General features: G+C 35.5%; 1 protein-coding gene across 2 annotated transcripts; it reads left to right on the top strand.

Moving 5' to 3' along the window:
* Positions 1-73,295: 73,295 nt before the first annotated feature.
* Positions 73,296-142,539, top strand: SEPTIN7 (septin 7). Of its 2 annotated transcripts, XM_074367237.1 has the most exons (14): positions 73,296-73,334; positions 74,092-74,194; positions 103,264-103,370; positions 111,814-111,914; positions 112,821-112,955; positions 118,086-118,203; positions 120,246-120,338; positions 121,515-121,611; positions 122,877-122,928; positions 129,605-129,730; positions 135,711-135,731; positions 138,438-138,573; positions 140,987-141,126; positions 142,135-142,539. In XM_074367237.1, exons 1-14 carry the CDS (start codon positions 73,311-73,313, stop codon positions 142,172-142,174), a joined length of 1,293 nt encoding a protein of 430 aa, XP_074223338.1. In that variant the 5' UTR covers positions 73,296-73,310; the 3' UTR covers positions 142,175-142,539. The 2 variants fall into 2 exon arrangements, with proteins under 2 accessions (XP_074223338.1, XP_074223339.1); XM_074367238.1 differs by lacking the exon at positions 135,711-135,731.
* Positions 142,540-144,179: the final 1,640 nt, after the last annotated feature.

Below are 144,179 nucleotides of genomic sequence, written 5' to 3'. Positions count from 1 at the left end.
CACATGAAAAGGGAGCAGGGATGGGTGACAGGCATTTAAGGTGCCCAAAAAGACGGCTCTGCCATGAAGGTGTTGTCGATGCCACAGGCAGAACTTCTATTGCCTGCTTCAGTCTGGAAAAGAGGAGTTCTGGGTGTTTTAAGTATTGCCTGAAAGGCTGATAAAGCAAGGAATTAGAGGCTGACACCACCACTGAATAGACCAGGAGAGCAAAGGTCAAAAGGCCACTTTCAGGAAATCAGGAAGTATGAGGATTATAAGAAACTACCACCGATAACCTCACTGCCGCCAGCACCAAAGCGAGCGATTCTCAGAAGGAACCTCACTGACACTAGCCACCAACTTGGTGTCACAATGCCAGGTGACTGTCACAGTGGGCAATAAGTGTATTCTCAGAAGCCATTCTGACAATGGGACTAATAGCCATACTTAGAAGTGTCTGAAAACCGCATGGCTGTCTCCCACTAAAGCCCCACTCAGTGTGTCCCCAATTCACCTTCCCCTTAGCCAGAGCCCCAGGATGCCCATGGCCGACTCTCGTCCCCCTGACAAGGTGATAGAAGGGAAGTCAGAGTAGAGAGAGTCAGGGCCTTTAACTGTGGTTTAAAATATTTTACTTTTGGCAATTTTACAAAAACATATGACCCCATGTACACATTGCTAGGACCCCCAGGGCCCTGGAAGTTGAGCTACAAGTGACACTCCTGATGCTTAAGCTGCTCATGGAAAATCTGCCTCTGCCTGGAGCAGGAGTAATTTACCTCCACTGGCCAGAGCTAGTCACAGGAAGGGGCGTGGACCAGTGTGAAGGGTTTCCTTCAGCATTGTTGGTACCCATGATGTTTCATTCAGCTTGGGAGTTGCTAATAACACTACTAGATGATTTACTAAATTAATACAAATTTGAATTAGTAGATAATGAGCCACTTTTTGTAGCCTTTTTACACTCAGACTTCTGAATCACTCCCTTTTTGTCAGTAAGCCCCTAGGCTCACTCATTCAACAAAAATTGATTGAGGGCATCCTCTGTGTGGGCGCTGTGCTCCACTCACAATGGTGAGGACAGTAAACAACCTGCTGTATGGGGCCTCAGGGGAAGAGACAAATAGAGTCAGCAGGACTAGAGAGGGAAAGTTTAGGGTCCTACTGAGAGTGTAGCACAGGGATCCTAATCCAGGGGAGGTGGCAGGAAGATGGAAAGATTCCTTCTTTCAGCAGTTCTTTTTGGGTGCCTACTCTGCGCACACAGCGCTAAGGGCCAGGGTAATGATGAGCAAAAGCAGCAGCGTTCCTGCCCGTCTAGAACTCTCTTCTGGAGGGGCATTTTCACAGAATCAGGTTGCATCTCTCTGTCAATGACCACCCGACGACTGCCTCCATGAAGGGGCGGGGCAGGTGGATACCGGGCATGCACAGGGAGGGTTGGGGCGGTAGGGCAGGCATTCTGAAGGGGCCGTTGTGTGCCCTGAGACCTAGAGGCAGAGTTAACCATTGGGTGAGGAGGTGGAAGAGCTTAAGGGAGGAAAGGCGCAGGGACAGGACAGAGGACTGAGCATGTGGAGGAAGAAAAAGACAAAAAGAGGCCAACCATAGCTGGGGCCAGCAGGGGAGGGCAGAGGAGAGTATGGCTACACGTGGCTGGAAAGGTAGGAACGGATCGAACCATGTTCATCTAACTCAGATGGGAATAAATCAAACCAAACAGAAACAAACGGGTAGATACAGAGAACAGAGCTGTGGTTACCAGAGGGGAGGAGCAGGGGAGGGTGAGATGAGTGAAGGGGATCATTCAAATGTGAGAGATGGAAACTAAACTTTTGCTGGTGAGCATGTATTAGTTTATACAGAAGTAGAAAAATAATGTACACGTGAAGCTTGTATATTATAAACCAATGTTACTTCAATGAAAAATACATTTTAAAAAAAACCCTCAAATGAATAAATAAAAGGGAAGATTCTGAGGATGGAGAAACATGGCCCGGTTGGCACTGAAACAGATGGCTCTGGCTGCAGTGAGAATATTGGATTATAAGGGATGCTTTGGCAGTAGCTGCATCCTAATTACTTCCCCCTTTCTCACTTTCCTTTCTGGTGGCAGTGGAGATTTAAATAAATGCATGCCTGATCCTCAGTTAAAAGCACCCCAACAATAAAGGACTGTGTGGCCTGGAGAAGAGCACACTGCCTTCAGCCAGGCAAGTGCAGGTTAGATTTTCCCTTCACCTCCAGTCAGCTGGTGGCACTGGACAAGTCACTCACCCTCTCTAAAACCCACTCTCCACCTAGTCTATAAAATGGGACAACAATGCCTACTTCACTGAGTTGGAGGAGAATTTAAAAAAAAAGAAAATGTGCAAATTACCTGGCATTGGGCAGAACTCAGGACATACCAGCAGTTACTGGAAGGAATTGCAAGATAGTCAAGCTATTTGGAAGAAGATTTATAACCAAAAGTTATACTAGCAAAAGTACCAGGAATAGAGTACAATCTCTCCTATCAAAAAATATACAAATAGTACACCAGAAATTGATACACATTGTAAACTGACTATAACTCAATAAAAAAAGTTTTTAAAATATAAATATATGCAATATTATACACAACATAAATACTACATTTTTATTAGATAGCTCCCTCATGAAATCTTCCTAATACTAGTGTTGGAAAACAAGTCTATATTTCTTATGCAGTTAAATTATATACATATATACTAAAGTTCAAAAGTTTTCTCTATAAATTATATTGTACATGAATTGCATTTTCTCTGGCCTTTTCCTATATGCATTTGTTTTCTGGAGAAACTGAATTCATTTGTCTATTCCCCAGACTAAACAACATTAGATTCTGAAGAATAACTTTATTTGTCTGTTTCTCCAGAGCCTACTAGAAGCCTGACGCTCAGTAATAGGTGCTCAGTAAATTGTCACAGGAGGGAAAAATAAAGAATTAATCAATTCAGTCTATGAGTCCAGCAACTATATTTCATGAAACAAAATCAGACACATTTCCTGGTCTACACAATATGAGGGTCTTAGAACTTTGCATAGAATATTTGAAATCCAGACTGTCCTGGGAATTTCAGGATATATAACCAGCATATACCTCAAGTAGTTGCATCAGTTTTAAGGGAGCGTCAACAAGTCACTATAACAAGCTCCACTGTGAGCTTGTGTTCTACTTACATGTCAGCATAAAAATTGTTCCAAGTCCTTTGTTCATAATAGAAGGAGTGATCTAGAAGATTTTAAAGGATGTCTGTTTAACCATTGACACAAGGACTCAGGATCTGCTTTTCTCTGATCCTGCTCACTATAATTAATTAGTTGCCCTGATTAGACCTCTTCTGTCACAAAAAAAAAGCAAGTGGAACAACCATACATTTTGTTTGTAGAGCACAGCTGAGGCTAGCTCAACAGAGTGTCAATTCAAAAGAGGGAGATAAAATATGCAGCGAAGCGGAGAGACAGGGAACAAAGAATCCAGTATGACAATTAACAGGAGAGCTAAACAAGCATTCAGAACACCATCAGGAAGGTAACAAGCCTCAAGTGTCTAGAAAAGAGAGAAACTGGAAGGAAAAGGAGCTGGAAGGACCAATTTAAATCCATGGAGAAATTTAGGACTTTGTTTTAAAGGAATATTTGTTAAAGTCAGGATTATTGAGGTATAATTTATAAACAGTAAAATTCACCCTCGTAGTGTATAGTTATATGACTTAAACATCATATAGAGTTGTGTAGTTCCCATCACAATCAAGATAGAGAACAGTTTCATCATCTCAAAATTCTTTCTTGCCCCTTTATAATCAACCCTTCCCTCACACTGAGCTTCTAGAAACCACTGTTATTTGTTCTATCCCCCTAATTTTGCCTGCTTTAAAGGAATTTAATCACAGAACTTAAAATAGGAGAAAAAAAGGAAGTGAGATTTTTTTCCCTCCACCCACTCCGTAGCATCATTCACTGAACTCATTTTTATTAAGGATCTATTATTTGCCGAAGATTTTACATACATCATCTTTCACTTTTACAATTTGTCCATGAAGGAGATTCTCCCCATTTCCCAGAGGGGAGGGGAGAGTCAAAGAGGTGCCAAACTGGTAAGGGGCAGAACAGATATTCAAAATCAAAGTTGACCAGAAATGTCACCTTGGCTAAGCTCTGGGTTTAGGTTATAGCTGATTGGTATTTTTCTTCTTTGTACAGTTTTTATATTATCAAAGTTGTCAACAATTAGCTTACATTATTTTATAACCAGAAAAAAAAACTTTTACAAATATATGAATGCATCATACATATATGCATACCTACATACAAGGTCTGAGTCTCTTTGCTTAGCAAAGTGGGGAGAAGTAGGAAAAACAATTTAGAAGGGGACAAAGAAAAGGTTTGTCTTGGCAACAGGCACCCACGAGAAGCGAGAAACCAGAATCAAATTTACCGAAAGAACCAAAGCACAGCTTTGCTCAGTCTTTAGATCACATCAGAGTCTGTAAACTTAAAAAGTTCTGTAGCACAAATGCCCTTTCAAAGTGCTGAAAATGAGCTCTGGAGGCCTGTACAAACCCACTGAGACCACTCCATACCCAAAAGACAATCCTCCTAAGCAACTTCCTGCCTCATCTCTGCAAGACCCGGTAGGAACAAGCTAAACACCATGGGTGGATGAGTGATAGTGGCCTTTCACCACTCCTGCAGAGACAGCAGAGTGAATAACAAGGCCAAGGCTAAAGGGAACATGGAGCACCTTTTATTGGGAGGGAGGGGAATTATATTTTAATGTGATGATGTTGGGAGAATATTAGCTATCACAGCACTGCAAGGGGATTCGAGAGCATCCTCTGGCCTTTAGGCAGAATCCAACTACTGCTTGTTCCAAAAATGTTTGAGGGGCCTTACAAAAATGTATAAAATACAAGATTAAAAAAAAAAAAAAACAGATTGGGTACTAGACTTAGGTACCCAAATGGAAAGACAATGAACTTTGACCCTTTCTTCACATAATACACAAATAATTAATCCAAGATGGATGACAGACCTAAAAGTGAAAGTGAAAACTCTAAAACTTTTTGAAAAAAAAGTGGGAGAATATCTTCACAACTTGAGATGCGCAAAGGTTTCTTAGACAGGATACAAAAAAAGATAACTGTTTTAAAACTGTAAAACTTTTGCTCATAAAAAGTGTTAATGAAATACAAAAGAAATATATCAGAGACTATTATAAAATAAATGCAAAACATATATCTGACAAAGATAGTATCTAGAATACGTAAAGAACTCCTATACTTCAAAACTTTAAAAAACAAACAATTAAATTTGGATTGACTTGAACAGACACCTCACCAAGGAAGATACAGTGCCTATGAACAGCTTAAAAAATACTAATATCATTAATTATCAGGGGAATAAAATTAAAGTCACAGTGAAATACTACTATTTGCATGAATGGCTAAAATAAATACTAATACTTTTAAAGAGACTGAGAACACTAAATATTAGAACATAGAACAACCTGAACTCTCATACAGTGTTGATGATACAATCACTCTGGGAAAAGGACTGACAGTTTCTTATGAAACTAAACATGCACCTACACTATGACCAAGCAATTCCACTCCTAGGCATGTAGCCAAAGAGTTACGAGAGCATTTTCACGAAGAGATTTGTACAAAAACATTCATAACAACCATAATTGCTAAGCAAACTGAGGTATAGTCACACAATGGGATACTAATCAGCAGGGTAAAGAAACAAATTCTGATACATGTAATAGTGTGGATGAATCTTTAAAACATTATGCTGAGTGAAACAAGACTTATGTAAGCGTACATGCAGTGTGATGCCATTTGTATGATGTTCTAAAACAGGCAAAACTAGTTTATGGGGTGAATCAGGACAGTAGTTGCCTCTGAGGTTGTGGAGGTGAAAGAAGAGACGTGGGGGGACTTGCTGGACTGACGGGGATGTTCTGTCTCTTGATGAGGATTTGTGTTACACAGATGTATGCATTTGTCAAAAATCATCAAATGGCATACTTGAGGTGCATGCACTGTGTTGTATGTAAATTTTACCCCACTAAAAACCAAAAAGAACTATAACCAAATACTGAATTTCAATGATATGCATACTAAAATGTATAGAGGTAAAGTGTATAGACTCTTGCAATTTACTTTGAAATGTATCTAAAAATTAATTGAAAAGAGGGATGGATACCTGGACAGACATGTGATAAAGCAAGTACAGTAAAAGGTTAATTGTGGAATCTAGGTGGTGGGTATACAGGTGTTAACTACAAAATTTTTTCATCTTTTCTAGACATTAAAAACAATTATAATGAAATGTAAAAAAATAGGATCTAGGAGAAAATAAAAATGAAGGCTAGGCAAAAAGGATGAAACTGAAGTTAGAACCTCATAAAGAAGTATAGATCTGTGTTCATTTCCTGAGAGCCAAAGCAAAAAGTAGGGAGGTGGGTGTGCAAGAGAGGAAGAGGGAGACAGGTAAGGGAAGGGGGAAAAGAAAGAGAGAGATCTTAGTTACATGTTTAGCAATGTCCATATGATTAAAAAGAAGTATTCTAGGAAAGCACCACTTTTCCTGATACGGACAAGTTTTCATTAAGAGGGCACTGTGCAATGTGGTTATATTAGTTAGAATAAGGACTTGGAACAGAGACAACTTCTTAAACAAGCAAAAAATTCATTCCTCTCTCATAGGATAGTCTAAGGTAGTGCTCTGGGACTAGTATGGTGGCTTTGTTCAAGGGAAAGTAGATGACTGGAGCTCCAAAATTCTACAACGTAGAAAAATGCTGCGGGGGAAAAAATTGTATCCAAAGATAGAGAGACCCTTGAAAATCTCTAAGAAATGTCTTATCACTTACCTCATTGATCTACTCCAATGTACCTATCTTGCTAAAGCCATTCCTCTTGAATCATACGCTACGAACCACAAGGGAATGACAATACCAGCTTTCTTATACCATATTTCAGCAATTCTAAGATGCAGAGTTTTTCCCACATTTTGACATCTTTGAAATTGCATGGGTCTTACAATCAATGACATGTCATAATTGGAGGAATTTTTTCTTTCTTAATGGGACACAAAATAATGGTGTTTCTTAAAATCAACTGCATGTTAGAGTTAATGAAACACAATTATCTAGTGCTTCATGGTTCAAAGTATTTTCATCTTATTTGAGCTTCACAACGTCGTATTTTGGTGAGATGGGCAGTTATTCCTATTCCATATAGAGTAGTTGGGATTCAGGGAGTTTAAATGGCCTCTCTAAGGTCCCCAGCTAGACTATGATGAAGCCATAACACTAATCTAAGCTCTCTAAATGTGAAATGTCCTGTTTTCTCTCAGTATCACACAAAACAGTTAGAGAATGTAATCTCCATGGAAACAGGGATTTTGCTTAATTCACTACTGTAGCACCAGAGAATGGAACATTGCTTGGCACACAACAGGTATTTAGTAAATATTTATTGAATGAATTAATATTACAGAAGGGAATGAGAGGTCAGAAGGGAAAGAGCCCATGCATGGGCAGAAGTGGTCTGAGAAGTTTATACAGAGGGTGACAGTCCAGCCATTTTTCCTCTGCTTTGATGAACTCCTCATTAATCACCCAAATAGCACCTACTCCGTGATGCCTTCCACAGGTTAAGCTAGATATATTCACTCCCTAATGACTTGAGAGGCAACCTAGTGTAGTGCAAAATGTACTGATTTTTGCATAAGAAGACCTGGGTTTAAATGCCTTCTGATCTAACCTATTAGCACAAAACTTTGGGAGAAATTACATGACTTTCCTGAGCTTCAGTTTTCTTACCTATAAAATTGGGAATAACAAAACCTACCAGATTGCATCTCTGTGAAGCCTAAATGGGACCAGATACGTGAATGCACCAGACACATAGTAGGGGCTCCATAACATTAATTTCTTTCTCTTTCCTACACCACGCTCCACATGAACTTGGTAAACACTTCTACTTTTGCACTTCACATTTTTCTCCACGTGATTCTGGGTGTCTAAAAGAACCCCATTTGGTTGATATCCACCTCTCCAGGACTCAGAAAAGTGCTAGACACATGCTAAATGCCCTTAAGTATTCATTCAGAGTTCATTCATTCACTTACTTAATCCAGAAATATTGACTTGTGTGCCTGTTACATGCCAGGCTCTTTTCTAGTTGTGGAGGATCCAAGAATGAATAAAACTAAAAAAATTACCTGCCCCCATGGAGGTAGATGGACAACATGTGAATAAATTATGTATGGTGACAAGTGCTACAGAGAAAAATAAAGCAGAGAATGGGGATAGGAAGCGTGGGGGGCAGCCAGGGATGACTTGTAACATTAATATGAGTGTTCAAGAGAAGCCTTCCTCATGTGGTGACATTTGAGCAGAGACTTCACAGAAACGAGGGGAAGGCTATGCAGATATCTGGGTTAAATTTAAAGAGCAACATAAATGTTTATAGGAAACATAAATAGAAAAAAAGTAGACAGAACATTCTAGAATGTGGCACCATTTGACCAAAAACCTGATAGACTTAAGTAGAAGGCTTGCTTGAGCAATATTAAGTGAACCAGTCCAACTGGAGTATCAGGACTTTGAATACTAGGAGAAGAATTTGTATTTTATCTCCTGGACAATGGTGAACCACTGGAGGCTTTGAAGCTAGAGGGTGTGACAGGATCCAAATAGCACTACAGGAAGCTTAATCTGGTAGAACAACCCAGGCAGGAAATATTAAAGGGAAAGGATAGCAGTTCCATCATCAACGTCTTCAGTTTGACATCACAGTGAGTTTTCACAAAGGAACATGCTCAGCAAACAGCTGGAAACATAGGCCTGGAGGTGAGAGAGAGGTGAGGGCTTGAGATCTGAGGGCTGTAGCCCATCTGATCCCAACAGCTGATTGTAATCATCTTCCAAGAGTCGCAGACTCTGTGAGCAACAAACAGATCTTGTTAGAATTTTACTTCTGGCCTGAAAACGGGAAGAACATTCCTCTTTGGAATTTTCCAAACTTAGGCCAAGACTAGAGAATCAAAGTCAGCAGTAATGAGAAGGATATGCAGGACCTGACAGGGAGACACGCCAGAAAATTAAGTAGGAATAAACCCCGAAAGGTGGGGCACAACGTGCCTTGGGAAGCTCAGACTCTCGAGAAATCTGGAAGAACATATATCATGCCAGATGCTTCGGCCTCATGGGAGGGCTTTTGTTTAAAAGCGTGCTGTGAGAAATGATTTAGACACCCTTCAGAAAGCAACATGCCAGTGATTCATCCTGTCTGAAAAAACATACAGCCCGTCACATTTGACTTTTCAATCTCACACTGATTGGAAATAACAAAAGTGATCTCTTTGCCATTTGGAATGATTTCTCATTTACCCCTCAACAAGCAGGAAGGTGGGGGCTGGGGTCTGTGAAACCCGAGGAGTACGGTTTGTAAACTTTGGGGAGAAAAGTTGCAGGAGGCAGCTGCAGCTTTATGTAAGATTCTTGAGTCCTACTGATGTGTTTGTGGCTGTGTGACAGGAGAATCTGCCACTGAGAAAAAAGAAAAGAAAACGTTACTGAAATAAACTTGGTTCTCATCCACATAAGCAAAGGGCTACCATTTTGTCTGGAATCCTAATCAGGTGTCTTGTGTGCCTAAAATTAGTCACTGGTTCCTGGGAAGGAAAGAGACTAAAGGGATGCAAAAGAGAGGGCCTCCTTTCCTTGAAATGTATTTTCTTAGACTGGGAATCTTTAAATATGTTGCTTACATAACCCTAAAAGAATTTTTTTTTAACAATGTAGCTCATCACATATTTTAAGTTGTCTAAAATTTTTCATCAGAGGTTAAGATGATGATAGATTGTAATTAGGTTAAATATTTCATACCACTATTTGATAAAATAGGTTTTAAGTTCTCAAAGAATAAAACACCTCAAATCTTAAAGAGCACATGTAAAAATTTTATAAACCAGTCTTCTCCGATGTTTCTCAAAAAAATCTGCTTGTCTTGCAAGATATTCTAGTTTAAGAGAATCAGCACCCCTGACTTATACTGTTCAGCTGTTCCAAATCCAGAGCTTCCCCACAAAGGCCAATTATTCTACTTCTAATGCCAAACTTCACTCGTAACACAAATATGAATAAGATAGGCAAAAAAGGAAGCCCCATGCACGTAAGGAAACTTGGCTAATAATAAACAAAGGTGTGTTCACCAAACCAATATTTCTTTCTTGGTTTTTACTTCTTTGTGCATCTACAAAAATAAGAACATTTTTCTACACAACCGAAATAGCACTGTCGCACCTAACAAAAATAGCTGGTCCATTTAAAAATTTCTTGCTTGCCCCTCAAACACCCTTTATGGGCTGGTTTAGTCAATTCAGGATTCAGCCCTGCGCCATTTATTGCATATGATTGTTGTTTTCCTTAAGTCTCTTTTAATCTAGAACGTGCATTCCACACAGGGGCGATGTCTCAAGAGAGTGAAAATTGGTTCTTGGGGGATGAAAAAATTTTACTCTTTTTTTTTAAACAAAGCACGGCCATTCGTGTAGTGCATAACCACGTACACAACTTGCCTGTAGTATTGGATTCTCATGGTGGGGGGACAATTAGGGAAAAAATGTCTAAAAAGGCTCTGGTGGGGCTGGGGGATGAGCACTAATGGAAAAAATGTCGAGAAATGCTGATCTAGAACTGTCTCTCTTTCATGATACCAATGGATTGGTGAGGCCCCCAAATCACTGTTTCAGTGTATTCCCTTGTTTGATTCACAAATGAGGTTTTCAAAGCCCAGGGCAGTGCTCTGTTGTAAGATCTGGGATGAGTAAGGTGGCAGACATAGAAATGTGCTGCTCAGATATGGCCCCAAGAAGAGCCTTGCTGCCCAGCTGGGAGGAATGTGGCTGGCTGAGATTCCTTCACTGCCCAGTGAAGGACACAGTCTCTCCTCTCTCAGGATGGCCTCAGCCGATGAGTTAGCAAGGCTGTTGAACAAGGGCCTGGCTATTTCCACCCAGCAGGAGAACGTCTAAGGGCCAGTCTGGGCTCTGGAACCCCTCTCCCCCACTGATCTGGCAGGAATGTTGGGGGATCCATATTACAGTCCAATCCTGCTTTCTCCTTTTTCCTTTCATGGATGTTACTCCCCAGTAAAACATCTGTACTCCTAACTCTCAGCATCTTCCTGGAGAACGAAACTGGCTGTTTCTTAGTAGGTCACATTTAGGAAAGAGGAAGGAAGTTGAAGATCTGGAAAATGATTCCCTTGAAATTGTAGCCTCAAATTCTTCACCTACTCCAGGGTAAGGAAATAGTCAGGATCTGATATTATACAATTGAGGGAGCTGGTTACATGCCTTATGTGAGCCTTCTGCTTCTATGTCTGGTGCTGAAGCCTGAAATCTCTGAGAAAGCATTTGGGAAAGAAAGATGGCCATCAAGTGAGGGAGGCAAAGGCCTCCAAGCCACCAATTTTAATGAGGCAGTAATCTGTAGGAGAAACTGGGGTCCTTCATCAGGGAGCTAAATGCGTATCTGGTCCAGGAGTCAGAGAGGCCAGAGAAGTTGCCGCCGGGTTGCCCTTCCATCCTAACACAAGCCCTCGGTTCGGCGACAACGTGAATGAGCCACAATAGCACCCGTGCCTGCACCAACCTTCCAAGTGCAAAACGGACCAGGCTGCTGGCCCACTCCTTCACTGTTGACTTCCCAGTTCACACAAAATGTCTCTCCAAGTTCACACCAATCTGGAGTTACCCAGGCAAGAGGATGCTGGGTGCCCTGGTTTCAGTTTAGCTGCATTTATATGCAAATCCAGTCAGTAGGGGTTTTCACACCCAGTTTAAGAACCAACTTAAGCAGCACCAAAGGGCCAGAGAGCCTTCCTGAAAGTTGTGCTCAGGAGTTTAGGATTAAATTTCTAGCCTTGTTGTGTATCCTAAAAGTGATTGTGTTAAACCTAAAACTCTATCAGCAAGGGAGGCTGTTAGTCCTTTACTCGAGGACTTAGGCAGCAGAGTATGTGGAGGGGTGGGGGAAGCTTTCAGTCTTACAAGCCTGGGTTTGTAGGGCTGTTGGCTGTTAACCTCTCTGAATTTCAGTTTCTTCATCCATAAAAGGGGTTGATAATCCCTCCTTTGCAGGATTCTGCAAGGATTATATTACAATAGCATACACGGAGCCCAAGTGCACAGTGCCCACATACAGTAAGTGCTTAATAAATGGCAGCTATTATTTCAAGCGTGTCTTATAGCTTCCAGATTAATAAAAGCACGTTGAAATCTTAGATCTGCTTAATCTTTGGAGGATCACACAAGCCAAAGATGTCTTAAGCCAGGGTTAGAACTCACAGAACCATCAGTTTATGCCTCACAAAAACAGAGTTCTCCATGTCCTTGAGTTTCAAGAGTAGGGGGAGAAAAACCAGATGGTCCCTATTGGTTAGCTTTCTATTGATGAATGCCATCAACTGCTGCAGGCAAAGGCAGCAGTCAATAGGAATCTGTGCTCCATGTTGCTACTGCAATTCAGTATTTCCTGAAGGCAGGGGCCTCCTTCACGCCTCAGAGAGTTGGAATTGATGGGAGAATCATGGAGGCAAATAAAGTTGTGAAGGATGGGAAAAGGTCATGCCTGCCCTATCATAATTTGATTCTTTCCACCCCCTCTTCTCTTACACCAACATATATCTTAAGGGCCACAAACATACTTCCTGGTCAGAATGCACTTGGTCCTGGATTTGTCGAGAATCTGGTTGCAAGAAACAGAAACCCAAGTCAAGTGAGTTATAAACAAACAAATAAACAAGTTAGTAAACAAAGATGAAAGAAAGAAAGAAGGAGGACGGAAGGAAGGAGTAAGATTATTGGTTCATGGTTTATTTGGTTCATGCAATAGGAAGACCAGGAGGAGCTGGACCTCCGAGAATTACAGGGACTTAGCAATGTAGTCAGATCTCTGTCCCTGTTTCTCTCTCTGTCTCTGTCTCTCTCCTCTTACTTCACCTCCCTACCCTGTTTACATTCTCTCCTACTACAGTAGGGCTTGTTCTACCTTGCTGTGGAGAAGTTGAGCATGGCTCAATTACTGGTTATATCATCTCAGTCTAGCGATATCAGCTTCCTTATCCCAAAGTATGTAATAAAGTCCCAGGGAAAGACCCTAATTGGCTTAGCTTGCTGTACAAATACATTTCTAGCCAATCACTGTGGCTCAGTAGATGGAAATTATGGTTGGCCACGTCTTGATCTCTTGCTCACCCCTGTAGACTGAAGACTGGTTTGGCAGCCCATTAAAACTACAAGAAGGGGTAGATCTTTTCTCCCAAATGAAATAATACTTTGTATCAGAAGAAGATCCGTGAGGAGATACAGAACAGATATAAGTAACAGGTGTCATCACAGATCCTTTGTGTCTCAAGGTTTGGTTTAGTTTTCCAATAGATGTCTCTGAAAAGAGAGAAGACTTATACAGTATGCAAAAGAAAAACTCTTTGTTGACAGAAAGAGGAGAAAATGTGCAGGAAAGAGCCAGGCAAATCAGGCTGTCATTAAAACTCTTTTGTCTTTTATCATCTCTTTGTGACTTCAGGTATTTAATCTCTGAGCGTATGCCTCTCATATTTTCTTCAGCCTCTAATCCCAGTATCTAAGCCTCAGGGGATAAGAGTAACACCTACCTTACAGGACTTCTATGATAATTATATGAGTCAATGCAAGTAAAATAAGTGGTATAATACCTGACACACAGAAAGCTATCTTTATAAGTAAAAAATATAACTTGTGTATGTTTATGTAGCACCCATATCCCCACGACATACTAAGGGCTCTTGGTTGCAAATTCCTGCAACTGTCTTTTAAGATTCTGGCCTAGAGACACTCATTTGGAAGGTTACCCCCACCCTCTCATCAACTCAAGTCTCAACTGATAGGAGTTAGTGGATAAATACTCTCGATTCCTCAGCCCCACCATGACTTCCCCACCATGACTGCGATTCATCTGAGAACATGCCCCCTTTTTTGGCTTCTTTTCCTTCCCTGTCTTATTACTCCCACTCCTCTAACAGTGTTTTCTGGAATTGCCTCCTAAATAAATTACTTGCACTTGAATCCTTGCATCAGGATCTATTTAGGGGAATCTAAACTAGGATAATAAATTTACAAAGAAAGTTGGTGAAAGAAAATGCATCAGAATGTTCACCATTGTTCTATGACTGGCAAGATTATAAATGATTTTCTTTTTTGTTATCTCTATCTAAAATATTTTTCACAAATACGAGAATGGACAGCAACGAATTGATTACTGAAACAGTCTAAAATTTTAAGTCTAGTTTTTAGTTTCTACAGAATCCGACCCCTTTTCCTTCTACCTACTTCTAATTCTACCTAACTAATAAACAAGTCTTCTAACTTTTGTCCCCACTGAGTCCATTCCTAGTGCCATGCCTTCACTTATACTTCACCCAACGCTTTAATTAATGAATACTTCCTATTAATCCTACCTCTTCCACAAGGCCTCCCTGATTCCCTCCAGCTCGTGATGCCATTTTGTGTCCATGTCTTCTGTGTATTATTTAATTGACATTACTAGTTCTTCCCATACCTTTCACCATTTTAAAGGGATGCATGTAAAATACTACTTTGCTAGGGGTCTCTCAACCCTCTAGAATATTTGGCTCAGTAGTAGAACTATTTTCAGCACAAAAATGGTGTTAGGCCAATTCAAGATAAAATACTCCCCACCCCCCAATTATTTACGATAATATCTGAGTGCATCTGCTGTTTCAGCCTCTAACAAAGGGACTGTTTCACAGGACAGCAGCAATGGGGGAAGAAAAGGAAAGAACAGAAGCTGGCTCTGATGCGCTCATTCTACCATCCATAAATGATCTTTTCATGAGGACACAGCCGATAAGGAGAGAAGGAAAGACAAAAAGCATTCTTGACTTAGGAATCGAATAGCAGCTCCCCCTCTGTGTCTGATTCCGTTGCTCAGAATGGCTTTCTTATGGCTGTGTCTCTTGTGAATTATGAGTCTCTTTCTCTTTCTCTTCCCCCCAGGCTTCATATTAAAGACAAGACGCAGCTGCCAGGGCCTCCAGAGATTTCCCAGCAGTCTACTATGGTGAAATAAAATACCATGTTATGCTGGAAAACTAGCCAGTCCTTTTTTCACATGGGCTGTGCTATCTCATGGCCTGGATAAAGGATCCCAGGCCCGGACACTTACTGCTTTTCTTGAGATTTGTGGCATGATCTTCTAGACAGTACTCAATCTTTCACTGAGGTATTCTAGATTCCCAGTGTGCTATTTATAAGTTATCTCCTAAAGAGACTATACATGTGTGTATTACATGTACACGCCACCTTCTTGAAATACTGTCCTTAAAGAGGGCATTTGGTTACCATTAGAGCAACTATTTTATTTCCAAGGAGAGAGAGGTTCTGTGGCCCTGATGCCACAGATGATTTGGGACTTTGACAGTCAGGCTTATGATCTTCCTTATTTGTATCTTTTGTGTCATTGCTACCAGAAGGATTGCATTATATAAGTGGGCTGAGGTTTATACATAATGATTGGTTGAACTGCTTCTGATGTTGCAATCTCAGCTTTATCTGCCCAGAGAAAATGGATCCAGTGGAGAGAGAGGTCTGTAACTTCACATGGAGATTTGGAGTATGCTAGTGAAATGTTGGAGTCTACTAGTGAAATCAAATTGGAGATTATCTTTAGTTAAACAGTTAAAACCCTGTTAGAGACTGAGGCTGAAAGTCAACATGATGCCCCAGGTTTATTTCTCATATCCTAATTTCAATCTTTAAGTAAGAGGGTAGGCTTCAAATCCTAGCAAAGGCTTGGGTAAGCCTATAGCAGAGGAGAAAGAAGAATGTGAGAAATGACTGAGTTCTTACTGATGACAGTAGCTCTCCAAGTGTTGACAGACAGCCCTCCATCCACATTCCTTTCTCCCTCTCCTGTTTCATCCTACTTACTAGTTTTCAAATAGGAAAAATGAAGAACCCCCTTCCTGTTGTTTTCAGAAGCCTTTAATAGACTAAAATCATCAGATGCTAAGTATTGAATTTCTTTCTGACCTCTCTGTAGTTGTACATGGGAGAATAAGATAAGGGTCCAATTTGTGATACAAATGTTAATATTCATATGCAGTTAGACAAACAAGTCCCTTTGGGAGTACACAAGTAAAACCTGAAAGTAGTTCCATTTACCAAGTGAGGGGCAAACGTGGAGTCTTAATTATTTTTCTCTTTTTTTGTGTGATAGGTGTTCAATAAATGTAGTTGGGTTGAATTATTAAGTTGAAAACTTCCACGTCCATTTTTAAGAACATAATCTGCAAGAAAAGTATTAAATGCAATGAATATATAAACTATATGTTGAACTACTTCTCGGCTTTTCAGTTGTGAGATTAAAATGCTTTCCAAGTATGACTTGTTAATTTTTTCAAGTTGTAGCAGTCCCTGCAGGAAGAGAGGTAACCATCACTATGGTTCCATTTTACAGATGTGAGAACTGAAGTATAAGGCACGCAGCCCAGCATGAGTCAGTGAGTCAGAGTCAGGATAGAATGATGTGAAACAGGGACAGAGGGGGCAGAAATGCAGTCCAGAATCTACTCTGGGGCTCCCTTTCTATCTCTCTCCCCCCGCCCCGACTATGTAACAACTAGGGAAGCCCTGGCATTGCATTCAGTGCAAAAGGACGAACTTCCTCCTGCCCATCAGAGGGGAAGAGCAAGGAGGCTCAGTTAGGGTGGGACCTCTTTTTAGTTCCCCACTGCACACCCACCTCCACCCCATACATCCCAGGGCCTACCTAACTCAGCCCTTGGCTTGGCCCTAGTGAACTCCAATCAGAAGGAGGAATGAATGAATGGATGCCTTGTGACTCCCCTTTAGGCATTTTAACCATAGAATCAATATTTCTTAAAATAGTACAATCAACTTCTTTAGAAGAGAAAAAAAAAAAAAAAGCCCCCTAGCATCACTTATCTACAATTGTCCCTGACAAAACAGAAATAAGAACTCTCCAGATTGACATGGGACCATATGCATTTGGCTCAAGTGATGCCCTTTCCTGATAAAACAAATACCTCAGTAAACAAATAAACATAAATACCATATATGAGGAAGGGCCTCAATGTGTTATGAAGTGAGAAAGTTATAAAACAGTCCATTCATAGGCTTTTAAATGCATTATCTCATTTGATCCTCACAAAAACCTTCTGAGGGGGGTTCTTTTTTGCTCTTTTTTATAGATAAGGAAAAATGAGACTTAGAGAAGTTAAGTAACTTGCTCAGAATCACATACCTTGAAAATGAGGATTTAAAACCAAGTCTATTTGAATCTAGAGCCTGGCATCTTACCACCTCTCTCTGGTTCTTACTTGCACTCTGGCTTCTTGAATCTGAATCCTCCCTTCCTTCTCTTCTTTCTCTTTTTTTCCCCAGTTTCTGTGTCTCTCTTTCTATCCTCTCTCTCTGTGTGTTTTTTTTTTCCTCTCTCTCTCTCCTACCACATATGTTTATCTATGCATAGCTTTCTTCACATTCTCCAAGGGGTCCACGATTTAGAAAAGTTTTATTGGCAGAGAGCCTTGCCAGGACCAGATGCAAAGGCTGAGCAGGGTGTCTGCGACACCAGCCACCAGGCCGTGGCCACAGGTCACCGCCCAGCTGCTGAGCACATCCCCGACTCACAGACTCTGCCTGAGCTGGGGCTGTCCATGCAATTTGTCACTTGGATTTAAAAACAGCAATTATTAACTTTAGAAGCAGTGTTTAGAAATAGCTGCCAAATAGATTTTGTTGACTAGTTTGTATAAATATGTGCTATCAATATAAGTAATTTGCATCAGAGATTTGCCTGGGTTTGTCTGTAGGAACACTCTCCATGTTCCAGAAACTGTGAAGATCAAAATATTATCCAAGCAGCAGTGGCATGTCTTCCTTTGATTCAACACATATATACGTATTTCTGTTAGCTAACATTTTGAGTAGTGACTCTGTACAAAACACATGCTAAGTGGTTAACATACATTATCTTATTTAAGCAAGGATTGCAGGGGTTAAACAACAGCCCAGTTGTCTCTTAACTAGTGTCTTCATTGGCAGAGCCAGCTCTCCAGTACCAGTGTGCCTCATGTCAGGGCCTCATGTTTCACCTGTTTTGCTCTCAGTGACAAGTGCTGCGCCATCCTTGCAGAAGACAGAGAAACAGCCCAGCTAGGAAATTGGAATTCAATAGCAAAGATTTTTTAAATGTTCACAGATATAACAATAAAGGGCAGAATGCAACCTAATATTACCCTCTCAGTCCAACAGATAAGGAATAGTAATGATTTCTTTAAAAGAGAAAATCTTTCACTTGTGTGATGCTTTTTTGGGGAAAAAAAAATTTAGAGAAAGAGGAAACCACAGAGCATACTCTGAGATGGGCAGCCTTCCAAACATCACAATTACTTCTGTGGAAAAAAAGAGCTAAGACTGAGGGGATAAAAGTCCAGAATGTCAATGACCAGGGTAGGTTTAAAACTTGCTCTGTGCATCTGGAGATAAAAGCGTCAAAAGGGCCAAGGAAAGATTAGAATTAACAACTCACAGGGCAGTCAACCCTTGATGCTGGAGGGGCAGCTGCTGCTGCCGGAAGAGCATGATGCTGAGAATTCAGAAATTAACCACTAACACTGGAGGCCCCTTGAAGGCTGAGACCTTTCCTTGGTTTATTTTGTTTTGCTATAAATCATTTACTTACTACACTGTAGTTCATGTAGTTCACAGGATAGTACATGCTGTATTAATTTATTACCATTATAGGGTTGAGAGAGAAAGCAGAAAGTTTGTATACAGAAGAAAATATCGGCCAAATTGTCTTCTTTAGATACATGACGGCACGTAGGAAATCAATGCCAAGACTCATTTTTGAAGGGTTGCCTAAACTCCAACAGTTTTTTAAATGATTCTAAACACCCATCAAATTGGCAATGGAGTGGTCTCCCCCACCAAAATTCTACTTTTCATAAACTATTCATTTTGACTTTAAAACATATTCAAAAGTTTTGAAAGAATGCAGAATTAGGGAGTTCAGTAGCTTGGTGACTCATAAGAACTTGACCCTCTTCAATACATGTTTGTAAAAAAGTCTGTTTTTTCAATATGAGAACGTTTATTCTGCTAATTCGTTTTCTGCTTGCAGTCATCTCTTAGTTGGGATGCTTCATGGAATGGTAAAAAAATTTAAAAACTGTAATGCAACTATTTCTTAGAAAAAGAAGTTTGTGCTACATTTGCCCTTTAAGGGTTATCTGATTGCAATTATCTTTCTCCCAAAAATCTTGCTAGAGCTTGCAAGGTTCTAACAGAAATTGGTATCGGGCAGTCAGGCAATGGCAAGTACCAGAGGGAAAAACAACAAGTCCTGACTTTGAAAAGTATTTACATACATTCCAGGGCATTCCAAACACATACAGAATCAACTTAGCAGGGAAAGACATTCCATGCCCAAAACTGAATCTTTGAAACTGGGATCTGAGTGAAAGAAACACTTCATGTTACTGCTACACACAGATAAACAGCAGAAACTGGGCCCAAATGAAGTGTTTCTGGAAGACTCGTGAGAGAAAAGGGCAAACATACACCAAGTAGATACTTCTCATAAGGACGTGCTTTGCAATTTGAGCATTTTTGAGCTTGCAATGGAATTTTAAAGTCATCCAGAAACAACAGATGTTTGAACCCAAATGATCCAACGTCTTGATGCCAAAATTAGGGCTTCAAAGAGGAACGTTAGGGTTGTAACCTATGAAGAACTACTTCAGGAACTCTTCTCCATGGGAACAACTGAAAGAGATTTGTTCTGTGGCTTGCTGACCCATCCTTTTATCTGTGCCCATTTATACTCAAAGTGATAAAAATTTGTGTCAAATGGAAATATTAATAACTAACATGGAAGTCTCTTTTCTACGTCTAACCTCAGTCTCCTTTCTCTCCCCGTTGAGCACTCTATCTCTAAATTGAATTATGAAACCAGGAGGAAGGCCCTTCTGAACATTATTTATCCCCAGATTTTCATATGAAAACCAATAACAGGTTATGGTTGAACCCACACAGCACAGAATCGTCTAGCTAATTTAGGAGTTGTAAGCAACAAGTCAAATATGTCAGGCAAGCTGACAAAAACTAACCAACTCCCACCAACAATAAATAATGAAACTCCACATTGCAAGGTAGTATTTTTTTCCAGATTAAATAGGTAACAGATAAATGCCAAATCTCTGCTTTTTCTTGGTGGAAAGGCTATGTCGAGGTTGTTGTGTAATTCTAAAACAGGGTAGTTATTTTTTCATTAGCTTGTCAGATCAACTTTTCCCCTACCTCTGTCTCTTTGTTAAACAAATGAATGCAACTTAGATAGACATCAAATCACTGTATTCAATTTTCAAAGAAACTTTTTGTACATCTTATTTACCAAATAAATTTCCCATCAAAATAGCAAGGTTTATTGGTTTCCAGAAGGATGTTAGCATAAAGATGTCTCTTATTTCAGCTGCGCAAATACTATAACAGTGCCTGTGAGGAGAAAGTGGCAGTATGGTCATGGCTCTAAATGGGAGCCAGGAGCTCAAACTGTAACTGCATTTTAAAAATAGCACAGCAGCTATGATTATAATTTAGCTCCACAGCCTGAAAGCGTGGTATGAACAGGAAATGGGAGTACATCTTCTGAGCCTGATAAGATTCTCTAATGTAAAACATATGCTCTATTTCTTAGCTGGAGAGCTAGACCCAGCCAGAAAGAAGAAAAGCATATATGTTTGTCTTTAACCCAAAGATTAAACCTATCAACCTTGGACAATTTTTTTGAGTTGCTGTTGAATTCTGTGATGCTGTAGAGAAACGTGCAGCATAGATTCAAATGTGAAAAATATAACTTTATTAGCAAAATTTAAATCTAAAGTAACTTCCAGAGGAAAATTAATTAAGTGAGCTATGCATCTCAAGCCTGTGTTATCTCAGGGCAGCCTCCGCAGGACCCAGCCACTCCTTAGAGAAATCCGTGCAAATCAAGGGGACACTCCTGACAAAAGAATCTCCATTGTCTGTGAAAGGCCAAAGGTGAATTCACTATCGATCACATATTTTAAGAACATTCTACAGTGTCAATAATTATTCATGATTCTACTTATGACAAATAGAAATGTGACAAAATGCCCTTGAGATTACTTTTATATTCTAGGAGGGGACTGATGGTTTAAACATATGTTTCCAGATTAGCATTGTAGAGAAAGCATAAGGCAGAGCAATACGGCTCAGCAGTAAAGACATGACAGCACCTTAAAGTACAGGTGGACTTATCACATCACCCAATTTTACAGTCCACACTAGGGACACTGGAAAGGAGAGCTGATACCAGTGCCTGTCATCAAAATACAGACTTGATTTATTGCCCTTTGATGCAAATTATAGTAAAGAAAACCTATAGCAGCCAAAAAAGAAACCAAAAAAGAAAAAGAAAAAAAAAAGAAAAGAAAAGAAAGTAGTTTCATTTCTAGGCTCTATTCCTTTATGAAGAGAAGGCTAGGGAGACTTTTCTGATGATTCGGGATAGGAATAAATTTGCTCATTCAGCGAAAACTTATCAGGTGCATTCAGTGCAGGAGGCACCGTTGTAATTGCAGGGATTCAGCAGTGGGAAAGACAAACAAGCAGCTTACCTTCCAGCCGGAGAAGCCAGTCAATAAATACATAAACAAGAGACCTTCAAGGGCAATACGTGCTGTTAAGGGAACGAAGGGGTAATGTGTAGAGGAAAACAGAATAGTAGGGGACCATTTTAAATAGGATCGTTAAGCAAAGCCTTGCTTGCGCTGAGACCTGAATAATGAGAAGCCAGATAAGTGACTATACAGGAGAATATTCTAAGGCAGAGGCAAGAGCTAGTGCCGAAGGTCCTGAGATCAGAACAAACTTGACTTCTTCAAGGAATAGAAACAAATTCAGTGAGATCTGCACATGGTGACTGATGGGAAGAGACAGTCTATCTTACATAAAAATTCCCATTACTGAATGTGGAAGAAATGAGGAAAATAGAAATCAGAACACAGAGCACCACAGTAATATTTGGTGCAGGCAAGACTCATCAATGGATGCTAAAACCGGTGGACTAGAAACAGGATACTTTCATAATCTCAAAGTGTCTCCCCCCCACATTTATTAATTATTTATAAACATAAAAGTAGTAACTTTACAGTGGAGAAACCTGGCAAATAGCACCTTAACCAAGTCATGGGAGTTAGCATCGTTAGTAATAAGATACCAACATTGTGAACTGGATTATGATGCCCTGAGAAGAGCACATCACTTCTGTGAATTCTGGTCACAAATGCACAAACTCAGTTTAGTCATGAGAAAATAGAAAATTCCATAAAAACCTGACTAATATTCTTCAAAAGCGTCCAAGTCATGAAAGACAAGGAGAAACTGAGGGATGGTCGACATTGTTGGAGTCAAACAGAGCTGACAATTAAATGCAATGTGAGGTCCTGGATGGGATCGTGGAAAAGGACAACAGGAAAAACAAGGCAACCCAGATAAACTCTGTGGGTTACTTACTGTTATTTGTCATTATTAGATATTATGCCAGGCTTAATCTGCCCCACATTTCCTGATTCCTCACACTATTTTACAGGGGAGGAAATAGAGGCACAATGAGGTAATTAACTCAACATCACAGAACTAATGGTGACTGAACCAGGATGCATCCTTAGGCAGTTTGATGCAGATACGTGTTCTTCTCCTCTGTTTTTTCCTCCCTTCTTTACCCAAGACTGCTATCACCTGTATCCTTACTTACTGGCTTCTTTAAAGTTGATCCAGTTTATTTTTAAACTTTAAAAACAATTAAACAAAACAATAAGCTATGTCATAAGGTCCTCAGGAGAGGGATTTTTGTTTTATCCACTGATGTACCACAAGTTCATTGAATAGTGCATGGTACATTGAAGGTACTCAATAAACATTTATTGAATGAATGAATTTAAAACTTTATATCATAACTGTAAATGGGAAGTCAGCCTGATTTTCCAGAAATAAAAAGTAATCTTCAAAATGAATACAATGAAAATAATACGGTATTTTTAAATTCTGTTGCTCCCTGAATGCTCTGAACCTGAGGCCTAATATGTCTATATTTAAAAAGTAGGGGGCAGGGTATAGCTTAGTGGTAGAGTGCATGCCTAACATGCACAAGGTCCTGGGTTCAATCCCCAGGACTCCCATAAATAAATAAATAAATAAATAAATAAATAAATAAATAAATAAATATCTCTCCCTCAAAAAAAAAAAAGATGAAAATTTAAAAATTAAAAAGTAATGCAAGAAAAAAAGGAACAAATAAAATCATGCAAACGTTAGAAGATATGAAAAAGGATTACAGACTTTCTTCTTGATTTAATCAGGTTTCAATGAGAATGTCAAAGAGAATAATTTTCTGAGTAAATTGATTTTAAAGTCACACCAGTTTGCCATCTAAAATCAGCACACGAACGACCGAGGTAAGGTGCCATTCCTTAGGGAAGATGACTCTGTTGTACAGGGACTAATCAAGTCAGGGCTCACGTGAGATTAGATAGCTCAGTCTCTTTTGATCCTCCTCATGCCTTAAATGTCATCTCTTCTCATCTCTTCTCTTCTGCAATCTTCTACCTCCTCTTGCTTACCTCTCATCCTATCACTAATCCCTGACAGGAGTGTTTGTAGTTTCTGTAACACTCCTTAGTGCACACCTCTTTAATAGCACTTACAACATGAATTTATCATTATTTTTTCCAAGTCTCCCTCACATAAGTTATAATTATATGGGGCACTAGGGAGTATGTCATAGCATATTTATGTCTCACAAGATGGTAGGCCCATAATAAACTGTTGAATTAAGAAAATTATAGAAGTTAGAGGGAGAGAAAAGAACTGTATGATTTTCTTCCATCCTTGAAAACGTGATTTTGTCCTCACCTGTGTTTGAAAAGCTTATTCTTGGTTCATTCATAAAATCTTCCCAAACACATATGAATGTCTTCCATGAAGATGAGAAGTAAATCTCAATCCTTTCCTTCAAAAAAAAAATCTCAGAATTAATTTGCTTCCTAGAGCAATTATAATATATCCCTCTTCCTTTGTAGAATGAATGCTAAAACCTGGATAGATGTCTCCATTGGAAATGTTACTACCATATTTTTGTGGCTTACTGATAGTGTGAGTAGTGCTAAGGTGACAAAGGAAACACACTACAGAACAATATTCTTACTAAAAGCCAGAAATGTAACCTTCCTCGGGCATCTCTTGAGATGGGTAATAGCAGTTTCTTTTGAGTATGTAATAGAAACCAGCTCGTTAACAACGATTGCATTTGAGAACAGAATTCAATATGTGAGTGCAAGACCTGACTAAGGGATGCATGGCAAGCATCCCTGAGATACTGAGCTGAAATAACCTCTACCTTATGAAATTATTATGCGGAAATCAATAGCTTTTATGTACATTAAAAAACACTTAAGAAATATAATGGAAGAAAATAATCTATTATAATAAGCAATAATATGTATAAAATACATCATCCCCATTTATAATAAATGTTACTAAAACTCTAAAACCACATACAGATACCAGATAGGAGTTTTGCCTCCTATCAGACAGGCAAAAATCCAAACATTTTACAACACACTCTGTTGGCATTGCTGTCAGAAAACAGGCTCTCTTATATATGTGGTATAAACTGACACAGTCCCTATGGAAGGCAATCTGGCAATAGTGTCAAAATTACAAATGTATTTATCCTTTAACCTGCCAGTGCCACTCCTGGGAGTTAATCGTTTATACCAGCAACATGTGACATGGCTGATGTGCACTGTTACCACTGCAGCATTGTTTGTAATAGCAAATAATTGGAGGGGGGGAAGCAATCATGAAAAGACCTTTCGTACAAGATATATTTGTACAAAAATAAATTATATAAATCTCAACTGAGAGACATTTTATAAAATACTTCACTGTTAAGTTCAACAACGACCAAGGAAAGTCTAAGAAACTGTCATGGCCAAGAGGAGCCTAAGGAGGCACGATGAGTGAATGTAACATGAGCTCCTGGAACAGAAAACAATAAAACTAAGGAAATCTGAACAAAGTATAGGCTTACGTTAATCATGATGTATCAATACTAGTTCAATAATTGTAGCAAATATACCATGCTAAAGTAAAATGTTAACAATAGGGGAAAACAGGTATATGGGAATTCTTTGTACTATCTTCACAATTTTTGGTAAATATAAAACTATTCTTAAGGAATGAAAGTTATTAACAAAAATAAATTATAGGATAGCCAAATGATGAGATAATTCTATGCAAATTTGAGAAAGGATGCTCTTTCTGAACTGATAAGGAAAGATCTGCAAGGTTGTAAAGTGAAAAGAGCAGCTGTATAAGCACTTGTATTTGCCTACAGAGACCAAGCATCACACACAATCCAGTGGTTGTCTGTCAGGGGAGGACTGGGAAGAACAGGGTGGGTGGAGGACAGGAGGGAAGAAGAAAAAAAAAATACACACACACACACACTTATTAACTATGTGAGTGAAATATCTATTTAAGTAATTTTGTTAACTCCTGCCTATAGGACCCTCTATGAATAAGCAATGAGTTGGACCCCTGGGTAAAATGTGATTTTTGTTGAGAAATAATCGTCTTCCCCAGATGATGAATATTTCTACCCTCTGCATTTCTACAGATTAATTTTAAAAATAAGTACAAAATGGAAATCGAACTGATTTGAGCCTTCTAAGCTCACGTGAACCAAAACACGGAAATCGCTCTGACGAAAAGATTCTGCTACGCTTCCCTAGTCTCCTCAGTTTCTTTTTCTGTAAAGTGAGGGTAGGTCTAAGTAAAATTTTCTGTTTTGAAAAATTCTTATTATTGATTGAAAGAGAGATAATTTATGGGTAGGACAAAAAGGAAGTGTGAAGAAAGAATGGCAGAACCATAAAAAACCATTTGAAATGAAGAGCAAGCTAACAAAAGCTTGTTATTTTCAAAAAAGATTAACAAAGTCAAGTTCTGTCCTACCTCTAGTGAGATATTCCTTCACTGAATATTTCACATTAGATATATTAGAGGGATGGAATAATTTGAAATTCAAAGCTTCTCATTTAGAAAAAAAAAACTTAGTGATTTGAAAAGTAAGATTCATTTTACCTTTATTTCAAAGAGCTGTTAGAAACACAATTCAAGTGGAAAGGCAGTTAATTATATGAGCTTCAGAATGACATTATCTTCAAATCAGGGCTGCTTCCTAACACTTGAGGAGGTGCGGGTCAAAAGTACATATGGAGTCAACATCCCATATAGCTAAATATTTTAAAGTTATAACTCAAGCTAGTAAATTGTTAAACAGAAAGTTAAATCCTCCTACTTTGACATCTTCATAATGACCTAAAAGATTAGGCTTGAATTTAGATTTCTCAGACAGTGTTCCATACCAAAAAACAGCAGGAAGGAGGAGGAGAGCCTCCAGCCCGTGGCCTCCCCATCCTCGTGAGGACAGGGGTGGGGACGAAGCCAAGGAAGTCACTTGGACCCTGTGAGCTTGAGATTCCTTGGTCCAGGTTACTCCAAATATGGTCTTGTAGAGGACACACAGGTTCCGGGTAGATGTGTGACCTTGGCGACACAGACACCTCACTTTATGGGCAGGGATATGGCCAAAGGAGGGGATCCTGAGAAGCTTGGGGCCCAGAGTCAGGGATCTTTCTCAACCTGGTCTAAGGGTGACCCTGCTTCAGATACTTCTTACTAACCAATCATTAGATGAGGGAATAGAGAGTAAAGCTTTCATTCTTCTGGGTCCTTTGGAATATCACTTTGAAAAGGAGGGTTTTATTATGATAATAGTTGACAAATAGAGAAAAAAATCAAAAGATGTAATGATTTGTCATTGGGCATCAAGCAATGTTGGGATTTTTTGAAATTCAAGGTCATATAAAATAGAGCAGAACTGGTTGATTTTTATTGTTTAGTGCAGTTTTTACATGGTGTGCGATTCAAAAGGTAATCTCTAGAGAGGAGGAATGAGGGTAGGGAGAATGGAAACTTTTACCCTTCAGTTGGTACCATTCTTAACTGTTGGATTTTTAATTTTTATAGTGTAGATACATTGCATTTACGTTAAAACAACAACAAAAATAAAGATCTTTTCGTTGTCCCTTAAGCAAATATAGAAGTTTGAATGTTGGATTTAATTATCAACTATACTTCTTTTGGCTCCCAGATGAAGCATTGCCAACACAACATATTAGGTAATGTGATAAATACAGAAACTCTATTTTTTCTTAATGGCAACATTCACATGTTAAGCAAGCTGTCAGTAGCAAACAGCTTTGCTTGAGTAGCCTGGTTTAGCAGATGTCTTTGTTAGGAATGTGACAATTATCACCATTATTTATTTCACTGAATATCAAGTGGTACAGAGGGAGGCCAAGTCCTCATCAATAGTGCACGTGGTTAATTACATCATGCGATCTCCTCACATGCCTTATTCTTTGCCACTTGCTTTTGAAATTATCGTAAAAAGACTATCTGACTGACTTAAAATTGAATGCAGTTCAAAATTAATATCAGCTGTTACAGAAAACTATGTAGACTATATGGGAAAAAAGGCAATTATTTTTTCTAACCACTTAACTTGCTGTTTAATAGTATTAAGTAACAGTTAACCGAGCACTGGTCTATACCAGAAAATAAGTAAGCACTTCACATATATTATTTCTCTTCATTGTATCAGAAACTCCCTTGATAGTTGCATATATTCTTTCACCTGCACTATGCCGTCCTTTTAACACGTTATTATTTGTTACACTAGTCAATGACTTATTTTGATATGATGAATATTATAAGTATCATGAAATTTTATCCATTGAATAATTCCAACTGTAGAGGTTCTATTATGAATGGAAAATTTATATTACAATAAAGACCAAATCATTGAGGAAAACAACATGAAAATCTTGCTCCCTAAAATAAACTAAATTTTATTCTGAATTCTATAAATTAAGTCAAGGCAACTCTTGCTATAGAATTCAACAATTCAGTAAACAATAAAGCACCCATTCTGGGAGCACTTTATATTCATTAGGTTAGATACAGAAATAAATTAGTCCGTCTCTCTCTTCTAAGTGTATGGTCTAATGGAGAAAAACAGATGGATGCCAAGACTGATTGTGGTAAATTCTGTGTTCCAGATATCAACCAAGTACTTAACAATGTAGGGAGACTCTTGTTCTGACTCTGGTGATGGAGAGAGAGCATTTTGGAGGAGAATGATTTGAATTAGGCTTTGAAGACCAGGAAGACTTGCAAAAGCAGATATGGAAGGAAGGGCAAGTGACAGAGGCAATAGTTTTAAAAAGGCAGCTGAGCACAGGGCCTATTTGGAAGGACTTGCCACAGACCAGGATGCAAGAGTTGAGGGAGAGGTGATGGTTTGGACCAAATCATGGAGGGCTTTGATCAAAGAAAGCAATGAGTAGGAAAGGAAAGTAATTAAGCACGAAGTAACATGCCAAGATCTGAACCTTTGGAAGAGGACTTCAGAGGTAGCGTTCAGAAAAGCCAACATTTAAGATGTTAGTGAGGAAAGACAATTAGATGAGCCAAACAATGGAAAAGACTGTGTTTTTAATGCAAAAGCACTTAACATGTGAATAGCAAAGTTGACTTGCTATTACTCCACTAAATGGAGGAAAAACAGACTTAAGTAAGGAGACCATTGAGGAGGCTATGCAATGGTCCAGGCAAGAATTAATGAGTTTCTGAAGAAGGGTAGTGAACAGAGGAGACTGATTTAAAAGATAATGGTGGAAAGAGACCCTATTGGATTGATTAGCCAGGATCAAAAACTGCAGGAGTTTAATTTAGATCAGAGTTTAAGCTGTCTGTAATTCATCAGTGCAAGATGCTCAGCATAAAGTTAACAGGGTCTGATTAGGGGAAGACAGATAAGGGCTAAAGGTACAGACCTTCACATTCTTATGAAGGGGATATCTGGATAGATCAAGCTATAAACTAGGATGAGATTACCAAGGGACTGTCAAGACTTAAAATAGAGACTGAACACTGAATCTTCAGAAAGCTTATATTGAAAAAGCTTGTTTTAAGGGGTGGGGAGGCATGGGGAGGGTTAGGAATCCCAGGAGAAAACTAAACAGAAGCAGTCCATGAGTCAGGAGAACCGAAAGAATGTAATGAGGGCTCCAGGGGAGAGGAGAGTTCCAGTGAGAAGAGGGTGGTCAATGTTGTCAAATTCTACTAAAATGGAATTTGAGCAGAAGGTTTATGAGGAGGTTTCAGCTACAGGACTTTCCATAGGCTGATCGTGCTGCAGATCAAGAGAGAGAAGAAATCAATGTGGATGAAGTTTGTGGATGAAGAAGAAGAAGAGAGACAGAAACATCATGAACATAAATTAGAATCAAAGGGAGGGTATTAAGGAGAGAAAGTTTCATAGGTATCAAGGGAGAGAAGCACAGAAAATGGAAGGGGAGAAAATGGAAGGGGATCAAAGTCAAGAAGGACCCAGAGAAGGAGGAGAGAAAAGGAGAGATGGAAACATGAGCCTTAGAAGGAAATCAGGAAAAGCCTTCAGAGACTGAAAGGAGACAAAGGGAATGGGTGATAATTTGGACAGAATGAAATGTATATAGTATTCACATCAGATGATCTCCAGCTTCCCGTAAAGTAGGTAACAAAATAGGGTGGAAGTAGGCACAGAAGTTTAAAAGGAGTGCAGAAGATTGGAACAGCTATGTGTATTTTAAGGGTGAATTGATGACAAGTAAGAAAATCCCCAGTGTTGTTGAGTTCCCAGACAAATTGGAAAAAAATACATTTTAGAGCGTCCAATCAAACTGGTTTGATCTACTTTCTCTAGAAATGGTCAGCCACCTGAAAGAGGGACAAGAATAAGCAGATGGTTGGCTTAACCAGGCTGGAGATCAGCAGGATGGACGGTTGTGACACAAGACAAGTGAGGTAAGTTATTAGGAGGCAGGTGCAAGCACAGTGGGCAGAGCTGTCCCTGAGGTTCCTAAGGCAGGTGACTTGTGACGTCCTGAGGGTCCAGGAAGGCTGGCCAATGGAAGCAGACAAAATGTGAAGAGTGGATCAGAAAAAGTGAGGTAACAGGAGAGACAGACAGATAGGGAGAGGTAACAGTCAGAGGAAATGTTTCAAGGTTGAGAATCAGTTGTGGAGACATTATGGATGGAGCTAAGGTGCGGCTACATTAAGGAAGATCTGAGGCAGAATGAGATGGAGTCACAGAATTCAAGGTAAAGGAATTAATAGGCCGTAGAGTTAGAAAGATTATGAACACAGATTTTGAATCCCAAAGACGAATACACTGGTTATAGGTGAGATTTTTTTATATGACTAAAAACACATTAATGTGGTATTAAAACACATGAGCAGTTAGAAAAATACTTGGAAGGAAGATATTTAACCTTGTTCACTCCACAAATACATCTTGAGCCATGTGCTTAACATGAAACTCTATTCAATAAGCATGATATGGTAGATTCGTCTCAAGCAATGGTTTCATTAATATTAATATTTTAGTAATCACTGTCAAAGAGTACAACTTAGCACCTGATGATGACTTTGTACTAAAAATAGATAGTACAACAATGGAATACTACTCAGCCATAAAAAAGAATGAAATAATGCCATTTGCAACAACATGGATGGACCTGGAGATTGTCATTCTAAGTGAAGGAAGCCAGAAAGAGAAAGGAAAATACCATATGATATCACTTATATGTTGAATTTTAAAAAATGACACAAATGACCTTATTTACAAAACAGAAACAGACTCACAGACATAAAAAACAAACTTGTTACCGGGGGAAGGGAGGGGCTGGAAGGATAAATTGAGAGTTCAGGATTTGCAGATACTAACTACTATATATAAAATAGATAGACAACAAAGTCCTACTGTGTAGTACAGGGAACTATATTCAATACCTTATAATAGCCTATAATAAAAAAGAATATGAAAAGGAATATATATATATGTATAACTGAGTCACTATGCTATATACCAGAAATTAACATAACATTGTAAACCAACTATACTTCAATTAAAAAAAAACCCAAAATAGAAAATACAAAGTGATTACTTAGAAGAAAGAAAAAAAAGTAAAAAGCTAAACCTTGTAACATCACCATACTTAAGTAAATAAACTGAACTTAAATAAAATACGTAAATGGTTGAACCAAGTAAACAATAGTGATTCCCAAGAAACTGCTCATATACAACATAAAATTGCTAATGACTCCCTAATGTTTTGCCTTAGAGTATAAATTTTTACATTCAGAGACTCTACAGTCAGTGAACCCAGACCTGCAGCCTCTCTTGCCTAGTCTCCCTCTGAATTGTCATAAAACTAGCTTGGTGGTGGCACGTCGGTAGCCATCAAACGCAGGAACCATAGTAAACTGGGCTCACTGGTCCTTTGTAGTCCAGATGGGGACACAGCCACAATTTTCTAAAGTTCTAAAAATAAATAAGTTGTTTTTTTAGAGACAAGTACAGTGACTCTATTATATACACTCATCAGGAGATTGTGCAGTTTGGGATGTTGTAATCATCCCACTCAAAGAGGAATTGTTAGCCAGATGCTGAAAAATATATGTAAATGGGCTCTGGGAGTATATGTTACCGCTAAATCTTCCCAAAGAATGTTGACCTAGTCCTAAAGCATTTATTTACACGTTCTTCTCAAACAATCTTTAAAGTAAACTCAGAAGCCCTATTTTGCATCAAGTAGGTTGGTCCAAGTAAAAACAAAATGGTAATACTTGTTAAAGCTGTGTGACGGATATGAAGATTTATTATACTCTTCTCTCTACTTTATATATGTTTGAAATTTTCCATAATGAAAAGTTTTATAAAAGGAAAAAAGGGAGATAAATCCTTTTATTGTGCTTGTATAGCAATGAGACCTTTTTGTCCCTTTTCTCCTTCCTGCTGACATAGACTGCAACCTGTGAGAAATGGCTTACCCAGTTCCCTTTTCTCCAGAACAAATTAGAATGTATTAACCTAAGATCTGGATGGTATAACATCATTATTATTTCACATATTCCTTCATGCTTCATAAAACTCTTCCATGTGCTGTCATTTTGTTTACTTCCATGGAACTTCTGTACTCACAGGCATTCTCCCAAATAGTCACCCTCCCCAAATCCATCCCAAAAGAAAACAGGCTTTAATCATTCATAAACCAATCTTTACTGGACATCTAGTCTTTGCCATTATTTTAACAGTATTTTACAGTCCCATGGCTAAATATCTTTGTAAGGAAAAAAATAACACCCAACAGAAAACTTTCATTTGCTCCATAAACATTTATTAAGCACCTACTGTCTGCAAAGTAGATGCTCCAGTCTTGGTTACAGATCATGTTAGGAGCTTCTGCATGGAAGGAAGAATGAGTAAAGATTAGTGAGATGGCTCTTGCAGTGAGGGAAGAGGAGCTTTTTTAAAAATGCGTATCCCTAGGCTCTGCACACAGAGAGGTTTAGGTCCAGGAAGGGTTGAGAACCACTGGTCTAAATCACCAGGTCTGAGGGGGACCAGAGCAGACTCTAGGCTGACTGAAGCTGGCACTGCCATCCATGGAGTATAACTGGTGGGTGTAAGGCAGACAGGGTACATGTTTGAAGCTTCATCCTGATGCTGGAAAGGATAGAAAATGGTGCAAGCCTAGAGAAAGAATTCGTCAGGATCTGGGCAATGAGTTAGTACTCAGAGCTGACTGGGCTTAAGTTCAAGGCTGGGCTTTGGTCCTGGTGGCATTCGCAGCAGGGACTCAGAAAGGATTGATTGTGTAGCAGGCACTGTACAAAGCTCTTTACTTACATAATGTCATTTCATCCTGATGACAGCCCAGTGAAACAGGTTGATTTGCCCAAGGTCAGATGGCCAGTAGGTGGATGAGTTGTATTTGAACCTCAGTCTATTCTGAATGCAAAGCCTGTACTCTTTGTCTCTCCCCGGTATCTCCAGGGACCGAGACAAAGGCTTGTCAGGCTCACCCAGTGGTGATAGCTAGGAAGGCCTTTGACTATAAACGGCTTTGCTCACGGGGGGCATCAGGCAGCTGTTTCCACACTCCCCTCACTAGTGGGTAAAATGAACTCCCAGTGACTCCTGACTGACGGGGTTCTCATTATTCCCAGATTGTGTCCTAGGCAACATAGTGAATTTGGCAAATTTGTCTTCATGCCCCCAGCTTCCCCAATTTTACCTGTTTCTTCCCCAGTCCCTGAGGAGGGGCCTAATGTCCTTTGGTCTTCACCTCCATTCACACTGAGTAATACACGTCTGATGACAGATGAAAAGATTGTGCTTTGGGGACCTCCTGCTTTTGAACAAAGAACCGGCCACTCAGAGGAATGACGCTGGCATCAGAGGCAGGAGCTAGGAATGACTTGGAAGATACACTGAATTACCTGAAATCACAGTTGTAAGTAGGTGGTTGGTCACTTGTAAGTAGGTCAAATTGATCCTATTGCTATCTGAAGGGAAAGGAGAAAATTTCAGGGGGTGGGATGATTAAGAGTCCTGCTGCTCCAGAGATTCTCTTGAAGTACTTTTCATACCACTGTACCAGCCTATCTGTACAAAGTCCTCATTTTCACAGGGAACAATATGTATGTGTGTGTTTCTCACAGAGACGGTAATCAGTGGGCATAACCCATCAAAGCCTCTTTCTCTTGATAACTGTAGTTATAGACCCAGACACTGCTTTATTAGTATTCCAAATACCAGTACTGCCCTCCCCTACAATAAACAGAGTAAACAAGAGCGGCTCTCCTGGTACTCCCCCACCCCTCCCCAATCATCGTTAATCAGAGCCCAAGATCATAGAATTTCCCTCTGCTTCTCAAAATCACTTGTAAGTTCAAAAACATTCTGGCGAATATTTTTGATTAGTGCCTAAGAAATATGGATGGATGAATGGATAGATAGATAGATAGTTAGACAGACAGATAGATAGATAAACAGCTAAATAGATACAGATTTAAAGGTGGTAGTTCATTTGCTGAAAGAATATATTTCTAGTTATGACCTGTAAATGTGATAAGGTAACATTAAGCTGGATGACAATTTTCTATATCCTGTACATACAACAGAAGAAAGTAGTTTCATAAGGCAACATGGTAAAGTAGACCAAAGACTTGACTTTGTTGCTTATTAACTGTACTTGACTTTGCTGAGTCTTGCTTTCTGCTATGATAAAATCAAAGTGGTAAAACTTGCTTCGAGAAGTTTTTTGTGAGGATCAGCTGTTTTTTATATATATATATATATAAAATATATATATATATAAAATACCCAACAATGCCTGGGGCATGGGGGCTTAAAAATACTTGTTGAATGAAGAGGTAGTAGATGCTCAATCTAGGTAGTTTTTATTGTGTGCTACAGTATTTGTCAGAATTTGTAGGCTTTTAACCTGTCTACCCCATGTTCTTTAGGAAATAATTTAAAAATTAATAGTTTCATATTTAGTTACAAAAGCAATCTGTTGCAAAAATTCAAATTATGTAAGTGTACAAATAAAAAGTAAAAGGCCCTACTCCAAAGCCCATACCGTAGAGGTAACTACTGTTAAGAGTTTGATGTATATCCTTTCAGACCTTTTCTAGGCCTACACAAATATATAATTTCTAAACATGACAGTGTTCTGTTACTTGAGTTTTTGATGTAGTATCTCAGACACCTTTCCAGACCTAGTTTTCCATTTGCGTGGTTAGACTGCAATTTATGATACAAATCTCCTATAAATGGACAATTAGGTTATTTACTATTTTTGCTATTTCAATCAGTGTTGCCATAAGCATCCTTATTTAAAATGTTTTGGTGTATATGCTACTTATTTTCCTAGGATATATTATTTTCTAGAAAAGGAATAGCTAAATCCTATTAACTAGATTCTGCCAACTTGCAGGAAGAGTTATGGGCTAAATTGTGTCCCTTCAAAATTCATGTTGAAACCCTAACCCCCAGTACCTCAGAATTTAAAGGGGGTGATTAGGTTAAAAGGAGGCCGTTAAGGTGGGCCCTAATCCAGTCTGACTGGTATCCTTATCAGAAGAAGAAATTTGGACAAAGTGACACCAGGGATGTGCCTGCACAGAGGCAAGACCATGTGAGGACACAGAAAGAAGGCCATCATCTGCAAGCCAAGGGGAGAGGCCTCCGGAGAAACCAAACCCATGGGCACCTTGACCTTGGACTTCCAGCCTCAGAACCATGAGAAAATCAATTTCTGCTGCTTAAACTGCCCAGACTGTGTTCTTGTGTCATGACAACCTGAGCACACTAATACACAGGGGTATTCTCAAGGCTTTGGTGGTCCTTCTGCTTCGAGCTGAGGTCCATATGTGCGAGCAGGCTCTTCAAGCTGCTTGTTCCCTACTTTCTTAATCCCATGCTCTCTCCGTCCTTTCCTTTATTGTCCTCACCCTCTTTGCTCATTGCAGTTTATTTAATAAGGGGTGTTTATTATGCCCCTTGGGGAATTTCACAGATCTTTGGATGCTTATAAACAATTTGTTTTTTGATGTCCCTCATTCTGGCATGGCATCAAGATGACAGGAAGAAGTTATTAAGATCTTTTCCCATTGAATTATCCTCCATGTTCATTATGTGAACTATGAAACACAGAAGAAAATCTTCTCCACATAATTTCTTCCACTGATTGATGGGGATAAATAGTTCACCTTTGTAGCTTATTTTAAGTTCATCAGAGAAATCTTTAGTTGAAGATAATTAAATCATGACTATATCAAACTCGTGGCTAGGTAGATTTCACACACCCCCTTGAAACTACATTTTAGGATACTCCCTCTCCCTGACCATCCCTTCCGCCTCAGCCGTCATTAGATCTGATTTGTGTGCTTCTGTGAGAAAGAGAGAGGGAGGGAACTTGAAATTACTCAGGATCTGCCTTCTGCTCTGCAGCCATCCTCAGTAACTTTGGCATATTTGACATTCTTTCAATTTCCTGAAGAAGAGTGACTCACCCAGTATTACACAGCCACAGTTGCTGGGATAATTGGTCTCAAGGTCTCCTAACATTTCTTTCTTCCTTCAGCAGTTCCTTTCACTTGTAACGTGAAAGATCGCTTTGCTGGAGACTGCTGCGTGTTGGAGACAAAAGGAAAGGAAGAGGGAGAGTACCTGCCAGTGATGGAGAGAAGAGTTTTACCTATGTGATCTCTTCCCTCTCTTCTGCTTCCTTTTCAGAGTCCACATTGGTTGTTTATGCACCACAGATCTGGGGAGCTTGTGCTCACTATATAGGTTAGTATAGCTTCAGAAGCTAAGAGTCAGGCCTGCCTCTTGTCTAGAGCTGATCAGGAGGGAGAAAGAAGGGAGAGAGGCAGCAGGGCTGAAAGAAGAAAAGCAAAGATGGACCTTTTTCTTTTCACCCAATCTTGCCGACAGTCAGGTCAGCTGGGCCTTTCATTTGAATGTCAAGATGATGAGATGATGCCAAGAACAGACAAACACAGAATTCTCATGGTGATGCTAAAAAAAAAAAAAGAAAGAAAGAAAAAAAACCCCAGATAAATCTCTGTCATATGGAATCTGGCTGGGGTGGGGGCAGAATTGTGTAGGAAAGTGTTTTTTGTTTTTGTTTTTTTGCTTGTTTTTTTCTCCGTGTGTTTGTATGTGTGTATAATGGAAGTTGAGGATAAAGTAAAGAGCAAATATGAAGATAATATAACAATCTCTTCCTATTTGCAATACTCAAGTTGCGTTTTTGGGGGCTTCTTTTTCGGTGTTGCTTTTTTTTACCCTATTTAGTTTCCTAAGACACATATGAACTCTGAAAGTATATGCAATTATTTCCAGAACATTTGGGGTGTTTACTATGTGCAAGGCTATTATGGTAGGTCTGCACAAGATGAAAAGATAGCTAAGCTTTAGTCTATCCTCAGGGTCTGCAGTCTCATAGAAAAAGTAATTCATGGTCATATTTGCACACAGATTTGCAAAAACAGCTAAATTTTAGAGAAAACATTTTAATTGTCTAGTGCTCATTGACAGTGTCTAAATGTCACTGACATTCAGCTCAAATCAAAACATATTTTGAAATAATAAGCAATTAAATGAACACTTTTATCAGAAACAAGGATTTTAGAAGAGTTTGCTCACTTGTGTGTCATAAAATGCAAAAGGAAAAGAGTTACACCCATGCTATATGTGAACTATAGGGCTATAGAGTAATATAATATCATCTGCAGTACATCTGCTTCATTTAAATTCAAATTCTAACATTTATAGTTTCAGTAGTTGGTATCGTGGCCTTATTCATGACATGAAAAAAATACTTGAGCCAGTTCTTGAATTTGTTGGTAGCTGATACAGCTATGAGGTCTCTTCCAACTCCTAAGGTATTGGCCTTTGTTAAGATACAAATGTAGCCTTTTGGAATAAGAACTCCAGGAGGAAATACCTATAGTTCAACACTAGTGTTTAATGCCGTGTTGCTACCATTTCAGATGCTAAAGATGGTCATTATTTTTGTTTCCTAAAATCCGTTTATCTGTTTATAGTGATTGACTGGCCAAGTGTTATCATTTACTGCCAAATTTTTCAAAGCAAATCAAGGGGAAAAGAGTATCAACTAAAAGCTATAAATAAATCTCAATCACAATTCCTTCTATGAAATGGATCAGATCATAGGGAACAATCACAAACATGATCATTTGACTTTTATTTTCTTATCAGATGCATAAGTATCACCCTAAAATAGGATTCAATCAGTTTTAAATGATTAAAGGTGAAGTACAAGAAAGAGTCTGTAAGTTGTTGGGAGCCAGATAAAGGGAGTAATGACACACTGTTTTAGTTATTACTAAGCATGTGTCCTCTGCCAGCAAGCCCCCATTGTAATCCAGTGCTGTTGCTTCACATAAAGCAAGCACATTCGTCTGGCACAGGCATCTGCTTCCTCTCGGAATTTCCTGTTTTCCTGGATATGAACTCTGTGAGGTGCACCTTCAGGAACTAGTCACTCACTCAGAGGTCTGCTAGGAAAAGTGATATTGAGAGGGTAGGTTCCAACTGCTTAAAATGACAGCCTTGTTCCAGCGTAACACATTCCAGCCACATCAACTTACATAAGTTCAATTCAATTCACTTGTACTAATGTCTTATATAGCAGGAGGCATTCAATCATTGCCAAAGTCAATATATTAAGTCTGGTTGTTGAAGGCAGCTAGTTTCCCATAAAACCATGTGTCCCTATTTCCTATTTCAGTCAGTTTATGATTCAGTGGTAGGAAATGCCAAAGGGAGTTGGTAACAACGGCATTTTCCACTTATAATAGATTTTTTTAAATGTACTTTTGGATTTTTCTCCAATATTGTGCTTAGTGATATTTCTACTGTGTAATCAGATTGTATAGCTCACAACAAGGTGATGATTGGCAAGAAAACCTCGAGGTAAATGGTTTCTTCCCTTCTCTCAGTCCCAGAGGCAGCTGTGCTGTCAATCTGTTAAAAGGGACATGGAGTCCTCAGAGGAAACTGGGACTCTCATCTGCATTAGAACTAAGTTTCCAGGAGAGCCCTGGAATTTGAAAATTCCCTGAGGCTCCAGTGATAAGTTGAGATTAATCAGGCCTCCCAGGGCAGTCTGGATTCAGACATCCTATTTCAGTGCTGCTTTCTACCCTCCTCCCTCCTCCCTCCTTGGCTGGTGGGAAAAAGAGAAACTCCTCCTTCTAAGGTAAAGAATTTAAGAATGAGAGCTATTTGCTGTTTGTTTAAATCTTTGGTCTTCAAGTTGCATGGTTCTCGCCTTTTATTTTATTTTCTTGTTATTACTGCTATGTCTTTTGGCTTCTCTTCCTCTGTGGGGCAAAATTTGATCTTTACAAAGGAAGAGGAAGTATGAGGCCTTATTTTTTCTAATTTCTGTTCACTAGTTGTATAACCTTGCAAGTGTCACTCGACTTCCTGTGTCATGTAGATTCTTAATCTGTAAAAGGGCATGTCAATATCCATTCCCTTTAATTTGCAAAATATTAACACTTATTTTAGATTATTTGATCTCAACAGAACTTTCCTCTAATGACTACGCAATTTAGTCATGAATTTAACACTAGAATGCACTCTTCATTTTCAAATATTTTAAATTTAAATGCAAAAACATTTAAACCATACTTACGTTGGTTCCCTGTGTCTCGTTATACTTAAAAGAGATTTGGTGGGTAGTAGAATATTTCTCTTGAGGAATATCTTGAATTATGAGATTTCATATCCTAAATCTGACTTGAACATAATATACTCCCATATTCACTAATGACACTAAATTAGTTTCAGCTTTTGTGAATAACTTATGTCTTTAATTTTCACAAGAAGAAAAGTTTTAGTTAATGGCTCTTTATTTTACACATCATTTCTCAATCCTCTTCCACTGTCCTTCAGAGGAGGAATAAAAAGCACTCAAGGGCTTTTTTAGATATTTGGACATTACTGTTAACAAAGAAATATTTCAGATTGCCTAACCCATTTCATAAAATACAAATCTGAAATTTCAAGCACCACCCCTTCCATTCCAACCTGACTGTGTCCACTAAGTTTTGGCAGTGTAGAAAACAGGACAGACTTGTTCTATAGGAAGTGCCATCTCACTTACGCTGTCACTTTCTGAGTTGGACTTCAAGGAAAACCTTCATATAGTCTCATACCATTCACATATTCACATGTCCTTCTTCTTGCATTAAAGGTAGAAATACCTGAGAATTATATTAACAAACAAACAAACAAAAAGAACAAACCCAAAACCAACCAACCAACCAAACAAAAAATAACAAAAAGGTAAGACCCAGAACTTACCAGACCAAATGTCTAGCAATTGAGAATAGGATTTATGACAACAGAGGAACAGATTTCTTCATCTGAGATACTGTGTATTGGAAGAGCATGAGGTCTTTGAATCTTATCTCAGGCTCTCACATATTCTGAGGCCTTGAGTAAATCACTTCACTGAACATTGGTTTCCTCGTTTAAAAAATAAGGGTAATATCTGTTTCACAAAACTGTAACATGGATTAAATTTTAGTGATATGAAATGCTGGCTATAAAAATTCTTATCTTCAAGTCAACTATCAGATTATTATAGGTAGTCCTGGTTCTATTACCAAAGATAGAATGTTAGTCCATATTTATCATAGACAATTACCAAAACAACTGTATTTGTATAACATTCCATAGTTTACAAAGCATATTCACGTAAGGAATACTTTCACTTAGGCAAATTCGGATAATAAGCCTGGGTATTTTTTTGCCTATTCAGATTTTAATTCTGGGCATTTGGGGAGAAGCTTTAAGAATCATTAAGCAGTAGTGTGCCAGGCTTTTAACAAACTGACATTCATTAATTATTTAATACTTCCACAATGAACACACACAATATGGGCTAGTGCAGCAGTTCTCAAATTTTGGGGCTCAGGATCCCTTTAAAACATTTGTACAAATTATTGAGGATCCCAAAGAGTTTTGTTTATGTGGAATATATTTATTGATACTTACTGTATTAGAAATTAAAACTGAGAATGTTTTAAAAATATTACTTATTCATTAAAAAATTAATCCATTACACATTAACATAAATAACATATTTTTATGAAAAATAACCATATGTTCCAAAACAACAACAAAAAATAGTTTGAAGAGTGCCATGCCATTGTTTTACTTTTTTGCAGATCCCTCTAATGTCTGGCTTAATATTAGACAGCTGGATTATTTATGTGTTTTTTGCATTCATTCTGATGTAATTATCATACTTCCTGTAGTCTCTGGTAAACTCCATTATATGCTTGTGAGAGACTGAGAATGATAAAGGTAAAAAAAAGAAAAAAAAAGGTCTTAGTGTTAGAATTAAAATAATTTTGACCTCTTGGATTCCCTCATATCTCAGAGGCTTCCCTCAAGGGTTCCTCATTCCACACTACGCTAGTGTCTAGGACCCAGTTGTGACTCAAGAAATATTTGCTGAATGAAATAATGAATACCATGCCTTGTGCTAGGCATTGGAGGGTATACAAGTGAACAATACAAGAGTCCCTGGCCTTAAGGAGCTTAGACTCCAATGGAAGAGACAAATACTTACAAAATTGTGCTATTAGTACCACCATAGGAGTAAATATAAGATACTATGGTGGGTAAGTGGGTACCTTGCCCAATCTTGGGACAACAAAGAAGGCTTTTAGAGAAAATGAGGAGACTTAAAGGAGAAAGTCAGGTATGGAATGCAAGTATAAGAAGGAGAATGAAGTGTCTCAGACATAGGGAGAAGCAAGTCTTGCTAGAGTTTAAAGAGAGAGCAAGGCATGGTAGATTGACCAGAAATAAGAAAATGTGTCATGTAAGTTTCCTGAGGGAAAATTAGAAGACTTCTAACAAGGGACTGACATAGTTAAAGTTTAGAAAGATCATTCAAGGTACAATGTGAGGAATGAAGTAGAATGGTGTAAGAGGCAGAAAGACTACTGTGGAAAGTAGAGGCAGGAGATAATACTGGCTTAGCTGGAATAGTAGTGGTGGAGATGAGCGAAGTGGAGAGATTAGAGATGTATGAGAAGGGAAAACTGTCAGGACATTCTGATAGCTGTAGGAGGTGAGAGAGAGGGAGGGGCTGAGTACAATACCCACATTTCTGGCTTAGGCAGTTGGGTTGATGATGATACCATGTATTGATTGGGATCATAGAAGCACATGTGAAAATATAATGAAAGTGAAGAGTTTAATTTGGTATATACTGTTTTGAGATATCTTGGAACATCAGGACATGTATTTTGAAAGCAGTCAGGTATGTAGATTTGTAGTAAGAAGAAAGAACTGGACTAGAAATTTATATTTAGGAGTCATCAGCATAAATATGGTCACTGAAGCCATGAAGTCAACGAGATCACCAAAGGAGAGTATAAAAAGTGAGATGGGGTAAACTAAGACACAACTCTAAGATACAGGGACATTTAAGTGACAGGCAGAAGATGGAAGGCCTAGAATGTAAAATAAGCCAGAGATCTAGGAGGAAAACGAGGAAAGTGTGGTTTCACAAATCAAGGGATGTAAATGCAGCAGGCTGTGGTTGCTAGTATGTTCATGAAAAAAAAAATTTTTAAACGGTTCACTGGGTTGAATGAAAAGGTTGTTAGTGACCTTTTGAGAATTTCAGTGGAGTGATAGGAACAGAACCAAGAAGCTTATTGAATGGATAATCCATTGCGAGAAGTTCTTGGGAAGGCAGGAGGAGACAGAATCCAAAGTGTAGGCCAAAGAGATGGAATACAGGGAACATGTGAAAATATGAGCCTCAGAGGGGAGACATCTGATCCATTATGATGTCTGAAAGGATGGGTGTAGATGCAGGCAGGCTTATGAATGTGGAGGCAGGAAGTTGTTGGAGTTGCTCTATGATGGGTTCTATTTTTTCGCTAAGAATAAGTGAGGGAGATGGTTTGAAAACAATGGAGAAAATCTGAAGTGTCTGTTGTGGAAAAGAGAGCTAACTAGGGAAACAAGCACTGCTTGGCAAAGTTTAAGACCCACTTGAGGCTGTACACTGTAAATATGTTGTAGAAACAATCCACATAGTCTATCCAGATTTGAGGTCAGTTTTTTGGTTTTAAAAAACTGTTTTTTGAATCAGAAGGTTAAGGTCCAGACTGTATTTTATTTACAAATACAATACTGCAAGACAGTGCAGTAGATATAATGAAATTAATAAAATAATTCTCTCTCACTAACTCCTTATGGAAGAAATTCCATAGGATGTCATCATCTCACTGCCAATAACCGTCCATTTAATTTTCAGTGGAAAGTGGTGAAGCTATTACTGTGTGGTATGGAATCTGTAGGACAGCATGAACAAACCTCAGGCAAAGAAGTTAATAATATTATTTATATTAAGAATTTATCCATTTTCTGCGAGCAAAATAACAAAATTCACCTCTTTCATATCCATTAAAAAAATCCCTCAGAGAAACATATCAATAGAGATGGGAGGAAGAGATTTTCTTCTTTAAAAACTATTAGATTTTATTAAATAATAGTATTCAGCATAATTTTATATTTTACAACAATCTGTATGTAGGTAACATTTATTAAGAATTTACTATGGACCGAGCACATTTAATTCTAACAAAAAGTCCATTCGATAAATATTATTCTCATTTATAGGTGAGGAAACTGGATTACAGAAAGGTTAAGCAACTTGTTCTTGGGCATATGGCTGGTAAATGGGAGAGCTGGGGTTTGAACCCAGGCAGTTTGACTCCAGAGGCTACACGTTTAAATTCCCTGCTGTACTGCCTTCTTCAAAAAAGAAATTTAACAAAACTTCCCAAAGTAAAAACACTCATGTGAAGTTTCAAAAATTTAATACAATGATTGGTTGAGCAGACAAGGTATAACACTTTATGAGCAATTCAGTACAAATGGAACTTAAACAGTACTAAGACACAAAAGCTATTTCTTTAGATAAAATTTCCTTCATTAAAAAAAATTACTTGGAAACATTTCAAGTATACAGAAGAGTATAGAAAATAATTACAATTTAACACCCATGTATCCACCACCTTTAAAATTTTGCTACATTTCCTGCAAACTACTTTTGGTAGAAAATAAAACATAGATACAAGTGAACCCAGTTACATGCCCTTCTCTTTCTGGAAGTAACCCTATTCTTTCTGAATTTGGTATCTATCATTTCCTTATATGATTTTCATAGTTTGATCTCACAGTTTCTTAATTTTAAACTTTTATTTATTTATGGTATACCATATACATCTTTCTGTGAGTTGCTTTCTTTTTTTGCTCAATATTTTGTAAATGAACTCTAAATTAATACTAGTAGCTTTAGTTCATTGATACCCATTTTTAGCATTCTGTGCAATAATGTAACTTACTCATCCCTTCTCCTGTATGTGGACATTTAAATTGTTACACTAATATAAGCAATGCTGCCATGAATATTCTTGTGCAGGCTCATGACAATTACATATTTATACAATTCCATAATACGCAGCTTAACAGAAAAAATAGTATGTGTGCATGAACTATACAGCGAAGACGGCGATTAGTTTTCAAGAAAGGTACAAAACACCGCGGGGTTGTTCTGAGCAGTGAGGCTACTTTCACTAGAAAGTATTTGGAGAAGACTCCACTCACCGAGCAACATTCATGCCTAATTAATAGTACGAGACCACACATTTTAACCCTTCATTACTCTTTAACTGATACCCAACAGTTTTATGTATGTACATTCATTTCCCCAATTAAGTGTGAGCGCCCCACGACCGAACCAGGCGCCCACAAGCTGAGCCAATACGAGTGTGACCGTGGAAAATCCGCAGTGGAAGCTGCAGTAGCCGATCTCTTGGCTGTGCCAGGACACCAGACTGTGACAGCGCGAGGGCAATGTTGGGGCAACCAGAGCCTAATCTCACTTTCCACTCCGAAAGCCAAGGAAGCTGAGAAAACGGGGATGGACTGGGCATAGACACCTGCCTCGAAGTGTCTCTTCACTTGCACTCACAATAACGCCAAGGCAGTAGCTAGGATCCCAGGCGGGTACGCGGCCCCCGCCCTGATCGTTACCTCCCGGTCTGGCCTCTTCCAGCGGCGCCTCTTGGCCTTACGCCAATTTCCAAGGAAGCGCTAAGGCCAACCGGGCGGCTCCCCCAGCTCTAAAACCTGACGTGAAATTGCGCGGGGCTGCACTGACGGCGGCCATCTTTCATTCGGGCAAAACCACACCCTCGCACCCCACCGGCCACTCCCTCTCAGCGTCCCCAGGCTTTTCACCCACAAACATAAGGCGTTAACCTTAGAGGCAGTGTGAAAGAAACGCGCACAGAGCGCTGACTATCCATGACCCCGTAAGTGCTAAATCCCGCCAATTTTAACAATGGCGGCTAAACCCGAACAGCAAAAGAGCGTTGACACCAATGAAGTCATGCTCGAAAAACGAGCAAGTCCGCGGGGCAGCGAGGAAGTAATCTCGCGAGATCGAAGCAAGCCTCCGCTCGGCCCGGAAGCCTCGTCTGAGGGGGCAGGGGGCGGGGGACGGAGGAGGGAGCAGGAGTCGGGCGAGAGCCAGTGGAGGAGTCCGCCTGCTGTCGCCTGCGTAAGCTGGGCAGCGACGCCGGGCGGCTACGCCGCGGAATCGGCGTAGGCGGCTTTGGAGAATTCGCGGGCTGCGCTGCGCCCAGGCTGGTCGCGGAGGGGGGAGGGGATGTCGGTCAGTGCGAGATCCGCTGCTGCTGAGGAGAGGAGCGTCAACAGCAGCACCATGGGTGAGTCTCAGCTTTGGGCCGTCGCCACTCGGGTCGGCGGTTCGGGACGCAGCTGGGCTCTACGGCCCCCTCACTGGGCGGGGGGAACGCCCTGAGACGAGGCGGGGGGCTACGGCAAAATGAGGTGCGGTGGCGGCGACGGCGGGCCCGGGGCGCGGCGACGGCGGGCCCGGGGGGAGGGGAGGCGGCGGCGGTGACAGTTTGAATTGAATGCGAGGAGAGCCGAGGCGGCGGCATTTCCTGTGCGGCGGCGAGCGGGCCTGGGGACCCGGGAGACGTGAGCCGCGGCCTCCGTCGCCGCGGCAGGAGCAGCCTGAGCGGGGTCGTATTTGCCTGGCCCGCCCGCTCTCCACGGCCCTGCTCCCTCCTGTTGGCGGCCGCAGCGCTCGCGGCGGAGCTCCCCTCGTGGGGGAGTGGGCCTGGCCAGGAGGGTGGGGATGTGTGTGCGGGCCCGGGTGAGAGCGCTGTGTGGGCCGGACCGGGAGGGCGGCAGCAGAGAGGGAGGAAGAAGGATGCACCAGGCTGAAGCTGCGGTGGAGGCGGCGGCGGCGGCTGCAGCGGCTCCAGCAACCGCGTCGCCTCCTCGCTCCCCCTCCCCGCCTCTCGGGGCTTTCTTTCCCCAGGCGCGGCCCTGAAGGCCGGCGGATGGCGGGTGAAGCTTGAGTACGCAGGATAAGGAGCCTGATTTGGGCTTAATTTGTAGAGAAAAGGGAAAAGAGAACATTTCGGAAGGGCGCCCTCCCGAGGAGCGGAATGGGTGGGAAGGGTCGCTGGAAAAGGGAGGGAGTTGCAGACACAGACTGCTGATGTTTAAGGAAATTAATATTTGAAAATATTTCAGTATTTTCGTTTATTCTCTTAAGAAGCCCTTTCATTTCCTTTCCTCCTCCACGTATTGGAAAAAGAAAATGGCCATTTCATTCACATTTTCCACTCTTGAGTTCAATTTCATACTTTGTAGTAGGAAATAAGCAACTGAGATTTTTTTTAAAACACATTTCCATTTGCTGACTTACATTTGGAGAGTACACTGTTTCTAATCTGGGTTTTGTGGTGTAGGGTAAGAATTTGTTACGTCCAGGTGTTTGCTTAGATACTGAAACAGTTTATTCTTGCGACGTTATTGTTATAGTTCATCTTTAAGATTTCTTTTGGATTTGTTATTTTGATGAAATGGAAGAATATCTTCGTTAGTGCCCTTAATAATCTGAATGAACAAATAATCTAGATTTAAAAGCATTTTACTTATTTTATGTATTTATGTACAAGTAGGTTATGAGTATAGTCAACAGCCCCCCCCCCCCCCCCCGTTTATGAACAAGATGAGGAGGAAACTTTAGGCATTAAGTGTATAGGTACGGATGAATTTTATGGAATCCTGGTTGACTAAAGGATGGTGCCTTAGCAGGATAGAAACAGTTACTAAGCTAGTTAATGTTGCTTGGACCCCTTATTCCTCCAAATAGCAAGGGAAGGAGCAAGGCGGGGAGGGCAGGAAACAGCCTTTCATCCTACCCAGCTGTTCAGTGGGTGGGGCTAGAGGAGATTGGGTTGAGTGAAGCTATGAAATAAATGTGGAAGCTACATAGATGGTTTGTATGGTAGCATTGTGTCCTTCTGTGATGCGACAACATGATGGAGCCAGGTCTTCTCCATACCGTTATTAAAAATATCACATGCACTCTTAGGCTCCAGGAATTGAAGTTCATAGCTGAGAAATTTATTTTGTGTTTATGTCAAGATTGTAACAGAAAGACAATTATAATTGTGTAAGTTGAGAGTTTTTGGTTTCTGGTTTTGATTTGGAGATAAGGTTTATGGATTATGTCTCAAAAGTTTGTTATAAAATCGATTCTTTGGATTTGTATGTTTTTCCATAGAAATAATCTTAAATAAGAACATGTCAGGACTTCTGAGCTGGTCTGAGACAAGGTAGGATTCCTAACAGATCTTAGAGCAATTGTAGAGGGTTAAAAACAACACACACACACACACACACACACACACACACACACACACACTTGGGGAGGAAGAAGAGTTAGATTTCCAAGGTCTCAATAGTGGGGGGGTAGTCAGATGAGTAGATCAGTTGGACTGAAGATAATGGTAGAGCAAGTTGGTTTCAGACTTTCTGTAATTTGATGGTGTACATACTCACTGTAGACTCTATTCTGGGATTTGCCAAAAGAGTATTGTTAGCTAATTAAATTACCAGCTGAGTACTTATTTCACATTTTGAGCTAATAAGCTATCTTCAATTTTTGATTAGAGGTTGAAAATTTTATTTTAACTTTAACATTTATGCATTTGACTAAATTTTGAGACAAAACTGATTTTTTGTATTTTTTTTTCCTGTACAAATTTTGGACTGTCAATGACATAAGATTTATTGTACAATGTAAGTGATGTAAAAAAATGTGTTTTTGAGGAGTAGAATTTTAAGGTAGCATAATTATGGGTTAGGCTTGCTAGATGAGAGCATACTGTTAAATGTAGACTGTTGGTCTCTACAGTAGTGTTTTGCAGACTGCAGGTTGAAACCTATTAGTGGGCCTTGAAGTCAGTTTTGTAGATTTCTACCAATACTTTTTTAAAAATAGGAAAGAATTAGAAAATATCAGTACATTGCACTTAATATAACTTTTCTGGGGGGTGAAGTTTATAAGTATTGTGTATTAGATTGGGATATAACTTTTTTTAATTAAGAATTGTCAGAAAGTTTGTAAAAAATACTTGAGGGATGTGCAGTATGGAGGGTCAAGTTGAAGGTCATTAAACTTTATGGTAGAGTTTGGAGGTCTTAGTGTGAGGAGAGAAGACTTTCAGTGCTATTAACCATATATGGCTTTTTCTTATTTTGAATTTATTTGTTCTGTACTCTGTGTAGCTAGTGTGTTAGAGAGATCTGGGGCCTATTCTTGCTTGACAGGAGGTCATCTCCCAAAGTTATATAGAAAACAGGATGTGCCCCAAAAGAAGGTAGTATCATATTCAATGTCTCTTTACTCAGCCTTCAGGAGAAAAAAAAAATTATCTTGTCCTTTTACATCATCGGAGATCAAGAGAGCCAAATTCTGAGCATGAGCCTGGGGGAAAGGGGCCAAGGAGGCAGCTTGGTTTGCATTTAGCATGGAAGGTCTTAGGCAGGACACACAAGTCCTTGTGATTTGTACCTGGTGCAGTCCAACTTTGCAGAGGTAGGGATTACATATAGGGATTTGAGTTCAAAGTATTAATAATTAGAAATGTAATGATTAAGAATAGGGGCTTTGGTGTCAGATGAGTTCAAATCCTGACTTTGCCACTTACTAGATGTATCAGTCAGAATAGGTTAGGTTAGTGATTCTCAAACGGATGAAGGACTTTTTTCTTTCTTTTTCTTTTCTTTTTTTAAATTTCCAATCCACTGTTGTCTGGCACAACTGTAAAATAAAAATTACTGCAAAATTTTTAGTAATGAAGATGAAATTAAAAGGCAAAAAGCCCCAATTTATTAAGATCCAATAGACATAAAATTATTCTGGTATAAAAATTTCCATTTCTGTGCTCTCCATTTCTGCACTTCTCTGCTATAATCCAGTAAATGATCAGATTGGCTCACTGGTCTGCAGACCACACTTTGAATACCACTGGTTTAGGCAATGCTTTAGTAACAAATAGCCCTAAAAATTTTAGTGGGGGTAGCTTAAAGATGAGATCTTACCTGTCATGTTAAAGTTTATGTGCTTTATTTTAGGCAAATGTTTTTTAACTTCAAAAAGTACTTTGAAAGCTGAGGAGAGTATATAAAGTATCTCCTGAGGTTGGGGAGTAAAGCCTGATCCTGCTTACATTATTTTGAAGTTTATCTTAGGTATTCATGTGACATATATTTTAGATACTCATGTGATATTTACATTTTATCTATATTTATTTGGTTTATATACAATATGAAGATGATCCCCCCCCTTCTTCCCCACCAACCTGGAAGTAAAAATTGAGTCTCCTGGAGATGTAACATGTTAATTCTATTTTGTTTACATTTGGGCTGCAACTGAATACTTTTTGGTAGCTTCATTTGAGAGCTGAGGCTCAGGTCAGAGATTCTCAGACTGGGCACTAGTGCATTTTGGCGTTTTAGAATTCTTTGTTTGGGGGGCTTTCTTGTGCATTGTACAATGTTTACCAGGATCTTTGGCCTCTACCCACTGGATGCCAGTAGCACTCCCCCTCCCCAGTGGTGACAGTGAAAAAAAAAATGCAGACTTTGCCAAATGTCATGTGAAGGGTGGGCAGAATCACCCCAGATTGAGACACAGCACTAGGTGATGGAGAACCATTGAAGTATTGCAGCAGATGGAAAAGAAAAAAGTCCTTCTTAACCAATCTAGTCCATAATTCTCCCTTCTAGAACTCCTGCCACTTAATACTTAGTATTTCTCAAACTTGGGATTCAGAATCACCTAGGTAGCTTTTGTGTGCTTGTGTAAGTTTATCATTTAAATCGTTACTTTTGGCAAAACATAATCAGTAATTACTGGACATGCAACGTTATGCTAGGTCAGTATTTTCCAAAATATAACTGGTGAACCTCACGCGTGAGGGTCAACCAGGACCTCTTTTCAGAAATGCAGATTAACCAGTTCTCAATGACAGATCCAGTGATTCACAGTCACTAAAATAGCCCCAGGAGTCTGCATTTCTAAGTGCTTTCCAAATTATTAAGTAACTTTATTGAGGTATAGCTTTCATACAATAAAATGCACTGATTTAAGTGTTTAGTTCAGTGAGTTTTGACAAATATGTACAACTTGTAACTTTTATTCCAAACAAGATACAAAACATTTCCGTCACCCCAGAGTTCCTTTTGTACAATCATCCCCCTAATGCTCCAGGTAACTACTGATCTGATTTCCAGTATCTATAGATTAGTTTTTTAAAAGCAGCTTTATTGAGATATAATTCATATACAGTTGACTCAGTTAAAATGGCTTTTCTGTGTAGCTTTTTAAAGTTTTTTCCCCCTTCATTGTGAAAGATTTGAAATATGAGAAAATATGAAACTATAGTAAAGTAATCACCTTGGTAGTTTTAAAAGAATGTAAGTTCTAGTAGACTTTCAGAGTTTGATAAACTGTAGGCTTGGGATAGGCCCTGATTGTTTTTTTGAAAAATCAAAACCATTTTTTTTCCAGTTTTTACCTTTTTGGTAAAATATATTGTCTGCAGTGGCAATTTGAGATTTTTGTTTAACAAATAATTTGACTGCCAACAAGTATTAGACAGTAGCAATAAAGAAAGTAGTGGCCCATAGCCTTATGTTACATAGTGTTTTCATTTCTGAAAATGCCTTTATTTAATTTATTTTTTGAAGTTTATATATTTGTTCTATAGGTAATATAATGACTTGGTTCAAAATTCTAAAGGTTAAAGATATGTTATAAAATCTTTCTACTCCAATACCCAAGTCACCCAGTTTCCTACTCCTCAGGCAACCTGACAGTTTCTTACAAGTGATTTTTGCATATACAAACAAAACCCATATATCCCTCCTGCCCTCACCTATAGTAGCATCAGATTCACATTCTTCCTCACCTTTTAATTTTTCCTACTTAGTATATCTTAGGTTATTTCATACCAATACGTGAAGAGCATTCTTATTATTTTACATAGCTGCATAATTCCATAATATGGATAGGCTGTAATTTATTTAACATGTCCCCTTCTGATAGACATTTATTTCCATGACATGATAAGTAACCTGGGACATTGGCCATTTCATATGTGTTAGCATCTCAGAACTTTTGAACTCTTTGACACAGATGTTATCAGGTAAAGTGCTAGTATTGATGTTAAGTCATTACCTTAGGACTTCAGCACTCAGATTCATTTATTTAATAGATACATGTCTTGTGCCTGCTGTAGGCAGCACACTGGGGAAACTGAGTTGAATGCTGTGACAGTAGAAAAGTCACAGTAATTAAGAGCTTAGGTTCTGGACTCAGACCTGGATTGACATCTCTAAAGCTTAACTGAACCTTAGTCAAATAACAGCTTTTCTCTTTCCTTCTCTGTAGAGTGGGGACATAAAGTTATTGAAGAATTAAGTAAGATAACACATGGCAGGTCTTTAGCCTGGCATATAACCAACACTCAGATGTTAGCTTAAAAGAAAGTTATCAGATTATATGGCAATTTACTGTTTACTTTTCTGCCTCCGTTGTAAATTTCTTAAATTCAAGGACTGTGTTTTGTTCACTTTTGTATTCCCAACCTGACATTTACTCAGTAATCCATTTGTGGTATGATTTAGGTATGTAGAATGTACAATGGAAGTACAGAGCGGGATACCTTTTCTAAGCTAGAAAAAGCGACTCTTCAAAGATGGGTAGGAGTGATTAGGCAGAGGAGGAGTAAGCATACTTTTTCTAGGCTGAGAAATTATGGTAGTGTAAGATATGAGGCTAGAGAGATAGGTAGAGATCTGGTGTTGCTGTGCTGAGGATTTTAAAAAATCTTTATTGAAGGATTTTAAAAGAAGAAGAGTAGTAACTATGAGCATTGTGATAATTCCAGTAGGGATAGATAAAGTATCAAATGGGGCTATCAAATTGCAGGAGGCTAATTTAGCAGTCCTAGGACTAAAAGATAAAGGACAGAACTAGGGCAGTGGCAAAGGGCATGAAATGTAGGGGATGGTTGTGAGGGAAGTAGTATGTGAGGGGGTGTAGGTAGTGAGTAATGAATCCATAATACCTGAGCTTTCTGGCTTGAGTGAGTGAGTAGGTGATGAGTAAATATCATTTCTTGAAATAGGTAATTTAAAACATGAAATTCAGAGGCCTGGAGGACAGATAAGTGGGCATGTCTGGTGGAGTCTCAATACTACGAGAGACATCTAGGATGGAAAATAAACATTTTAAGGTTTTTGTAAAGTTACTCATTTGTGCTTTGAATTTTTATGTTTAGTAATTGAATCTGCTATATTGAATGAAAGCTATACTCTACTTTGGTCAGTAAATTTGTTGGTATTATTTTTTTAAGACTTGGTATTTTGGGTTTGGTGAGCATAGTTGAAAGAAATTAGAGTAAAGTGATTTGTGTGACTTATGTGGCCTTCACAGTTAGACTGAGGTGACCAGTTTCTTGAGTAGTGCTGAAGTACTTAGTTATTAAAATTTTTTGCTGATAGATTTCACATCAGTAGCTATTTCAAACTAAGGGTCATGCTAGTGTTTCTTTACATGAATGATATTTTGTGTCTTTATATATTCATGTTGTTCGTTCAGATTGTAATCAGAGTTTTTTCTTTTTGAGGAAGATTTTGGTGTATATTGTCAATCAGTTTTAGAGAATACTGGAAATATTTGGAGTGACGGCATTATTTGTGTAAGAAGAGGCACAATCTTAATCTTAATTTTCTTTTAGTGCTTTCTGTTTATACTATTATTAAAATAACGAGGGTACCACCTCATTTGTTACATGTAGCATTCTGGAGTCTATTCAAGGAAAATTTTTTCAGTAACCAAGATACCTTCAGACATCAACATTTTAAACCATTTTTAATTTTACAAGTTTTAATAAGTATTCTTAGTTCCTTTTTAACCAGGAGGAAAAAAGCCATTAAATTATTTCAGTCACTGAAGTCAGTTTGTTTTCTTAATTACATGTTTGTTTGTTTGTTTTAAGGTTGTAATTAGTGGTATATTAGTGGTTAGTGGTTCTTAACTTTGGTTAAGTATTGGAAACACTTCTAACGTTTAACACACTTGGAGGCTCATTAATTCATTTGGTGTGAAGTGGGGCTCAGAAATTTGTATTTTAAGTATTTTAGGTAATTCTGATGGACATTCAGGGTTGATAACCTCTGGTGTGAATTATGTGTTATGAGGTAATGTATGCAAAAGTAGTCTGTACACTCTTAAATTTTATACACAATCAAGGTATTACTTAATATTTAATAGTACTTTTTGGTGTATTAATTTATATACAGGTTATTTTAAGTATGTATATGGTGTTCTAATGTTGATATCCTAATTTGTCTGGCCATTTTATCATTTTTGAAACATTTTATGGTTTCAGTATTTCAGAATTATAAATAGTATTTTAAAGAGTGTCTTTAAACCTCTTCTGCTTTCCCCAGTTATTTTCTAGGGTATTTGTTAGTTTAGTACCTTAAGCCTGTTGTTTTAATTTATATTTCCTATATTCCTGGAGTGATAGTTGTTATGTATAAACTGATTAGCTTCCCTGCTTTCAGTAGAGTGTACTGAACTTGTTGAAATTACTATCAGGAATATTTGGTTTTGTGCTGTGACTGGAATGACTTATCTGACAAGTAGACCCACCAGAAATACTTGTTTATGTTTGATCATTGTGCTGTGCTGTTAAAAAAAAAATTACGTAGATGTAGTTCCTTTTTTTTTTTTTTCTTTTTTTGAAATTTTGGAATAATTTTAGACTTGGAAAGTTGCAACCCCTATCTTTTTGAAAGTTGAACATTTGATGAACCTGGAGCAAATGCAGAAATAATATCAAAACCATGCATATACAACATGAGATAAATGAGAGATAAGAGATAAATGCACCATCAACATTAATACCAGCCAGGAGTGAGGGAATAAGGGAGATGTTTTATGCTTGATGGGAACATTTTTATTTGAAACTGTATTGAAGGCTTTTGGGTAGGGATGGGAGAATCTATTGCTTTTTAATTAAAGGATAGGTATTCTTAGTTACTAGTGGATTCCATTTAACAAATTAAATCTAACCAGGGTGAACAAAAGTCATTGCTATTTGAGGAGTTTCTTCGTTGGTCTTACTGCTTTTTCTCACTGCATTTAATAAATCTTTATAAGATTATTGTACTAAAACACCATTTTCATAAAATAATTGGCCTATTGTAGAATTTTAAATATCTTTTTATTATTTATAGTATAGGTTTGTAAGGTTTTTGTTTAAAAGACTTATTTCCTGGGCCCTACCAGCAAGATTCTAATTCCCTACTTCTAGGCTAGGGCCCAGGTATGTGTATATCAAGCTCCCCAGATGCTTCTGATTACACCTAGGTTTGGAAGCCATTTAACAACAAGATAAAAGCCCAGAGGCCTTAATTATAGCTGTTGTCTATTGCACACCCACTATAACAACTGTCATTTATTTTACTTATTATATGTGAAGTGCTCAATATTTCAACTATTTCATATATACCTTATAATAACCTCAAATATTTTATCCCAGTCTAAGGCTCAGACAATTGATGTAGCTTACCCACCCAGAGCATAGATCTAAGTTACAGCAGATATTAGAATTCAGATTTCTAGCTATATTTATACAGTAGTCCCCCCTTACCTGTGGAGGATACGTTCCAAGACCCCCAATGGATGCTTGAAACCACAAATAGTAACAAATCCTGTATGTACTGTTTTTTCCTATACATACATACCTATGATACCTATGATAAGGTTTAATTTATAAATTAGGCACAGTAAAAGATTGATAGCAATAACTAATAATAAAGTAGAACAATTATAATAGTATACTGTAATAAAAGCTATACAAATGTGGTCTCTCTCTTAATCAACTTTTTCAACTCTGCCAGAAATGTGGCAGTGGCTTTTTCATTGGCATATGCAGCCTCTCCAGTAATTTTTATATTGTTCACTCCAAATCTATTCCTGAATCTGTGTAATCATCCCATATTTGCAGTAAGTGGTTTGGTGTTGCTCATTTTAGGGGATCCCTTGCTTGCTGAAGTTTTCATATGGGCTCCATGCTTTCTGGTGCAACATGTTGTGCCATCAGTTGAAACACTTTCTATGCTCATGTCTTCCACCCACAAATTTAATGCCTTTTCCATCCTAACTAAGCATTTATCATGCACTGTGGCTGTAGCTTTGCAGTTTGAAGTGCAGCAGCAAAACTACCACACATTTCTTTTTCCTTCACAATTTCACAGGTAGAAGATTCCTTCTTACCATAAATCTTAGCAACCTCAGCATGTGATTTTTTTTCCCTTATTAAATCGAAAACTCTCACCTTTTCATTTAAAGGAAGTACTTAGGGCTTCTCTTTGGCATATCTTATTGCCAGTATCACAACTTTTGTGCTTTGGGGCCATTATTAAGTAAAATTATGAAGTAACGGTCACTTGAACACAGGCATTGCAGTACTGTCACAGGTGATCTGATCATTGAGAAGGCTAAGTGACTAAAGGGCAGGGTACACTGGACAGAGGGATGAATCATGTCCTGGGCTGGATGGAGCAGGACAACGCAGGAAGTTGCGAGATTTCATCATGCTACTCAGAACTGCGTGCAGTTTACAACTTATCAGTTACTTATTTTTGGAATTTTCCATTTAATATTTTCATACCTCAGTTGATAGTGGGTAACTGAAAGTTTGGAAAGCAAAATTTCAGATAAGAGGGAACTACTGTCCTGCCCTATGATTCTCTTTTATGCTCTTTCATTAAAAACTTAGGCAGTCATTTTAGGACCTCCTTGTTAGGCTCTTCCCTTCTGTTGAGATCAAATCATGTTCTGTGTTCTTGCCTCTGCTTTTACTGTTCTTACCTACCTTGAAGTTGTATCCATCTATTAAGGAAGGTCCGCTCAAAACTTATTCTGGCAAACTTTGCCCAACTGAGACTGATGATCCTCCTCTTACCTTGAACTCCTTTAAGACTTTTCTTTTCTTTTCTTTTCTTTTCTTTTCTTTTCTTTTCTTTTCTTTTCTTTTCAACATTTTTTATTGATTTATAATCATTTTACAATGTTGTGTCAAATTCCAGTGTTCAGCACAATTTTTCAGTTATTCATGGACATATACACACTCATTGTCACATTTTTTTCCTCTGTGAGATATCATAACATTTTGTGTATATTTCCCTGTGCTATACAGTGTAGTCTATTCTACAATTTTGAAATCCCAGTCTATCCCTTCCCACCCTCCACCCCCCAAGACTATTCTTTTCATAGGTAACAGCACTATCAGTTTTTTTTTTAATGTATTATGAGTTAATTATTATTCATGCTTAATGTTACAAATGTTGGTAGTTGGGTAGTGTTGCAGTATTGTGATGGGTGACTTGCCTTTTTGAGCCTTCCATTGATCTCTATACCTTTATTATATATAGTACTGATCTTGAGTAGAATATTGTTTTTATAATGAAATGTAAGTTGAAGACCTTGGGTATGGATAAATTAGAGTTTGCCATTTTGAGGTATCAAGTTACTTTGGTTGCTTGCACTATTTCAACAAGGCAGGCTTTTCATATCTTTTGTTGTGGAGTAAACTTATAAACATATAGAAACATTTATCAAAATTTATAAATAATTTAAATAGTAACGTAGTTTAGTTTGCAATAGTTTTAAAAAGTATTTTCTAGTATTTGCTAGGGCTGCCATAACGATACTATAGGTAAGGTGGCTTAAACAACAGACATTTTGTTTTCTCACAGTTCTGGAGACTGGAAGTCCAAGGTGCCAGCAGGTTTGGGTTCTGGTAAGATGCCTTCCTGGCTTGCACATGGCTGCCTTCTTACTGTGTCCTCACAGTGCCTTTCCTCTGTGCCCTCATGGAGGGAGAAAGATATCTTTAGGGTCTCTTCCTTTTCTTGTAATAATACCAGTTCCATGTGATGGGCCCCACTCTTATGACCTTAAAGGCCCTTTCTCCAAGTATAGTTACATTAGGGTGAAGGCTTCCTCGTAAAAATTGGGGTGTATACAATTTGGTCCATAGCAAGAGTTGAATTTCTATTTTCCTATGTGGTGGTGTAATGTAGGCAAGCTATAGAAAAAAAAAACCTTAAAAACAGGTAACAACAAATACTTCATTTCTACTTACACTTCTTTTTATTAAGCAAGTAATGCTAAGATGAATATCTTTATGAGTCATGGAATTCAGTATTGTGATAAGAAGTGGCTTTGATGTCTTCAAGAAGCTAGTTTGAGAGATATGTAGTGGAAATAATTTGAATTCGTTGACAGAACTGCTGTGTTGTGTACAGAGTGCATATATGTCATGAGTATACAAGGCACAGTAGTAGCTGATTAAAATGGACTAAATCCTTTAAAAATTGTATGTTCTTGATACTTCTTTTCTTATTCTTCTATTTTCACAAGATCTCAGGATTGGAAGATGTATTAAGTTATTTAATCTAATTATGCAAATAATATTCTAATTCTCCCTGCAGCATACCTGTCAAATGACTGTCTAGTACTGTAGCCATGAGCATATATGGCTATTGAGCACTTGAAATGTTGCTTGTCTGAACTGAGATTTGGTGTAAGGATAAAATACACAGAGGATTTTGCAAACACTTTGAAAAAAATAATATAAAATCTCTAACTTATTTTTATGTTAATTGCATGCTGAAACAATGTCTTGAGTATATTGAATTAAAATATATTATTACAATTAATTTTACTTGTCTCTTTTTGCTTTTTTAAATGTGGCATCGAAAATTTGAAATTACATGAGTGGCTTGTGTTATATTTCTAAAGAACAGAGCTGATCTAGCCTGTTAGAAGCTCACTGCCTTCTGAGGTAGCATATTTTGTCTTTGAATATCTGTCACTGTTAATTTTTTTCTTCCTATTTTTATATGTATCTGTCTTTGATATTTGTATTCATAAGTTCTCATTTACTTCTTAGGACCAAAAAGATAAGTCTGATTTCTCTTTTTAATATTATTATTCAATAGTTTGAATACAGCTCTCTCCCTGAATCTTTTGTAGAGCCTTTAGGTTTTCCATTTCCTTTAAACATTTATATGACAAGGGGTTACATCCCTCCAACCATTGTTACTCCCCTCTGGACTTTCTTCATTTGGTATATATCCCCGATACCAGGAACTGAAATGAGTATCTTGTGATCTTAAAATTACAGATCAGAATAAATCTATCTTTTGTGTCTCTCTGCATGCTATATAAGTCTGTTGATGAGGCCTAAAGTTAAATTGCCTTTTAGGGTTACTTTATTTTCTTACTGACTTACGGAGCATAGTGTCAACTAAGATGGCTCCACCTCTTCCCCTTGTTCTAACTATTGTTTTATCTTGCTTCTTCAACACTTTTTTTTTTTAAGTAGAGGAACTTGTTGATAAAGTGCGTGAAATGTGTCCTTACCACCTCCTCCTTATTTTTGCAGTCCCATTTTGTAGTTCTGCTCTTACCTGAAACTATCTTTCAGATTCTGATTTGGGGGTGAGGAAAAAGGACGTGGTTTGGATCCACATATTTCCATAGTAAATTTCATTTGGATTCTGAATGTATTGTACAAAATATTTGTTACCTTTTTCAACTTTTATCATGTCACATTTAAAGTGTATCTTTAAATGATGTTGGAGATCTTATGTGCTTATTTGCCATCTGTATGTCTTCAGTGGTCAGTTGAAATCTTTGGTCCCTTTTTAAGTTGGGTTTTTTGTCTAATTGAGTTGTGTATTTTAGATACTAGTTCTTTGTTGAACTATGCAAGTAACTTATGTCTCATCATACCTTTATCTACTTTCTGTCAATAATTTGTCTGTCACAATTATTATTATGCTGTTGCCTTAATAGTGATTTTCTGTTTCCATTATGCTATATTTTTTTAATGGGAATTCTTTTGTAAGGAAGAGCTGTTCTATCTCATGTATTCATTCATTCAATTATTAATTTTAGACACATGAATATTAATTTTATCATTGTTTATTGCTCAAATTGTCATGAATTTGACCATTAGGAGCTCTTTGAAGTTAGCTCCTATTCTTATTTCAACATGCCCTGTCATTTTTTGGGAACATTTCCTTACTTTCTGGTTCATCTTTTATTTTTCTTCCCTAAGCCCTGGCCCTAGAATTGATCATTTCTCCAAGGAGTCCAAGTTCCTTTTATTTCAGAATAGTGCTTAGAAACCAAGATCTCAGCACTAGAAGTGCTCATTGCTCTTGGAGTGTCTTTGCTTCTAGGTGTTTTGAACAGATAGCTTTAAGAAATTATATTTTTGTGTACATATACACATCTGAATTTCTTTATGTATCTGCATGTGTATGAGTATGTATATACATGTATATTAAAAAACCATGAATTCATACTGATACATCAGTTCCAATCCACTAACACAAGGTTCAGTCTAGCCTTTCTCTTTTCCTTATTTGTAATTCCTTTCTCCAACAGTGTAAAACCTGGCCCTCATCTACAGTTTATTTACTTATTTGTTCAATTCTGGTATACACTTAAGTGTAGTTTCAGAATTGCTATTGTAAATATACTTTACTAGAGTGTAGTATTGTGTATACTTTCTTTTGTCTTTACTTTTATACTATACAGTCAGCATACTGTTTTCCACAGCTACGTATGTTCTCTTTTTACCCACCTTGTTCATTGGCTTTATGTTACTCATTGAAATAGTTAATTTTGTTACTGTTTCTAGTCTGTTTTGAGGTTTTCTCACATCCTGGATGATTTCAGTAATTTTTTTCATTGAGGTATGTGAAACAGTACTGTGGTGTTTGTAGTCAACTCTGTAAAGCAGTATGTCCAGAAATGTACCCCTCACCTCTTGTCTCTTTTACTCTATTCTCATTTTCCTCTTCTACCATATGACCACCCATCCATGTGAGTAACCAATCTTAATAGTTTCTGGTTAGTTTTTAGTTTCTTCCTATCTTTCTGCACAAGTGAGAAGATACATGTAGGAAAGGAGATATAAAAATTACATATGAAAGGTATTATAGGGCACTACATGTTCGGTAACAGCTTTATCAAGATATAATACACATACTATAAAATTTGCACCTTTAAAGTGAACAGTTCTGTCATTTTTAGTATAATCACACAGTTGTGCAACCATCATCACTATCTAATTTGAGAACATTTGCATCAGTCCAAAAAGAAACCCTGTACTTAATTAGCAATTACTCCATTCCCTCCTCTTCCCAGATCTTGGCAACCAAATCTATTTTTCATCTCTATAGATTTTCCTATTCTGGGCATTTCAAGTAAATGAAATCGTACAGTATTAATTTTTTTGCAACTAGCTTCTTACGCTTAGCATGATGTTTTCAACGTTCATCCATATGGTAGCATGCGTCAATACTCATACCTTTTTATTGCTGAGTGATATTTCATTGTATAGGTAATACCACATTTTGTTTATCCATTCATCAGCTGATAGACATTTGGGTTATTTCTGCTTTCTGGCTATTCTGAATAATGCTGCCAAGAACATCTAAGTACAAGTTTTTATGTTGGACTTATGCTTCCAGTGCTCTTGGATATATACTTAGGAATAGAATTGCTGGATTATAGGGTAACTATATATTTAACTTTTCGAAGAACTACCAAATGGTTTGCCAAAGCAACTTTAGCATTTTCAGTTCCCATCAGCAACATCTGAGGGTTTCAGTTTCTCTACATCTATGTCCATACTTGTTATTGTCTGTCTTTTTTTTAACAATTCTAGTAGGAGTGAGGTGGTATCATTGTGGTTTTGATTTGCATTTCTCTAATGGATAATGACGTTAAGTTTCTTTCTGTGTACTTATTGGTGACTTGTATATCTGTTTTGGGGGAATGTCTATTAAAGTGCTTCGCCCAATTTTTAATTGGGTTATTTGTCTTTTTATTTATTGCCTTGGGGATTGCTCAGTTAATATCTTAACTTATAACATTGTAATTTGGGTTATTACCAACTTAGTTTTGATAGAATATAGTAATTTTTTGCTCCTGTTTACTTTCATCTTCTTTTACTTCCTTTGTGCTCTTAGTGTTGTACAAATTACTTCATTCTACTTTATAAGCCCAACAACACAATGTGATAATTATAGCTTCATGAAGTTCTCCTTTAAGTCAGGTAGAAGAAAAGAGTGGCAAATAATTATATTTGTATTGTCTTTTTAATTTACTTATGTAGTATTTCTTGTAGGGCATATCTGATTGTGAGGAATTCTCTCAGTTTTTGCTTATCAGAGAATGTCTTAAATTTGCCTTCATTTTTTGAGAGATGCCTTTGGTAGGTATTGAAGCCTTGGTTGACAATCTTTTTGATTTATATGTTGCATATATCATCCATCTGCTTCTGGCCTCTGTGGTTTCTGATGGAATGTCAGTCATTATTCTTACTAAGAGTCCTCTGTATATTATGGTCATTTGAGTCTCTCTTGCTGCTTTCCTGATTCCTGGTCTCTGGTTTTGGTTTTTGTTTTTGTTTTTTTTTTTTTTGACAGTTTGGGATGTGTCTGGATATGGATCTCTTTGCTTTTTTCCTGTTTGTTGTTGCTGAGCTTTTGATTTATAAACTAATGTTTTTCTTCAGACTTGGGATGTTTTCTGCCATTGTTTCTTCAAACTTACTTTTGCCTCTTCCTCCCTTTCTCCCCCTGTCTCTTTCCCTCCCTTCCTCCCACCCTCCCTCCTTCCTTTCTTTCTTCCACTGCTTCAGGGACTCCCATCATGTATGTGTTTGTATGCTTGGTTTTGTTCCACAGTATCTGGCTTTGTTCATTTTTTTCTTTATTCCTTTTTGTTTCTGTTCCTTAGACTGGTAAATGTTATTTGACCTATCTTCAAATTTGCTGATTCTTTCTTCTGCTAGCTCAGATTTGTTTTTGAGCCTCTCTGGTGAAGTTTCATTTCAGTTATCATACTTTTCAGCTTGAGAATTTTTATTTAGTTCTTTTTGATAATTTCCTCTTTAGTGACCTTTTATATTTGGTGAATGTAGTTCTTATACTTTAGTTTTTTAGACATGATTTCCTTTAGTCCTTTGAACATGTTTAAAATAGTAGATTTAAAGTCTTTGCTTAATGTCTGAGTTTTTTCAGAGTTAGTTTCTATTGACTGCTTTTTTTTCCCCTGAATATGGGTTATACTTTCTTGTTTTGGGGTTTTGTTTTTGTTTGTTTGTTTGTTTTTTGGCATGTCTCATAATTTTTTTTTGAAAACTGGACATTTTAAACAGTACAACATGGCATCTTTGGTCAGTTTCTCTCCTTCGCCCCCCGGAGGTTTATTATTGCTGTTTGTTGTTTGTTTGCTTAGTGACTTTTTGGGAACTAATTCTGTAAAGTCTGTTTTCTTTATCATGTGTTATTACTGAAGTCTGTTATTTTAGTGCTTATTTGTAGGATCTTCCAGGGAACCATCAAATGATGTTCTTTGTGAATGGGGCTTTGAAGGAGCCCACTCTGCCTCTTCCAGTTGCTGACATGGTGTTGGTTTTTGCCATGATTGCATGCTGTTGATTTTCAAAATTACTATAGAGCTGGCGAGGGGAAGATAGGATAGGTAAGTTAAAATGCAACAAGAGCTACTGTTTTTATTAGATTCAGCCCTTCTTCCTGAATAAGCACTCTTTGGATTGCTGCAAGTCTTTTGTTAATTTGTGGAGTTTGGAAGAAGTTGATTTTAACAAATTTGCCAGTTTTCTCATTACTTTTAATAAAGGAGAGAATTTTCTGAGGTCTTTACTTAGCTAATTTCTTTAATGTCACTTCAGTCTATTTCTTTTTAATTGTTTTCCAATGTATACATAAGAGAATGTTTAAAGGTGAATACTACTGTACTGTCTAATCATAGTTTTCCATTCAATGTATTGTCATCTGTTATGTCTATTCTAAAACTTCACTTCTAATGGCTGCATATTTTAATGTATGGGAGTGCCATAATAAATTATTTGTTTCACCTGTTTTTGAAACTTTGGTTCTTATAATTTTTCACTATCATTAACAGTGCTTTGTTGAGTGTTCTTTTGTCTATATCTTACATTGTCCCGAGATTATAAATTCATGGAGGTGGAATTTGCTGGGTCTGAGAGCATGAAAACTTGAGCTTTTGGTCTTCAAAGCCAAATTGATCTTCAGGGAAGTGATTTCAGTTTATGTTCCACCAGTCATGTACGAGAGTGCCTATTTTCTCACATCCTAACCCACTGCTAAGTACTACTATTTATTTTATTTTGTGTTCTCCAGTAGATCTTTTGGCAGTGATGAAAATGTCCTGTATCTATGAAATGTTCTATTTCTATATCTAGTATAGTAGCCACTAACCGCATGTGGCTCCAGAGCACTTAAAATGTCGCTAGTCCTAAGTAAGGTATGCTGCATTTCAAAGATTATTACAGAGGGAAAAGAATGTAGAATAATGAATAATGTAAAATGAGTCATAATAATTTTTATATTGATTGCATGTTAAAATGATAATATTGTATATACATTGGGTTAAATAAGACATTAAAGTTAATTTCACCTTTTTACTGTTACTTCCTTAGTGTGTCTACTGGGATGTTTATAGTTACTTATGTCATTCATCCTACATCTCTTTCAGACGGTGCTTGTCTAGACTCTAGACCATCCTACCTTTAAAAAAGCCCTGCTTCTTTAAAGCTTGTACTATTTAATAATAGTATTTTCTCACTGTTCTTAGATTTGTCAGTTACTGCATTCCTGGTTTCTCCTTATTTGTTGAAGATGGCACCAACAACTTAGTTTTTCTTTCTGCTCCAAGCTCTGTTATCATTCTGGGTCATTTTTAGTGCCCATGTGTAAAACTTGTTTAGTAATTTAGCTTCACAGTGTCTGGACTGTGATTGAACCATCATTTTAATGGCCCCATATGGTCATCATCTGGAACTTCTATTCCACCTCTAAAGTCTTAATTGTATGGTTCATTCTATCCACAACTTCACATTCTTTTAGCTGTTTCACTTCCTTACTTCCTACCTTTGATCCTTGACCCTCTCTGCATTTTTGTTCGCTGAATCACTTCAACCATACTTGTCAGCTCCTTTGACCACTAATTTTGTGCACCTTTTCTGTGAAATAACAGCTTCAGATGAATCCTACAGCCTATTGGCTTACATTCAAGTTATGAGTTGCTACTGGAGTAAAAGATCCTATGGCTTCAGAGATACAGTCACACAGATTTGAGGTTTTGAGCCTAAACTAGTAAACAGAACTGCTTGGCTGCATGCTGTGTATTCCTTTCTAGCCTCTCTCTTTGTTCTTGTGGTTGCTGAGTCAGATCCTTACCTCTAAAAATTCTCTAGTCCATCCCACCTCAGTTGGGATTAGCAGGTGATTTTCTCCCTGGTGTTTAGAGAAAATCCTGTCCTCCACTCCACAGAATGTTATCTGTATTCTAGTTTCCTTCCTTTCATCAGCCATTTGTCCAGGTAATCTTTTCTGTTAGTATGTATGTATGTGTGTATGTATTTATTTATTTATTTATTATTTTCATAAATAATTTATTACTTTTATTTCACTTACAACTGTTTATATATCTCAATTATCCATTAACCAAATTACAAAACAATGAAATTTCAAAATGCTTCTAATTTAAGGAATTTTAACTCAGCATCGTTTCCATAGCCAAGTGGACTTTATGGTCCTATATAAGAGAAAGGATGTCATAAATATTGACAGCCTTCTTGAATATATAAATTCTGCAGGCACAATTTATTCAGCTTAAAGTGATGCCAAAATAGGGGCTTCTTTGGCTAGAGAATTGTAAGATCAAAATTCTCTTCTCCCCTTAAGTTTTTTTCCGTCTTGTATAACTCTTGGCCCATTCCCTCCATTGCAGCTTAACTGATGAATTAGTAATAATTACAACTATAGTGAGCATTTGTACCACAGATAACGGCTAATAACAGATTCCAGGGTAAGGATGTCAGGCCAAAAAGGCTGAAAGATTAACAGGAATCAGGCAAATAATGGGCATGATGGAGGACTAAATCCAGATAAGGATTCAAATGATGAAACTGAACATCTGAAATCAGGTAAGTAGTACTGAAGGAAGATATATCAGTACCAGGCAGATAAGCATGTCTTTGAAACTTGGAATGATGGACAAAGACTCATCAGACCAAAGAGGATGCCCAGAGGCCTCAACACAAAGAACAAAATTAGCAATATGGAATCCAAGAACTGTCTAGAAACCTGGAAAACACCCCTCACACATGCTGTTGGTTCTGTAGAACATACTCAGAATCTGGCCACTATTTACCGCATTCACCCTGATCCAATCTTCTATCATTTCTTGCATGGATTTTTAACCTTATTCCCTACAGTGTAATCTCAACATACAAGCTAGAATGCAAGTCAGCTCGAGTCACTCCTCTGCTCAAAACTCTGCATTGGCATTCGATCTCACCTAGAATAAAATCCAAAGTCCTCGTGGCAGCAATAAGGCCCTATGTGATTGTTCCCCTTCAACATTGGCTCTCTGAACTATCTACTGCTTCACGGTCCTCTGATTACTTCATTCCAGTTTGTATCTAGCATGCTCCCATACTATGCTTTTCTTTAGCTGTTCCTTCTGCTTGCAGTACTTTTTTTGCATCAGATAAATTTTAACTCTCTCATCTCTTTAGTGTTTGCTTAAAATTTACCTTCTCAACAAGGCCTATTTAATACTGAAAACTTCTCTTCTCCGAAACAGGCTCCTAATGATACCTTTTCTAATTTCAGTTATGTCCATAGCACTTACCTTGTAATTTAACTCATTACAGCTGGCTGATTAATCTTGTTTATTGTTAATTTTCTATCTCTCTTCACCAGAATGCAAGTACAACAATGGCAGGAATCTTTGTTCTTATTAACTGATACATTCCAAGCACCTAGAATATGGTCTAGCACAGAAAAGCTCAGTAATTATTTGTTCAGTAAATAAAGGAAACTGCAAGATAAAATGATTTTTTGCATAAAATTGTCATTTATTAGCTCAAACTTTTAATAAGATTTTGTAATTATTCATCATGAAAAACTCTTTCCTCTAATCTATTATGGTGGTAGTATCCTAGATCAAGAGAGTCCCTGTAGCTTCTGAATCTACTCCTCCTTGAGCTTGTTTTACTTGTGTCATACTCTTTCTTTAATTGGAAGTCCTTATTATAAACATTTGTAATGATGACAACTAACATTTGTCTAGCAATTTATAGCTTTTAATACATTTTTATGCACAAGAGCTCATTTGATTCAATAAAGAGAAATTCTATTGCCAAAAGATTTGAGTTAACAAAAATAACAATAATAACAAACAAAATATATTTGAATTACATCTTTAGAGAGTATAAATGTAAACGGTTGTTCATTAATTCATGGTTATTTAGAGAATGTGACGTGGTTCCAGTTGCCCACACTTAACATATGCTTCTATTTATATTTTTTGTGAAATATTTGTAGGATTAAGTGACCAGGGCAAATAATAGCATAGTGTAAGTAGTTTAATATTCTTTGCTCAACTGAAAATAAGTAATGCTCAGTCTTAGCAGTAAAATTACTAATCCTAAATGCTACCTTTTTACCTTTGATTAAATATCAGGTGCATGTGATTGTACATATTCCTAAGTCACTGAAATATTTCATTACAAATGCATATCTAATTAAATTTCCATCTTAGAAAGGATACACTGAGTAAGAGCTATCACTGACACAGTATATAGATCGTAAAGGAAATAGGAATTACTAAATGAACCTTTGATAAAAAGTAAATTCCTTCCCTTCCGGGGAAATATAAACTGTTAGCATTTAAACTTGCAACTCTCCTTTTTTTTTTTTTTTTTTTAATTCTTAAAACCGTCCCTTAACCCCTTGTTGTCCTCTGGCTTCTACCTTATTGCTCTTCTATTCACAGATAAGCAATCAGGAAGAATTGTTTACACATCTTTATATTAACCACTCCAGAGTATTTGGTACAGTTGATCACTTCTTGAAAGAGACCACTATAATTGACCTTCTTGAACTGCTTCTAAGAACTACTTTCCTCAGTCTTCCTAGGTTTGTGTAGATGATGGTGGTGGGATGTTGGCATTGATGTTGATCGGCTTCCTACTTTGTATACTATATTTGGACTCAAAACTCATGGCTGCTGTACCATTTAAATGTTGATGACATAAAATGTTAATATCTGCCTAACCTAGACATTCTAGAACTTCTAACTTAATGGTTATGTTATATATGTAGCTGTCTACTAGACATTTATCTCCCTAAAGCCCATTTAAGCACCTTAAACTCAGATGATTTTTGCTTCTAATGATTGATACCACCATTAATCCAGTTGCTCAGCCTAAATTCAGAAATGTGAGTCTTACTACTCTCCCCACAAGTTACAGAGACTCATTAACATCTAACCCAGCACTGTCCATTAGAAATGAATGCAAGCCATGTATGTAATTTAAGCTTTTCTAGTAGCCCCATTTAAAAAGTAAAAATGGGTGAAATTAATTTAGGTATCATATTTTGTATAACCTAGTATCTATATACATAAAATTTTATTTCAACGTGTAATCAATATAAAGATTAAGACATTTTTTCATTGTTTTTTTCCATACTACGTCTTCAAAATCTGGTTTGTATTTTACACTTAGAGTACGTCTCAATTCAGACTAGCTAAATTTCAAGTGTTCAGTAGTCACATGTAGCTAGTGGCTACCTTAATGGACAGTAAAATTCTAACTTAGATTTCTCTTCATTCCCACTACTTCTATTTTGATTCAGGTCTAATTTCTTCCCTGGGCTACTGCAACAGATATTGGGGTTGCTACCATTATCTCCTCCAGTTCATCCTCAATATTCTTGTTAGTGGCACTTTTCTAAAATACGACTGTGAGTCGGCACGTGAATTGATGTAACTGTGCATTCTTCTGCTTCAGATCCTTTAATGCTCTCCATAACTTTTTAAGATGAAGTCTAATCTAAGTTCTTTAGTGTGGCCTACAAAGTCCTTTATGATCTGCCTTTTGCTTAACTTTCCTGCTTGTAGCTCCTGGACCCTGATAATGAATTGTATTGAACTATTTGTAGTTACCATAAAGAACCATGGTCTCCTCTTGCTTTTGTGTCTTTGCAGTTATCGATTAGCCTGCCCAAGACCCATATTCTCCAGCACATACCCACATTTTCTCATCAGACTAAGGCCTGCAAGTCCTTCAGGATCTGAAGGATCTGATCTCAGGATAGGACAAAGCATCCTTACTTTTTCTCATAGCTGTCTTTATGTGCTTGCCTCCATTATATTATTTATCACTGTGTTACTATAATTGCCTTCTAACTTACTTGACCTCAGATTCTTAGTTTCATAAGCAGGGACTTTTTTTTTAATCTTTTATATCTAATCACTAATACATAAATTGTAAGGTTCCAGTAACTACGTTAAATGAATGAGAGTGATCAGCAGTTCTGTAAGTAGAGCTCTGAATTTCAAGTTGAGAGTAAAGAAAAAAAATTACTTAAAGTTTAAGTTGTCTCATTCTTACATGTTTTCATAGAATTAAATATTAAAATCTTTAAAACAGATTAACCAAGAATCCAGAATAACATTAAGAAAGTAAAAGTTGGTTCCATTCGTACACAACTGTTCATCTCAGTAAAAAGGGAGGAGCTGGGGACATGCAAACTAAGATATGACCTTTAGAGGAAATTGAGGAAGGGGCAGCAAAGCCAACATTTAGAACAAGCCTATGTGATCTTGTAGCATCTTAGTGTCCTTGTTATATTAAATCTAAAATCTAGGTGTTTATATGCCAGTAATGTTTAAAATGTTTAAATAGATCCTTTAACTTTCCCCTTGAATTATGTAAGAGATGGTAGGTTTTGACTAAACAGGCACTAGACAGTTATGTCTATGTGTATGATGTAAGGCTTTTGTTAGAAATAATGAGTAGACATAAATTTATGTTAATATTTTTTCCTTTTGTAGTGAGTAGTCTTTTGTATTTAGAGTTTAATAAACTTTATGAGAAAGAAATTTAATTATTTTTGTCAGTGTGTAAACAGTTTACAATTCACCTATGTTTTAAAATCCAAGGTGGTTCAGGTTGAACTTGAAGTTATTTAGGAAAGACCAGATGTTACCTTTGAAATTTTAAGTTACTGATGTAAACCTTGGATCTTTGTAGCCTAATTTTTATTTTTATTTTTATTTTTGATTTCAGTTACTAAGGAGAAAAATAGAATTCTGGTCATATTTAGGTAATTTGAGGCTGAACATCTCATTTTGTAAAGGTGGGGAGAGTTGACAGTTTATAGTAGATCCTACCAACAATATGTTTTAATATTTTCCTCTGATTCTGACTTTTGTCAATCTATTGCAACTTGGTGTTGTTGTTGTTGTTGTTGTTACTGGAAAGTATGTTTAGCAGTTTTCAAAATAAGTTGCTGCTTTTTTCTTTTGGAAAATTTGTTAAAGCAAATATTAATATTCCAAACATTTAAAATAATTGGATTCAAATGGCAAGAGAATATAAACAAATATCAAGGATTCCAATAATCTATCAATTGAAACCCCTTTGAAGCATCTTGTTCTTTGAATATAATTGATTTCTAGAAGTAAGTTTAGGTAAGTTAGACACTGAAATTACTGTGTATTGTATTTAAGTTTTTCTGCAGGTGGTGAAACAGCAAGCAATGGAATTGTTGTAGCTTGATCTTTTTAAATATAAATTTTGACATAGAGATTTGGCATATCTTTTAGATAGTACCTAAAAGATTTTGTAAATACATGCTTTTAGAAAAAATGATTCGATAACTGTTTCTTGTGTTCTTATGTTTGAAATCAAGTAACACTCTTAAAAGACTACTAAAATTATTTTCTTAGAAGCTGGGTGAATATACTTTTATCTACATTCACATGCTTTCAAGTGTCACAGTTTTAATACTCATCTATAAATAATTTTCTTTATCCAGAGATTATGTTTCACACTGGCACTGTGAACATTTTATTTGTGCAGAAAAAGAATCAGTGGGTGGTTAAGTCTTCTGAATTACAGACTGTGGTTGATTTTAGAATTTTGGGTAAGGAAAGATTCTTATGAAATGTGGAAAGTTTGTATGGTTTAGTCAACAATGTTACATTATTAGTGTGTTCCCTAATTCTGTCTTTTGTGTTTAGACAGTTTCTTCCTCAGAAGAAATTTTGATGCCACATTTATCAATTTTTAATAACTCCTGTATATCAGCACTTTGTTAGAAATGTAGAGATGAATATGACATGATTCCCTCCCCCTGGGAAATCAGTCATATGGGGAAACTGGCAAGTAACATACTTAAATTTAAAATAATTTAAAATGTGAAATTATTTAAAATGTTATAATAGTTATGTACAAAGAATTATTTACTCTCAACCTCACTCTTCTTCTTCACTATGTTACTAAGACTGCTTTTGTTCAAAGTTACCAATAACCTTATTTACAAATTATGCGTTCACATCTCTGGTATTTCATTTGGCTTTTCAGTATTTTCGGTATCATTTAACGCAATTGAGTGACCTTGAGTCAGTCCTCGTTTTCCTTCCTCCTCACTGTCTGATGTTTCTCACTTTTTCTCTGCCTAACATCTCAGTGTTGGAGTGCTACAGGATGCTGTCTAAACCTCCTTTTATCTATAAGCTCTTTTTGGGAATCCAGTCCTCTCCCAATAACTGTCTATATGCTTATGTTTCCTGAGTCTGTATTTTCAGCACCAACCAACCCTGGAATTTCTGAATTCATATATTTAACTGCCTACTGGTCATCTCTTCTTGAATATGTAATAGATACCCCAACTTAACATGTTCAAAGCTGTTTTTGATTTTGGTGATTTTGGCTCTCACTGCCCAATTTCTTCCTCCCCTTTTTTGTCTATTTCCCTAGAGGTGTTCAAACCAAGTACTTAGGAGTTATCTTTGGTCTCTTCTTCTTTTACCAGTCACATCTAATCTACCAGCAATGTCCTGGCAATCCTTCCTTCAAAGTGTATCCTGAATCCTTCTCTCTCCTTGCATCTATACTACCTAAATTTAGTATATCCTTTCTTTCTTGGACTATTGCAGTAGGCTCCTTACTAGTTTTCTTATTTCCACTTCTCTTAGCCGTGAGAGCTATCTTTAAAACACAAATCAGGTCAGGTCACTTGCCTAGGTAAAACCCTCCAGTGGCTTCCCATCATGCCTAAAATAACATCCACATTTCTTGTGATGGCTGGATCCCACATGATCTGGCCCCTGCCTGCCTCCCTGACCTCGTTTTCTATCACTTATCCCCTGGTCACCTACCTCACTTTATTGTAGTTGATGTACCTTCTTTTTCCTGAAAGTGCCAAGTTCACCCCCACTTTAGGGCCCACTGCTTGCCCTGGAATGCTTTCCCCCCTATTCTTTATTCAATCCCCTAATTGTACTGTGTGCCTAAGACTGTCCTAGGAGTTGAGGATAAAGCAATGAATAAGACACGGGTAGATTCAGACATTTTTTTAAGCCTTTTGCATTGTGGGTTCCTTGAATTTGTAACCTAAAATATTTTCTCTGAAACTTCTTCACCTCTCCCAGATGCCTTCCTCTTTTTGATGCCACAATTTATATAATTCATTTAATCTATAGCTTGATGGAGTTTACATTCTTCTTGGAGGCAGAGTCAGGTGGATATTGCAATAAACAAAATTTGTAAAATGTATATTGAAGTGCAAAAGACAAAAACATAAAACAGCAAAGTGCTGAGTAATTTTAGATAAGGTGGTCAGGGCAGTCCTCTCTGTGAAGGTGACACTTGAATAATCATCATCATGTATTCTAGGTTGTAATATAATTCATGTGAACAAAACTCACAGATTTGTTTGATATAGAATAAAGATGTACCCTTTTCACAGACATTTTTGTCCAGGGATAGTCTGTTTTCTTCTCTATGCTCTGTTAGTTACCTTTCAGTTTTCACAGCTCACATTTACGTTCATCTTTCCGTTTGTTACTGCCTGCCATCTTTAGCTTTCTTCCCTTTCCTTTATCCACAAGTCTGCATTTCTTCCAGTTCTGAACTTTAATTACTTGAAATACAGCGCTGTATAAAGATTTTAGCTAAAACATTTGTATTTATTTGATCTGGGCTGTCTTAATCTGTGACTGACAAAGCAAAATTGTATAAAATTTACATTTTTTTCTTCTTAGAATTTAAATTTGGTCCCTTATACCTTCTTGAAGCTTCATACTTTACAGCTTTCCACCATTTCTTATAAGACTTCAGCTACAGAGTATAGTAATTGTCCTTTATAAAAAGATAGATCTTTGGTTCTGTATTTCATCAGGCAAGCTGATGAAATGGATTAGAAATACCTGACATGAATAGAAAAATATTTGCCTTCAATTTACTTGTAATTTACCTCTAATTTGTTGAGTTACATGTAAGTAACTTTCATTTTTTTCCCCTCTATTTTTTACTGTGTTCCAATGGATTTTCCTCTCCTGTTCGGGCTGAATGTGCCATGTATGATTCTTGGAATTCCTTGTTTACTGTTCTTCTGTGGATCTGTTCTGTTGGAATCTGGAACACTGGAATGATGGAAATGTTGTCTTTACAAAGTAGCTGTGAGTATACTACATAATTTATACAGAGACTTTTTTCAGTCTAAGTTAACTTAAATTTCAGTTATAGTTGGATGAAGTATGAAACAAGGAAGCTTTAAATATAATACATAAAATTTTATCTCTACACATAGGCTTTCAAGTATTTGATTTTAAAACCTTATATTCTGATCAGTATCCTAAATAGTATGTTTAAAATTAGCTTTTTAGTTTAATTGGCTTACTTATCTTCTCAACATTTTGTTTTAAAAATTAGTTTATATGGATTTTTAAAAAGGATAAAAGGTTATGGATGGAATATTTAGTTACATATGTAAAACTAGTGAGGAATGCAGATTGTTGTTCTTTGTTAAATCCAAATGTATTGAATTAATACTTTGATCTTGTATGAGTTTTTTTGGATGAGAATTAAATGTGGCAAAAACCTTTAAGAGAAATGTGCATCTCTTAGGAATATTTTGCTGTTATATTTTAATGATGAATAAGACCTACCTCTAAGTAAAATTAATCAGTAAGACTCTACTCATTCAGATGGTCTGAACTATGGACAGTTTTTCTCACCAATGGGTAAGTTGAAAATCAGACTTACTACACCCATTTTAGAAGTAGGTTTCTTTGAATTACTCATGAAACTATTGTTGAGGTCATCAAAGAATTAAAAGCCATACAAAAAACTGAATTAAAACTTACTTTCAAACCTGTCCCTGATTATGGAGGCAGCAGGATCATGTGAAAACTTTGAAGTGACATAATTAGACCTGGTATAACAGCTTGAAAGATATTGTTTACTGATTGACATTGATCATGAGAGCTTTTAAGAGTTTATGAAAAATTCTGAATTTGACATTTTGATTTTATTTCATGAATTAGAAGACAAATTTCAAGAAACTCATGCTTGTAGTAATTAGTATGAGCCAAGGGGATAATTAAAAGAGTTCTTAATATAATTTTAAGGGATTTGAATTTTTTATTGTGAAAAGTCTTTTTTTCTTTTTTTTTCTTTTGGTTGATTGGTGAGAATGTTATTATTACTAACTCACTATAGAGTAAAATCTTTGTTCTGAGGCAGGTTTCTTTAATTTTTATTTTACTCCCTTGGGTTTTTATTCTTGACTATTATATTGTCGATCAATCATGCTAAATTCATTTTGTCCATTGCTGCAAGTAACTAATACTTTCATTGGTAACACTATAAAATCAGTTTGATTTGCCATGTGAATAACAGTTTGAGTTTTCTAAAATAAGTTAATGAAGGGAATTTGAAAGTGTGACAGAAGCATTTTGTGGAAACATAAATAACTGGACCCTTTTTTGCTTTTCTCAGCAACAGAAGAACCTTGAAGGCTATGTGGGATTTGCAAATCTCCCAAATCAAGTATACAGAAAATCAGTGAAGAGAGGGTTTGAATTCACACTTATGGTTGTGGGTAAGATATGATTTCTCACTAAAACTGGGTTTTGACTTTTAAGTTTTAAACTATTAATGAGCTGCTCAGAATGATTTGTGAACAGTAGCCCAAATAACTGCAGAGATCATGTGTTATATGTTTTCTTTTGTTGTGCAAATACATTTAAAAATTTAACTTGATGGCATGATGGGATTTAAGTACTTTCTTGTCTCTCTCTTTTTTTTTTTTTTTGTAGACGGCACAGTTTTGGAAACTAAGTAAAAGTTAAGAAGTAGTTGGGGGGTGGTGGTGAAAGAGCATACAAGAAGTTCTCTTCAGTTGATAATGCTACGAAAGGAGAGAGCATCTGGTGGTTACTTATTACCCCAGGATAATTTTATTCTCTGGCTCATATAGTGCAGTAGAGTCATACCACATGAGTGTTGAACTTAAACATATATTCTCCGAATTTGAAAAAGAGGGATGATGTAGAGGATCATAATCATGCAAATGACTACCCTGGGAATTCATTCATTGAGTATAAGCCCTGGAATGAATAAAATATGACTCTCCTTGTTCTTTAATTCAGTCTCATTTTTCTCATGGGTGTGTTGTATCCTATGAACACCTTCCCCTGCCTATAGTCCATTTTAAGAGATTGTCAAGGGGTATTTTGACTGTAGGTTGATAACATCATCATTACATGTGAAAAAATACTATACCATATATAAAATTAGTAATTTTAAATGACAGTTTTGGTCTTAATTGGCTATATAGTATTTTCACCTCACTGAAACTCCTAAGTTTGATGCAATTTTGTTGTATTTCTCTATTTGTCTTAGGAAGGTGAAAGGCAGAATAGGATTGACTATTCTTGACAAAGAAAGTTGAGTTGATGCTGACTGGGCCTTTATGTAGTGCACATTAAATTTTACTAATTACATTCAACTGGTATGTTTATTTTGGTGTTGAATTAGATTAATTGAATTAGGTATGAAATACTCCATTGAAGGGAAGAATATTTTATCAACCGAGGAGAATATTTTACCTGAGGGTCAGTTTGTGGCTGTTTGGAAACATCCGCATTATAATAATTTGCATAGTTAAAACTTGGAGGTACAAAGTCTGCAAACTTGATACTTGGTAGAGTTGGTTAACTTGTTTTTCTCTGGTTGAGTAAGAAGCATAGTACACCTAGCTTACAGATTGCTGCTGTAGAGCAAAGATGGGTCTAGACAGATGGATAAAATGTGCATAGCATACATACCTCTTCTTCCATAGGTTTGTAATCATGATCATTATATATGAAGAAATACATCTTACCTTTACGTATGTAATGTTAGTGTTCTTAAATAACAAACTGTAGACAAATATGAGATTATTTTTTAATTTGTAAGAAAACTTCCTAGGTCCATTAGAACCATAGCAATTTCCCCCCCCAAATTTGACATTAAAATTTACTTTAAAGAGTAATTTTAAAATATATCCTAATGGAATAAAATATCTGTGAATCAAGGCCAGATATTTGGTTTAAAATTTCTGTGACAGTTTTCCAGGTGAAAAATATTTAATAATTAGCTGATTTTGATTTTTTAGAGAATGTATGCAGTTTCTGAATGTATCTCATTTATTAGTTTTTCTGGCCAGCGCTTTTGTCAACTACAGCTTTTGTTTTTTCTCTTCCTTGATAAGACTTCAACTGAGGATAAAGGAGGATGGGTGTTAATATTGTTACTCTGTTTTCCCCATTATACCTTGAACATTACTGTTTAATTAGCTATCTTTGTATAGACTTGTTGAGTACAGGGTCTAAATCTTTCCACCTACATAGTTGCAATGTATAACACATAGTTACCTTTTAGTAAGTGTCTAATACATTGTGTGTTTTGTGGACTTTAGGCCAAATCTGACAGCGTTGTTTATAAATTATAGAAAGCTAAAACTAACCTTGGCTTTAATATTCTTAACTTAGAGACTACAAGCTATTCCTTATGAGGTAAGTTGTTATTTTTGGGATTTATGCTTAGAACAGTTTTGGCTCTTATGATAGATCTTGGTTTGAGATTTATACATTGATACAAACTGAGTATCTGTATTTAACAGTTGATTTCTTTATCTCTTTGTCCTTTGTTGGAAAACCTTTATCCAGTAACCTTGCCTCATAAGCAATATTTATTGAGTATTTACTTGAGTGGCTTTTTATGTAAAAGAGTCATGATGTGTATTCCAATATTTTCTCCCTTACAGGAGCTTATAATTTATATGACAACATAAAGTATACATAAAAAGATAAGTAACATTTTCAGGAAGTAAATATGAGTTAGTAGAGTCCATACAGAAATTGAGCCATAGACATTTAAAGGTATGAGAGATCTTGTCCCTGGTTGGAGATTATTAGTGCCATAGTTGAGGAGGCGGTTTTTTTGTTTTGTTTTGTTTTTAGTTGAAGTACAGTCGATTTACAATGTGTTAATTTCTGGTGTCCAGCATAGTGATCCATTTATACATATATATATATATATATTCCTTTTCATATTCTTTTTCATTATATGCCATTACAAGGTATTGAGTATAGTTAGTTCACTGTGCTATACCCTATGACCTTGCTGTTTTATCTATTTTATGTATAGTAATTAGTATCTACAAATCCCAAGCCCCCAATTTATCCCTCCTCACCTCCTTTCCCCTATTGGTAGCCATAAGTTTGTTTTCTATGTCTGTGAGTCTGTCTCTGTTTTGTAAATAAGTTCATTTGTGTCTTTTTTTTTTTTTAATATTCCACACATAAATGATATCATATGGTATTTTTCTTTCTCTTTCTGGCTTACTTCACTTAGTATGTTAATATCTAGGTCCATCCATATTGCTGCAAATAGCATTATTTTATTCTTTTTTTATGGCTGAGTAGTATTCTTGTGTATGTATATATAGATATATATACCACAAAAATGCTCAGTATTGCTGACTATCAGAGAAATGCAAATCAAAGCTACAATGAGGTATCACCTCATACAGGTCAGAATGGCCATCGTTGATAAGTCCACAAACCATAAATGCTGGAGAGGGTTTGGAGAAAAGGGAATCTTCCTACAGTGTTGGTGGGAATGTAGTTTGTTGCAACCATTATGGAAAACAGTATGGAGATTGCTTAAAAAAACTGAAAATAGACTTACCCTGTGATCCAGAAATCTTGGGTATATATCTGGAGGAAACTAATTCGAAAAGATACATGCACCCCTGTGTTCATAGCAGCAATATTTACAATAGCCAAGACATGGAAGCAACCTAAATGTCCATCGACAGATGACTGGATAAAGAAGTTGTGGTAGGGCAGATTTTTGAAGACTACTATTGGGAAAAACATAAAGTGGGCAGTCCAGTGGGAAAACAATAGCCAGTACCTACATAACTTATTATGTGCCAGGCAGTATTTCAAGTACATAAAGTACTCATACTTTATGTATGTAACTCATACAATCCTTAACAACAACCCTATGATGTACGTATTATTGTTATCTCCATTTTAGAGTTGAAGAAACTGAGGCATGCAGACTGTTTCACAGTCTGGTGTGTTCTTAAGCACTATGCAGAAGCTTATTTGGGAGTACTGCATATAGTGCAGGGTTCAGTAGAGTGCATCCATTATGCCTTGAACTTGTATGATTTCAACTAGATATTCTGTTTTCCCTAAAAAATTAAAGAGACAGAGGAAAAGACAGAGACAGAGAGAAAGAGGAAATGAATGAGAATTAGATATCTTAAATTGTGCAAGCAATTTTATCCTGTCATTCCACTGGAATGAGTGTCTGGCCTAGGGTGAGCATGAAGTGAGAGAGGTTAATTTTCTATTCCTCCAGTCATTTTCAGCTTCCATGTACTTTCATATGTGAGCATCTTACCTTGCTGAGTTAGTCTAGGTACGCTAATATGAACTAGTTACTTCTTATGTGCTCAAAGAAACAGGTATCTGTTTTAGTGCAGGAAGAAAAACAGGTTGTCAGTTTATATGTAATTGTGTTTATAGATGATTCAGAGAGCAGTTTCAAGATTAATTTGCACTGCACATTGACTTTAGTATCTGACCCCTAAGATGTAACTTTATAATAGTGCAAGCTTAGATTATGAAGATCTTGATTTCCCCCAGATGAAGAGTTGGAATTCTTGATTTTGAATCTTTGTTTAAAAATTTGGTTTAAAACCCAATGTCAGGCATATCAAATAATGGAGACACTTAGTTCTCTAATTCAGCAAAGTGTCAAACTCATTTGGGCTTGGAACTTTATTGTCCTTTGTATGCTTCTTAATTAGACTTGCCTATGCTCTGAGAATAAAATGTTAATTGTAAGATCCTGATTTTACTCAAATCTTTCAAGGAGGTAGAACTCAGGAATATATAGATTGCTTTATCTAACCAGAAAATATTTTGAAGAGCAAATGATATTAAATCTGTCATTTTGAATTATTTGAAAATAAAATTCATAGTTTGATTATTTTTATAATCTTAAGCTTTGCAAAAATTTTGTAGCAGAGGTTTTCTTTGTTGTCATAGTGTATTTGACCTATATCATTGACATTTCTTTCTTTCTTTCTTTTTCTTTTTTTTTTTTTTGGCGGAAGGAAGCTTAGAACATGCTAGTTTAGCCATTTTAGGGATTCAGCGTTTATCATAATGTGTTTTTTGTATATGACTTACTAGTAAAAGTTCAGGAGGTACTTAGTGACACATTGACTGTAGTAGATAGCTTCCCCCCACCTTCTTGTTGGTGTTTGAATTGATGTAATAACATCCAGAGTTATTTTAAAAAATTGAAAAGTAATGCTGGCACTTTTGTTTTGTATCAAGGCTGTTCAGGTGCATTTTGTATCTAGGGCACTTAGTAGTGTTATGCTTAATTCTGAAGTTAAGATATGTTGGACACTTGAAATGCTTTGAGTAATATTTTAAAATTTTCTTCCTTGAGCTCTGTATTTTTACTTTACTTTCAGTAATAAAAGTAATTTAGCCAATGATTTGCCCAACATTGTGAATATAGAAAAACCTCTGAGTTATGCACTTCAAAACTGATGAAATTTATGTTATGTGAATTTTATTTCAAAGAAATAATTTAACCAAAGCAGAGAAAGTTTAAGGAAAAAAATCACATACCTACTATTTAATTTTTGTTTTCCTTCTGGGTTTTTTTATCTGCATTTTTTAAGTGCTTTTGTAATGAAGTTAATGTGTTTTATTGTAGAAATTAGGAAAAGCAAAATGAAAATAATTTGTGACTGAATATATCTTAGTTTTTGTAATTTATTTCTCCACCAGTGAACATTAAGTTTTACAAATAACATGGTGATGAAGATCTTTAAACACACAGGGTTCGTGTATGTGTATTGAGAGCAGAGGGCAGTATCGTTATTTATTTGTTTATGGTCTCTGCAGTAAGATTACTGTAGCAAAGTGTTCCAACATTTTGTGGCTCTTGACACATGTTGGCAAATTGTTTTCTTAAAAGTTTTTGTGTTACTAAATATTTTTTAAAAGAATATTTTTTGCCTGAATTTGAGGAGATTTATGGTATATTTGAAGGTGAGGTTATTCAATTTTATGGATGCTGTAACTGTTTTAGATGTTTGAGGGAAGAATGTAAAGATAAATGTAGACACTAAGGGAATAGTAGAAGAAGACAAAAGTATACAAGTTAACTGCACTGTGAATCATTAATGTGATAAGTGACATAAGAAATGTATAAACCAAATGCTATTGGAGTTTAGAGAAACAATACTTTATAGATAAAAAGCATACTACTGTCAAATCATATACTACTAACTCTTCGAGAAATGGTGAATGGTTTTTTCAGTGATGAATGTATTAATGTTTTACACACGTAATTCTTTACCTGATGTAATTTCATTTCCTTAATCATAAAGCAGTGTAATTCAGACAAACACAAAATAGTTTTATAGACTGGGAGTCTTTTAATTTTGTAATAGGGGCAATGCCTGGATTGACATATATAAGAAATGTAATCTGGATGATATCCCAGTTTCATTTAGTAGGCTTAAGGAAAAAAAGACATTCATTGTGATTTTTAAAATATGTATAGCTTAATCCTCAAATTATAATTCTTAATCTATTTTTGCTTTTCATTCATATTCTATCTTTGAAAATAGACCGTTTATAGTACTCTCAAGTTTAAAAACACAGCCACCCTTTTAATTAAGAAACTTCATAGTATGTGGGCTAAATTAAGGAAGAGAGGTGAGAATGCTGATATTTTTTGCCATACAGAAATTGTATTCTTAATACTGAATATACTCACAATTCATTGGGTAGGTGGACTGAAATAAAAGTTGGGGGACATTTGTTGATTTTAATTAGCTAGATTTAGATACAAACATGAGAAAGTTACATAGTCTAGAATGACTGGGCACTGTATGCAAAGAAAGTGTTTAGGACTTTAAAAACAAGGTAATGAAGGGAACTCTTGTCAAAGCAACCTCTTTACAGATGGAAATAGAATTCTCACAGAAGATTGTTTTTGTGTGGTTTTCCACTTGATGTGGCAGACTACTATTTCTTGATTCTTAAGGGGAAATTTCTAAATCTTCTTTAATCTAGGGCATGGAGATCAAATACTGTTGTTGGTCAGATTGGTCCGTCCCTTTCCTAGGTAGCCATATCACATGTCTCTGAAATACAGTTTTAAATATGAAGTGGTCTTATTGTCTCTTCTACCTATTACTACAGACAGTCCAGCACCACAGGAGGTCAGAATTTCCCCTTTATACTCTTAGTCCACCTTTCTTTCCAAAGCTTTTGTAGATTGAGTGTGTATATGTGTGTGTTAGGAACCAGGTTTACTCTGTCCCAAAGCAGGACGTTTTCTGTCAGTACTTTTTTTGGTACCCAGTAGGTGGATTTTGTTGAGAAGAGTTTTAAGTCAGTATATCATACTTGTTTCACCAGTGAAGTACAGAATCTCAGAATTATTTTAAAGGTTGGGAAGGTATAACCTGTCTCCCATCTTGCAAAGGTAGTTAAAATAGCTGATGTTAATTTTACCCCAATTTTATTTCTGAAAAACAGGAACACATTTTAAGTATTTTTCAAGTCCCTTTGACATATTTTACTATATAATAGTAATAATTTTAAGCAGTGACTAAGCTGCTTAAGACCATGGGCCAGATTTTTTGGGGGAAAAGGGGCACTAAATGGGTTCACTGACTAAAGTTCCTGAAATATAATTGAGATTTTTATCATGTATTTATGTTCTGGAAGGAGATTGCATATTTAGATTATCAAAGGGGTTATTATTCACCTAAAAATTGGGAACTATAGTTACAAAGTATTTTAGGTAATTGGAAATATGTGGCATTGATTTATCGTAATTTTTGTGCTGAAATATGTTTTAATCAATTTTGTAACAATTCTAAACACAAAAGTTAACAAGTACAATACACAGCTTTTTTATTGAAGTATAGTTGCTGTACAATATTACATAAGTTACAAGTGTACAGTATAGTGATTCACAATTTTTAACTTAATATGTTTACTTATTTGATCAATTCCCTTGTATGTAACTAGTCTTCTGCCGTATCCCTCTAACTCTTCTCTCCCCATCTCTGATGGAGTATCCTTGCTCACCCCTCTGAAGTGCTATGCCCCGCCATACCAGGCCACTCTTCTTACACAGATGCCCTCCTCATCCTCGTTGGGTTCAGGCCTTCTCCTAGGCCCCTTTGGAAGCCATCCTTATCTTGCAGGCTCTGAGACTCTGCTCTGGACCACTGTGACCCTCCCTCTAGCATGTTCACCTGTCTTTCTCAGCCCCAGATAGTGATTTTTGTACTGAATTTTTTCAGGAAGTAAAATGGAAGAAAAAACTGAAATAATTTTGAAGGCTTTAAAAACTAGTATTTAACTGTATTATAGAATTAACTGGCATATGAATAGAAGAAATAATTTTTTATTATGTTAAAAAATTTGATGAAGTTGTAATTTGGGGCTGCCATAGAAAAAAATGACTAAATGGAGATAAAACTTTGGAAAAATTTAGCTTGGAAATGAAAGTTATTTACAGCTGTGTTTAGTGTTGTAGAGGTACCATTTGTTACATTTACATATGTTTTGACAAACTAAGTTTGGAAAACTTTTGGATGGCCTCCAAACTTACTAATAATTGATACAAATAGGTTAATATTTAGGAGGAAGAAGAAAACTTTAGATTTGGGGGCTCTGTCTTACACTGTCTAGAACTCTCAGGTAAGCATTTAATAAACATAAAATAATTGTGCATTTCAAAGAATCAGATGTGAGCATGATTCTTAACTAACTCAAGTTTTTATGATAGGAGACTATAAATTGTTTACTATGTTACAGACGGTAATAATTACAGTAATAGCATAATAGATTTCCATAGCATTCCTGTCATGGTCCTGAGAATAGATTTTAATTGAAGGGTCAGCAATTCAGCTGATATACACTGACTAAGCTGATGATATAAAAATGGAAGTGACCACTTCAACTTTTAAAGGAATTTCCAGGGAAACACACACTACTAATTACAATTTAATTTAATAAATGCTTTAGTAGTATATGTTTAGTATGCTGTGTAAAGAGTTAGGAAAACTATTATTTGGACTTAATGGGGAAAACATCTTACTGCCTGATAGGATAGATTAGAGTCCTGAAGCCAGTAGCTCATATTGTGCTTAAATTTCAAATGTTTTATTTATTTTGGAAATTTTATAAAACAGCTATTTATACTTATGTTTGTTATTTATGTTTTTAGCATACTGTGAAAATCAGCTTCTACATTTAAACTGACTTAAATCTGCCTTATAATACTAAGTACAATACCTGCTAAAGTAAAAAGAATATTGTACTTAACCTAGCTTTAAACTCAAATTTTTGCCACAGATAAGCTTTCTAACCTTGGACAGATCACTTTGAATCTATATCTTCATCACAATAAACATTTACCTGGTCTTTCTACACCACGCATTGCCCTGAAATTTAAAACAAACCGAGATAGCCACATCCCCTAAGAACCTGATGTGTGGGACAAGGGTAGATTGGAGACACTTGGACCATAATACTGTTTCCTATGTGTAACTAGCTATACTTCACTGAGGGCTTGAGATAACTGTGTATATGAATGCACTTTGTACATGTACTCTGTGTGTGTGTGTGTGTGTGGATATATATATATAAAATGTACCTAGTAAATCAATAACTAAATAAAATGTTAATATTAAGCATATATTTATTAGTGTATTTTTACGACTTAAGTTTTAAGATCTAAATACTAAATACCAAGGATGAAGAGAAGATAAAGATCAGGATGGTTGAGAATGATATGGCAGCTAACAGGTTAAATACTTGATTAATCTTTACTTTGAACTGCTTTGGTTGAACTCCTTTGATTATAAACATTCAAGGCACACATGTTGTGCCCTTACCTTACAATTCAGTTTAGATTGCTTGGTAAAACTTTTCTGGTGAGCTTGAGATTTAGCTAATTTGAAAGATGGTTGAGAATTTGTTCTTTTCTTTTCCCCATTGTAAATAAGATTTAGCTGGGTAGCTTGCATTCTCATTAACAAAATTGATTTTTGTACTTGCTATTATGTACATTTCAATAAAGACATGAAGTTTAAGTATTTTGCTGAAGTTACTTATGTGACATCATGAGTCTTAAGAGTACACTTGCTTTATAGTTCCTACAATGTTAAATCCTGTCTCTTGCAAACCTTCTGAGTATCTTATTTTCCCTTGAGTGTGTTAGGTACTTAATGCCAGTGATATAAAGAGTCTTTGGGATTCTTTTTATCAAAGATTGACAGTAAGACTTTAATTTTGAGTCTCAAAATTAAATTTTTCATATACATTGATGTTTGCTGTTGTTGTTGGATCATGTTTTAATAAATCAGATTTAATACCATTCAACACTTAACAGTAGTATTTCTTGGTTCAGGCCATTATTATAGATAATTTTAGACTAAAGAAGAAATTTCATAAAATCTTAATCATCTAAAAGGCCAAATACACAAAGGAATTAAATGAACTAAGTTTTGATTGTACTAGGTCTGTATTTCTCTGACCCTTTCAGTGAAAATCATCTGGGCTGCCTAATCAGGATGTTCATTCCTAGGAATGTTTCAACAAGAGCTGCCCTTGCTCTCCATTCTAAAGTTTAAAGAGTACTGCTCCAAGCATACATTAACGTTCAGGGAAAGGAATCAAATTGTATATTTCTTTGAAATGTAGTTGTGTTTTTTGATATAACAAATATATTAAAATATTCTTCCTGTAGAAACTGTTACTTGTTACAAAATAGTTTTTCATTAGAAATCGTAATAGAGGAGTGGATGGAATTTTTTAAAAAGAGAAAAGGTCTCCATTGTTAATTGTGGTGTATTTTCTCTCTCTTCTACACAGTTGTAATACCATATTTTTATATACTTTCTTTACCTAAAGCTATGGCAGACATTTTCTGATGTCAAATGAGTTTCTAAAAACTAATTTTCAGTGGCTGGTTAATATTATTTTTATGAGTACTACACTCAACCTGTTTTTGTTGTGAACTCTGTGATCCCTGAAAGGTTCCCTTCCTTTCCCCTCTACTACTTTACTGTTAAAAAATATTATTGCAGTGTTTTTCCCTGTGTGTTTGATTCCCTGAAGTAGCTGACGTGCTAAAGATGTGAACTGAAAATTTTATACCAATTTATAGTTACCACAGATGTGTAACTGCTCTTGTTTGTCTCATCATTGCAAATATTGAGTAGAAATCTTTTTAAAATGCTAAATAAAGCAAAGTGACGTTGCTAATTTAGCATTGGACGAAGGCTTCTCATTTTAATTTGCATGCCTTTGATAATTGATTTGAAAATTTTTTGTCTAGCTTTTTATTAAGCATAGTTACACCATTAACAATTTCTTTGTTTTATTATGAATGTTATAACCATGCATACTCATATATTTGCATATATATATAAAGAAATACTGGTGAGACAGATTCACATAGTCACCAGTGTGATTCACACAAGCCACTGCTGGTCCTTAAGGTATAAATTTTGGTATGTGAATAGATTTATGGAACTTGAAAGAATTTATGAGTCATTCTAGTTCAGATGATTAAACTTTGTGCACTTGCAAAGCCATTCCTTAGCACCACTTTGTAGAATGAAAAATCAACTCCTTGCTGCTTCTTTTCTATCCACTGGATATTCATGTAAAATAACTTCTTTGCTATGCTCTTATCTCCTTCCTTATATCTCTCTCCTTTTACTTACCCTCAAGTGTGGCCATTGGCCTTAAGCTGCCCTCTAGTTTCACAGAGCCCTCCACTCTGATATTTTGACAAAATACTTACTTTTTATGATTCACAGATTTAAAAACTAGCTCTGTTTCTCTCCAAATTAAACTTCTTAGTTTCCTTAGTGAATACTGGACACAACTAGAAATTAGAGGAAAAGTCTGATCCCCCTCCCCATATGAAAGACTGATAGTATTAATAAGAATACTTGATTTTTGAAAGAGAATATTTAATGAATTAGAATTTCAGGCAATGATGTGAAGAATTTAGAAGAACATGGGGGAGAGAGAACTCACAGACATTTCTATCTGTCCATTTCAGCTGTTTCTCAGTTTAGCAGAAGAACTTACAGAAACTTGATAGCTAGCCTAGGAAAGGCTGCAGACCCTAGCCTAAGTAAGGCTGTACATTTTGAGCACAAAATTGTGATAATCCAATTTTGGAATAATTAATCATGAAAAATTTTCCAACTAGGCATTTAGATTTTTCTGGTAACATGAGGATACATTTTAAAAAGGGTAGTTATCCACTTGAACTGGGCTATATAAAGAGTAATTTTATCCTAAGAAATATCATAAACATCCTCCTTAAGGCCTCCCAGCTTTAGATGCATAGCAAGTGCAAACTTTTTGGCTTGTTGAATGAGGTAATTATTGAGTGGCTGTTTAGAATGTTTGCTACTAGCTACACAGCAGAATTATTACTTAGCTCCTAGTGCTGGTGGTCAATCACTGTAATTAGAATAAGTAAACATTGTTTAGATAATTGCAGAGCCAGGACATAGGGAACCTGTTTAGCTTGCATTTTAGGTTAGCATGGACACAGTTCTGTATGTCAAAGGATGCCCTAATAGATTATGAGGAAATGAAGTAGTCTTATAGCAAATCCCAGATGTATAGACTACCTTGGAAATAATCTGTATCTAATATAATCTAGAATGTTCTTGATAGAATAAATCTTCAGAGATAAGCACATTAAAAAGCAAAGTCTAGCTCCCTCCCTTGATTACATATTTTTATTTACCTCATTTTATAGCCAGATGTAAAAAAAGAATAAATCTTTACTTTTTAAAAATTTCCCTAATTGTTATTATATTTTATATTACAGAAGTCAAATATTTATTCCATCATTTTCTTTTATTAACATTTTCAACAGAGGGACTGGGGATTGAACCCAGGACCTTTTCATGCTAAGCATGTGCTCTACCACTGAGCTATACCCTACCCCCCAATAAATCTTTACTTTTAAATTTCCCATTCATCACTTCTCACCATTTTCTCTCCTTAATACAAAACTGCTTTTATTAAAGGTCAGTAAAAGGCCTTCTTGTTGTCCCTTAGTCACTTTCCCTTTAACCTCCCATTTGGTATTGTTGACCACTTTTTCCTTGCAGTTCTTTCTCTCTCTCTCTCTCTCTTTTTTTTTTTTTTGGTGTGTTTGTGTGTGTGATACTTCCTCCTGGTTTATCTGGTTGTTTAGGGTCCTTTCCACAGGCCATCTTTAAATGGTGTAATCTGGCATTTTGCCCACTGTTGTCTTAAACTTGCTAGAGTTTCTTAGTTTCATCTGCCTTACAAATCATTTTGGGAAGCATGTTCCAAATATATCTGGAAATACTTGCCTAAATTCTGGGCTTTAGGTCCTAGGTAGGGTATATTTATCTATTTTGTCATTTCTTAAATGACACTAATGTGCATTCTTTTTAAGAACTCTATCTTGACACTGTCTCATCTCTACCTCAGTTGAAATTAACATCTGCATCTTCCTAATATGTAACACTTGAGTATTTTTTTAAAGTGTCAAATACTGTGCTAATAAATTTTATTAAAAGAAGCTAATAAAATTCGCACTATACTCATAAAATAAGTATCTTATTGAGATCACATATTGTGGCTGATTTAGGATTTGAATTTGAGTAAAACTGCTTTCAAATCTCAGGAAAAGTGAGAGTAGGAAGGTGAGGAACAGAACAGGAGCACAGTGTGGTCCATAGCCCCTCTCAAGCACTGGACTTTCCTCTTGCCTAAACCCTAGCATAGTTATCCAATGGGAGAGTCCAATGGGGAATATGAAGAGACTTCATTTAGAAGCAGATTTTACATGAGGAGCAGAGTCGAGTGCTGAGAGTTAGAATACCACTGTTCTGGTTCTTGCTTTGTTGCTTAACCAATTGTACTCTTGGCATCAGTCAGCTACTTTCTCTTTGGTTTAGTTTTCTAGTGTTAGAAATTGGTTTGATTTGTATCTCTAAGGACTGTCCCAGTTCTAATGTTCTGAGACTTTACATAATTTAGCAAGATGGTGTTGAACACATTATATGTGTTTATTACATAGTTTGTGTAATGAAATGGATTTTTCCAAGCCACTGATGATAAAACTGAAGAGGAGCATCTCTTTGTTGTAATTTATGTGCAATTTGCAAATGAAAAATCAAGGTTTAAGCTGCCTGTGAATTTTCTACTTAACTAATATAATATCATTATTTATATTAGTTGCTGTAACTGTATATGATTAAGGAAAATAATTTAACAAAGAATTATACCGTATAATGTCTTAAAGTATGTTTTATGTGTTGAATGTTAATAAATATTTTAGGGGTTGGGTGAAATGATCTAAAGCTGCAAAATTGAGGAGTTGCTAGGTGAAACAAAGATAAGCAGTTTCTTTAATTGTAGGACTTCTCAGAGCCCTTATCTTGGGTTTATGCCCAAGGATCTCAAGGAACTTGACTTTAACTAATTATTGATGTGTGACTTTCTTCAAAGCCATTATGAACAAACATTCATGAGTGTTTCATTCTTAGGCTTGAAATGTAGTATTCTTGAATGATGATGGCATGGCTTTAATGGGCTAGACTTCAGAGATAAAGAGGACATGGGTTATTTTAACCTGATAATGTTAAACTACAGGTATAGTATTAGACTCTAGTTAGTTACTCTTATTCCATAATTTTTATAACGTATTTGGCATCGTAAATTGTAAGTATTTCAGTGTTCTGTCTTAACAAGGGCAGAAAAATTTAATTTCAGTTAATTCCCCTTGAAGTTCAGTAAAATAAGGGAATGATAATGACTTTGTTGCAGACCATATATAGTGCATTTCAAAGTCAAATACATGTGAAATAGTCATTAATTTGGATCACTTAACAGATCTTAAAATATTAATTATAAAGAAATATAAAATGCTACAGCTAGTTATTCTGTTTATATTTTATTAAATAATTTTGTTTGCTTAAGCTAGGATGTATATAATTCTGAATTTTGTTATTCTTAAATGTTTCCTAAATAATAATAAATAACTTGATTGAAGTTGTTTCCATAGATTCTTTGTTTAAGTAGAGTTTGAGCTGGTGGGACTGATCATAGCTCTCTATTATTTTGCATTAGCAACACTATTGCTTTCCCTTTAGCAGAGCCAATGAGGAAGAATCGATTGTAGTTATAAGTTACCTTGAGAGACTTAGGACAAGGCTGTCTTATGATTAGGATGTCTGACATTTTAGTATATAAGTAAATATTACTTTACTACAGATAAGTAGGAATTAATAATTTAGTGTCCAAACTCAGGCATAACTTCATTGCATCCAACATTTCTTTTCATGTATTTTGAGGCTAGTACCCTTTAGAATCTTCATATTGCCATCCTTACCCTCCTGGTCTATTCTCAAATGTCTCACATGTTTATTTCCCCTAAAAAAGAAAAGTTTATAAGAATAAACATTTTTATTTTCTAAAAGATGTAAATTCTAAAGACATGTAGTAAAGTGAAGTTCCTTTTTCTCCTTCATTCAGTCCCATTCCCTTTTCATAGTGACAACCATTATTAAGTTGTTAGAAGTTTCCTGGCATTTTTCTATAATTTTATATACAGCAGTCATTCCCAGATAGATTTCTTTTTTAATGTAAATGGTACCATGCTATAAATACTGTTCTGTGAATGTTTTTTCTATATCATTTAGTATTTTTACTTATATTCATGTCAGTACATGAAGTTAACTCATTCTTCAGAGTATGTGTTTATCATGATTTATTCAGTCTGCTATTAATGAACAATTAATGCTTAATTTCATTAAATTTTTAGGCATACATATAAATGCTTGTATAATGTACATTTCTAAAAGTGAAATTGCTGGGCTGGGTCAAAAGGCATATGCATTTAAGTTGTGATAGACTACCAAATTGTTCCTCAGAAAAGCCACACCAGTTTATAGTTTCAAGAGCCACTCTGAGGGTTGATCTATTTTCTTTAGGCTTATTTAGGCACAAGTTTCTCTCTGAACACCACTTCAGTTATCTCAAGTTTTCATAGGTTGTATTCATTTTGTTTGTATTTGAGTTTTTCAGATAAGACTAATTGAGGGGAGTTGCTATTTTATATCTCCATGGGCAGATGGGTTATGTTATTTTGTTATTAATTTTTAATTTCACTGCATTGTAGTCAGAGAATATGATCTGTAGATTTCTGTGTTTTTCATTAGTGATTGATTTTCTTTGTAGCCAAATATATGATCCGATTATGTAAGGGCTCCATAGGTATTTGAAAAATGTTTTTCTCTGGGTAGAAGTTTTGGCATTTATTTTTGAAAATCAAACTTACTGATTATTTAGATCATTTCTAATTTTTAGTCACTTGGTTACTCAGTATTTGAGAGACCTCTTAGCCTTTTACTATGTATGTTCTCTTAGCTCCTCATTGTTTCTGTAAGTTCCATGAGAAATGGAGTTCTGTCTTTTTTGCCCTTTTAATTCCTGTACATAGTAGGTGATTAATAAATACTTGCTGAATTATATTTCATGCAAAGTAGCATGTCATATTTCATCTTGCTCCTTGGGGATATTTTGTATTTGGAATGTGGTATTGTTTTCAGTTTTCAATATGATCTTAACCTTATTTATCAGGATAAGTAAAAGAAAAATTATTAGAGGAAATTCTTATTAGTCAAAATGTTCATGGATTTCTTCTCTGCACGAGACCCAGCTTGTGAATTATATTGATTGTGAAAACACAGCTCTGGTTCCCTTCTCGTCACCAATGAGAGTGTCCCTTCCTTTCTTTAAGAAGTTGTAGGGATTTGTTGTAGGGTTTAAGGCCTCCATGCCTCACACTTGATCTCTTGTTCAGTGTTGGATTCTCTCCTGTATTCCCTTTAGATTCTCAATCCTTACTTGGCCACCTCACCTTCCTGCTGCTTTCTCTGGATCTCCCATTCAGCATTTAACACATTCCCTTGTACTGGATTCTTAACTGCTTAATATAGTCCTTCTACTTCTTTGCCCTTAATGAAACTGGGCCCATTTCTCCTACAGCTTATAACTTTCTTAAAGGGGAGCCTTGTTCTCTTCACCTCATGTGCCAAGACAAGAGGGAGATGGTCTCGGTTACCTTGCTTATTGTTAAAACCTCCTGTTCCACTGGGGCCCTGCAGACTAGGAAAAATAGACATCATTTTAGTTCATAGTAACTTACGCTAAAAATTAAATATCAAATTCTAAACTTTAAGAAAAAATAATTAAGATATATTTTCTTTGATATGGCTCCTCTAATTGAGTTTGGATTTGAGGGAGGAAGTGTTTTGAGCTTCCTGTTTTCCTGATTCCAGGATACTATCTATGAAACATATAATCAGATTTGATTGGGGGGAGGTAAGAAATAGTACAGTAAATGAACATTTTGATAATAAGAGACATTTATTTTTAGAATTGTTGATGGGGGAGAGGAAAATGTGTATCTCAAAATTAAGGAAATTGGGCAGTTCTTCTAAGAAAACATTTTACTTTAGATAAATAAATCTAAATAACTTAGAAGTGACTACAAACATAAATGCAAAATGAGGACTAGAGACACCTATTACATATGAACAATGTTGAACTGGACTCTAAAATTGTCTTTTCCTTGGCCAAATGATACCCTGTAATATTTGTAGTGTTTACTTTGATGAAGATACACCTAGTTAGCGTAGTCATCACTTACATTGTAAATTAGTCTAGAAGAATATAACATACAGAACAAACTGTTCAGATAGAAAACTTATTTACCTTTAAATTGCAAGTTAGGTGTCTTTCTAGACTTTCACTAATAATTTACTTTGGCATTTTATTAACCTCCATAACTGTTGATAAAGTTTCTTGAAATGTTTGTCTTGATTTTAAGCAAGAGGATTTATCTTTTGTTGGTATAATCAACCTTCAGGGATACCACATAGGAACTGAATCTTAAAGCTTTGATGCATAATTTCACTGTGAGTTGTCTAGGAACGGATGGAAAATAATTTAACTACCTCCTGAGATGTCAAAAATCAGCCATAGCTAAGTTTTAATTCAGGGTATAGAAGCTACTACTTCATATAGTCAATGTTAAGAGTTTAGATAAAGATAGAGGGAAAAAATTCACTGTGGGAGAAAAAAATCATAAATGAAATACAGTTAGGTATTTTCTGATTTTTAATGAGTATTACAAAAGCAGAAGATCTTTACAGGTTTTGTAATAGCATGAAGTACATATTATTTAGAATTAAGGGAGCAATCTTGATGATTGTTCCCTAAAAGATAATTGCTGAAAAAAACAAAATGAAACAAAACAAAACAGTCTTGTCCCTAAATAGGAAAATCATGAGTCTAAGCTTTCGAGAGTCAGATATATGCTAACTTTATTATGTATTTTCGTTAATATATTTTATTTACTAGCTTTATAGTAACTTGTTTAAATTCCTGTGAGCAGCTGTTGGGGGTTAAAGGAAAGCCTGTAAACATACTGTATCACAGTTTTTCCTCTATGATAGTAAAGGAGGAAAGAAACTTATTGGTATAAAATCAGCTATGACATATAATTCCTAAATATGAAATTTATGCCTCCCTCCTTTTTAAATTTAGCTGAGGAAATTGATCAAATTCCTTTCCAAGGTAATTATGCCAATAAAGATCAAAGTAGGAAGTAAGCAGCCTAAAATAGAAATGCTAACAATTCTAGGAGCTTAAAAGATGGTTTCAGTTTGTATTTATAAAGCAGTTTCAAAGTTTGACTTTTCTTTTAATGTGTGCTCAAAAGGTTATTGTAGGTATGATGAAAAAGGCTGCTTCTAAGGAAATATATTGTAAACTGAATAGAGGGAAATTTACTTGTTTCCTATACATTCAGAGAAAAAGCACACCCTTTTTTCTCTATGGGAAGATCAGAAGGATCATATTATTCTTACGCTTTCCTAGGCTTTCACAGTTTTACATTCCTACCTACTTGACCAAGAGTGGTCTATTATTGCCAGAATTCTCAGAGCCCTGCGTTTGAGAATGCTATTTCCTCTTCATGTTTATCTTAAATTTGTTCACTGTGTTTTTCCTCTTTTCTCTTTCTAAAGCAACTCCCACATCCCCATTTATCTCTTTAAAATTTTTTCTTTGTAATTTTTCCTTCTGTGTTCATAATTTAAATTCAGCTCACCTAACGGGTCTCATACATTATCATGCAATTCTATGTGAATTTTGTGTATGAGATTCTCATATATACATTTTTCTTCAGTGTTAATTGCTGCAACTTTTTGGAGAAATTATCTGACAGTGTTTATCAAAGTTGAAAATACACATATTTTATGAATCCAAGATCTCATTTCTGGGAGTTTATGTAACAAATGGAAATAACAGTATACAAAGATATACACAAGATAGCAGTACATAAAGAGAGAGAGAGAGATCTTTTTATTAAAGCATGATTTATAGGTGCAAAAGATTTGGAACATCTTGCATGTGCATTAATAAGGAAAAGATGAATAAATTATGCCTAATGTGGAATACTGGACACCTATTAAGAATAAGTTTTTATTTGAAAGGCTGTCCATGATGTGTTCATTTCTTAAAAAAGATAAAATGCATGGGATGAGTCAGTTTTTCCTGTTTGCTTGTATTTGATCCATTCATATACATGCTATTTATATTTGTGAAAGAGAAAGTTTGGAAAAATATACACCAAACTGGTAAGTGAGGTTATTTTGAGAATTGAAGGAATTAATTTGGAAGATATTCAAGGAGAAAATTACTTTTACTTTTTATTGTTGAATTACACAAGCATCTATAGCTTTTAAAATTTAATAGTTGAATTCTAAAATAGATTAGAAAGAATATATATACACATGTGTATTACTTTTAAAATTGAAAAAAATTCAACATAGATGTAGAGCTTCAATTATCAATTCATGGCAGTCCTCCAGCCCCCCATACCTCCAGTTTTTGTATGTGTGGTAAAATGTACATGACACACTATTTACCATTTTAACCACTTTTAAGTGTACAATTCAGTGCCATTAAGTATTTTCACATTGTTGTGCAACTGTCACCACTGTCTAGCTCCACAAATTTTTATTAGCCCACACTGGAACTTTGTACCTGTTAAACAGTAACTCTCCACTCGCCAATCCCTGGTAGCAGTTCTACTTTGTCTCTTAGAATTTGTTCTTGTTAACTTCATATAAGTGTAATCATACAATATTTATCCTTTTGTGTCTGGCAAATTTCACTTAGTATAGTGTGTTCAAAGTTCACCCTTGCTATATGTCAGAATTTCATTTCTTTTTAAGGCTGAAAATACACCATTGTATTTTTATAATACATTTTGTTTATTCATTCATCTGTCTGTTGACATTTGAGTTTTTTCCACCTTTTGATTATTGTGAATAATGCTACTACGAACATGTGGTGTACAGTCATTCAGTCCCCTACTTTCAGTTCTTTTGGGTATAAACCAGAAAGAGGTAGAATTATGGAGCCATATGGTTTTCCTATATTTAAATTTTTGAGGACTGTCATACCATTTTTTAGAGTGGCTGTGCCATTTAACATTTCTACCAGCAATGCACAAGGCCTTCAATTCATCCACCTTCACCAACACTTGTTTTTTATTTTTGGGGTAATATCCATCTTAATGGATGTAAAGTAGTAAGTACCATTGTGGTTTTGATTTGCATTTCCCTAGTGACTAGTTATGTTGGGCATATTTTAAAGTGCTATTAGTATATTGTCCTTGGAGAAATGTCTGGTCAAGTCCATTTTTAAATTGGGTTGTTTGGCTTTTTGTTTTTGAGTTGTAGTACCTTATATATTGTGAATATTTATCCGTTATCACATTTATGATTTGCAGATATTTCCTTTTATTCTGTGGGTTGTCTTTTCATTCTGTTAATAGTGTTCTTTGATGACGCACAAGGTTTTTAATTTTGATGAAGTCCAATTTCTTTATTTTTCTTTTAATGCCTATATTTTGATTCAAGAAATGGTTCAAGAAATAATTGCCAAATCCAGTGTCATTAAGCTTTCCCCCATGTGTTCTTCTTAGAGTTTATAGTTTTAGCTTTGATCCAGTTTGAATTAATTTTTATCATGGTGTATAGTATGGATCCAACTTCATTTTTTTGCATGTGGATATTCTCTTTTTCCAGCATCACTTGCTGCAAAGACTGTCATTTCCCTATTGAATGGTTTTGACACCCTTGTCAAAAATCATTTGACTATGCAAGAGTTTATTTCTGGACTCTTTTTTCTATTTCATTGTTTTATTTGTCTGTCTTTATGCCACACCACACTATTTTGATTACTATAGCTTTTTAGTAAGTTTTGAAGCCAAGAAGTGAGCCTTCTAACTTTGTTTTCATTTTCCAAGACTATTTTGACTATGTGGGGTCCCTTAAGATTCTATTTGATCTTTAAGATGAGTTTTTCTATTTCTGAAGAAAAAAGTCATTGGGATTTTAGTACGAATTGAGTTGAATGTGTTGATTGTTTTAAGTTGTGTTGTCATTATAGTAGTATTAAATCTTCCACTCCATGAACATGAGATATCTTTTCATTAGGTCTTTAATTTCTTTCAGTGATGGTTTGTAGTTTTCAGTGTACAAGTCTTTAGCCTCTTTGGTTAGGTTTATTACTAAGTACTTAACTTTTCATGCTGTTGTAAATGGACTTACTTTCTCAATTTCTGTTTGGGATTGTTCATTATTGTGCAGAAACACACACATGTGTATTGATTTTGTATCCTGCAACTTCCCTGAATCCATTTATTACCTGTAACTGTGTGTGTGTGTGTGTGTGTGTGTGTGTGTGTGTGTGTGTGTAGGCTCTTTAGGATTTTCTACATGTAAGATCATACCATCTGTTAAAAAGATAATTTTATTTCTTCCTTTCCAACTTGAATGCCTAATATTTCTTTTTCTTGCCTAATTTTTCTGACTACTTATTGTGTAGAAGAGGTGAAAGCTGACATTCTTGTCTTGTTCCTGATCACAGAGGAAAAGCCTTCAGCCTTTCACATTGACTATGATGTTAGCTGTGGAGTTTTCATACATGGTCATTATTATAGTGAGATAGTTCCCTTCTATCTGTAATTTGTGGAGTTTTTTTTTTTTAATCATGATAGGATGTTGAATTTTGTCGTATGCTTTTTCTGCATCAGTTGAGATGATCATGTAGTTTTCCCCCTTCATTCTGTTGATGTGGTGTATTACATTGATGGATTTTTGTATGTTGAACCATCATTTATTCCAGGAATAAATCTTGCCTGGTTATGGTATATAATCCTTGTAATGTTTTCTATTGAATTATGTTTGCTAGTACTTTGTTGAGGATATTTACATTAATATTCATCAGGGATTTTAAACTATAAGTTTCTTTTCTTGTAGTGTCTGTCTTGCTTTGGTATCAGGATAATGCTGGCTTAGAATGAGTTTCTGTTTCCTCCTTTCAATTTCTTGAAAGAGCTTGGAGAAGATTGGTTTTAATTCTGATTTTAATGTTTGTGATGCCATCTAGTCTAGGGCTTTTTTGAGGTAGGGGGATGATTACTGATTTAATCTCTTTACTAGTTATAGGTCTGTTCAGGTTCTCTATTCCTTTATGATTCAGTCTTATTAGGTTGTCTGTTTCTGGGAATTTGTCCATTTCATATGCATTACCCAATTTATTGACATAGTTATTAATAGTACTCTCTCTTTTTTTTTTTTTTTTTTTTTTTGAGTAGAGATAGATTTATTTGGAGAGATATGTACTTCATAGACAGAGTGCAGGCTGTTTTAGAAGGCAGGAGAAAGGCCACAAGGTCTGCAGTTGGGTGTTTAAAGTAAAACTAGTTACTCCATAGGCAGAATGTGGTCCATCTCATCAGAAGGGAGAGTGGCCAGTAGTACAGTCTTATACTTCTTTTTGTTTCTGTAAAAGCAGGAGTAATATTCACAATTTTCTTTCTGATTTTAGTAATTTGAATCTTTCTTTTATTCTCAGTCTAGCATTTCCTTTCTTTTTCTGAATTTGAGTTTAGTTTGTTCTGTTTTTTAAGTTCCTTAAGTTGTAAAGTTAGATCTTTGATTTCAGATCTTCATTTTTATGTATATGTTTACAGTTATAAATTTTCCTCTAAGCAATGATTTTTCTGTATCTCATACGTTTTGGTATGTTGTGTTTTCATTTTCCTTTGTTTCATGGTATTTCCTAACTTACCTTGTGATTTCTTATTTGACCTATTAGTTGTTTGAGTGTATTGTTTAATATCCTCATATATATTAATTTTTCTGTTTTCTTTCAGTTATTGATTTCTAGTCTCATTCCCTTGTAAAAGGAAAAAACCCTCTGTTATCAATCTTTTATCTTCTATCTGGTTCTTCTGTCCATTTTAAAAAGTGGAATATTGAACTCTATTATTATTATTGTAAAATTGTCTATTTTTCCCTTCAAAATTCTGTCAGTGTTTGCTTTATATATTTTGGAGCTCTGAAGTGTGGTGTATATATGCTTATTCTTCTAATATCTGCTTCATGAACTGACCCTTTTGTTGATATATAATGTCCTTCTTTGTATCTTATAACAAACAATTTTTTACTTAAGTATGTTTTGTCTGATACGGGCATAGCCACCTCACCTGTTTTGGTTACTGCTTACTTGGAATATCTTTTTTCTCCTTTTACTTTCAACTTGTATGTGTCCTTAGATCTAAAGTCCTTAGATCTTACAGATAGCATATAATTGGATTGTATTTTTTAGCCATTTTGGCAGTCCGTGCCTTTGATTAGGGAGTTTGATCCTTGTACATGTAATTACTGTTAACTGAGAACTTAGTTTTGTCATATTGTTGTTTTATGTGTGTCTTACAGCTTTTAAATATATCATTCCCTGCTTTACTGCCTTCTTTTGTGTTTAGCTGATGTTTTATAACATCACTTTTTGATTTCCTTTCTAATTTCCTTATATATTCTATAGATACTTTCTTTGTGGTTATCATAGAGATTGTATATAAATTCTAAGTTATAAATAATTTTATTTGAACTTGTACCAGTTTAACTTTTGGGGGGGTAATTAGGTTTCCTTATTATTTTTAATTAAAAAGAAATTTGTTTTAACAGAGGTACTGGGAATTGAACCCGTGCATGCTAAGCATGTGCTCTGCCCCTGAGCTATACCCTCTCCCCCAGTTTAACTTAAATTACATATACAGACTACTTCTATACAGCCCTCCATACACTTTTTTAAAACATTTTTTTATTCAGTTATAGTCATTTTACAATGTTGTGTCAAATTCCAGTGTAGAGCACAATTTTTCAGTTATACATGAACATACATATATTCATTGCCACTTTTTTTTTTTCACAGTGAGCTACCACAGATCTTGTATATATTTCCCTGTGCTATACAGTATAATATTTTTTTATCTATTCTACATTTTGAAATCCCAGTCTGTCTCTTTCCACCCACCCCTTTGGCAACCACAAGTTTGTATTCTATGTCTATGAGTGTTTCTATGTTGTATTTATGTTTTGTTTTGTTTTTTTAGATTCCCCATATGAGTGATCTCATATGGTATTTTTCTTTCTCTTTCTGGCTTACTTCACTTAGAATGACATTCTCCAGGAACATCCATGTTGCTGCAAATGGCATTATGTTGTTGGTTTTTATGGCTGAACTGTATTCCATTGTATAAATATACCACATCTTCTTTATCCAGTCATCTGTTGATGGACATTTAGGCTGTTTCCATGTCTTGGCTTTTGTAAATAGTGCTGCTATGAACATTGGGGTGTAGGTGTCTTTTTGAAGTAGGGTTTCTCCTGGATATATGCCCAGGAGAAGGATTACTGGGTCATACGGTAAGTCTATTCCTAGTCTTTTGAGGATCTCCATACTGTTTTCCATAGTGGCTGTACCAAACTGCATTCCCACCAGCAGTGTAGGAGGATTCCCTTTTCTCCACAGCCTCTCCAGCATTTGTCATTTGTGGACTGTTGAATGATGGCCATTCTGACTGGTGTGAGGTGATACCTCATTGTAGTTTTGATTTGCATTTCTCTGATAATTAGTGATATTGAGCATTTTTTCATGTGCCTATTGATCATTTGTATGTCTTCCTTGGAGAATTGCTTGTTTAGGTCTTTTGCCCATTTTTGGATTGGGTTGTTTGGTCGTTTCTTATTAAGTCGTATGAGCTGCTTGTATATTCTGGAGATCAAGCCTTTGTCGGTTTCATTTGCAAAAATTCTCTCATTCCGTATGTTGTCTTTTTGTTTTACTTATGGTTTCCTTTGCTGTGCAGAAGCTTGTAAGTTTCATTAGGCCCCATTTGTTTATTCTTGCTTTTATTTCTATTGCTTGGGTAGACTGCCCTAGGAGAACATTTTTGAGATGTATGTCAGATAATGTTTTGCCTATATTTTTCCTCTAGGAGGTTTATTGTATCTTGTCTTATGTTTAAGTCTTTGATCCATTTTGAATTTATTTTTGTGTAAGGTGTAAGGGAGTGTTCTAGCTTCATTGTTTTACATGCTGCTGTCCAGTTTTCCCAGCACCATTTGCTGAAGAGACTGTCTTTATTCCATTGTATTTTCTTGCCCATTTTTTCGAAGCTTAGTTGACCAAAAGTTTGTGGGTTCATTTCTGGGCTCTCTATTGTGTTCCATTGGTCCATATGTCTGTTTTTGTACCAATACCATGCTGTTTTGATGACTGTTGCTCTATAGTATTGTCTGAAGTCTGGGAGAGTTATTCCTCCAGCCTCTTTCTTTTTCTTCAGTTATGCTTTGGCAATTCTAGGTCTTTTGTGGTTCCATATAAATTTTATTATGATTTGTTCTAGTTTTGTGAAATATGTCCTGGATAATTTGATAGGGACTTCATTAAATCTGTAGATTGTCTTGGGCAGTATGACCATTTCAACAATATTAATTCTTCCAATCCAAGAGCATGGAATATCTTTCCATTTTTTAAAGTCTTCTTTAATTTCCTTAATCAATGTTTTATAGTTTTCCACGTGTAAGTCTTTCACCTTGGTTAGATTTACTCCTAGGTATTTTATTACTTTGGGTGCTATTTTAAAGGTGATTGTTTCTTTACTTTCTTTTTCTGTTGATTCATTCCATACACTTTTTTGTTAGTGATTTCACAAATTGTATTTTTAAACATTGTATATTCATTAACATACATTTATAATTTTTTATTCATTCATCTTTTATGTCTTATAGAAAATATAAAGTGGAGTTAGAAACCACAATTACAATAATACCAGTTTTTATATTTTTCCATGTATTTACTTTTTTGGGGATCTTTATATCTTTATATGGCTTTGAGTTATTGTCTAGGGTTCTTTCATTTCAGTTGAAGGAATCCCTTTAGCATTCCTTGTAGGGGATGTGTAGTGGTAATGAATTCCCTCAATTTTTGTTATCTGGAAATATCTTAATTTCTACCTCAGCTTTTAAGCACAATTTTGCCAGATAAAATTCTCATTTGACTTCTGTATCATCAAATTGCCTTCTGGCCTCGATTTCTACTGAGAAATCAGTTGCTAATCTTATTGATGATTCCTTCTATGTGGTAGGTTATTTCTCTCTTGATGCTTTCAAGATTATTTTTGTCTTTGGTTTTCATTGATTTGATCATGATGTGTCTCAGTATGGGTCATTGTGGGTTTATCCTACTAGAAGTTCTGTGAGATTCTTGGATTTGTAGATTCATGTGTTTCATCAGATTTGGAAAATATTGGTGATTTTTTTCCTTCAAACAATCTATTTGACTCTTTCTCTTTTTCCTTCTGAAACTCCCATAGTATATATAATGGTTCAGTCGGTGTTCCATGGGTCTTTAGGCTGTGTTTACTTTTCTTTATTCTTTTTTCTCCTTAGACTCAATAATTTTAATAGTCCTGTCTTCATGTTTGCTGATTCTTTTTTCAACATGCTCAATTCTGCTGTTGAACCTCTCGTGAATTTTTCCATTTATTGTATTTTTCAGATCCAGAATTTGGGTTTTGTTTGTTTGTTTGTTTTGCTTATTTGTTTTGTTACACAATTTCTGTTTCTCTGTTAGGTTCTAATTTTGTTCTTATGTTGTTTTCCTGATTTCCATCAATTATTTGTCCATTTTGTTCTTCAGCTCTTTGGAGATATTTAACACAGCTATTTTAAAGTCCTCATCTAGTGAGTTCACTATCTGTACTGCTTCAGGGATGGTTTCTGGGAATTTGTTTCGTTGTTTTCTGTGGGCTGTGTTTTCTTGTTTCTTTGCATGCCTTGTGATTTTTTTGTTGTTACTAAAAAATGTACATTTGAGAAAAGTCACCCTTCCCCATCTTTGCAGACTTGGTCATATGTTAAGGGCAGATTTCTGATGCATGCTCTGAACCTAGAGATCCAGCCTAAAGTGAAAGTTTAATGCTTTCTCAGGACTTTTCTGAGCATGCATATTGCCTGGTCTTGCATGTAGCTTTCTCAGTTCCCCCTGTATGCATGACTTCTTTTGACTGTCTTAATTCTCCAAGGAGTTTCACCCCAGCTTCTCCTCAAGGCCTTAGGTAGTCTGTTGTATTTATCCACCCATAATCTTTTATTCCAGGCATTTGCAGGTTTGTAGTCCTCCTTCACTTTCACCAGTGGTGCCAGTGCTTCCCCCACCTGAAATCCCAGTTAGGTGAGACTAGTCCTTCAAGTTACAGTCCCAGAGGGGTTGGAATCTTTTAAGTCAAGTCTGCTCTATTCCTTCCAGTTTGAGGGAAGGATTGGGAACTGGGCTGCCACCTCCTTGAGACCCAGACATAGCGTAGAGAAAGTAATGCAAGAGCAAATAAAAATGCTTGAAATTCTTACTGTTTTTCTCATGGTATTCTGATGGGGTATTTGCTTGGTTGCTGGAGACCTTTGACTTTTTTTCCAGCGCTCCTATAAGCTTAATTCAGCAAATACCTAGATGTCTTGATATTTTTGTGAGGGCTTGAAACTTCCTATTCTGCTATTATGTTGACAGCACTCAAGAATAGTTTTTAAATTATGGAAATAATGCAAATTTAGTGAAGGAAATTTAGGGCACACAGAAATGTAGAAGGCTAAGAAAAAGAAATCTCACCTACAGTTTTTCTTTATAGCAGCTATTAGTATTTTGATGTGTTACCTTTCAGGATTCTTCTTTTTTTTTTCCTTTCCTTCATCTCTCCTTTAATTTTGTCCTACTTCCTTTTATTCCCCCACCCCTTACTGCTAAAAATAAATCAATAAACTTAAATGTATAAAATAAGGTCTGAACACACTTTTAGTCAGTACAGTGTTAATATTTGAATACAATGTACTTTAACATTCAACATCCAAAAACATTTTTATAAGTACCCCAATTTTTCATTTAAGCTTCTAATGGAAGTGTTATAAATATTTCTGATTATCCCCAATTGCTTTGATTTTATTTTAGTTTTTCCTCCTTTATTCAAGGCTTAAGGGTTTAGAAAGAAGCTATAACGTATTTTCCTGTGACTTAGAAATTTCTGGAATTTTTACGTCTAGAAAAGGTGGCATCACGTCATTCAAAGGGAGTAAGCCCAGACCATCTAGAATGGCTTTTACCTTTGTTGAGAGCCAGTATAGAAAGAACTCAGCTTAGACTTAGAAATAGTAAGGTTAATATTGTGATAACAGTTATTTAGGCTAATGATGGCTATTAAACTAACTGAACTATTAACAGTATGTATATTCTTTAACCTAGTGCCATATTAATTGATAATTATATGATTTTAATGTATTTTAACTTTGTATTATGTGTATACTGAAGCTGTTTATATTTTGGTAAAAATTAGTTGTATATTTGGTATGGTGTACTAGACTTGACATGGAGGGTCAGAGAAGAGTATGTGAATCTTAATGGAAATTGTGTCCTACCTCCCTCCTTTCCCACCTCCTACTTCAAGCAGAAACACTTCTATAAAAAGTAATTACCTATAAATTTTTTGAAGTCTGGTTTATAGAGAGATACCTTTTATACTTAAGCTGATTATTACCTGGGTGAATAACTTGGAAGTATTTTTTTGTGGTTCACTTTTCTACTAAGATGCATTGTGATTTTCTTTTTATCATCAGATTGCTACTTCTATAGCTGCATGGTTTCTTGGTCACTGATTAATTGTAATAAACACTTAACCTCGTCTACATTTTTTTTCACTGAAGCAGCAATATATAATCTGACTGGGATGTTTCCTTCATGACTAACTTTGGTCTCTAGGAATAAATACATTACTGTTAAAAATGGTGACTATTGTATCAGATACATTACTTTTAAAGAACACAGACTGTAGAATTGTAAAGCTAAAAAGAATTCTTGGAAGCAAGAGTCTAATTTTAATTTGATAAGAAAATGAGGGCAAAGAATCTATTCTAGTAGGGAGTCTTTATAGTATATTTTCTAACGTCACTTCCTTATCCCACCAAGAAGTACTTGCATGAAGTAAGTTTGATTATAGCATTGGTTGAATATTTAAGGTTGATAAGGTGGCTGAGTTTAACAGATTTTCTTCCCCTATTTCTTTTAGGTGAATCTGGACTGGGAAAGTCAACATTAATCAACTCACTATTCCTCACAGATTTATATTCTCCAGAGTATCCAGGTCCTTCCCATAGAATAAAAAAGACTGTACAGGTAGGTATATTGTTAATTGATTATAAAGTGGAGTTATGTTAATAAATACAAAACACGTTCTATAACTTGTGTTATACCTCCATAGAGGCAGGTTTCAAATTTGACCTCAGGCAATGTAAAGTGGTAAACATGGTTGTTGATAGAGAGGTGGGAGGGGTTGATTCACTGAGAGAAGTGCAGGTAATTAGAGGAATTTTCTTGATAGGAACCTTCTAAATTTGTCTTGAGGACCCTCCTAGAGATTATATTGTGATGTAGTGAATAATACTTCTGGAGTTACATTGCAGTATGGTAGCTACTTGCCGTTTGTGGCTTCTTAAGTTTGAATAAATTAAAAATCAGTAAAATTAAAAATTCAGTTTCTCACTTGCACCAGTCACATTTCAAGTGCTCAGTAGCCATATATGGCAAGTAGCTACTATTTGGGGAAGTGTAGATATATTTCCACCATTGCAGAAAGTTCTGTTGGGCAGCGTAGAGAAAACGTGATTCATGTGAAAGTCATTAGTTGAATACAGTGTTTTGTATTAGTGAGTGGCATGAAAGCACATGATAGCTGAATGACGATAGCAAGTTGTTAAGGCTTCCAAGCTATGAGTGGTCTAATTTAGTACTTTTCAGTCTTTAATGTGCATTCAGATCACTTGGGGAGCTTGTTAAATGTAGTCCCTGTTCTGGTAGGTCTGAGATAGGTTGAAGTTCAGTGTTTCTAACAAAATCCAAGGTGATGATATTGCTAATGCATAGACCCCATTTCATAGAGCAGAGTGCTAGACTCTAGTTCTGCGCTGTCCAGTACAGTAGCTGGTAGCCACGTGTCCCTGTTGAGCTCTTAAAATGTGGGTAGTCCAAATTGAGATGTTAAGCAACAATAAAATACATCCCAGATTTTGAAGACTTAGTATGTAAAACAAGAATGTTAAGTATCTCAATAATTTTTTATACTGATTACATTTTGCAATAATGATAATTGGTTATATTGGGTTAAATAAACTACATTAATTTCATCTGTTATTACTTTCTGAAGTAGCTACTTAAATTTTTAAAATTATTTATGGGGCTCACATTACATTTTTGGGGGTAGCACTCCTTTAAACTATTGACTGAAAATGGTGAATTGATACAGTAATACATAATACATAAGCAGAAGAGGAATGGAGTGGACAGTTCTGGCAGGAGCATGTCTTACTGAGGCAGTAATACTTGAGCTAGCTTTGAAGGTTGGTAGTGATTATCTCAGTGTGCAAGATGGAAGGACAGTCTGGGAAATTTGGGCAGAAACTTATATACATCAAACTGCAGGATACTGCTTAGTAATTAGGTCGCTAAGAAGTCTGTGAAGTGAATATTTTATTTCTCCTTTTTAAAGTTTTTCTGTTTTAGGAATTTTTAAAATATCCTTCATGGAGCTTGAGATTTCAAATTGCCTGCAAAAATGTGTTCTGAAAACTTGATACTATATTACTCATTTATTTTATGATATATTTTAACCCTAAGCAAGAAGATAAGCTTTTAACTTTCTTAATTTACGTATTTTAAATCTGAGATTAGTAAACTAGGTATATAGAAATGTTTAAGGAACCCCACAGTGTAGATGCCTAAGTTCAGAAATATTTAGTATAAAATATCTGTTAAATATTAATGGTCACGTACCATTAAGTTCATGAGACCTTCCCAGACCTCCCTGTAAACTCCTTCTAATTCCTATCCCAGGCCCCAAATGTGTAAGCTCTACAATGGTAGGGACTTCATTTTATTCACTGCTGCAAGCTAAGTTTCTAGAACTGCATTTGTTGTACATTAGCATCCAGTATTTGTTGAATGAAAAAACAATTTTTAAAAATTTATGAAAGTGTTTAGTTGGAATATTTCACACTTTGAGGATCTTTGAAAACTTCAAACGTTTTATTTATCTTTTTTAATTGGTCTGTGAAGTTTTATAAATCACTAAAATAGATTAAGTAGAATAATTTTAAATTTGACACTCTGAAATTTTAAATTTGATGATGATCTCTTTTGAAGTTTTGTTGACTATCTTTATTTTGTCTTGAGCAGAAGTTTTTAAATTTATTTTAAATTGCTGTGTAGATGGGGCACAAGTTTAAGCATAAACTGTGATGAGTTTTTCTGTATGTATTCATATATCCAGGTAACCACCACCCAGATTAAGATACAGTATGTTTCTAGGCCTCTGGAAAGCTTGCTGGTGCCTTCTCTCACTCAGTATTACACCTACCCCCAAATATAAATGCCTTTCTGACTTATATCTCCATAGATTAATTTTGTCTGTTCTTGAACTTTATAAAGATACATTCTTGTGTCTGATTTCTTTCACTGAAGATTGATTAAATGTGTCTTTTATATTCATTAATTGTTCAGATTTCATTGAACTGCTTTGACTATCTTAATATTTCCTGTTTTCCTTCTTGATTTGGAGGAGTTTCTTATCTATATAATAGTCCCTCACATTTCAGTCTTTGCAGGTAATTTCTTCCAGACTAGCGTCTGTTAAAGGTGATGGGAGAGGTTCTCAGTTTGTCGGAATCCTATTCACATGGGTCTGTCTCCAAAATAATCCTTTCCAAACTCACTTTATCTTCCTTTAAGATTACACTTTAAAAGTGTCCTCTTCTACTTTGAATATCTTCCCAGCTCTCCTTTTTTTGAAAACAAAGGAGTAATTAGGATTAAGGGTATCTCTAGTAAGATTTTTAAGAGAAAAGCCTGTATACCACTGTTAAACTCCCCCTTTTACCAAAAGTGAGACCTTTAACATCTGAGAACTGGATTGATCCTGATTAGCATCCCAGAGAAGTCCCCTTTCCTGACTGTACAATGGAGGTATTCCTGGATACACTGTCAAAAAGATGAAGAGCATCTGAACTCTTTTCTCCACCCACCCAGGAGAGAACATGACATGTTCCTCATCATTCAATGTAATTAGAGAATAAAATGTAATTTTCTTTTACAGTTGACTGGCTCTTCACCAAGCTTAGTAATCTAGTAGATGATCTGCTCTTGGAAGTTCTTAAATTCTTTCAGTGGAGAGTGATCAGAAGTATTACATCTCAGTCCAGACATGTTAGACCAGGAAAAACATGGAGTCCTGAGTTTCAAAAGGCAAATGTCTGCAGTTTCCCTGACCCGAAGGCTTTCTGGAACACTTCCAACTATTAAAAAAAAAAAAAAGAGAAGAAAAATCCTGTCATGTGGCCAAATAGGGAGTAAACTTTTAATAAAGACCACAGTCTCATAATCTCTCTCCTGAGCATTATTTATTTGAAAGAGACTTGTATCTAAAGAAGAAATTCTTTTACATTCACGGTCTTGGAAGGATGGAGAAGCTGTCTACCCTGAACAGAGAAATGATTCTCAGTTTCCAGTGTATCAGAGGTTCTGATTTGAGTGAACTTTTCAGTAATAGGTAGAAGTCTTCTGAGATTAATTCCCAATCTCCTGTCTTGGGCCTCAGGACCCTGAGCTGCGTAGCTCCAAATGTGACCTGACATTCTAGTCCTGTAGTTCTTCATACCAGTGCAGTGGTTCTCGAAGTTCAGCATGCATCACAATCACTTAGAAGCCTTATTCAAACGGATTGTTGAGTCCCCCTCCCCAGAGTTTACTGTTTAGTAGGTTTGAGGCAAGGCCCAAAGAATTTGCATTTCTAATAAGTTCCCAAACTATGCAGCTGCCAGTCTGGGTATTACACTTTGAGGACCACTTCTCTGGTACTTCTGGCCTGCTGCAAATTGGTTTCATCCTATCTTTGTGGGAAGAAAGTAAGAGAGGGAAAGGGAACTGTTTTTCTTTAGTTCTTTCAGAATATTTCATATTGAATGAAATAACACCATGTTACTTTCGTTTTCATTCATACGTATGTTTTCCCAGTTTCTTTTGTGAAATGGCAATGCTAGATTTTTTTTTCCAAGGTCTTAGTTGGCAGCCTTATGTTGGTCCCCTTTAAAACTTTTCCTTGGCCTGTGAAGTCCTATAAATCACTATTTTAGATTAAATGGACACAAAAATTTTGGAGGTGAAAGCAGTGAATTCTTTTCCTAGGATAACATGTTATGACTTCTTGAAACATTTTTAGAGTCCAGTTAGGAAACTCTCCTATTGATGTTGGGCCAGTGTTGATAGTTTTTTGAATCAGTCATACACAGAACAGATATTTGAGTGCTTGTCTTCTACCAGGTTTGGGGGCTACAGTGAAGATGGACACAAAGTTCTCAAGGATGTCACAATCAAGTGAAGGATAAAGCAAACAATTATGATTTAGTGAGAAAGATGCTCCTATAGGGTGCTATAGAGGTGACCTTGGCAAGGTATATTTTAGTGAAGCAATAAGAATAGAGGGCAAGATGGCAGTGGATTGAGAAGTGACTTGTGAGGCAGAGAAGATGGGGATAGCTAATAAGGAAAGGATGGGAGTGAATACCTAGAGGTTGAGTATAGGGGACAGAGAGTGGTTAGGTTTTTGTTTCCAAAAAAGACTTGAGAATGTTTATGTCCTAAGGGGAATCAGTCCCTAAGAGATGAGAGATTGAAGATAAAGGGGAAATAGTCAAAATACTTGTCACGATGACTCTAAAATGGAAAGTGGTCAGATCCCCAGCATAGATTGAGAAAATTAGCCTTAGGCAGAAAAGGGATCTATTCCACTGAACAGGAGTGAAGACTCAGTGTTGCTTCAGACAAATTGGGGATGCTCTCGTCTTCAAGTAGAGATCAAGTACTTTGCTGAGCATGGTGGCAGAGATGGTAGGACAGAGCCTGAAAAGAGCCATACCAAGAAATGGGAGAGGCATGAGACGAAGGAGCAAATAAGAGGATTATCAAATAGCAGGGAAATTCCTGTCAAGATTGAAGTTCATGAATTTTATGGAATGGTATCTGAGCTGGAAAGGAAAATAAAGGATTTTAAAGGAAAATGAAAGGAACAAGGGACTTAAGAGCTCAGTGTAAGAAGATAGGGGAATGAATGAGGTACAGTGGTTCAGAGAGTAGAAGGGAGAATTAGAATCTTTGAATCAACTTTCTTCTCAATAAACTAGTTTAGGGTCTTGATGAGAAGGAAGTAGTCCATAAGCATAAGTATCCTGTTGACCATTGCCTCTTTTAGTTTCTTGTTGAACATAATGAAGTATTTAAGATGATGTTTGTCCTTTGAGCCATTAAATGATCAAAATAGATATAGTTTGTGTTTGAGCTAAAGTGGAATACCTCAGGCTGTTCAAGTCTGTGCAGAGCTTTGTCTGTAATGCCACCTCCTAAGCAAGTATAGGTAGAGGTAAGCTCTTGGCAGAAAATTTTAACTCTCCTTTCAATTTTAATATAGTTAATTAACATGTTTTATTTACCTTAAGAAATGACTCAAACATTATGTTAGAAATGTTTAATGTATTTAATAGTCTTTCAAAAATGGAAGAAATAAAGCTGTGTAAACATTGAAGGTTTTACTTTTTTTTTCCTTCGGATTGATAAACTGAACAATATTAGAAAAAAAGCATGCCTTGAGTTTCTAGAATCTAGGAATCCAAAAGAAGATTTAATGAATTAATTATACATAGATAATCCAATAGGCTTCATTTAGTTTAATTTTTCGGAGAGAAACAAGGTTGAAATTACCCTTGATTCATTCCTTCAGTATAATGTGTTTAATCTTGGAGAACTCTAAGCGATGCCATAAAATATGCTGATGTGACCTGCTTAAATAAAGTGCATGGGAAAGTAGCCATTTGGAATAGATTTCTTAAGAAACATTTGAAATTCTTGGACTTGAGCTAATTTGTTTTCCATGGATCCCATGAGGATACTTGCAAAACCAGATGATAGGATACAGTTGGATCCTGTGAATGGCACTAGTTTACAGTTGTGTTTTCTGGATCTCTTCCATATGTTGCTGTCTTCTTTGTATTTGACCATGTATGGATACATAGAATTTCATAGGCCAGAGCAGAAAAGAAGCTTTGTAAACAGGCTCATTAAAGTATGTAAAAATACAGATCTTCATTTTTCTTGTCACTTCAGTAAACAAGTTGTTGAACTAATTTTTTTAAAACAAGGAAGCAAAGATCTTAAAATTTAAACTGTTATATTGTGTGATTAGTATACAGCCTATTACTGAAGGTAGAAATAGGCTTTGGTAATAAGGGAACCAGAAATGGTTTGGAGTAAAATCAGGAGATGAATCATATAGAACAATTGTATTTTTACATCAGTTCTAATATACAATACTGTGTCATTTAAAAGAATTACTAGGTGAAGCAGTGGTGTGATTACTTTGGGTATTTCTGTTTCAATAATAGTTACTATGAATGAGTGACCTATTTTCATGAAGGAGGTGGGGTGGATTAAAGATATTTTGAGATGTTAGATTTGAACAGATTATCCTCCTCTTTTCTTTTTTTTAATTGAGATATAATTGACATATAACCTGATTGTCCTTTTTGACTATAGAGGACTACCAGATATATAAAATGTAAACTTCCTGAGCCACATGAAGTAATATCACTTGTTTTCTTTTTAGTTTTGATAACCTACACTGATGAGTCTGATTACTTCTACAGTTATTTTGCCCCTTTCATATTTATTAGAGTAACCTGATATCAGACAAACTATATTATCTTAGCTATGTGTGAGAAACAGTGTTCTCCCATTGTGTGTCCTTCATTAATATTGAAGGTGACCAGAATATTTTAGAACCCTTATTTATTGATGTTTACTTTTTTAATCTACAGAGAAATTAATACTAATATTTAATGTTCAGATTGCCAAGTGTATATGTTTGGTAGATAAATAAATATACTTATATTTGGGATGTTTAAAATTTTCACTGTTAGCTTACACTAGGATCAAAGCAGTCTGAAGACCATTGGTCTGAAAGATGAGAGCTTTACCTCTTATTTGTCTAGAGGACTGGAAGCCTCTTCATGGACATGCATGTCCAAATCTCAGTATTTTCAGTTTCAGCAAGTTTCTTTTTTGATAATATTCTTTTAACAAAACAATTTCTGATTACTCTCAACTTGTACTGTCACTAAGTCACATGCAGCTATTTAAATTTGAGTTAATTTAATTGAAATAAAATGAAACATTTAGTTCCTCACTTGCTCTAGTCACATTTCAAGGGCTAAGTAGGCACATGGGCAGGCAGCTACCATATTAGATAGTGGCGATATAGAACATTTCCATCATCTCAGAAAATTCTGTTGGACAGTGCTGCTACACACCTACTTGCTCAGCAATCTTAGTGTCAACTCCTCAGTCTCTTCATCCATCAGCTAGGTCTGTAAGAAAATGCCAAAGGGAAATGGAAAGACATAATCGTTTCTATAATCTGTAAAGGTGTACCAGATGTTTTCTACCTAGATATTAGTCACTTTTCCTTTCCAAACTCTGTTAATCAGCGTAAAGAATTGAAGTTGCTTTTCATGTGGTTACATTTCTCCCTTAAGTCTAGTTTATACCATCTTATGGCACATAACACTCAAAGTTTGAGTAATTCTTGCCTCTTAAGTTAGCCTATCAGCATGACTGGAACCTCTTAGTCTTAATAAACACTTGCTGTAAATTGAATGAAAGCCTATCTTTTTCTGGGAGAATGATTCCCCTTTTCTGTTTGAATCAGTGTTTGCTTTACCTAGCAGCAGCATATGCCCATGAATGATTTTTTACATTCTGGAACAAGAGATTGGGGTTCGATTGTTGGAGGAACTGTTGTTATCGTTTACATCCAATGCCTTTTCCCAAAGAAAAAACACTTTTACAAATTCTAAACAGAACTGAAGATTTTAATCTGAGTTAGTAGGATTTTACCCTACCAGAATACATGTTTTTTCAATGCCTGGACCTTTGCTGATTGCTTTGGCCTGAATATACAATAACACATTTGAAAAGAGAATTGGATCTTAGCCATAACATAAACACAAGTGTAAATAATTATAGCCATGCTGAGAAAGATTTGGGAATGATAATAAGTTCACTTGAGTAATTGGTTTGGACCAAACTAGATGGAGACAGTCCAGGAAAACATTTACTGTAAATGGTAGATTAGATGTACTTGTCTGATTAATTATATACTATGAATTACTTAATCATTCAAGCACATTGTTTAAGCACATTTGTATTACTAGATGTGCATTTAGGTTATATAAGTATTATATGGCTTTAGTGATTATTTCTATTTTATCATTCCTGTTTTCCTTCTTTATATCAACTGTGAGCCATAAACTCACTATTTACATATGTGCTTTTCTTTCAAGTAACCAAGACTTCTAAAGTCCACAGTAATTGATTCTAAAGAAAGAGTGGGGGTGGGTAGGTTTAGTTTGCAAAAAGCTTCCCAGTGGTTTTGATTAACACTTGTCTCCCTACCTCTTACCTTATAGGAAAATACAGGTATAATGTATGGTATTAATATCTGCACCAATGACTCTTACAGGTGGAACAATCCAAAGTTTTAATCAAGGAAGGTGGTGTTCAGTTGCTGCTCACAATAGTTGATACTCCAGGATTTGGAGATGCAGTGGATAATAGTAATTGGTAAGAAGGATTTTTCATTACTGTTTTCCATTGCATTTGGGAATAGTGGTGGTTGGACTTTTAAACATTTTAAATCCTTAACATTTTAAAACTTCTCATCTTGGCAAAGATCGCTCACTTTAAGTAATATGTCTTGGGTTCATATATCATCTTTGCCACTTACTTGTCAATGCTGCTTAACTTTGCCCTGAGTTCCTTTTCTGTAAAATGGAGATAATGCCTACCTTTGAATTATTTTGAAGACAAATTCTAGAAAAACATAGATAGAAGAATTCTCATTATTATGAGAAATTTAAAACTTTTCATTCTCTACTATAATTTTATCAATTTGTAGACTTTATTTTCTGTCACATCGTAATTTAAACCTGATTTTAGACCTTGTTTTCCAACAAGTCATAAGTGAAGAAAACATCCATGCATGACTTTCTATTTGGAAATAATACCTTAGTAGGTTATAAACAATATTTTAGTTTTTCTTTGAGTTCCGTATTGGTTTTGAAATAAATTTCTGTCAACTTTTAAAACACCTAAATAAGTTCATCATGAGGTTTCTGTATTGTTTAATCTTTTCGTTTGAAATGTAACACTCTTTGGATATAATTTTTCGTATTTTCAAGTGTCTCAGCATCATATACTTATCAATGCAAATAATATGATAACTTAGTTTTGTTTTGACTTTAAGCAGTTTCCTTTCATTTGGAAAGTTTAGAAATAATGAATCAAGATTTTATTCAACATTATGTATTTTTTTGAATCAGTATATGTGGAATAATTTAAGATGTCTTCCATTAGTTACATTGGTTTTGCTTATTTAAAATTTTTAATTATTCCTCTTTAACAGAGTCATCAGTGGTATATTTATATGCAGAATCACAACTTAATTATTTATCTATCTGCATCCTATAGCTGGCAGCCTGTTATCGACTACATTGATAGTAAGTTTGAGGACTACCTAAATGCAGAATCTCGAGTGAACAGACGCCAGATGCCTGATAACAGAGTGCAGTGTTGTTTATACTTCATTGCTCCTTCAGGACATGGGTCAGTACCTTGTTGCTTCTGATAACCATTTTTTTGTTGTTGTTTTATTATTACTCAACTTTGGGTGCTTATTTTAGTAATCCCTATCTGTTTGGAGTACATTTAACTATACCAGTTGTAAAGTTCCAAATTCCATTTAAAAATGGCTGATTCAAAAATCTTTTAAAGTCCTAGGTTAAGTTAACAATGATTTTACTTCTTAGTTTCTCATACGTAAGACTTTACCTGCTTCATGGAAAAGAATTTTTTTTTTCCATTGTGGTTTGATGTCTCAGTGTGGCTAATTTAGCTTTCATTTTAAATACCAGTCTGCCACTAATTGAACAAATAAGGAGAAACAGCCATAGCAATTAGCGTAGGCATATTCTATGAAACTCCAAAGATTTTTTTTTTTTTTTAATTTAATGGAAGTTGAGTTGATTTACAGTGTTGTGTTGGTTTCTGTTATACTGGACAAAACTCTAATTCAAAAAGATATATGCACCTCAGTGTCCAGATATGTTATTTACTATAGATCTGGTAGAGAATGTTACAACAAAGCTTAAATACCAAGGTTCTCATGTGCCATGTCTTTCTTCAGTAATCTACTTGTCTTCTGTTTCATCTTAGCTATCACAGTCACAGTGTTTATCCTGGGTGTCATATCCTGAGCACTAATCTTAATAGGAGTTAAAATTAAGATCTAGGTATCTAGACGTTGATCTGATCTGATTGTTCTGTTTGTTATTACAACCAGCCTGTACTCCTTTTTTTGTTGTTTGTACTTCTTTGTCATTTAAGTAGATATATGTGTCATTGGCAGCTGCAGATGTTTGTAATTACTCTTCTTAAATCTTTGGGTAAATGACTCAGCATAACTGAGGCACCTTATGGTTGTAACTCTAACCATCTCTCCACCGAAGACTGTTTTATACATCAGACTAAATAGTATTAAGTCATCTAACACCCAAATTACAGTAGTTTCTTCAAAAGAGTACCTTTCTCTTCTGTTTTATGCTTTTTTCATCACTTTTTTCTTAAATAGACTAGTGCCCATTTTCAGTATCTCACCTTAATTTATGTAGTTTTACCATTTTTGCACTGTTGGATTGTAGTGGTGCAAATGTTTTTTCTTTTATTTCTAATATTCCTCTATAATATTCTCAGAAGTTTATATATGTAAAGCACAAAATTGACTAATCTACTTAAAAAGTCAAAAAAAAAATCTCAAAAATACCACACTGTATAGCCTTTTGTGAGTACTTGTTAGCTTCTTCCTGAATTTTATACATTTTTTAGCATTCTAGTTTAATTTGTTAGGGCTTTTTCTGGAAGCCAACAGAGTAAAATCTTAACCTGCAGTTAAGTCAATAAAAATTTGTCAGTTTAGATCCAGTTTTATTATTTTAGATCATTTGGGCTCTCTCCAAGTTTTAGTAATTCTCATAAGATCACATTTCTCTTATCCCCTGAGGGAAGATATATTTCTTAAAATTGCATGGGAAATACAATTTTTTTTAAGAAAAAATTTTGATAGTATATGTACTTGCTTTGGGCCATTTATAATTTGTCACAAGGGATGAGAATTCAAAATTTTAATTTCTTACATATAAAAGTGTGCTTTTGAGTAGTTTCTCAGCTTAACTTATTTTTAGAAATGGAACAAAATTTTTGCCTATTGTTATGTGCTACTATGGATTAAGTAAAAGAATATGACACTGAATATTCTATAGAGAGTTCCAGATTCCCTGCTCACTATAGACTGAAATTCCAGGCAGCATAATAGATGGATTAGGACCTTTCTATCTTATCTGGGTACTCCTTTGGATTCCCCTTTTAGAGCCCCTTTTTGGAGTAATTGTAAATTGGTACAACAGTATATTTTCAGTGCCCACCACCCCACCCCACTAAGTATTAAACCTATTAAACATAGGGTTAGTTTATGATTTCAGCTGTTAGTGCTTTGTTTTCCTTGTTCAGGGTAACAAACTTGGACCATGAATTTTAAAATGATGCTTTTACAAACCTTTTAAATACTGATTGCCACATTGAAAAAACAATGTCATTCTGAGAAGAAGGTTTTTTCCCTTAGGAAAAAAAAATACATATATGTATGATATTATTATAAATATTTGTTATTTGCCCTGTAGTCATTATATTTATTTTGCTGTAGGCTTTGAGGTTGAATAGTCTTTTCCCTCTGATGTGGGTTTATCTTCTAGAAATTCTATAAAGGACTTTCCATTGTTTAAAAGCAACATTTAAAAACTGAATTTGTTGGAAAAGATGACCTGAAATAAAACTAAATGGACTGAGGAAAAATTTCAACCAGAATGTAATCTACATGTAAACTAAATATTTTCTACTGTTGATATTTTGTAAGCTTCTGAAATTTGTATTCTAATTTAAAAAGGCAAAAGGTTTTTTATCAGGGCTTTTATAAAGCTATATCTAAAGTTTAATTTTTTTTAACTGATTTACATCTTCTTCATGCAAGTATTTGGTTTTATATTTGAGAAGTTTGCTTTTCCAATTTCCTTGTCATTGTTATTTTCAAGTGTCTTTCTCCTTAAAAGTTGAAATAATATAATAAATATTCTTCAAATTTTTTATTTTTAAGTTTGATTTTAATATTTTATGTTAAATGCTCTTAAGATTAAACTCTTAGATTAACTAAATTCTTTTCTGTCACCAATTTAATGAGGTGGTAGTGATAGTAATTTAAATTTGTCATGAGTATAATCTGGAAAGTGAACCCTAAAAATTTACAAATCTGAGATTGATTGACAGGGTCGTAGCTTTTATATTTAGTGTTATATGTAATGATTGATGAAAACCAGCAAAACTTTAATTTTTTTCAAAAATGAATAGGTTTTTTTCAGTTAGCACTAATGAGGTAAGGGTGCTATTTACAGATAAGTATAGTGTTATTCCAGCCACACTCTCTTTTCTATAGTGTTTCCTGTTGTCTGAATGCCAGTATCAAAATCTGAAGGATTTAAGATGATGAGAATTAGAATAGGAGGTAGCTATCTTATTTCTCCATACCTGCCTCCCCCACTCCTTAGCCTTTCTTTCTGCCAGTCAGCATCACTACCATAAAGAGGTATGGTGTTATTTGTTACTAGAAAGGAATACCTCATTAGTCTCTGCGCCCCCAGTACCCTCAATACTGTATGTATTAAACTGTAGTACTCTAAGAGAACCCTAACAAGGGCTTTCTCTTTATTTTAAAGTGTTAGTCTGTAAAATTTATAATGAAATTAGAATGAAATTATTCCGATTTTCATCGTGTTTTATAAAAGTTAAGGAATACCACATTTCTATGCAAAATATTCTGTTATCTTCACTAATTTTTGTAGAATATTAATTTTTAGTCTACATTGTACTATAGATGTGACGAATATCTTTGGTTTTTATTTAAAGTTATTCAGAGATGGAAGGAAAATCACAGCAGCTTACTTTTTTAGTCAACAGATACTTGGGCATCTTCTCAAGTGTTGACATTGTACTCGGTATTGGAGATACAGATGAATGAATGAGACAAAGCCCTTGCTCTTAAATATCTTCTAGTGAGAAGATGGGAAAAACAAATACACAAGTAGGCAGTTACTATATGGCAAACTAAGTATTATGATCTCTTAGAAAGACACCTAGTCTTAGGGTAGAGAAGGATTCAGAGGAAATGAAAATTGTAAGCTGGGTTCTAAAGGACGAATAGGAATTAGGCAAGCCAAGTAGAAAGGGGATGGGAATGGTGCGTGTTCCTGGGAGAGGCAGCAGGCTATGACCAGAGGTCAAAGTACAGTGCTTTCAAGGAACTGTGAGTTCAAAAAGGCTGGCAAGTTAGATGTAGGATGTGGCAAAAGTGCTAAAGGATGCTAAGAGATGAGGACAGATGGAGAGGCTATGTCTTCACAGGACTTGTGGGCCACATTAGGTAAGGAATCTGGCCTTTAGTAAGATTTTCAATAAGAGAATGACTTGATCATATTTGGATTTTAGAAAGACCATTCTGACTGCAGTGTGCGTGGTTTGGAGGGAAACCAGATACATTCTTGTAATTATCTGTACCAAAAGTCTTGGGGCCCTGGACCAAAGTCATGGAAATGAAGATAAATGTATAAATATATTTATTTTCAGCAGGTCTTGGTTAATCTTTGGAATTGAAAATTAGAGGCAGGAGGAATCCTGGGTTTCAGCCTTGAGCAAGTAGGTGGATTGTAGTACCTTTCACTGAGATAGAAAATGCAGAAAGGGATGGGAAATTTGGGGGTTCATATGAGCATTCGGTTTTGAAGTTCCAAAATGGAATGTCCAAGTAGTATTTGCACTGGATGAATACAAGCCTGGAACGAAAGAGGGAGACCTGGCCTGGGTATAAAGACTTGGGAGTCATTGATCCATAGAGGATAATAGAAGTCACTGTAGTTAATGATAAGCATACAGAGTGCAGTGAGAAGAGAAGAGGACCTCCTAGAGAATTCTGAGGAACATACCTCTTAAGAGACTAGCTTACAAAAAGGATCCTGAAATATACCTGAAGTGAACAGCTCGTGTGAGAGAATAATGTCAAATGCTACATGATGGGCAAATTAAAAAATAATAGTTAACTCCTCAGTATTTATGAATTAGCTGCTACCAATTATATTAGCAGCATGCAAGTATTTGGTGACCTTCTTGAAAGTATAGTGACAAAGTGGAGGCAGCAGCCAGAGTGTAACAGGTAAAAAGGATAATGAAGAAGATTCTCTTATGAGCCCCTTCTCTGAGAAATATAGTTGGTAGCAAGAAGTTGAAAAGAACTACCATTTTTCATTTAAAAACAAAGATTTTCCAAATTTTGAGTAAGAAGAATAGAGACTATTGTAGGAAAGTCTATTAGGAGCCTTTCTGGTTTTTCTAATTCTTCTTTAGGGCCAAAACCCTATGACCAGGGTGTTCAAGGGCAGGAGTCAAAGCCTTCTTAGCCACTCCAATGCTTCTTGAAGTCCTGTTCTTCCTAACTGTTGCTGGCCCAATACATCTTCAGAGAGTGTTTCTGATGAGTAAGTAAAGTAGTTCCCATGTATTTAATTTAGCATTGGGAATGTGAAGAATCTATTCTCCCAAATTGATCAATCCAGTCATATTAAGTGTTGTGTATTTCAGACTTAAACCATTGGATATTGAGTTTATGAAGCGTTTGCATGAAAAAGTGAATATCATTCCACTTATTGCCAAAGCAGACACACTCACACCGGAGGAGTGCCAACAGTTTAAAAAACAGGTAAGCAGAATGAGCTTGAACTGTTGAGTTTCTAATATCATTCATGTAATTTGTAGATTTTTGTATTTTCAGTATAATGCGTTACAGTGTATTTCTCTTGCTACTTTACAATATGGTTGTTTATACTATGTTAAAAATAACTCTTGAAAATAATCTTCTGCTTTAGGTTTCTCCTCAGAGTCATAGTGCCCTTATCCTTTGTAAAGCACATCATTTTTACTGTATTTGTTATTTCTATCAGGAGTACATATTTCTCTTTTTATTTTACACTTACTCCCTTTTTTATTTTGTAATGTGCTGTTTCTAAGTTCAAATACTAATCGTATAATACATTTCTCCTCTTGTATCTTGATTTGTATGTATCTTTTTTTCTTTTAATTGAGGTACTGGGGATAGAACCCAGGACCTCGTACATGCTAAGCATGTGCTCTACCACTTAGCTATTACCTGCCCCACCCCTGCCCCCATTTGTATGTCTCTTGATTTGGAATTGTACTGAGAATATGAACTAAGAGATAAAAAAGATGAATAAGCAATGATCTCTACTTCCAGATCAGTCACATTGTAGTGGTTGTACAAGTTTTTTTTTTTTATGCTTAAAAAAAAGATTTTTAACCAGGGGTGTTTATCCCCCAGGAGTCATCTAGAGAACTTTCTCACAATAAGTTATTGGAGCATTTCTCTATCAATTGGTTCTGTAGATTAAGATGGGGCTTTAGTTTTTGTTATTTTGAAGATGCTTACTCAAGCCAATTTAATATACAGCCTCTGACTAAGAACCTCTGCTCTTGAGCTAGCTAGCTATTGTTCTTTTTTAATTCTAGTCATATATTTGACACTTCATCATTTATTCTTATGTTTTTTCCCATATAGACACATAACCCTGTTGTAAAAGACATGTGGTCCCATTTTTCTCAGTGACAATTTTACTTCTGTCTGGTTTAGTAACCACATAGCACATTTTGTTTAGGGACCTTTTACTGCTGCTGGGGACCCTTGAAGTGAATGTAACGTTGAAAATACCAGTACAGTCAGTGAGCTACTTACAGGTATATCATACAAGTATAGCCATCAGTTTGTTATGAGTTTGATTAGGGTATGTAATCAACATTATTTGGATGTCTGTATTCTGTTTAGAATTTGGAGTGATTTTGGACAAGATAATTTAATTTAATTAGGTTTATTTATTTATTTGGGGGCGGGTGGTACTGGGGATTGAACCCAGGACCTTGTGAATGCTAAGCAAGCGCTCTACTGCTTAAGCTGTATCCTCCCCACATGAGAGTTTAATTTAAATGAAGTCATTTCTGATGTTATTAATAAGCTGTCTTTTTTCCTGTCTTTTTTTATGCAGAAAAAAATTCTTAAAATAAATAATTCTTAAAAAATAATTCTCCTTATTAATTATTATTATTAACTCCTTAATTTATTATTATTACCTTCTTAATTTCCAGGGCATGTTTTCTCCCTGTGTGCTTGCCTGATCTTGTATCTGTTGCTCTTTAATTTGTGTATATGCACATGTACATGCAAGGATATTTTCTGATCAGTGTGCACATTTTTCTTCTGGAGCCAATGCTATACTTAGATTTACTTACCTTTGCTAAATTCTACTGAAAATTTTAGGTGAGTTTAAGCTCTGTTGATTCAGCTGAATAAAATAGTTGGTGAGAGTTTATCTAGAAAAAGTATCTCAGTCATTGTAAATAAATGACCTAAAGCCATTATAATAGAAATCAACTAGAGAAAGTCCTTTCTAGAATCTTACATCATTTTTAGAACTCTTTTGGTGTTACAACCAAATGACTTTAACACTTCTGAAATAATTGTATTTTGAGAATGGTATTTATTTGTCAACTTTACAGTTAAAAACAAAAAAGACCAGCATTGTACTTTGGTTTTAGATTACAGTTTTGCATTATTGAAAAACAGTAAAGGATCTGGAGCTAAGGACTTAGGAATTTAAGAAGGGTATAATAAAAATAAAGCTAATGTATTGAAATTATGTGTGGTGCTTTTGCTAACTTCCTCTTTCATTTTAGATAATGAAAGAAATCCAAGAACATAAAATTAAAATATATGAATTTCCAGAGACAGATGATGAAGAAGAAAATAAGCTTGTTAAAAAGATAAAGGTAAGTTCATTCTCATATATATACTAAAATGTTTTAGGGCCTTAATAACACTGTAATATCTGCTGGAAAGACCAAAAATGTCAGTGTTTTTAAATAGTTGACTCACAGAATAAATAGGGAGATTATTCAGTGTTGAATTCAACTTTGTGATTAACCTTGTCGATTAGCTGTTATGTATAATAAAGCATTTTATGGAATAGAGAGATAAAATAATTCTGGTCTCCATGTGGTTTTCGATTAACTGATTTCATGTTTTATAATTTTCCCACTTAAAAAACAGGTAATGAGAGAAAAAAGGGGGATAATGAGAAGGGAGAGGATTTGTTATTAAGCACTGTTATGCTTAATCTTTGTTTTAAGAGCCAAAAATATGTTTTCTTTTGTCCTTTTATAAGGATCAACCAAAAATCCATACCAACATAATTTTCTGTATTTTTAATTTATAGTGGTTTCCTAAGTACACTGGACCTTAAAATGATGTATTGATTAATGGCACTATGTAAGCAGATAACTATCTTGGAATAATAAAATATTTGGACCTGATTAATGAAAAATTTCTGAGGTTTTATAAAAATAAAAGTTGTATGTTTTGTATATCCTTATATATTTCTGGGAGCTACAAGAATTTGAAACACTACTCTGAGTTAGTCTGGATGAATACAAATGCAGTCCCCCAGATCTAGAGTTCCAAAGGTAGAGTTTAGCATGCGTAATATTCTCTGCTTCCAGGGCTGTTAGGGTTGGTTTGTGATCAGGTACGAAGGCTAGTAAAAGTCTCATTTTTTCCCTCTAACTGCCAATATATTTTTTACCCTTGAAAAATTTTCCAGTATGGGACAGCTTCTTTTTGGAATGATTTTGCAACAAATAATTTGATTGGTATATGCCTTAATATTTAAGAATATTTTCAGTGAAAACATAATTTTATTAATTGTTTATGTTGTTTACATAATTCCATGTAAATAACAGTTTACCAAATAGTAATTGAATGGCCTATGAAAGTAAATGCAGAAACTATCAGGGTAATTTTTTTTCTTGTATGTTGAGTAATGTAACTCCTTTATTCTTGAATTTGAGAGGTATACATAATAATAAAATACAGAGATGTATTTGAATAAGAACATTTTGTTTTATACATATTTATATGTATTTGAACAAGAACACTTTGTTTTATAGGACCGTTTACCTCTTGCTGTGGTAGGTAGTAATACTATCATTGAAGTTAATGGCAAAAGGGTCAGAGGAAGGCAGTATCCTTGGGGTGTTGCTGAAGGTAAGGTTTTCTTCAGTGAATGGCTTTCTGTAAGATCTCACAAATGTGATTTAAAAAAATTTGTATTCATAGTAAGTAGTATAATATGCATACTACATTGATATAGTCTAGATTTTCAAAGATAGTTGTGAATTCAGTTTCGTTGAGTCTTATTTCCTCATAAGTACATTCAGATTAATCAGACCTTGTGTCTACTAAGCCAGGCAAATATGTGTTAAATCCTAACGTTTTAGAACTTTAGAAGTCACTTGTCCATACCCGCCCTCCCACCTCTGCCCTACCATTAGGTCTATTCCTGTTTTCGTGTTTGAAAAAACACTTATAATGAATGGGCTCTTTACTGGGGCTCAAAGATTGCTTCCAAAGTATCTAATAACCTTCTGAAATTGAAAACAATTTTGGAAAAAAGGCCTATCATTTTTATCTGAGTCTCAGATAGTTCCAGGACGTCACAAATGATTGAGAACGACTGTCAGAAACCCAATTAAAACAGTGTTTTTAAACAGTTGACTTACAGAATAAATAGTTTCCTCTTTTCAGGACAAAAGTCACCTTTTTTGGCATCATATCTTTAGAGTAAAAAATTTCATTATTAATAGATTCTCTACTAATTTTTTTAAGGAGTTTTAAACAACAATAAAATCTTAGTTATAACATCAAACCACAGATGTTTCCCCAAATTTGTTTATTACACTAGTTTAACCTAGTATTTAATCTTCTGTGTTGTAGTAACTTGGAACCAAGATTGAGTCATAATTGTTCTATTTGTTGGTATTGCTTTGAAAAATTATGTAATTTTTAGGATATTTTCCAAGCTACCGCTCTTATCAGTGACTTTCCCCACCAGTGACACTATACTCATTTCCAACTCTCTGTCATCCCCATGTAACCTTTAGTTGCTGAGCTGAGGCTTTAAAACTTGTACAGCTCTAGAAATATGCATGGAAGAAATTGCTTTGTATCTATAGTTTTAGGTACCCCTCCACCCTTGGCTCAAATAGTATAACTGTTAGTGATACATTTTTAAAAATAAAGAACCTCAATATTCTTGGCTCATCATTTCATTTTGGTTACCTTAAGGAGGTTTTTCTAAAGTGTTCCCTGCCCCCTCCCGCCCCCAACACTAAACTATGCTGTAATGTTAAATCCTAATGAAAAATTGATCTAAACTATTTTTCATATTCTCTCATTATTGTTATACCCAATTATCTTTAAAGGGACTGGATTTAGTGGAAATAATATATGTGGTCTTTTTTTTTTTATAGTTGAAAATGGTGAACATTGTGATTTTACAATTCTAAGAAATATGTTGATAAGGTAAGTGTAAGCAGTTATGAAAATAATAAATTTTTTCTTTCTCTAAATAAGATTAGAGTGAGACAGATTTATTTTTTTGCCTTCTATAAATTTAGCTAATTTAAATTAGTATCTTCATTCTAGCAGTAAAGTGACCACTGCATAGAGACAACTTGGATTATTTTGCTAAGGTGGTAAAGTTGTGAGCAAAAATACAAAATAGGCTTTGTGGCTAGGGATATATAGGAAAGTCATTTATCATTATACCTTGTGTTGAGGTTTAACACTGAAGGAGTTATGGAAAGTGGGAAGGAAAAGGCTTTTGCTCTTCTTTAATGTGAAAACTGGAAAGGAAGGCTGAGTTTTGGGTCAAAAGCTGAACTTTGAATATTTAAAAGTTCCCAGCCTAGTAACTGGTAAATGGAGCATTTTTGTTACTCGAACCATGTGAACAAAACCAGTCTTCCGCCCAGGTGGGAAAACATTACTCATAAATTCCTTCCTCATGCCATTTCATACCCTTTTGTTACTTATCTTGCATCTTGCTTGCTTTTCCAGACCCTCGCTACGTACTGGTCTCTTCAACCTCCAGTTCTGTGTGGTTGTCTTAAGTTGATGTCTATTCCTTTTCATACTCCTGTCTACTTTCCCAATACACAGGAATCTTTTTAGCTAAGTAGAAGTAATAACAAGCATATTGATAATTGGAAGTCATGGAACAACACAGGATCATTCTTAAAAGTGAGGGGGCAAATTTAAGTGAGTCTTGCTACCTCAAGAAATACAAGAGATGAAGTAGAATTTGAAATCAAAGAGATTGCCATGTAATTGGTTTTTCTCAAAGGAGCTCATGACCAAATGTTTTGATAGAAAGTAGATGACAGGGTTGATTCAGCCATTGGGGTTACCAAGCCTCACACAGTGAAAGAAAAGTAAATGCACGTGAAAGGATAATAATCATCGGTCTTGGTTTTGAGAATACAACACTTCAGATTCTATTACGATCTCTTTCCTTTCTCTACATTTTTAAGATGTGACTTCAGAAGAACTAATAATCTCTTATGACATTATATATGTAAGGAATGTTTCACAAATATTAATTGCCAGTGCATTCCCTCTGATTTTATTCATTTCCTCAATTTTAAATCTTCTATGCTACTTGCCGAGTGCTTGACACAGTGATATTCTATGACTTTGTTTTATGTGTTTTAAAAATATGCAATCAATAATTATCTGTATGCCTAAAACACTGTTGAAAGGAAGGCTAGTTACTGCGTCACAAGCTAGAATTTGAACATTGGAAAGTGCAAACGAAGCCTGGCATCTACTGAGTGGGACTCACTAGTATAGAAGCATTACAAGTAAATGGACCATTCTTGCAGGAAGATTTAGTCCAGGAGAGCAACAAGACAATCATACATGTATAAAAATATTTTTTAAAAATCCAAAATTATGTAATATATAAGTAGGTATGCACTGTGATGAGGCTACTTAGATGTATTAAATTCAGAGTAAGTGGTATGTTATGGAGTGGATCAGATAGGAAAGGATTCATGGAAATAGATGCCTTATGATGGATTAGGATAAATAGATAAATATAGTCATTAAATGTTTATTTGTGAGATTGAGACTGGTCCTATTTAACGTTTTTTGTTTGTTTTTTAAAAAGTATTTAACTGAAATATAGTGGATTTACAATGTGTTAGTTTCTGGTGTACAGCAGAGTGATTCACTTATATGTATATATACATTCCTTTTCATATTCTTTCTCATTAGAAGTTACTACAAGATATTGAATATAGTTCCCTGTGCTATACAGTAGTTCTTGTTGCTTATCTATTTTATATATAGTAGTTAGTGTCTATAAATCTCAGAACTCCCTCCCTACCCTCTTCCCTCTCACCCCCAGAACCATACGTTTGTTTTCTGTGTCTGTGAGTCTATCTCTGTTTTGTAAATAAATTCATTTGTGTTCTTCCCACCACAAACATATAAGTGATATCATAATGGTGTTTTTCATTCTCTTTCTGGTTTACTTATTATGATGATCTCCCAGATCCATCCATGTTGCTGCAAATGGCATTATTTTATTCTTCTTTAATGACTGAGTAGTATTCCAGTGTATGTATATACCACAACTTCTTCATCCAATCATCTGTCAGTGGACATTTAGGTTGCTTCCATGTCTTGTCTATTGTCAGTAGTGCTGCTGTGAACATTGGGGTGCATGTATCTCTTTTCTTGTGGTTTGATGACTAGAGAAGTTCCTTTAACATTTGTTGTAAAGCTGGTTTGGTGGTGCTGAATTCTTTTAGCTTTTGTTTATGTGTGAAACTTTTGATTTCTCCATCAAATCTGAATGAGAGCCTTGCTAGCTAAAGTATTCTTGGTGGTAAGTTTTTCCCTTTCATCAATTTAAATATATCATGCCACTCCCTTCTGGCCTATAGAGTTTCCACTGAAAAACTAGCTGATAACCTTAATGGGAGTTCCCTTGTATGTTATTTGTTGGTTTTCTCTTGCTGATTTTAATATTTTCTCCTTATCCTTAATTTTTGTCAATTTGATTACTATATGCCTCTGTGTGTTCCTCTTTGGGTTGATCCTGTGTGGAACTCTCTGTGCTTCCTGAACTTGGGTGACAGTTTCCATTCCCAAGTTAGGGAGGTTTTCAATTATTATCTCTTCAAATATTTTCTCAGGTCCTTTCTCTCTCTCTTCACTTTCTGAGGCCCTTGTAAGGCAAAAATTAGTGTGCTTCATGTTGTCCCAGAGTTCTCTTAAACTATCCTCATTTCTTTTCATTCTATTTTCTTTTTTCTCTTCTGTGGTAGTGATTTCCACTAATCTATCTTCTGGCTCACTAATCCATTTTTCTGCCTCATTTGGTCTATTCCTGGTTCCTTGTGGTATATTATTCATTTCAGTAATTGTATTCTTCAACTCTGTTTCAGTATTCCATATATTTTCTAACTCTTTGCTAAAAACTTCCCCCTGTGCATCTATACTCCTGAGTTCTCTGAACATCTTCACCATCCAACCTCTTTCTCGGCTAGATTGCCTATCTCTTTATCACTTACTTCTTCTTCTGGAATTTTATCTTGTGCCTTGCTTGGCATGGAAGATATTCCTCTGCCTCCTCATATTGTCTGTCTTTCTACTTGTATTTTTAGGTAGGTTAGTTATGTTTCTCAACCTTGGAGAAGTGGCCCTCTGTGGGAGATGTCCTGTGCGTCCCAGAAGTACACTCCTCTCTTGTCACCCAAGGGCCAGGATCCAGCCGGTCCCAGAGTAGAGTCTGGCCTGCTTTTGTGGATTCCTTCCACAAGCTTTGGGATTGTTATTTTCTTATTTCTGGTATCTGCCTCCTGGTGGATGAGGCTGGACTAGAGGCTTATGTGGGTTTCCTGGCTGGAGGAGTCAGGTTCCTGCTCACTGCTCAGTGGAGCTTGGTTCTGGACCTCTGGTGGATAGGGCAGTGTGTAGAGGCATTTGTGGCTCAGGAAGTCTGCTGATGGGTGGGGCTGTATTCCCACCCAGTATGTTGTTTGGCCTGAGGCATCCCAACACTTAAGCCTACAGGGGCTAGGTCTTAGTGCTAATGACCCAGGCAAAATGTCAGCCTCCAGGAAAGCTCATGTAGATGAATACTCTCCGAATGTCCACCACCAGCTTTTATGTCCCCAGGGTGAGCCACAGCTGCCCCCTATCTCCCCTGGAGACCTTCCAAAACCAGCAGGTGGGTCTGGCCCAGGTTCCTATGAAATCACTGCCTCTGCCCTTGGACCCAGCATGAGCGAGATTCTGTGTGCACTTCCCAAGAGAGTGAAGTCTCTGTTTCCGCCAGTCCTGTCGGGCTCCTGGGGTTTAGCTCTGTTGGCCTTCAAAACCAGATGTTCTGGGGTCTCCTCCTAACGTCGAAACCCTGAGCTAGGGAGCCTGATATGGGGCTCAGAACTCTCACTTCTGTGGGGGCCTCTGTGACTTAATTATTCTTCAGCTTCTATGTTGCCCACCCAGGGGTTTTGGGACCTGATTATATCGCACGCACACCCTTTCTAGCATCCCACTGTGGTTCCCTCTTTATGTTTCCAGTTGAAGAAGATCTTTTATGTTAGGGTCCAGTCTTTTTTTTTTTTTTTTTTTTTTGATGGTTGTTTAACAGTCAGTTGTAGTCATAAGGAGGGACAAGCTTGTGGTCCTACTACAAATTGCTATCTTGACCAGAAAAAATCCTATGTAACACTTTTAACAATGAGTACGATGGAGATATTGGCTTCAACTCCTTGAGGTAGATGGTTAAGCAATTTTGCTTAATAAAAAATTCATTCATTTGTTAAATGTGCTGTAACACACTTGTTTTTCTTTCCTAAGGCATAAATGTTCACTTATGCTAGATGTTCACTTTGCTTCTTAACACAATTTTTCATTTATAGATTTTGCAGTGAAATATGTAAAACATTCTTGAAAAGTATTATTCATTGAAAATGATAACTTTAGGAATATTTTACCTTATTGCCTTTCCTTTTAACTTTGGAGTAAAGGTGAGAAAGATGTATATTTAATGTCTTATTAAATATTGTCTTTAAGATAAAGGCAGTCAGTGGACACTTGAAGGAAATATCAATACCAGTATTCCAGATGTCAATTCCAAGTAATTGAAATCATGTAGATTTAAGTTAAGAATAGAGGTTGCTCCTAGTAGAGACTCAAGTTCAAAGCAGTGTCATTTTACTGATTAAGAGAACTGGCTGTGGCAGACAAACCAAGGAGTGGAGAGAAGGAAAACTTGGTAAAAAATAGTTTCAGGATGTAGCAACGGACAGTGCAGAAATCAAGTAGGGAAGGAATACAGAAGGAGAGAAGAGAGTGCTGTCTTGTCAACAATGGGAGTGGAAAAGATGGATAAACTCCCAAAACTGTGGAGAAAACTATATTACTAATTATCTAATTAAGAGTGGAGTAATGGGTTGAAACTTATAAAGTAAAGCATGTTTAATTAAGTGGAAACACAGACTTTTATATCTGGGAAAAAACCAGAACCAGGTGGGATTTTAGTGAAAGGGAAGAATCTTTCATTATCTAAAATGTAAGAAGACATTAACAAAAATAGCTTAACAACTAGTTATTTTTTTCCACATCTTATATTTCGGCTACTAAGTACTTTACCTCTGATCCATTAATGATTTTTCAGTGATACAATGATGAGATAATATATATTTAAAATTACAAAAAGATTGTTTTATATTGGCAGTTTGTTTTGATTATTCTCTACTTAGAGAAATTGATAACAGTAATTTATTCAAGAAAGTCAACAGTGTTTATCATATCTTAGCTTCAAATCAATTTTTAAGGGCCTGTTATGTGCTATCTGTGGCAAGAGTACAAAAGGTGATGGCATGTTTCTTGTAAAATGGGGTGTTTACAATTAGTTGAAGAGGTTATATTGTGTCTCCTGTAACATACACTGGTACCAAAAAACTGAGTGACAGCCAAAGAGAAAATTGTCAAGACTGAGACGAGTTCCTAAAGCAGTAGAACTTAGAAGTTTGAGAGTCAGTGATAGGTTAACCTGAGCTGTTCTGTCCCAACTATTAGATATGCTACGAGTAAGGAACTGCCTGACTTGACTGAAGTAGAGAGGGATGGAGCTTTAGGTGTAACTCTAATGGCCATAGAGAGGATATTATTCATCAAGGGACAGAGTATAAAGGGAGATGAATCTTGTGGAAAACCCAGACTCAGAAATAGGAGGAATAAACCATCAGAGAACTGAATGGAAATGTCTGATAGTAGGAGATGAACCAGAGTAATTGAACATCACATTGTATTCACAAAGGCAAAAGTAATAGTAAGTTTTCTGGGTATCAGAAATAAAAACAGAGTAACACTTTTATGTTTGTCTCCCAGAAGGGAGTTTTGGTAAGGTGGTAGAGATGAAAAGTGAGAGATGGCAAGTGCAGGAATGGATGATGAGAAAAGAGAAAATGAAGTGATAACAGAGTCCTGCCACACCATATATATCCAGAACACCACATTGGTAAAGAATACCACAGAGCAGCTCAGGGAGTCTCTTAGCATCTTGAATCTTTAAGGGATGATGAAATTGTCGCATACATTGTATAGTTATTTCCTGTGTATTGATTTTGTATATGATAGAAGTGCAATGAGCAGACATTCATTTAGCCAAAATACCACATTTACTGGACAATTTGAATAAACAGAAGATTACTCAATATTAAAATCTCCCAGTTTAAATCCAACTTGATATGTGATATGAAGTATCCCCTTGCATTACATGAGTAAAAACTCAAATATTAATGATATTGCTAAAAGAAAAGCAATTTCTTTTAGGTTTTATGAACTTCAGTAGGAGCTAATCTACTTTCCCTACTTGAGTAAAAACATATACCATAAAGGTAAATACTCTTGTAGAAATGTCATTCTTTAGTAATTGCTTGAGGGGCTTTATGGCTCCTGTGCTTTCATTTGGAACCTAAATTTCCTTTGGTGTCAAGTTACCACATTGTATCTTGCTCTGCCTTGAGTGTGAATGAAGACAGATGAATGCCATCATCCTTAAGAACAGTCTTCTGCTTGTTTTAAGTCTGAAATTTTTGTTTTGGTGAAATTTTAAATTTACACCAAAGCTTTTGTAATAGTTGCAAACTCTTGATGTGTTATTTATTTATGACAGAACACACATGCAGGACTTGAAAGATGTCACTAATAATGTGCACTATGAGAACTACAGGAGCAGAAAACTGGCAGCTGTGACTTATAATGGAGTTGATAATAACAAGAATAAAGGGCAGCTTACGAAGTAAGTATACATCGTTTCCTCCAGAAGAGGTATTATTTATGTAGTGAATAATTGTATTGTTTCGTTTTCATCAGATTCCTCTTGGCTACTGAATAGAAAATTGGGATACTGTTCTTTATGCACAACAGCAGACATTTATACTGTTAAGCTTTTGTTTGTTGGAGGAAGTGTAGTTTTATTACCTTGTTCCTTAGGTGAAAGAGCCATGCATTCTCTTCTGGTCATTTGCCATCATCTTAATAATCTATATACCACACATTTAGCAGATCCCCAATTAGAAATCAAACAGCTCCTTTAGCAAAATTTTTTTTAAAGGAAGAGAACAGTTACTACCAAGTAACCCTTAACTCACTTTACTCTTGAGATAAACGTCCCATAGTCTCTTTAAAGAGACTAAACATAGAGCTTCTACCTTTTATTATGTCTTTTTAAAATAAACCATTTTGATAAGCAAGTGTTTACTAACTGGTTATATAGAAATAAGGGACAGGACCAAACAAAAGGAGTAGTTAGATTAATGTAGTCTTGGTTACCTCCTCTATTCCTGTTGTACATTTTCAGGGAGTAGATTAGCTGGAGTTTGGATTTCTCCTGTTGGTTATTAGTGGTGTGAGTGACTACTGAATATACAGCTTCACCCAGCCAAGCTCATATCCTCAAGCTGTGGTGGTCTTATGGTGGTGCAGGGAAAAGAGATGTGTGAGGAGGCTGGTGAGTTAGCTGTTACAGACTTGGTAACCGTGTATGTGCCCTGTTTTTCCTTTATTTGGGGCTGTTGAAGATCATAAGTATTATGAAGACAATTTTTTGCAATGTATGTACATTTTTAGCCAGGTGTTAACCCACTGTTAGAGGATAATCTTGAAAGATCATCTGTATAATAAATAATGACAAAGGCAAGTTCTCAAAGTAGTAATACTGTGTTTTACAGTGGTCAACATTCCTTATAATGGAAAAGAAAATCATTCCTTTTTTCTTTTTCAGTTATGTCTCCACAGTGGCCCTAATTCAGTAAGGAAGCACCGAAAGCATTAACAATTATTGGCAAAGTCCTAAACAGTTCTCTTTTAAAACTGATCGTAGACCTAACTCTATGTTTATTTTCTTCCATATTTTCCTAATGATGTTTGGATCATAGCCCCAATCTCTTTCTTAACTTTGAGTTTCTTCTTATAGAGCTGTTAGCATGCTTATTTGAGGAACTTTATTGAACAATCTCTAGATTTTCTGGTTTCAGAGATCTCCTGAGAGTAATTCTTAAAAAGGTAAATTTCTAGGCTCAATCATTAGCAAGAGATTCTGATTCAGTAAATGTGGGATGAGTCTAAAGGTTTGTGGTTTTAATGAGCGCCTAAATGGTTTTGATATAGGTGATTAGTAACGCATGTTTTGCAGAACACTGACTTATGGGAATTTACTACTGCTGTTTTAAAAATTGATTTGGTTTTTTATATTTAAAAGACAATATTTTATTTGAGGCAAGATTCAGTGCATGAGAAAAAGGCAAGAATTTTTAATTTCTTTTTAGCAAAATTTTTATTAGACAACTTTAGCACAAAAATATAAGGATCTGTCTAAGTAAATATTGTTCACAAAATTTGAATCCATTTTAAGCATTTCACTAGCTTATGAATTTTTTAACTGTTTGAAAGAAAAACATACACAATTAAAGCCACTGGTAATTTTATAATATGTTAAAGGAAAATGTACTATCAGTTTGATTTTTTTCTTTTAAACGTTTATTCATGTGTTAGAAATAAATTTTTTTCCATAATTCAAATATAAGTCTTTTAAAATAGTGCCATTGGGATATTTTTGCAGTTGGATGAAGGTAAGTAATTCAGAGAAAAATAGTAAACCTTTTAGTGTTGTTAAAAATGCTTCTGCATATACAGAATTCTAGTGTGGATTACTTGAGTTAAACTATAACCCAAGTGAAAACATAAAAAGTAGAATTCTATTGGAAATGTATTTCTTAATGAGATTAATCATGTCTAAACTTTGCCTGTGAAAATAATAATAAAATTTGTACTGCTAAAAGTCATATTGCTCCAGGAGTTAGTATTTTATTTTAAGTAAATAGAAAAATAAATATTTTTAAAGATTGTACCAACTGGGGAATGGCTGTAATTGGAACAGATACTGATATATGATTTGTTAAATTAGAGTTTTACTACTTTATTGAATGACACATACTGAATCTGAAAGAAGTCAGTTGGAAGTCTTACACTTTGGTTATATCTAATACTGTCTTGAAAATATTAGCAATTTCAGAAAACATTTCAGTTGAATTTTTGAAAAAAAAAAAAAATCAGTACCAGCAATTTACGGTACTTTAACTGATGTAAGGTGTTTTTCTTTATAGCTTAGGACCCATCCACGGACAACTAAAAAGAATGACTAATATTTAAATATTAATGACTAATATTAAATATTTAGAAAAAATGACAAATGTGAGTTTAGGCTTCTTCTGATGTTCTATTTGTATTACTTTCATGGTACTCTTCCCTCCATGGTAATGTATCCTTTGATAATGGTGACAGGGAGAGATTGAGGTTTCAAGGATCTTGAGTGGGAAAGGTAGAGTCATTAAACAAAAATTGCCAATTCTCCAGCCATCTCCCTCTATTATATATCTGAACCCGGAGTGTTATGACATGGATCCAGGTACCATGTTTCTACCAGCTAACACCACATCATGCCCTTAATAGAAACATGTTCGATACTGGGAGATACACTCTTTAAGTTTTTGTTACAGTACTTTGATTTATCACTGAAAGAGACTCCTGTTTTGTCACCTGGAGGTTTTCAAACTTTAGATAAGGGATGGGTACGAGGGAGTAGGTCTTTTTTTCTGTAATGTGATAGGTGGGTTGTTTGTAACTTGGAAATTTTCAGGCAGATCACTTGAGGCAAAACTTTGTATGGAAATTGAGGATCTGGAAATTGATTTTCTTAAAACTGCACAAGCTAAAGTAACTCTCTTCATATAAATAGAGACTTCATTTTGAAGACCGCTGAACTTTGGCCCTTTAAAAAAAAAATGTCATTTTATCACTTTCTTAATTGCCTATGGTCTCTAAACAGCATCTGCAGGCAATTTGAAAAAGAAATAGGCTAGGGGAGAGTATAGCTCAGTGGTAGAATCCCCAGTACTTCCATTTAAAAATAAGAAGAAGAAATAAAATTGATGATAAGGTCATTTATTCATCTGCTGATTGCTGATGGACCTGTTTTTCATTGCTCTTATACAATATATATACATATACATATGTATATACATCTATTTAAAATTTATAATTACATTAACTTTTGTCTGGCAGTGTACACTCTGAAAAGTGCTAAATAATCACACTTGATTTTAGATTATAAGTTAATTTTTTAATGTTAAGTATTGAGTAATAGATTAGTCTATCTTATATATAATTTCTGGAGACAGTTTGGACAGACTGTAGAGTGTACTAAACTATGGGTTAAAAATAAAAATAACTGGTTTATATGATTGAAAACGTGCCTTTCTGTCATAGTGGTCTTAGAACTTAAAACAAGATTTAGACATCACATTGTATATCTTAAACTTAGACAATATTGTATGTCAATTATATGTTAATAAAGCTAGGGGAAAAAAACAAGATTTAGATTATATGGTTAAAATCTTAAAAATCACTGAGCTTGTCTCATCAAATGCTGATTTGTTTCAAGTCTGGAGTCTGGAATAGTGAGCACTATTCTTTGTTCAGCTATTACCTGTGTTGGGCAAAGAAGATACCAAGTCATCTGTTTACCTCAGGAAGAATGAATCTTGCCCACCTCTGTCTGGAGGTTGGAGGGTGTTAGAAGTAACAGAAAGTGAGGTCAACTTCTGAATTAAAAAGGATTCAACAAGGGGTTGTAAAGGAATGGGGAGAAGAATTAACCATATCCAGATTGTAGATGTCTTAAAAGAAAGTGATCCCCAATAAGGGAGTTTTACAAATTGAAGGTTTGTGGCAGCCCTGCGTTAAGCTAGTCTGTCTATGCCGTTTTTCCACCAGCATTTGCTTCCTTCATGTCTCTCTGCTACATCTTGGTGATTCTTGGAATGTTTCACACTTTTTTATTATTATTTGTTATGTTGATATGTAATCAGTGATCTTTATTCCTGCTATGACTTACTGAAGGCTCAAATGATGGTTCCCAATTTTTAGTGATAAAGTATTTTTTGATTGATATATACATTTTTTAGACATAATACTATTGCACATCTAATAGACTACAGTATAGTGTAAACATAACTTTTACATACACTAGGAAGCCAAAAAATCTATGTGACTCAGTTTATTTCTGTATTTACTTCCCTTTATTGAGGTAGCCTAGAATCAAACCTGCAATATCTCTGAGGTATGCCTGAACTTAAAATCACATTTGATTGGTGACTCTCTGAATAGTTTTCTATCATTGACACCTGTTATGACAGTTAATATCTTGCTCTAAGTTGGTGTACACACTATTGCCTCTTTCCCAAAGGTTAATTTATTACTGTTTTCTATAACCTTCATCTGTAGTCTTGGGAAAACTTTGTAGATAACTAAATTCTTAGAAATGACTGAAAATACAGGTTTCCGAAGGCTAATCCTCAGAACGCTTGGTATATGACACAGTTTCATTGATCTGAAATTTTCCAAAGTTTTTCAAGAAATAAATTTATTCAGTTATATCTTTTACTCTTTGTTCATATGTCCTTTCATGAAAATATGATGATAGTATTGTTATATTTATATTTGGTTTTAAATTTTAACACTCTCACTTTGTAAAATAAAATGTTGGTAACTATTGTTTTCCAGAATGTTTGGAAATTTTTGTTGCTCTTTGAAGTCCTTTACTTAAATGAAATTCCTTTGGAAAATTTTGTATGAAAATTGCTACATGTCTGTATACATAGTGACCTATGAACCACTGAAGCAAAAGTATGTAAATGTACTTGCTTAATGTATTCTTCAGCAAAGACCACACATAATTTATATGAAATGTGGTTGTCTTTCCATTGCACTCAAAATGTGGGTCATGTAACACAACCACAATAGAACCTTACTAAGACAGCCTTAAGTGTGATCCTTGCTGTGATTTATTATTGGTTACATGGAAAGAGTAAGTCACCTGGTGGCTTTTAGGAACTATAGCCTCTTAAAGAGATCCCTAGAAGGAACTAAGTTATATCTTTGGAGACTTAATGTGATATTCAGGTTATGTTGCAGTCTTCTTAAAGAAAATCTGTTACCAGGTCTTTTCATTTCTTTGAGTTGCTTTAAATTTTTCTGACAAGTGTAAGTTTATAAGTTTAGCATAGCTATATGCATGAAGAAGAGTTTCCATTAAAAAGCAAGCAGGCAATGATATAATTTAAGTGGTTTTTCCAGACATCTAATAAAAAAAGTTTCATTTGAAAGAAAAAAATATGACAACAAAAAGTGATCCTTTTCCCTGTATTTTCCACATTATAAATAAAATTTTGTGTTTTCTAAATGTCACTTTAATAAAGATGACCAAAAGTGGGTGCTAATTTATTTAAAAATTCGATTTGAAAGATTGTTTTGACTGGTGAGAGGCTTCAAAAAATTCATTTTAGATATGTGTGAGCATTTTCTTATAATACTGGAATATCACTTCATTTAGTCAGGAGTAAAGTATTTTTACAAGGCTGAAAAACTTAATGTGAAATATTGCAAATTTCTCTGAAAGTACACATATTTAAATAGCTTTAGAAATTTGAGCAGGCTGTCAGACGATAACTTTACAACATATTTATTTTCATAATGATTTGGTGTAGGGATTGCTGACGGAATTTTGGAAAAGAAATTAACTAACTTTAACAAATTTTGCCGTAAACTTTTGTTTTGGGGCACATATCTTTATTGTGAAATCTGTGAATTTGCCTTTAATTGCTGCTTTTAGTATGGTTTACTTTGAGTGTGCTAAGTCTCTGTATTTTTTGTTCTTTTAGATATGACACAGTTGAAGGCATGTAAGTGGTTAATTTGTTTTTCCAAAGACATAAGCAATTTTAGTATGTAAAAATTTTCAATATTTAAATTTTGAATTTAAAAGCAAATTTCAGAACATCATAGCATGTTCCTCTATAGGCTTCTACTTTCCCCCAAGAGTTATTTAAATAATAATCTAGATCACCGTGTTTACTCTTGATAAGGTAGTTAACCTTTTCATGTGCAGATTATACTATGAATTCTTTACATTCAAATGAATTGCCTTCTTCCCCTCAAGGGTGAAATTAAATGAGCATTTTATAGATAGGTTTTATACGTTATATAGTAACATAATAATATAGGTTATATAAGGATTATGTATTTAACTGTAAAATCACAGTTCTACCTAAATTCTAATTTATTTTTAAGCTCTAGTTTTCATTTATAATTTATTTAATATAGTTACAATGTATTTATTTAATATATTTTCAAATCCCAACAATATTGTTGGATAATCTGAATTGTTTAAACATGTATATTCAGTTACTTAAGACTGCCAATTCAAAAATCATTATTAGAGGGTTTTTTTTTTTCCCCTCTAGAGCTTTACAGTGTTTTGGGGGCTGGTAGAAGTGCGTTTTATAGAAATCAGGCAAACACTTTGAACCCTCTCACCGGAAAAATACTACATGAACACACACCACCACACACACACACACACACACACACACACACACACACACTCACACGCACATTTGGTATGTCCTTTCAGGGCATTCATTGACACTGCCCAAGAGATCTGAGGCCCCTATATTAAAAACACCTGCCATAATGTTGAAAAGTGTATTAATATGTAGGGCCTTTTTGGCTTTTAATGAAATAATGATATTTACACTTAAAAATTTATTTTCAGTTGACCTCACTTTTCTAATGTAGGTTGTTCTTCTAAATTAATGTTTGGTTTAGTTTCATTTTCAGAACTTCTGATTAATTGTTTAATTGTTAAAACATACTGTAGGTTTGTTAAGTTTTCTTTTGGTGAAGGAATATCCTTTAGTTAAATAACATTTTATTCTAACTTAGATTAATTGCAAAAATGAAGAATCTTGATCACAATAGTCTCACATCATTGTCGTTCCTTTTTTGCTAAGAAAAATCAGTAGCCAGTGTTCTGTCCTGTTGCTTGTTTAATATTTTCCATCTTACTCTCTTGTCCTCCTGCTTGGTAGGGAAGAAGAGTGCTGTAATAGTTAGAAATATTCAGCCTTGTTAGGAGAGACGTCACCATAATCAGAGTGTGTCAAATCAGGATTAAAGTGACTAGCTTTGAAGTTATGGGTGAAATACAACGCCTCATTTTGTTTTTAAGCCCTGATTTAACTTACTGCTTTATTGAGATAAAATTCACCAATTTAAAATGTACAATTAAATGGTCAAGGCCTGTTTTTGTGGAGGTAAAATAAACACATTTTATCAACCAAGTCAGAAAAAGGGCCTGCGTCTTTTAAGTTGTTCAAGTATATTGAATAGTTTTCAGAGATCCTTAAAGCCGCAGAGCCCACTTTTCTTTCCTCCCTGGGGCAGTAGTAGGTTACTGATACTTTGGCATTCTCTTGTGTCTATAAATATATTAGCCTTAACATAAAGCTCATTTGTAATACTTTTCACCATGAAAATTTTGGACAAAATTGTGCATAGATTTGAGCCTGTGGACTTTAATGTTAGTGGAGTGAACTACTTTTATTTATGCTTGTATCTATTTTCTGGCATTTCAGAAATGTCAGGATATTTATTTTCTTCTGATTCATATTCTCTCTCTCTCTCTCTCTCTCTCTCTCTCTCTCTCTCTCTCTCTCTCTCTCTCTCTCTCTCCCCCCCTCCCTCCCTCTCCCTCTCTTTCTCTCTCTCTCTCTCTCTCTCTCTCACATCTATGTATGTGTTATCACGGACCATCTTTGAAAATCAAGACTGAAATATTTGAGTTAGGTGGAATGAATTTTTCAAGAGCATTGACATCACAGTGAACTAGAAATACTCTGCTTGCCTAAATGAGGAGTGTTCTAAGTATCGCCTGATAGTTTTTTCCAGCGTATCAATTTGGTTAACCAAAATAGGTTTGAATTATTGTTAATTAATTGTGTGATTGTGATGTCAGTAGTTGTCTAAAAGAATAGATTATAACACTTGGAAAATTGCAGAACTAAAAATATTTTACATATGTTAACTTCAATAACTCAGTAACTTTTCACATAAAATTTTGTTTGAAGTACAAAATTAAGTAATTTTCTTCTCGTTTCCATTCTGTAAATGTATTTAGGGAATGTTCCCTTTCCAGTTTCCTTCTACAGTTTATTTTATGTGTTATCTTTGATTTGATATGCGTTAGATTTAGAGAAGCATCCCACTAATAGTCACCTTTGGTAGGTCTGTTTTTGTATTTACAGAAATTTTCAAGTTTAGATACGAAACTTCATGGGAAGACGTTCTAGATTACAAATATTTATAAATTTTAAAAGTTTCTAAAGAGTTTATAACATGTTTATGCATAAAACTTCAAGTCTGTGTTCCGTGTCATTTAATGTGGTATCAGAATAATTGAAAAATTATTTTGAAACATATTTTCAAAAACCAGAGGGCAAAGAATTTAGTAATGGCATCCAGCATCTCTGTTTTCATCACTGTTTCAGAGTTTCATATTATACTTTTTTTTTAAGATGTTTAATGATTATCATTAACGTTCATAACAGGAGCCCTCTCGCACAAATGGAAGAAGAAAGAAGGGAGCATGTAGCTAAGATGAAGAAGATGGAGATGGAGATGGAGCAGGTGTTTGAGATGAAGGTCAAAGAAAAAGTTCAAAAACTGAAGGACTCTGAAGCTGAGGTAATCAACCTAATATTTCTGCCTTTTATAGACACGATATTCCTTTTTAAAATAATATCTTTAATAAAATTCATAATAAAACCTTTCTATAGATATTTTTAAAATTTAATATAATACACTAATATAATAAAATGGAGATGTAAAAGCAAACATTATGTTTATAATAAGATAGTATATGTTTTAATATGTGTTGGATACAAGTATACTTGTTAGGAAGACATAAGATACTTACAATGAATTGTTAGCTATAATAGGCAAGTTATAAGAAATGAAATTATAAGCCATTCCATACAGTCAATATAAGAAAAGTACAGATCAGAGTTTTGGGTGGATGTAAGAATTAAAACTAGTGTTAGAATAATAATAGAAGGCCAGATTTATTTGCATATGAATGAAGAAGAAAGAAAGGTAAACTAAGGACATGCCAGAATAAATTACAAGCAAAGAGGAGAAATTGAAGGAGTGTGTTTTTTTTTTGTAAATGAGTTGGGCCTTATTTGTAATATTGTGTCAAAGAAATTCCCACTGTTAAAAAAAATCAGGTAGGATAGTGACAAAGCAGTCAGTAAGCTGATCAGCTACCCTGGAATCCCTGTAGATGCTGAGGCATATATTTAATTTCTGTTAATTAAAAAGATCTTGAAGACATATCCTTCAGTAAGTGACAAGAAAAAAAAAGATGAGGGGAAAAAAGCCACTAACATAGAAATCTATAGAGTAAGTAGTTGACTTGATGTCTGAGAACAGTGGAAGAAACTATTTCACTGCCAGAAATACTAATGTGTTTGATTATTTGGCACTATCATACAACTACCGGTTGTTTTGTAAATGTAATAATATATAGACTTTTCTAAGTAGTATTGCCTTTCCAAAATCTGAAAAAATTCTGAATTGTGAAACACATCTAACCCCAAGGGCTTCTAGGAAGTGAGGATTGTAACCTATACTTTTAACTCTACATGCAGTTAACACAAAAGATACATGTAAGTGACAGAAATGTTCAGGTAAAGAATGAGGAACCCTGTGACCTACTGCCCAGCTTTAAAAATAAGACATCGTCAGTTTATTTGAGGCCCCTATGTACCTCTCCGTTTTTGTCTCCCTCTCTTTCCTTCTCAGAGGTAACTGTTCTGAATTGTGTGTATATGATTCCTTTGCGTTTTTTTTAATAACTAAAGGTATTCCCAGTTCCTATTTTCTGATATCTTCTTAGTAACTTGTTGCTATCATCAGGAAGATGTTACCTCAAATTTGACTCATGTTTGCTTAAATATATCTTGGATGGTGTTGTTTTGTAGTAACGGCATGAAATATTTGAAACAGGAATGAATGTGAAGTCACTTTTTGTGGGTTTACAAATTAGGAAAACACATTTTATACAAAATTATATTATAATCCAAATTCAAGATGCTAACTCAGTGATGTAATATAATCTTTAATAGAACATAATTCCTGGACATCTGAAGATTTTTAACAGCTCTTAGTTATTCAGTGTAGTTAGATTTTATCTGTTTTTTTTTTTTTTTGAGGGGGAGGGTTCTTTTTCTTTTTCCTTTTTTTATTTTTTGCTGTGATTGTTTTCCTCAGAAATTGACTGACTAGTGCCTAGATGAAATTATCTGATAAAACATTAGATGAGCTCTTTGTTTCTGCAGTTACTTTGCATGAGTGTTTCCACCTCTAAGCCAGCATTCTTTACATCACTAATTCTCAACATAGGAGGAACCAGTTGCTTTAGAATCACTGGAGCTTGTTGAAAATGTGGATTTCTAGACCTAACACTCAGAGATTCTAATTCAGTATGTCTGGGTTAAGGTCCTGGATTCTGTATTTTTGCCAAGCATTCAGGTGATTTGTATGAAGACTGACATTTGAGAGCCACTGCTTTTTAAGAATCAGTGGACCTTACTGTGATCTTACAACTCTTAGGTCCTTACCTATCTGCTTTCTTTCCGCTTATCTCAGCTTTCTGAATTTGGAATTAGGAGATAGATTCAAATCCTGGTTCTGCCACTTTCTAGCTAATGATCTTGGACAAGTGACTTAAACTCTGCAACTGTTTGCTCATCTGTAATAGTGGGAGCAGTGGTGTCTTCCCTTCCCAACTTCCTACATGTATGATAATGGGTGATGAGTAAGGAAAAATGAGGTAAGATAGAGTGTGCCCATTATAAAGTGCTACACGACTGTAGCTTATTGCACTCTTTTTTTCCCTATTACCCGAGATTATTCTCTTGGGTCACTGGCCTTTTGGGTGGTAAGTCCTACAGGAAGAGATGGTGCTTTCCAGGTAGTATTCTGAATTTATAACTAAGAATTCAGTGCTCACGCTGTTAACATTAGGATGCCTGGGTGGAATGTACTTCTGCTCCTGATTTCTCAGTTTTATTTTATATATTGTGTTATGATTTAGCTCCAACGGCGCCATGAGCAAATGAAAAAGAATTTGGAAGCACAGCACAAAGAATTAGAGGAAAAACGTCGTCAGTTTGAAGATGAGAAAGCAAACTGGGAAGCCCAGCAACGTATCTTAGAACAGCAGAACTCTTCAAGGTAACTAATATCAAATTCCCAAGAAATGTATGTATTAATATTTTAAAGAATTATTTTCCTATTTATTTAAAAAACACTAAAATAACATTTTAAAAGACATCACCCATTAACACACATTCCTGAGCACAAATCATTTTCCTCGATGAATATTTTATATATGGATGCAATCTATCTACTATAATAGTATTTTTTTCACTGTAAACATTTTCCATGACTTAACAATCTTCATAATTATAATTTAATAGCTTCATAACATTCTCTTCAGTTGACTCACCATAATCAGTTGCTTACCTCTTTCTGCCAATTGTTGGACATAATGGTTGTGTTTAACTTTTGGCAAGCATAGAGAACACTGCTACAAAGGTCTTTTATATGTTTTTAATGCGTTGAATTATTTCATTAAGGTAAAATTTTAGATATTTAATTCCTAATATAGCTAATCATTACTTGCTCTTGATTTATACAGAAATCAATAATATTTGTACTTTGGTTTTCTTCTTTTTCTAATTCGTCCCACTTAAAACTGAAAAGTTGTACCCCTGTAAAGGTTTTACAGTTTAGCCTTACTGCTAAACATATTAAAGATTAGACATTTGTTCTATAACACTATCCTATTCACTTTCTTCCCAAGGAAGAGGAAAATATATCTGTAAAAGCAAAGCAGTTCAGTAAAAGCAAATGGCAATAGGAGAAAAGGATATCTTAGTTGATGTCCGTTGATCATTTTTGATTTGCACTATTTCATTTAGGAAAAGTTGTTCTTATGTATTAAAAATGGGTTTTTGCCATATTTTTTACTATTTGTCCTGGAATATTTGACTGTCCAAGAAAATAATATAGACTAGCATTGTCCTTATTGTTCACTTCTAAATCTTCTAATTTTTAAATGTAAAAGTAGTGTTTGAAAATCCAACACAGTTGTAGTTGGGTTAGCTATTACTACCATGTGTTGTCTATAATATTTATGAAGTGATCACTCATTTTGATTATTTTCCTTTAATCATTTAGGACCTTGGAAAAGAACAAGAAGAAAGGGAAGATCTTTTAAACCCTCTATTGACCACCAGTTACGTATTAGTTGCCAATATGCCAGCTTGGACATCAGTGTTTGTTGGATCCGTTTGACCAATTTGCACCAGTTTTATCCTTAATGATGGATTTAACAGCATGACAAAAATTATTATTTTTTTTTGTTCTTGATGGAGATTAAGATGCCTTGAATTGTCTAGGGTGTTGTGTACTTAGAAACTAACAGCTCTAAGTACCTTTCCTATATTTTCTTTTCTTTTTTTATTAAACAGATGTCTTCAATTTAATGCAAGAAAACATTTTACTGTTGTACAATCATGTTCTGGTGGTTTGATTGTTTACAAGATATTCCAAAATAAAAGGACTCTGGAAGGTTTTCATTGAGGATAAATTGCCATAATATGATGCAAGCTATGCTTCTTTATGATAATTATAATACAAAGGTTCCATTCAATGCAGCATATACAATAATGTAATTTAGTCTAACACAGTTGACCCTATTTTTTGACACTTCCATTGTTTAAAAATACACATGGAAAAAAAAAACCTATATGCTTACAATGCACCTAGAGCTTTTTTATAACAACCTTTTTTTGTTTGTTTGTTTTGGATTCTTTAAATATATATTATTCTCATTTAGTGCCCTCTTTAGCCAGAATCTCATTACTGCTTCATTTTTGTAATAACATTTAATTTAGGTATTTTCCATATATTGGCCCTGCTAAAATAGAATATAGCATCTTTCATATGGTAGGAACCAACAAGGAAACTTTCCTTTAATTCCCTTTTTACACTTTATGGTAAGTAGCAGGGGGGAAAATGCATTTATAGATCATTTCTAGGCAAAATTGTGAAGCTAACGACCAACCTATTTCTACCTATGTGCAGTCTCTTTATTTGAATCATGGCCTCTTGAAAAGAAAAAAAGTCACCATTCTGCATTTAGCTGTATTCATATATTGCATTTCTGTATTTTTTTGTTTGTATTGTAAAAAAAAATTCACATAATAAACAATGTTGTGATGTAATAGAGTGTGGGGTCTTAAATATTCTGCAGTTGAAATACAAGACTAGAATATGTTTGGGAATAAGCTTTTCAACTTGAACTTGCCTCCTCCATGATTGTAACTCTTTTTCTTGCATGTTTGTTTCATTTAGAATGCATTGTGCTGATTTTCTAATTTATAGGATGTTGTATCTCTATAATCCTTACTATCTCCTATTAACATATTATTTCTCTAGCAATGAATTTAACTCCCTTGGTGAACTCTTTTAAGTCCTTGGAGAAGTTTTTAACTAGAAAGAAAGTAGTATAATTTCTTTTCACTAAGGTCAATGATACAGATTTTAACATAATGCTTTATGGTATTTTAAGTATAATTAATTCAACCCAGTTTGTTACATTGAAAAGTTTCACTGTATCTGTTACTTTTTAAAATTAATGCAGAAGGAAGGAATTGATAATTCTGAATAGCCAATCTTTTTGTTTACATAGAGGCTGAAGGAGTTAAATAAATCAGTATGCTTGAAAGATCCTTGTTGCTTTTCAAAGATATATAGATATAAAGTATAAAACATATTAGGAAAATTATTCATTTTATAGAATATTGACTTTATATAAAAGTTCACCTGGGGGTGCTGCTTTTAAAGCAGATCTCATGAGGCATTAGAAACATGATTTAAGAATATTGCAGTAGGGGAAGATAGCTCAAGTGGTAGAATGCATGCTTAGCATGCACGAGGTCCTAGGTTCAATCCTCAGTATCTCCACTTAAAAGAATGAAAATTAAACTTAATTATCCCCTACCAAAAAAAAAAAAAACCTAAAAAAATCGTACATATATATATATACACACACACGCACTTTTTTTTTTCTTTTAAAGAATACTGCAGTAAACATTTATCCTTCTTTGATGGCTGTCACTAGTTAAAGATTGTCTTGGAAAAGTTTTGTTAATCTAAAAATGCTTTGTGCTGTTGGAGGATATAATATGGTGCTAATGGCTTTTTTAAAAATTGACTTT

Source organism: Camelus bactrianus, chromosome 7 (assembly GCF_048773025.1).
Source record: "Camelus bactrianus isolate YW-2024 breed Bactrian camel chromosome 7, ASM4877302v1, whole genome shotgun sequence".
Lineage (NCBI taxonomy): Eukaryota > Metazoa > Chordata > Mammalia > Artiodactyla > Camelidae > Camelus > Camelus bactrianus.
This window is presented reverse-complemented; position numbering and strand designations above follow the sequence as displayed.

Bases quoted from the DNA above. Each gene is read 5' to 3' on its own strand.
- SEPTIN7 (XM_074367237.1), top strand. From the start codon at position 73,311: ATGGACAGTTTTTCTCACCAATGG. The intron at 74,195-103,263 runs GTAAGATATGAT...TATTTCTTTTAG, and splicing joins ATTCACACTTATGGTTGTGG to GTGAATCTGGACTGGGAAAG. The intron at 118,204-120,245 runs GTAAGCAGAATG...CTTTCATTTTAG, and splicing joins GCCAACAGTTTAAAAAACAG to ATAATGAAAGAAATCCAAGA.